We start from the raw sequence: 144179 nt of genomic DNA, 5'->3' as shown, positions 1-144179 counted from the left end.
GTCCATCAAAGGGAAGGGTCAAAACTTCAAAGAACATCTGCGGCTTATCGAAATGTCGGAAGAGGGGTCCATCAAAGGAAAGGTGTGAGGCGGCGAGAAGGTCCTATCAAAGGGAAGGGTCAAAACTTCAAAGAACATCTGCGGCTTAACGAAATGTCGGAAGAGGGTCCATCAAAGGAAAGGTGTGAGGCGGCGAGAAGGTCCATCAAAGGGAAGGGTCAAAACTTCAAAGAACATCTGCGGCTTAACGAAATGTCGGAAGAGGGTTCCATCAAAGGAAAGGTGTGAGGCGGCGAGGAGGTCTATCAAAGGGAAGGGCCAAAACTTCAAAGAACATCTGCGGCTTAACGAAATGTCGGAAGAGGGTCCCATCAAAGGAAAGGTGTGAAGCAGCGAGGAGGTCTATCAAAGGGAAGGGCCAAAACTTCAAAGAACATCTGCGGCTTAACGAAATGTCGGAAGGGGGGTCCATCAAAGGAAAGGTGTGAGGCGGCGAGGAGGTCTATCAAAGGGAAGGGCCAAAACTTCAAAGAACATCTGCGGCTTAACGAAATGTCGGAAGAGGGTCCCATCAAAGGAAAGGTGTGAGGGGGCGAGGAGGTCTATCAAAGGGAAGGGTCAAAACTTCAAAGAACATCTGCGGCTTAACGAAATGTCGGAAGAGGGTCCCATCAAAGGAAAGGTGTGAGGCGGCGAGAAGGTCCATCAAAGGGAAGGGCCAAAACTTCAAAGAACATCTGCGGCTGCTTTGTTACTCATTTGTAAACAATAGTAAACGTAAATAATTAGTTCTTAAATTTATCTCGAAGAAATGTCTAAAATATCATGTTATCCATGTAACAGAGACTTCGCATTAATTCTGGCCAATGAAATTACCAGATTATTAACTTGTAAAATTTTACAGGTCAGCTGTTAGTTTTACAAGTCAGTAGCGTTTAAACATGGCGTTTACCCGTTTGCGTTTACTGTAACAATTAATTTTTTAATGAAATAATTAATACGGCGGCTAGCTCAGTAATGAACTGAGTAACAAATAAAAAATTTTACTGTAACAATTAATTTTTTAATGAAATAATTAATACGGCGGCTAGCTCAGTAATGAATAAACTTTCTTCAAGGACCTTGCGGAAGGTTAGTTCTTAATTTCCATTAGAAAGAAAACCAGCTAAGTAATTAACGATTAATTTACCAAATATTAGTGTGTTGTTGTACTAAACATGTCCAGAACTAATTGGATACCCAATATGGTGGGCGACTCCATTTTAAAAGATTGATATCAATAGGTAGAACGTGGAATGTATGATTTACATTAAAATTATTTACATTTCTTATAACTTTCAGAAAAGAAAATTTACTGTTATAAAGAATATACAGGGTGTTAATTAACTTAATGCCGATAATGCAGGGTATGATTTTAACCCTCCTGGTCCGTTGCTATGAAAAATCACGTACTCACCGGAGTGGAGTAGTAACGCAGTTACCCCAGTTTTAATTTTGTCGCGTTAGCCTTTATAGTAAAATACTGAAAAAGTAATTGTGAAACAGATGATTGTGTATTCTAATGACATCTGTCATTCCTATTTCAAATGTCACGCGCAGCAGGATATAAAATGACGTTTAGAACATATGACAATGCTGTTTCTATGGAAACGGCCGCGATGGCGGAACCTAAGCTTGCTATTTTTGACGTCAAAATTAAATTCAGAATTGGCAGAAGCTTTACTACGATTAATATGGCTTTTGCTATAAAATAAAGCTTTGTATTATACACAACGATAAAGGGAAACTAATCATCTCGTGAAATTTCACTCTTTCATTCATTGGTTAAAATATCCCTTTATCGTCTTATATAATAAATAACTATTAAATCATATGCAAAGGGTTGTGATTTGTGGTCGGGAATGTCGGGATTCTTTAACTCAAGGGCAGTCAACTTTTAGTAAGCACATCAGAACAAATTATTTAGATTCATCTCTCATATTTCCTTCTACTACACTAACACAATGGTATGTATAGCGAATACGTAACATTGCGACATCTTGGTAGTGCTTTTTTTGTTGCGATCAATATTCTCCTAGTTTCTGTGATCATTTTTCAAACAAAACTGGACTGCGTACAACTTTATTTTCTGTAGATGCAGAGTTGTAAATATTTGAAATAAAAATTCTGAAAATGGATAAATTGCCTGCAGCAGTACGGAGTGAAAGCCTCATGGGAATAATTTAAAAACGTACTTTTAACCTACATTGTCGACAATACTATAGGAATGAAAATTCCGTTTAACTAAATATACCAGATTTGGCTGTAACTGCCCTTTCGGCTCACGATACTATCTCGAAGGATGCGTAGATAGTAGAATGCAGGACGAGAAGCAAAAACCGTATCGAATAAAATCTTAGGAAGCGCGCTTTTAATATGTAAATTTTAAATTACAGAAGGGCAAAATTTACTTGTTAATGCTGCAACCAGCAGCAGCGAACACCCAAATATCAAAGATAATTGAAAAATCAGATTCAACAGAACTTCGGGTTAGAGATTACTTTTTTATTTGCATAGGAAATTAATGTGTATTTAGAAAATTAAGAATCATTACAATTAAAGGTGGACTTGGTTTGTGATTTCTTTTGAAAAATGTAATAAGAAAGTTAGATGGAAATGGAAATTTAGTCACAATTCGAAATTAATTAAGTCTAACTTTCCAATCTTCGTGAATCGTAAAGGACAACATAACTGTTCACATATTTTAGGATATGTATGAAAACATATGAGTAGTCATTTTACCATTGAGCAACCAATTATTAACCTTAGATATTAAATTATTTCGTTTTTAAGTAGGTACCCATAATTTTATTGACATTCATCCAGTCTAATATTCCTTAATGTAAACGTCAATTTAGGTATCAATTGATCTGTGTGAATAACGTCTAAAATTGAACTTCTACTTTACAACCAGATTATGGATTATCGGATAAAAGTTTAACCGACGTTTTGTAATAATCTATAGCCTAAGTACTTACTCGATATGACAGAAGGTGTTACAAATAGATTATGTGATCTCCAAGCAAGATTATTTATTATTAAATTTAATATTCTTGGTTCTACGTCCTCATTTATTTTAGATTTTCAAATACGGCTAATAAATACTAATTGACAAATTAAATATCGACGACTTAACTTCTGCGTTTGGTTGTGGTACAACCCAGTAACTACTTATAGATTTCAGCCCGTTAAACACATGAGTAGGTATATGACATTTTAAAGACAGATTTACAGTCAATAATGAATATTAGGATATCAAGTGCAAATATTATAACGAACGAACTTAAAGGACTGAAGGGCTCGAATTCTGTTATTTGGCTTATCGATTGATGCTATCACGTGTGAGTGTCGTAATGTGTTTAATTGCTCTCATTGATTCACTTACTTTTTGAAAGAGTCCTTGCTAGTGATGGAACTCCTCGTAAGGTCGTTTTTATATTCCCGGACTAGGCATGAAATCAAGAGACTAGAGCAACAACACAATTTTATTTTTCAATAATATAGTTCCCCTGCTTTTGAATACCGCTTTATAATAACATCTTTAATCCAGTATAAAAATATAAAAATATAAAAATAGAGCTCTCAGACCGAAGTGCGAAATCTTTGAAGGGCTTCCCTCGTCTCTTGTCTAAACTCCGCGCACACAAGGTCTGACCAATGCTTAATCATCGTTTGTGAAACCGAGTCCAGCATTTATCCAGCAGTTTCATTCCTTCCAAAAAACCAGGTACCAAATTTTTGACAGAACAGCTTCCTATCTCAAACCCGATATTTAAAAAAACGTTTTTTTACCGTCTTTATCCTTCATGCCTAATGTGCACTCCCAAAATTTTCACGAAATCAAAATAACCGTTTGGGTTGGCGAATAAGATATTTTAGTTTTGTAACTAAATTGACAAATTTTTTTGTTCTAGTCCCTTCGAAATACTTATCCATTGGATATATTGCCATGGATACCAGACTCAGCTCAGACTAGATCATTATTTTTTGTATTCGCCGTAATATCACTTCTCCTGAAAGTACCCCTCCTGCTTTTCTCATGTTCTTCTCAATGCCTTTTCGAGTTTTCAAATTTCTTTCACTTTCCACTCAAACTTCCCATTACTTTTAAGGATCATTTAAGTTCGTCTGAAGCTTTCCTTCAGGTATAAAAAAAATAGTAATGCCCATTCCTCTGGGAGCCTTTGCTTAAAAAATGTTTATTCTGTAACCGAATGGCAAGGCATTTTGGTAATTTAAATATAAGATCATTACTTTCAAAGTTTTGTTTAAACTCCGCAGTTTTTTAAGTAGACCAATTATTGTGTTTACCTTATGTAATGCCTGGATCATTACAATAGAATGTGATTTTTTGGTTAACAAGCATGCATTTCAAACTGTGATATCCTCAAATAGGTTGTCACCTTTCGCTATTTTTTTTTTCAAATTAAGAGAGTTTCTCTGAATAGTGCAGTATTCTTTTAGCCTCTACATGAAAAACGTAGAATGAACTCCCTCATTATGAATATGCTCATTATAAAAATATGAAGAAAGCTTTTTCTTACTAATGCAAAAATGAGAAATAAAGTTAGAAAATGAAATTAAAGCCCGAGTGAGTGTTTAATACAATTTAGGTAGAGTAATGAGGACAAAAGACGAAAGACTATGGGGTAGTAAAGTATAGCACATATTAGAACTCTGGTATTACCTACATACCAAAAATTAGCATTGCATTAATAAAACTTTCGCAGATATTACGTGGGAGGTATTAATTACGTTAATTAATTTTAGAGATCCTTTGTCATTCATCACTCACACAAAGGGGCGTGATGAGAATAATTAGAATATTCCACGAAAGCATTTGAAACATTATGAAATAGTTTTCCAAAAATGTTATTGATTTTACACTCTTTATACAATGAACGACAAGGTCGGCCGCCAGCCAGGCTGCCCCGTTCCTTCGATGAAGTTTCGAAAAGGAGCGGATGCGTTCTCTATCTACCTTGATAAAATCATGTGTTTCTAGCTCTCCCTCTATTTTGGAACATAAAGAGTACATATTTAGTAGAGATAAAATTTACGCAACATAAATTTCAAAGTGGTGTTATAAAGCTATTCCACAACTGTCGTCCACAATTCACGATGAGAGCTAATGAGTCATTGTAAGTGGCTTCCATTATGTGTTATCATTTCAGAAACACAATAGTTAAAAAATAATGAAAGCTGCAAAATGAAAGCAAGAAAAGGGGCTTTTTCGCGTTATTGACTCGATAGGATCGTTTCCTTGAGGTTATTACATTTAGTGGGAGCATTTCTAAGCCGCCGGCTAACATCCCTAGAGATATTTTTATATAATTAAATCCATTCCATTTCTATTCTAAACTTCATTTTCTCAAACAAACGCTAACCTGCACTAACTAGGGAGCTTTTCTTTTACGAACGAATTTTGTAATGGAAAGATCTCCAAAGTTACATAACTTGATTATACTTCGTAGTTTTGCCATTGACTTTAAAATGTGTTTTGCTGAAAACAAGCAATGTTATTGCAAGTGAGCACTTTGTTTGCTACCAATTATGTTAATTAACGCTTGAACTTATAATGAAACGCCAAGAGGTAAATATGCCTGACAACAGTTAGATCGCTACATTTACTTAATGTTTAAGTTTCTAACTTACCTGAATTGAACACATATTTGGCATTTGCCTTACAAACAAATTAGCAGACCAGTAATTATAATAGTGCCCTTTTTGCTGTTAGGAAATGCCTCGGGTTTTTTTTAACATTTTTATTTTCTTCTATCACTTACGTTTGTAAGCCAAAATACATCTGAGAGAATTGCTTCAAAATTTAGGTTTTGTAAATTGGTACTGTCCAATTCAATAACAGTTACTGAAAACTTTTGACTTGATTGAAATAAAATATGAAAAACACGGACGTTAAATGGATACTTACAAATGCATTTCTGGGATTATAATAAATTTTTATGAATGAATATCTAGAAAACCCTACCTAATAGGAATATGTTTAATTAATTCTAAAATTCAATGGAATGGCCGCTTTTTGTTTGGCGTAAACAACTCAGCTTTGTAGTCAAGGAGACATTTCCGAAAAAGGGTCTGTAAATCATGTCTAACGGCGTTTTGTGCTACAAACTGGCAACAGGCGGCTCTAGACTAATTCGGTCCCGCTGAAAACGATGTTCTCTGTTGCCAGTCCCGATTTTGGCATTTAAACTCTTTAATCCAAAATGGCGCCCGAAATTGCCGTGTTTCGTGTATTTGGAGCCCCCAAGGCACGCCACTGCTATTAATCTGTATTATGGGAATTTGGGATTTTTTTCTTTTTAAGTATAATTAAGCCCGTTCAGTAAGAGTCTACTTTGCTCGGCTGTTTGGACAGTTACTTGTCACGTGTTTTAGGCACTAGAGGGTAGTTAGCCCATAACTAAAAATTTGGAAAATTATTTAATTAATTTATAGATTCACTCATTGTCACTTCAACTGTTTAACATAATGTCTTGTGGCAGCTTGCGCTTCAGGCGTCGATGAATGTTTCTTCTTCCGATTGGGTAGTTTTTGGTGGCCGGGCAGCTTTGCAGATTGCTAAAGTAGCGTTTAGACATGTTTTTGTAGACTTCGTTGAGCATTGGAACGCTGGTTTCGCGATGGATTTGCTGGTTCCTTATATACCATGGCGCGTTGAGCACCATTCGGAGGACCTTATTTTGAAAGGTTTGGATCTTCTTAAGGTGTGTGGGTCTTGCGTTGCACCATACTGGGCAGCCATATGTTAGTAGAGGTCTGATAACAGAGGTATATATCAGTGTCCCACATGGTATTTTTAACGGTGAATTTTTGTTGATGATTGGGTAGAGTTGGACTAGGCGGGTATGGGCTTCGTTGAGTTTCTTGTTGATGTGGTTCCCCCAACTTAATCGTTTGTCAAGGTGTATGCCTAGGTATTTCACGGCTCGGTCATCTGGGTTCCACGGAATATTCTCATTGTTAACTGTTATGTATGGCGGATTGTTGATCCGTTTTAGTGTGAAAATTTTTGCCTTTGACTTGGACGGGTTTAAGTTAAGGTGCCAAGTGCTGAACCAGTTCGCTACTGCGTTGATACTATTCTGTAATTGCGACACTGCGGCGGCGAGGTCACTATGCTGACTGATTATAGCCGTATCATCTGCGAACATTGCAAGGCTTGAATTTTCAACTTCCGGGATGTCGTGCATATAAATATTGAAGAGAATTGGGGCCAGTATTGAGCCCTGAGGGACGCCTGCTTCAATAAGTTTGGGTTCGGATATGTGGTTGTTGATTACGGTTGAGAAGGAGCGCTTGGTTAGAAATGATTTTATTGTAAGTAGTAAGTACGGAGGTACTTGAATTTGCATTAGTTTATAAATTAATCCATTGTGCCACACCCTGTCAAAAGCTTGCTTAATGTCCAAGAACGCGGCCACCGTGTAAAGTTTGTTCTCGAACCCATGTTCTATAAGTTCAGTAATTCTGGTCAGCTGTTGGACTGTGGAATAGTTATTGCGAAATCCAAATTGGAATTTGGGTATTACATCATTTACAGAGACGTGTTGTACAAGCCTTGAATGTATTGTTTTCTCGAAAACTTTAGACAGTGTTGATAGCAGGCTAATGGGTCTATATCCGGTAGGGTCATTTTGTTTTTTCCCAGGCTTGTGGAAGAGACGGACGTGTGCGTATTTCCATTGGTCTGGGAAATACCCTATTCTCAAGCAACCATTGAACAAGGAAGTCAGATAAACTAATGCTTTCATCGGTAGGCCCTTCAGTAGACAGTTGGGGATAAGGTCGGCCCCAGGAGCTCTCTTGGTTGGTAGTTTGTTGATGATTTGCTTTATCTCGGCCGGTGTAACCGGAATTATCGAAGCGTTTGAGTGCGCCGGTATGTTGTTGTTTACGTAATCATTCACTTGTTGGGTATTTAGATCGGCGGGCTTGCTGCATGATGTGGAGAATGTTTGGGCTAAGGTTATAGCAAATATTTCGCATTTCTCTTCATTTGATGAGTAAGTTTTTTTGTTAACTTTACTAAATAACATGGCATTACACTTAGTGGGATCAAGTTGCAAGGCATGTTTTTGGTAAAAATCACGGGAAACTTTAAAATCGTGGTTAATTTTCTCTAAAGCCTCGTGTAGTTCAGTATGACAAAATCAGTGGTAAATCTGCTCTCGTCCGCCTACATGTAAATGTTACAATGCTTCAGTTGTTTACACAGAGCACTTGTAAAGATTAAGAACAATGTTGGACCCAATATTGAACCTTGCGGTACACCTCGAGAAACATCTCGAAGTTAATATGTTGTTATTGACCTTTACCATCTGAGATCTGTGTTTAAATAACTAGAGAATAAGTTTATCGCACTATCCCCAATGCCTCGAATTTATAATTTTGAGAATAGCTTCTTGATCAACAATATTAAAATTAAGCTTAGACTGCACAAAACAATTAAATTTGTAATTATTCAAAACTTCTTAATCAATAGTAAATCTGGCGTAGTTAAAACAAGGTGATCTTTAACTGCATCAGCATCTAATTGAAGATTACTAAAGTCATTTTTACGGCTATCCTTTATATGCAATCGTTTGAGTTCGGACCACAATTGTTTGGAATTTTTTGTTTGGGCATTGACCTTAAAATAGGCTCGCTTTTCAGATTTAATTGCATTGTTAGTCATATTTCGCAGTTGCTATTAATAATTCGTAATTCCAGCTTCCCTCAGAAGGATTATGTGTGGGTCTATTTTTACCTTAATCCCGTAAATTCATTAAAAGTCTAACATTTTCTGTTAACCAGAGAGAGAAATCTGGTAAACGCTACTGTACACCAGGGAGCATGTTTATCGAATAATGAAAAACTGAATCTTGACATTGATATTGCCAAGTTGGTACAAACGTTGAAGAGATAAGTCATGCAACTCTTCATCAAACAAAATAAAATTGCAGCGTTTATAGTTTGGAAAAGCATTATGATTGCTGATAGAAAAAAATTAAAGAAGAAATCCAAATTGGACCCTCGGTTGATTTGGAAAAAGTGCTTGTCCTGATCCCCTCTATCACCCATTTTTTTTACCTGCAGTCATGTAACGCCATGTATAACCTTTAGAATTTAATTTTAAATCAAAAAACCGCTCCCGTTACAGAAAGCTGTAAGTTTGTTTCCATGGAAGTTAGCTGTTATAGCTTTTACTGTAACATGAAAAATCACCCCTTAAAATGGAAACCATTACACAACACCACTACACATTGTTGTATGTAATAAGATGAAAGTAATAACTTTCAAGTCAAGCTGAAATTTCACAATAAATGCTATAAAATATATAATACAATTATTGAAAAGGTTTGATCTAAAACCTGTGGAATTGGTCTCTATTAATAAACGAATCCTTTCATTAACCAATATTATTTTCCAAAGCAATTTTACGTTTTAGTCTCGGTTTTAGTTTAAAAATAATGAAATTTGCCCGTAAGGAGAAATAAATCGCTTTCTACAGCTGTGGGTTATACAGTAGAAAATCAGGATTAAAGCTAAAGGCAAACAATGCGCACGTGGCTCGATTATAAATTGCGCACTTATTTCGACCTATGGTATAGGTGTAGTGCATGTAATGATGTGACACGTTTATAATGTTGTATACGGAGTGTCAATTTTAAAACTTGCAGTCGGCCATATTTTCCAAACTAAAGAAGATATTGAAAATCGCGCAAAACCGTTTCGGGGGTATCGAGGGGGAACCAGAATGACGGTATGAGTGACAACCCCCTACCTCCTTAACCCCTCAGCTACCCCTCTTCAAAAATCCTAAATGGCAACCCCATACTTCTGACACATCGTTGGAAAGCTACTGAAAAATGCTTTCCAGTGGTACCAATAAAGTCAATATTCATTACAATTTAACAAAAAAAACTAAATGTTGACATTGAGAGATATATGGCAAATTGGCCAAACACTTCAACCTGAACTGACGCATGAGCAGACGCAGAATTTTTCAAGCTATAAGAAACCTATTTAGAACTTTGCTCTAAATTATTAGTTAGGGGAGAAAATATTGCGATATTAAGAAATTAGCATTGAAATCCCTATGGTGCGTAAATGGTTTCTACACCCCGTATAGTGTGTCATGGAACATTGACAACTACTAACTTTCCTATTTATATACAAGATCCTTTATATTATCAAAACATTATTTACGTATAATATCCTATACATATTCGTCTAAAGCATATTTATATAATAAACCAGTTTTTAAAAAATAGCATTAAGTATTAATTGTATTTTTTGTTGTTGCAGGTGAGTTTCCGTTCCATACTTTCCGTTCGAGTTGCTGTAAGTATTCAATTTGTAATATTTCATTAGGAATGCATAATTATGAGGAATTCGTGCGATTGAAATAGCATCAGGAACCAAAATTTCGATAAATTGTTACATTTACTTTGAGCACAAGCAACAAAATTAGAGGGATTGAGAGATCCTTGTTCTATTCTTGATCAAAGGCTAACGAACTTAAACAATAACGATAGTCAATGAATAGCTGAAATCGATGGCAATTTATTTGAAAAACTATAAACTATAACAAAAGGTTTCCAAACGTTACAAATATGAGTCATATTCAAATTCAAAAGTACTTTACAGACAGAGATTAGCTCATAGTTAGAAAATCCTTATCGAAATATACTTCCGTAGGAATAACGGAATTAAAATTGTTTAAATGGCGATTCGATTCGGCTGTATCGAAAGCCAATGTTAATCTCACAGAGTACGACGAAATAAAATATTACCCTTGTACTCTGGCCACGGCCATCTAACTTCACGAGGGTGCTTTTTGTCGATCACCTGCGAAGAACTGTTTCATACTTTATTAAAGATTACCTATAGGCTTATGTCCAAAATTTTTTATATAATAGGTTAGAAAGAAAGAAGGTACTGCTAACAACGGGTCACAATTGAACAAGTCAATTAACAATTAATGTAAAAAAGAAAATATTACTTTAAATAGATTGAAAAAGCTGGCACCAAGTAAACTCACGGGAAGACAACATTGTTACCGCGCATACTATCAACTGCATAGTTGACTTGGTTACGAACTACGGATTGGTGCTGGAAGCTCAAATTAGCAAATAAGGCAAATTGATACCTGCAAAACGGGCGTAATAGTGTCAAATGCGGCTATCGAAAACATGGCTTAAAAATGTGCAAAATTTTATGTTTAAACTGTTAAGGTTTTGAAATACGCTAAAATAATCTACAAAAAACTAAGTTTCTGAAGAAATAGATGAATCGACTAAGTTGAACATCTAAACCTCCATTAATAAAAATTACTGTGTGTTTAGAACACAAAAAGGTAAGTTTCCACTAAATTCCGTTGAAAACTAATAATTTTTGTGGGGAACAAATCTAAAAAAACATGTTTTCCGAGTTTCCCCCGAAAAATTCGCGGTGATGTGAAAAATGGGCAATCGTAAACCATGTAATCTTTATTTAACCTCGTATTTAACTTTTACTGATCGTCGAAATTCTTCAAAAATTAATCATTTTCCAGCCCTAAAAGCTTACTCCATTCTATCTTTCCTCACTCGGATCTTTATTTATTTTTCCTGTTATAAGCACGATTTTATTCCTCCTTTCCAACAATTCTCACGTTGTTACTAATTTTTACGGTTTTTGTCTTTTTAAAACGTATTTGGGTATATACCATTTATTATTTATCCCGGCACCACTTGCCACGAGTGACTTCCCACTTATTTACAATATGCATCCCCTATCAAGCCACGCGCCAGGTTAGCTGAAAGAAATATAAGATACGCAAAACAACGGGCGAATATCTAAGAAATATGGAAGAAATGAAATTGAATTTCTTCAGAATTTGTTATAAGCAAATGTAGGAAAAACCAAAAAGAACTTTTAATTACTATTGCCTTATTATGTACCATTGAAAGAGAACAGATTGCACGATCAATAACCACCTTAGGGTCAAACACTGGTATACAACAAAGGAAAAGTGTAAGCTTGTTTAAAGCACAAATTCAGGAATTACCGATCTCAAGTTTTAACGTTGGTTATATTCCCAAGACGCACGGGATTCGGTTTTTACAGAGGATTAAACTAATTCCCTTTGAAAGTAGCCTCTTTTTGTCGTATTAAGGGCATGAATATTTTTAGGCCGACTTATCGAACAAATACGTAATACAAGAAATTGTTTGTAAAACGCCAAAGCTTTAAATCTGACGCATAATTCTTTTTGTTATTTGTAATGTACATGTGGTCTTTCACCACCGCTAAATGGAAATATAATTCAAGTCACGCAGCGGTGTTTGCTGGAACTTACAAAGTACACTGTCATTTCGGCGATGATAGAAAGTTACTTTATTTCAGCACGTTTTTCATTCAGCAATTTGTCTAATGGAATACTTTGTAGCATAACTAAGCATAATTACGGTGGTTGGTATGCATACTGAATGCGAAATTTGCGTGCGAAATTTCTTCGCATTCTGGAATTTGTGATAATGATTAAGGTTGATGAAAATGAGGAGCCGCGTGCGTATTACATATACAAAATAATGTTACCAAATTTAGGAATTTTAAGAAAATTTAAATCGTCACAGTTGTCGAGTGTCGGTTACGAAGCTTGCATTTAATGGTTGCTAGTGTTTATCGAAGTATTAACAATTGAAGATACACTTCTGCATTCTCTCGAAACATTGTACGAATCATCGTGTAACGTTTAAAGCCCTTCATCTGTATATTTCATCTGTAAGTTCGTGTAAGTCAGATCATTGCTATCGGTTTCATTTTGTATTTTCTGTTCCTGTCGCTAAATGTGTGCAAAGTACTTTTCTCTACTTTAAAATCCCCCACTCTTGGCTGATATTTTGTAATTAAATAAAATAGACTACGATGCCAGTAACATTTTATAACACGGCGAAAAACGGAAAGCGGTTCCCCTACAGAAAACAGCAAAACTACTACGCGATAAAACGGTAATAGTTCAGAAATACATTTAAAGTTTGGGAACTAGCGGTTATCTATAAGCTTGAACAGTTTCTTCGATGCAGAAAAATTCTGGTTCCACCTCCTGCACTCTGGTAAGGTTTATCTGCACGGACCGGCAATAGAATCGATAGTATTGTGGAAAATTGCAAATATTTTGTTACAATTTCGTGAGCATTTCTTTGCACCATTTGACCTTAATTATGAGCTTCTCCAGCATCAACATTAGTACCAATAAACAATCTCGAAATTCGTTTTTAAAGGTTGGGTGTCCACACTGAAACCGACCATAAACACTGATTTTAATTGGAGCTTTAAGTATTTCGCAAAGTCAAAATGCAGTGGATCACAGTATAATATTTACATTAGAGTGAAGGAACGGTGACTCGGACACTGCCTTTTGTGCTTAACCAATATTTTCAGTACTTGCAGGTCTTGTCAAATTAAATAATTCCTATTATCTGGCAAAATTTGGGAATAACAAGAAACAATGACACTTCCTAAATACAACTGACACTTAACTGGCGTTAGAATATGAGACGAATGGAATTTGATGATAAATTTAAGCTTGTGAGGAATATATTATCTAAATCCGCTTCGAACATTTCGAAACTGAACCGTGCATGTACATAAATTGTTAAAGAAGGTGATTGGTTTCGTCGTACAATTGTCATCAATTATAAAGTGACCCGCATTTTCAATTTGACAAATTTGACTTTAATGCTGCAACCAGTGCAGATTCAAAGAACCGAAAAACCAACCCTTTACAATTTTACGTCCAGCGGCGTTTAAGTATTGATAGTTTACCTCCTCCATTGCCCCGTAGTAATTTCACTATAAATTGCACACTGTTCCAATTCGATAAATTTACGTTAAAATCGAACTTGAGAGCAGAGCGAAACAATAATTACGTCAATTAATCCAAACCCTAATTATCCTAAGTAAACTTTGTTACATAGTAGACGACTAGATCAACCATTTCGATTACATTTAACTTTGTTCTATCCATTCGAGGTACTCCTAGAAATAATTGCGTTTAATTTAATTACAACGGAAATGCGAAGTAAAGAGTTTTAGTGTTAAAATATCGCTTTTTGCGTTTCACAACATGTATGATTTTATTGCATTTTGAATTATTTCCGCCACAGTTTGCCAAATAATTGAAAAAATGAAAAATGAACTGAATGGAAAATTGGTCACACTTTTTCTTTATAAAGAGTGTCCCAAAGGTATGGAATAATGTGTCTGCAGGATTAACCAGCCGTTATAGCACATGTTACAAATAAGAGTTTCTATCATTTTTTTTACCCATTTAAGATGACGTCATTTGGAGTTATGAAGTCTTTGACTGACAATTAAACTTTGGTGTTCTAAAATGTCTGTTAGGCAATTTGCTTCACATATTCTTAAATATTTTAAGTCATGTCCTAAAAACAATGCTAGGAATCTGGCCACGTACATCCGGCAGTAATTTTACTTGCTAACCTTATCAAGATTTTCCCTATATGAGCCTCGCTAACGCTGTCTATTACATACTGGGTGTTGAAATAGTTTACGCACCATAGAGAATTTCTTTATATCGAAATATTTTCTCCTCTAATTAATTTAGAGCTAACGCCCCTCCCTGTTGTAGGGGGGCGGCGGGCATTTGTTCTCCAGCATCACCACTTTTTTTGGGGTTAAAATTTTGACGTTTTTTCTTCCGCCGTTCTAGTGTTAATATACAATCTTCAAAAAACACATATATAAAACAATAAAACAAACGTTGATGCTTCAAAATAAATACTAATGGCTCAAAACAACTACGAGTAACGAAAAACATAATGAATACATATACAGAACAGAAATCAAAATTTTACCCGAAAAGACAAATTGTGGTGCTAGGAAAAATTGACCCCCGCACTATTGGGGGGTGGCGCTAACTCTAAAATTCAAGTGTACGTATCTATGGACAGTTAAAAATCAATAACAAGACAGTTAATAGTTATTTATTATATAAGACGATAAAGGGATATTATAACCATTGAGTGAAAGATTAGCACGAGATGGTTTATCGTCGTTTAAATACAAAAAAACATTTTATATCAGAAGCCATATAAATCGTTGTAAAATTTCTCGCAATTCGAATTTAATTTAGACGTCAAAAATAGCAAACTTAGGTTCTGTCGTCGCGGTCGTTTCTATAGGAACACATGTTCCAAACATCATTTTATATCGTACTCCACGTGACATTTGAAGTAGGAATGGCATATGTCATTTGAATGCACAATCATCTGTTTTACTTTATCTATATTAGAGGTTAAAGTTATCACTTTATCTACCCTCACGCTTAAAGGGCGTCTTAGGCCTACGCATTCAAACCTGTTAAAATGTCATTTTAACATATGCTATAAAATAAGAGGTTTTTAAATTAAATGGCATACTCATCGATATGATCACCTCTTTTTTAATAATTATTTCTTCGTATAGTCGGTGCATTTTTTCCATGAATTAATTTGATTTGGTTGACTTGATTTCAACCTCTTCTGCTTGCAATTTTTCTTGTGGATTATTTCAGCAGAGTGCTTTTCGGGTCGTTGTCTTATTGAAAGTGCGGATGAAATAACGCGATTCCTTAAAATAGATTCTTTAACAAGTACTTCTTCAATTCTTTCTAGATCTCCCAGTGAATTATGTCCATAACAGCCCCATACCATCATTGAACTACCACCTTGTTAATAAATTGAAGACACCACGTATTGTAGTAGAAACCAATTTCGAAAGAAAATTCAAAGGGCTGTAACTTTTGAACTAGTAGCCCAATCTTCGAACTGTTTGAAATTATGGATTCTATAGGGCACATTCTATAAGAAAATTTTTTTTCTCGGTCGATCTGAGACAATTTTTTTTTACTACACCAAAATTTCTCGGGAAAACACTGTTTCTTATTAATCTTGGGGCGTAGAATCCAAAACAATCCGAACTTTTTCGATTAGACTTCTCAATCAAAAGTTATAGACTAGAAACCAATTTCGAAAGAAAATTCAAAGGGCTGAAACTTTTGAACTAGTAGCCCAATATTCGAACTGTTTGAAATTATGGATTCTACAGGGCACATTCTATAAGACCATTTTTTTCCTCGGTCGATCTGAGACAATTTCTTTATTGGGGCTCAAAAAATGGCAGTGTATAACCTTTCTTTTTTACCAAAAATCGACTACACCAAAATTTTTCGGGAAAACACTTTTTCTTATTAATTTTGGGGCGTAGAATCCAAAACAATCCGTACTTTTTCGATTAGACCTCTCAATCAAAAGTTACAGACGAGAAACCAATTTCGAAAGAAAATTCAAAGGGCTGTAACTTTTGAACTAGTAGCCCAATATTCGAACTGTTTGAAATTATGGATTCTACAGGGCACATTCTGTAAGAAAATTTTTTTTACCGGTCAATCTGAGACAATTTCTATGTCGGGGCTCAAAAAAAGGCAGTGTATAACCTTCCTTTTTTACCAAAAATCGACTACACCAAAATTTTTCGGGAAAACACTTTTTCTTATTACTTTTGGGGCGTAGAATCCAAAACAATTCGAACTTTTTCGATTAGACCTCTCAATCAAAAGTTATAGACTAGAAACCAATTTCGAAAGAAAATTCAAAGGGCTGTAACTTTTGAACTAGTAGCCCAATATTTGAACTGTTTGAAATTATGGTTTCTACAGGGCACATTCTATAAGAAAATTTTTTTTCTCGGTCGAGCTGAGACAATTTCTTTTTCGGGGCTCAAAAAAAGGCAGTGTATAACCTTCGTTTTTTACCAAAAATCGACTACACCAAAATTTCTCGGGAAAACACGTTTTCTTATTAATTTTGGGGCGTAGAATTCAAAACAATTCGAACTTTTTCACTTCTCAATCAAAAGTTATAGACTAGAAACCAAGTTCGAAAGAAAATTCAAAGGGCTGTAACTTTTGAACTAGTAGCCCAATATTCGAACTGTTTGAAATTATGGATTCTACAGGGCACATTCTATAAGATAATTTTTTTTCCCGGTCGATCTGAGATAATATTTTTTTCGGTGCCCAAAACAAGGCAGTATACCTAACCTTCCTTTTTTACCAAAAATCGACTACACCAGAATTTTTCGGAAAAACACTTTTTCTTATTAATTTTGGGGCGTAGAATCCAAAACAAATCGAACTTTTTCGATTAGACTTCTCAATCAAAAGTTATAGACTAGAAACTAGGGAATGCAATACCGGGATCGCGGGATCCCGAAATACCGGGATCCCGCAGCATTTTTGCGGGATTAATCCCGCACGTAAATGGAGCGGGATCCCGCGGGATTTGCGGGACTGAGGAATTTGTCGACCAAGGAGACGACTCTGTTTGCTTGGTTAATGAAACGTAAAACGAAGAAATTATTTTTAAAATAAAAGTTAAACTTTTTTCGTTAAAAATGTACTATGATTTTTGAGGCACTTTAGAAGTTCACCTTTTTGCGCTTTACAGGTGATTTTTTTGAGTTCTAAGTTAGGCTGGAGGTACTTTTTTTATTGAATATTGTGATAATTAATTGTTTTTTTTTTCAATTTATTTTTTATTATTTATTGGAAGAGGTCGCTGACTAAAGATCGAACACAGAACGTAGGTAGTAGGTCAGAAATTCTAACACTAATTGAGATCAGAGAAACTTATTGTTGATGTTAATTAGTATAGGTTTCCTATGGCTTATCATGATCTTTTTGTTGGAAAATTCATTGTAAACGTCCACCCTTCCGGTGTTGTAACAGTTACATAATTTTCATACCAAGACTTGTAACTAGTTACAGATACAGATCTAGATACTGTAACGTAAATTTAATTACGTCGTTTATTTATAACAATTAATTAACAACAAATTTATTACAGATCGATTAGTTTATAACAGTATTTATCACTTACAATTTATAACGATCGCATATAAGTTAGAAGTTTGATTGAATTTTTCGAAGACTCTTTTTAATTTCCAAACATTGTTTTTTTTTGCTTTGATATTATTGTGACGATCCTGTGACGCATTATATTTGTCTTTATAGGGAATAAAGTTATTATTATTATTATTAACTGCCTGAAATATGCTACAATTTGCTTATGTTGAAAGTTCTTTGATGTTCTTGACTTCTCCAGGCCGCTTCAGAATATTCTAGCGCAAAGAAGTAACGTCTCTTACGTCACATCCGTCTTCGTTCCTTATCGCCGATGACTCATTCTTTATGGCGCCTCGATGTCTATCGAGATTCCTGAAATGCTCACTACAATACCTACTTTCAGTTAAAAATAATTAGTTTTCGCCTCGGTTTTCGCTTATCTTCCATCCAAAATTTTAAAATAGAAATAGAAGAGTGTTTTAATGAGACAAAAAAGTGTATGTTTTATATTTAATTTTTAGACATAATTTTTTATAATATACCTTTAATTCGAGGTTAGAGCCTGATAACTTGTTCCTCTGACTTCATGGTAGGTAAAATGTATCTTAGCCTTAGTCCCTTAGTTACATAGTTACTTGAAGTTTGTAACTAGTTACAGATACAGTAATTCGCTTGGGAATAACTAGTTACGTGCCCAGTTACATAAAACTATTTAAATTCTGCATCTAGTTACATGTAACTAGAGACATTACAACACTGCACCCTTCCATGTAACTTTGAAATTGGCTATGGAAAGTATATGGCCAAAAGCTACGTAAGCGAAAGGAAAAAGAACTACAATAAACGTTTTGGGAAATGCAAATACCATAAACCTTGCCAGAAACATATTAATTATTTATCCCAAATAAAATGGATTTAAGACTACATTATTTTGCAACTCTTCAAGGTGAGCCCCCGCTGTAACCGAAGTAATAACGTTGGAAACCCTATAATCGCACTCGTGTATTACAAACTCACGAACACATAAAACTTGACAAAATAAGTAGAATAATTCATTTTCAGAAAATTTTACAGTTCCTAGGTCACGGCTAAAGAATTCATTTGTTAGTCTCCCATTTTGCTCTTAACGAGCAAACGTAAATTATAGAGATGCTCTAATTACTTTTGGCAACTCCATTGCGAACAACCTACGAAGCTATTAGCAGTTCGATACCGTCATTAAAGTACAGATATGTTAACTTTTTCAAAATGTTACATTCCACTGACGCGCGTGTACGTAAATGAAATTACACCAGATGAAAATTTTAAAGTTATTCCAGAACATTAAGCTGATTAGCGGAGAGGGAATTACTAAATATGCATTAATAGCCTTCATTATTAGGTTATAAGCACCAGATGTCCATTCGTTTTAGTTACTATCTGTAGATTTACATGGTGATAAAAGCCCCGTACCGGCCCGTTTCTGTGGATTTCGAAATTATATAACGCACACGTTGGGTACAAAGCGTAATTGCAGAATAAACAAATGCAGGTTTCCTTCTGTTTCTATAGCAAAAGTCGTTTTGACAATTAAGTCATAGTGAATCAATTTTGGGGGACAACTTCACGCAGGCCACTTGTGTCAAAAGTGAACTATTAACGTTCTTTATAAGTCGTTAAAGCAGTTCCGCGAAAAATCAATGCAAAGGACCCACTTATCAGAAACTATAGAACTATTGGTAATCTTTTCAGGACTCTAAAAGAAGTTCACTTTGATTCAATGGGCAGATGCGTCAAATAGACCCCTACGTTTTCAATTTTATTTACAAAGTGACATTTCCACGGTAATCACGGAATCACAAATAATCAGTCCACTTAATTAGAAATGTATTCCAGTATATCGTCAATATGATTTCATTTTATTTCCCTTATTTTTAATTTATATGGCAGGTACATGGTGGTCTATACCACCGTGGGCAGGTATAATAAAAAAATACTATAAGGAACGCGTGTTTAATTGATTTTTAAAGTACTTCCATCGTTATCTTTTTCTAAGAGATTGTTAGAAAAAACCTAATTTTCATTTTTTCAGTTCTGCGCAATTAAAACGTACATGGAAGCTTAAACCATTGTTTATACTCGTAAATGAATAAACAACGCCTAAACGTACATGATAACTTAAAAACTGTTCTTGGATATACGAGCATAGTTGTTACTACATTTCTAGAAACTAAAAAATTCGGTTTGTTGTCCGTCTGAAAAATTGTATCCTTAAAAATGTTCGGGTTCGCATATCCATTATCCCGTCACATTTTAAATGACAATATTGTGCGTCAATGGGCCTCGTAATATATAATTCCGATTCCAATCCTACCTGCTGTTGGCGTGTAAGAACTTTTCACTGAAATGCGAAAATCCGCAAGAGGTGAATCAGTTTGAACTCATAAATATTTCAGTGCAGAATAATTTTACTAGTAATAGGAGCATTTCTAATTTAAATTAACCAATTAATTCGCTAAGAAACAACATAAAGCCTTTTACGATAACTGAATTTAAAGTGTACATCTACATTTTTAAGTGGAAATTCCGCTCGTTTTATTATAGGTGGATAATCAATCTTCTGTTTGACTTCGGCGTAAATGAGAAGATAGAAGATTGAAACGTGTTCGCATGAAATTGAACTTTGTAAGGGAAATGAGAAAGTTGGAAGTATTGACGAAGAGTACTACCTACTTGACAGGTTACCTAATTGTAAAGGTTTAAGAAGAGTATTATTAGAATACATTTTAATATCTTTACTAGAGAGAACCTTGGCGCAAGATTCTGATGACACTATGATTTTAACTAGGGTTTTGCACTTTTAATTAAATAGATGTTAAAATGCACCACTAAAAAACAAAGGCAAATACTAGTTCTAGTTATTATTAATACTCAATATTTAGAAATGCTTTGAAATTTAATTTAACACTTATGGTAAAATTACTAGATTAGAGGAACGTACCAGGTGAAGTTCTAATTTTATCTATGTAATAAACGTTAGATCCCCTAACCGAGCCCCTACATGAATTTTATTTACATTGAAAAAGATTTACTTTTACAATATTTAAAAAAATGACCATCAAATCATTACGGAATATGTATCGTTATTTTTGACTATTCAACTAATGTAAATCCTTGAAAGCCACGATCTACATTGAATGTAAAATAAACATAATCAGTAAATTGTAAGGCGTCTATACTACCTTCTAGTTGTCCAACTTTGTAAATCCGGGTTTGAGTTCTAATTTTTTTGTTTTTTAACTTTTTTTCAATTATTACGTTTATAGAGGAAGAATAAAGACTATTATTATTTAAGTGAAATTCTTCTTGGCGTGGATTTCGGACTGGTACGGGTCGCAAAAATATTCCCACTGACTGTGGAAGATCTTCTGTTCACTGTATTTTTTTCCGGGTGCCTGAAATAGCGATTCGCGTTTTCCCTCCGCAAAGAATCTCTCAATTTTTCCCTCAATGGCGCATCCTACCTAATTTTCTAATTAATCTGGTGCTTTATTAATTAAATCGGCCACGTCAGTGCTAGGGAATTTATCAACATCCCACGCTCTTTTACCTTTGCAATCCTGCATATTACAGGAACGTTTCGTTTTTAGATAAACCCATTTCCTGCGAGGTCCCTGATTTGGTTGATGCACCCAACAAAATGAGTGCGTGAGTCGAAAAGTGATTTGAAAATGATATGCAATGGTGTTCAATGGCCTACGAAACCTATTAATTATACTTCTAAGGCAATAAGAAGAAGAATTATATAAATGCTATTATTAACTTTCCCCTAATGTCCTATATTGGTGCATTACAGTTAATATTACATTAGTGTAATGCATTAGCTTCCGTATTAATAAAGCTTTAGGTCGAAACGCGTACACAATGAGATAAATTTATTGGAATTGAACTTGGCAAGCAAAGTTTCAGTTTGTTTTGTTAATTCGGTTAGCTATTTGTATTCTCTTCTGAACGCGATTGCCACGAAACTTGTGGCAATGAAATGAAATGTTAATCCCATCATGCACCAATATGCACTTTGCTCAGTACGCTGAAAGAATTTTAATTATTCAATCTTCTTAAGTGAATAAATTCAATAGACGATCAATATTATAAAACGTGCACATCTCAAAAAACATACTCGCCTTTGATCTGAGGTTACGGAAGATCGAATTCAATTTCATCAGAATTATACTGTTTTGCGCATTTTTCTCACGTTACGTTTTCTAACACATAGATATTGTTTTTCCAAGGTGTATGGGTAACATTTTTCTCTTCCGTTTGCTGAGGAATCATAAGTAATTTTCCTAAACTCCTTGCCTAGAAATGAGCGCCACCCAGCTGCATTAAAAGTTTAACTAGCCTTGTATGGAAGTGGGAAGATACCAGGGAAGTAATAATGACTTTCAATACGAAAATACTGACAATTTCTTCAACAACAATCAAAATAAATTTAATAAATGTTAATTAAGTTTGCCCTTATACTTAAACTTCAAATAAAATTCACAATTAATACCGAAAATGAATAAATCCCCTAATTCAATAAAGATCTAATAAATTGAGTTACTGAATCTCACAACGATTCTCAAGTAAAATAATATTCCGAGCACAAATTCGCACCGATCATGCCAAGTGCAAGTCTTACCTTTAATATAGTAGGCTGTCACACTTCGAACGAAACCAGGCTGTAACAAAATAATGACAAATCCGGGTCTTGATCCACTTGTAATCCGTTTCATTGTGCACTACTTCTGAAGGAACGTAGTGTACTCCAACAATATAACGCACTCGATCATATATCGGCAGAGATTACGAATCTCAAACAAAAGCTAAAGTTTACGTAATGGTAAAAATAAACTCTTACACCAAAGTTTTCCGACGATCGAAAACACTCAAAGCGAAAAATTTAAAATCTTGAAGTCCCACCCCCGTTTAAAAATCATCCCGCACACAAAAGAAAAACGCCCTTTTCAAAATCCAAGCAAATCGATTTGTCCACCTATGCTCAACACCCTAAGAAACCTGGCACGCTTTTCACCAAAACATACCCACTCACATAGGTCCCAAAGACAGATGAAAACTTAACATAAAAAAGATTAAAATAAGAATCTTTTCACCAAAAAAGGAACCATTCTAAAATAATGTTGCCGAAAGCAATAATTTCCTTACTATCCAGAACTAAAGCTAAAACTAAACCTGAGCAATGGTAAAGAAACCACTAAACCTTAGCAGGGACATTAGTCAACCCAAAGGGCATGTGGAGAAATTGAAAAAAACATGACCAGACATCACGACGACTTTGAGTATGTCTTTATGCCCATAATCCCTCAAGAAAATGAAGATAGCATTTCAGGTGGACATAGAAAGTTGCACAGGGTACTTAATAATCCGAAAAAAAGGGGAATACATTTTTCTTCGGTCAAATTTTCACTTTTGTAATCGTATACTGCACACTAAATACATTGAGGATGTCTGCAATACGCGTAATTCTAAATGCGAGGAAATTGTTTAAGCTTAGAACATGTTCAGCTTCATGTTTAACTGTGATCCCGCTCTTTTAAGGTAGCATTGTCTCATTTTGTGTTAATAATGGAAAGCGGGAAAGCGTTCCATTTATGTATAGGTTGATTTAATGACTTTGAATAGTTTAGATGAGCCTGTCTGCCATTAATTAATTCCCTTGGTAAACCTTGAAGTATTTCGTTGCATGCTCAAGACACTATTCACAATAATAGGCTTTCAGTTATTAATTGTATCTTAGTTTCCGCCCAATTATGTAATTTAATTTTGTTGCTTGCAGCGCTGATGTTAACGTATCTGATTTTATCTGTCCATCTTTCATGAAGTGGGTACGGCAACGGCTGACTGTGTTAGAAAATAATTGGTCAATTTTTGTTGAATTTGTAACAATCCATAATCACGTACTTCACTTTTGTGATTTTGACCTCAACGCCTCAAATTCAATCGATCTCTTACTCGGTATTTAACGTGCATAAAGGCGGGCAAACGGACGGACGGGTGTTGGTTTTGAATGTAGCATGATTGCAGGTTACTCTAAAAGGTTTCACAACTTGACATTCAGTCGTCGTGTTCAACTGTTCATCCACTATTTTTGCAGTCAGATCCGAATGGCTTTAGAGGCTCTAAAAGCTCCTACAGGTTTAAAAGTCAAAGTTGATACTCATAAAACATGTTAAAGGATGAACTAGTAAAAAACTTAAAGGCTCTAAAATACTCTAAAAAACCTAGGAAACGTTCAAAGCTCTTCGAAAATTAGGCGACCCTTAAGAGCTCTTACAAACCCTTAGAAAGCTTTTAGAGACCCTTAGGGACTTATTTATGGCGTTTCAAAGTTCGGTATGTAAACACTCGTTTTTAAAACTATGGGTTCTTTTGGAGCCTTTTGGAGATTTTTAAACGCTTTTAAAGGCCTTTTTAATGGTGCCAAAGATTGGTAAATACTTGTAAGGGTTCTTAACTGCTTTTAAGGCTTTTTGAAGACTCACAAAAGCGGAAAAAGGGTCCACATTAATGTAAAGAAATTGGAAAACTTGTTGGAGTCCTAAATAACTACTCAGGCTCATACATTCTTAAAAGACTCTTAAAGTTTCATAAAGCTCTTACAGGATAAGGCAAGTACCTGGGCTCTAAAAGGCTTTGTACTCTAGAACTCTAAGAAAATGTTGGCGACTTTTCAAAATTTTGAAAGTCACTAAGCCCCAATTGCACCAACAAAATTAAGCCTTGCTTAAAGTTAAGTCGAACTTAAAATCTATGGCAACGATTATTAAGACAATCGTTGCTAAGGTATTTAAGTTCTACTTAACTTTAAGAAATGCTTAATTTTGACGGTGCAATTGGCCCTAACTTACGGATCCTTATAGTATCACAAAAGAGGAAGTGTCCTTTAATACAGTCCTTTACTGCCCTGAAAAAATGTTATAGACCCTAAAGTTTCAAGAAGATTACGGTCGCAAACTTTTGAAGTGTAATGAAAACAGTAATAGCAGTTTACTACGGACAAAAGAACAGAGAAGGTCGTGGCAATAGGGCATCTAATAATAAAATGTTTTTTATTTTATGTAGAGTCGTGAAAATTTCAAAATCTTAATTCCCGTATCCGAGTCCCACATATGTCCAGATCATTTGCAGGTTTGCTAGATTTTGAAATTCTAAATTACACAATTTTCTGTTTGTCTGTCTGTTCATACCGTAACTACTTACTTTCTCAGATACAGAGTGCCCGCTATGTAAGGAATATAGTATGTATGTCGGTAAGTAACGACTCTATACAAAATTTTCCTATATAAAAGTTGTTTAATATTTTATTTAGCACAATAAGGCAGCGTTGGGTTGTTTTTATTTCAGAAAACAAATGAGTAACGAAAAAACAATTACATTTTTTAAATAAAAATGTACCTTTTTATTAGGCTCGTTTGATAGAGATTTTTTTCTGTTTTCAATTACGTAACACGCACCCTAAACAATTAAAAAATTTTTCGAACTCACACCTGTGAGGTTAGAGTACGAGTCTTAAACCGCTACGCCAAACTGACTATATAAAAAAAGTAGTGTAATAGAAATAATATACATTATAGGTTTGGTTAGACTACTACATAAAATAAAAGACACTTCCATGTCACGTGTGGATACACTTTAATAAAACCACTTTTGAAAGAGCATACAGTCTAAGCTTTGAACGTCTTAGGAAAGAACAACATCGCAAAGAGAGTTACATTTTGCATCATGCAAGGATCGCCTTTTCCGTATCGACCACCGGAAGGGTAAACCGGGACAACTCTCGTACCTTCCATAGACCGATTCCTCTTTGTTATTGACCGCCAATCAACTTTGAACGACTTTTTCGTATCAGCCGCTGACTAGCATCGACCGCCTTATCATTCGAAAGGGGAAGTGACATCTTTCGCATCTTCCATAGACCGCCTCTTTGTTATCGACCACCAATTAAATTCGAACGCTTTTTTCGATCAATCTCAGTCTGAAACGGAACGATAACGTGCTCAAATAATTGAATTCGTCAAACTGGAGCAAACATCGAATCGTTCATCGCAAAGACTATGTATTAAGATTATGGAAACCTTCTCCCTCAATTTATTCTTCTTGTTGAAAATGCTTAATTCAGGTGTACTCTAGCCATTTTTATTAATTTCATGTTTTTAGCTTGAGGGCTTAACGTCACGTAACCACATCCCGTTTTTCAAATTCTTAACAACGAAACGGTTTGCACTCGAGTATTATCGTATTTAAAGGAATAGCTGTCATGCTCCTGCTTTGAAAAATTATCTTCTCGGCTCCGAAAGACTTATCATTAATCGACTTACAATCGACTGCTACGATTCTTATAAAATTTGGGATAAATGTGTCTGCTTTGCTAAGGTGAACTTGGCAGCCGTTCCTTAAAGCATATATTTTCGTAAATGAGAACTTGCTGCATTTCTCGATTTCTTGGCAGAAGAGGGTCATATTAAACAAGTTAAAAAGTAATCGTAAACGATTTACATAAAGCGCATTTCCACTTGCATTCATTTCCCATTTGTAAGATGCAACTTCTGTTAAAATCGTAAAAATCCGGCCACAAATATGAAAGATAGCGTTGCACATGGGCAATCCATTGTTGACGTGCTACTTCAATTTCAGTTTATGAGAAGAATTTCATTTCAATGCTTTTCTAAATAAGAAAGTTGGAACTGCGCATGCGCAAACCTAAATTTTAAAACTAATGTTAGATTTTCCTTTGTTCCAAGCGCCTAAGTATCAAATTTCACTTAAATAGTTCCATAGATAAAAAAGTTGGCACTGCGCATGCGCAAAATAAAATTTTGAAACTGGCGCTAGATTTTCCTTTATTCCAAGTGCCTATGTATCACATTTCATTTAAATTCTTCCATAATAAAAAAGTTGGCACTGCGCATGCGCAAAACCAAATTTTGAAATTGGCGTTTGATTTTCCTTTATCCCAAGTGCCTATGTATCAAATTTCGTTTAAATTCTTCCATAAATAAAAAAGTTGGCACTGCGCATGCGCAAAACCAAATTTTGAAATTGGCGTTTGATTTTCCTTTATCCCAAGTGCCTATGTATCAAATTTCGTTTAAATTCTTCCATAAATAAAAAAGTTGGCACTGCGCATGCGCAAAACCAAATTTTGAAATTGGCGTTTGATTTTCCTTTATTCCAAGTGCCTATGTATCAAATTTCGTTTAAATTCTTCCATAAATAAAAAAGTTGGCACTGCGCATGCGCAAAACCAAATTTTGAAATTGGCGTTTGATTTTCCTTTATCTCCAAGTGCCTATTATCAAATTTCGTTTAAATTCTTCCATAAATAAAAAAGTTGGCACTGCGCATGCGCAAAACCAAATTTTGAAATTGGCGTTTGATTTTCCTTTATCCCAAGTGCCTATGTATCAAATTTCGTTTAAATTCTTCCATAAATAAAAAAGTTGGCACTGCGCATGCGCAAAACCAAATTTTGAAATTGGCGTTTGATTTTCCTTTATTCCAAGTGCCTATGTATCAAATTTCGTTTAAATTCTTCCATAAATAAAAAAGTTGGCACTGCGCATGCGCAAAACCAAATTTTGAAATTGGCGTTTGATTTTCCTTTATTCCAAGTGCCTATGTATCAAATTTCATTCAAATACTTTTATAAGTAAAAAAGTTTGCAATTCGGTTTATAAATGGTCGAGATGCGAAAAGGGCACTGTGAATTTTGAATCGATTCGATTCAACTTTTGGCATTGCGTATTATATGGCTAAAGCTATGCCCATATTGAATTTCATGCAATTCAGTTCATAACTAACGGAGATGTAAAAGCGATCGAACATTTCTAAACAAAGTTATCGTTCACACGGACAGATAGATGGACAGACAGACAAAGGAACAGACGGACAGACCAGCATGCAGACGACAGATAGCAATGCAAAATTATAAACGTTCTCTAGGATTGTTAATAAACGGAAAAAGTGTAAAATTATAGAACATGTAAAAAAACGGTTTTTTGTTTTTTTTACAATAACTTTTTTTGTAAGAGGTACAGAAAAAATTCCTTCCTTGGTACAAGACTCGACACCATAACGAACCAAATAGCGAAAAAAGTAGAACAATAGCTCTTAAGATAAAGAACTAGTAGCGTCGCAAAACGAGCGGACGGACGGAACGGACGGACGGACAGCCGGACGGACGGACGGACGGACGGACGGACAAAGTGGCCACAATAGCGCATTTTTTTTTTATTTTTGTGGAAATGCGCTAAAAACACTTTCTCGTGGCCACTTTTTGAGCTCTACAAGACACCGTTCCTGCAAAATGAAAAATGTGTCCGATAGGTATTTTCGCACAATTAGGACGTTGTGCGCGGGTGCGGAAGTACCTAATGAGAATCTGGTTATCTTTAAAGCATTAATATATATAATATATAATAGCTCATTAATTCCGAAATTTTTCCCTCATTTGACCATCGTTATATCTTTTATGGTTTCGGAGATTCCCGTGTTCGTTTTCTTGGACACAGTGTGTATGGTTATGTTGTGAAGTTCTAATTATCCGCTTAGGGCCGGTATTTCCATCTCGGGATAAAGTCAAGTATAAGATATCTTCCAGGTAAACCGACAGTTAGCGTCGCTTCGGGTATTTCGAACCTCGTTTAAATATTATCGGCAGGATAAGCTCTAGATAAAGTTATTGGGTAGATTTTCTGCAGTTATCAACATAACCCCAAGATATTGCGTAAAATTTCTAGTAGACTGGTGACGTTTTAAAAATTTGCGAATTTACCAACCGTACCTATACTAATAGCAAGAAAGAAATTGAAGTATGTTAGTAGATGTACGCAAATACATAGGTACTATGCAAACCGGGAGTAGGTATTGGAATTATTGACTCATATTGAATGTCGACTGCAACATAGAACAAATAGGTTTCTAATAAATATACCTTCAGCTGTACGATTATTAATTCCAGACTTTGCATTAATAAATTGTTGGGCAATATTCTCCCAGCAATTATTTTTTTCTGCCCAAGTAACACCATCACTACGTTTATTTTCCAGGACGTCCTTGTACTGGATCACCAAATCCACAAGCACACGATTTTGGTTCATGTTCAGAGTACTCATAAGTAAAGCTTATTCTGTAATTTATGTTTGACAAGTATATTACAAGTCACTGAACTTCTTTCAAAAACAAAAGCATTCGTTCAAATTGTCAGGTAGTAAACTATCTTTCTCTAATATATGGCCCTGCCGTTCGCTATCTTTTTCTATTACAAACTTCTAAAATCGGCAACATTGGCTATGGTTAGGTAGCTATCTACGAGATATATTTATACCGCACGCCGATGGAAATACCCGCAGATAGATAAACGGAAGATATCGGGCGGTATAAGTTATTCTGCAGGTACGAATCTAGTACTTTATCCGAAGATGGAAATACCGGCCCTAGTTGTGCAACTTTAACTTGGTTTTGCACTGATATTATTTTTTGACGACCTTTTGAAACGTATCTTATTTGGTTTCGAGTTAATGCAATACACCGCATTGTACTCCATGCATAATAATTTTCCTGGTCATTATCTAAATGAGAATGGTTAATAACTCATAATGGCGATTGACAAATCATCAGTGTAATTCGTAACGTAAGAACGAGCGTAAGAATGGTTTTGGGGTTGAGGTGGGGGTTAATGTATTTTATAGCGTTTTCGATTGGCAAAACTCGTACTGCACGAGTGTTGCACGAGAAACTGAAGACATCCATGTGAAAATTGCTCTCAATGGAACATAAATATTCGTAAATATTTGTTGTCATTTGTCCATAACCTCATTTTAGATTTAGGTAATCGACAAATCTCTATTCTAAAAAATGACAAACGATTTCAGTATTATTTATGATAAACGATGAGGAATATAAATTTGAAATTCCTGTAAAGGACCAATTTTTGGCGTTCAGTTTAATGAGTTAAGTGTAACTTTTTGTAAAATAGAAGTTATGGCTAGTTCATCATTTTCGCTATCGCTAGATAACGACAGAAAATCTCTCCTAACGCAAGAAACAAATTCAAATTGTCGCACGTTTGGTTTGAAAATTTGTTAACTAGCAGCTCCACGAGCTCTCGGACCTCGTGCGTCGAAATTTGCACCGAGTGCGTAATTGTTGCATCACATTTGCCAATGGAACACAGAAAATTGTCCTAAAATTACCAATAGAACGTAAAAATTGCACTCGTGCAGCACGAGTTTTGCCAACCGAAAACGCTATCAGTTTATTTATACTAACTGTACTCGTATTATACGAAATATATTTTCAAGAAAACAACACTGGCATAAATATTCTTATAAATAAGAAACTTAGGATTGCGCCGTCTACACATGCACACACCTGATGTTTAAAGTATGCCTGTTCGCCTTTAATAGAAGAAACTTTGGTTAAAATTCAAAAAAATATTTCTACAAATATAAGTTGACATCACAGAATAAGGTTGACATTGCGTAGTTCGCGCATGCGCCCATCTGAGTTTTACAATATACACTATGATTGGCGTTACTAGAAGTATCTGTGCTTAAAATTTCAAAGAAATATCTCTATAAATAAGAAAATTGAAATTGCACCGTTTGCGCATGCGCATATCTGATTTTCATAAATGTGCAATATGCTCGCCTTTACTAGAAACATCTGTGGTTAAAATTTCAAACAAAAAACTCCATAAATAAGGAAGTTGACATCGCGTAGTTTGCGCATGCGCACATGTTATTTTTCCAATAAGCCATTTATGCTTGTCTTTACTACAAGTATCTGTGGTGAAAATTTTAAACACATATTTCCATTGCGCATGCGCAGATTAATCGTCAACATTTTTCTTGGTTGAGGTACCAAAGCTATTAGCTACCGAATGCAAAAGGAGCGAACTAAATATCTTGAAAACTGTAGTACCTAGTTAAGGCCTCAGACATACGGACGGACGGAGAAACTGGCCATATCTAGCTTTTTGTGACATGTCATCGGAAATAATCGGAATTTTCTTGTTTTCTTTAAAACACAATAATTTAATTGGGTATTTTTCTCTAATTTGATTATCGTCATATCCTGTATGCAGGGACGAACTAGGTAGAAGATTGAGGGGGGGGGGGGCTCTGCGTTGCACAACAAAAACAACAACTTCATTTTAAAGTATTCCTTTCTCGAAAATCAATTATAGAACATAGTTTTTTTTAAATTGCAGCTGATAATTAAAAGTGACAAAATATACATACTCCAAACGAGGCCCGTCGCCTATGACTGTATTCCAGCACTTTCAAAATACCACACAAGTAATAAATTCATTGTAAAACACTTACATAAAAACAGAATTTTATAAATGATCAACCTAACTTCAGCCCCAATGGTTAATAATTTATTATTAGTGCAAGAAACTCTTAATGCTTAATACAGTACATATTTATAAATTTCCAACGGGGCATTATGGCCTACAGGCCAGGTGGTAATCGCCCCCCCCCCCCGGGACAGTCCCCCCTGCTTGTATGGTTATGATTATTGCAAACCCAATTGCACTTCGCCGCATACCCATATATAGTTCTATTGGTACTAAAAAGGGTTCCCAATATCTATTTATGTTTACGGCCCATTTTAGCGCATGATGAAAAATACGATGTAGTAGAAAAAACATTTTTAAAAAACGTACCTTTTGAAAACGCTAAGTTAGCCCCTCTACTTTTTAAAAATTTTTTATGGCTTAACCGTAATGGCGCATAACCAAATGTATCACGTGACCTAGTTACAAGCGACAAAATACGTACTGGGGGGGGGGCTACGTTCACTTGCCCCCCCCCCCAAATGTTTTTTCGGATTTCTAAAAAAACGATAATGGCGCAACAGTAATTATCGGTGGCGCATGTGAGCGCATAACGAGCGCATTCATTTTAAAATAATACGACTATCAAATCTCTCAGTGGGGGGGCCAAGTTAACGGACCCCGAATTGTGTGGGTTCTGGCTTACGAAAAATTATTCTTACTCGCGTGCCTTACTCACTGAGTTGAATACAAATTTTATATTCAAAGCTCACTGCAAGTAGGTTTTTAGACAACCTATCCTATTTTTGGTTTTTGGCCATCCTATATCGGCTATGTCTGTAATTTCTGCCACTCATGTCGATCAGGTAGATTTTTGTGTTACTAACACCGGAGCTATAGCTATTTGTTCTTCGTCTAAAATGTTTTTGTCTATTATTCGACCATTATTGAAGCTTACTATACTAGAATACTGGAGCTTACCTTGCACTTGGCTCCAGCATCATACATGTGCTGGGGACTGTGTATCAGCTTTTCACGAGGAGAATCTAATAGCACTGCGATATTAGATATAAGCAAGTTACACGTGCAGAATATTGTTAGTATCACTAGGTACAATCCAGAAACATCGACACGATGACTTTGTACGTGTTTACGAAATTCAAATTAAGGGAAATATTTTATTTGTATATTTTTGTTGCAAGTAATATAAATAGAGGTGGAGCGATGGCATCCTATATATACGCTGGTGAGTTTAATTTATTTATTCTCCTCTGTACGTCGGGGTATAGCGATTGAAATTTGGGGTATTATAAATATCCCGTCTAAGAATGTATGAATGTCGAAATGTATAAATAACCTTTATGAGGCTCGTCGTTCTCCTTGTTTAGCTCATAACGAATTTTTATTGTGCAGGTGGAATATACGAAAGCTCAAATCAGCAAGCGAAATTGGCATTTGAAGTTGTCGTCGATTGGATAAGTAAATATAATCCTTTAACTTATGATACCTTAAAAATATTGCCAAGTGTCATACCACAAGAACAAGTTATTAACAGAACGTATGGTTTTGTTTCGGGCGTTAATGCGAATAAGCCAATTTCTGTAGTTTCAAATGGATGTTCTCTATTAGCCAACGGAATTGCCATCGTGTTCAGCTTTTTGACTGAAGATAATGCAAATACCATACAATCTCTGTGCGATCATAAAGAAATTCCCATGATACAAATCGTCGACAGTTCGGAGCATATTAACGACTGCTGTTCAATTAGCATGCATCCCTCCAGATCGGCACTCTCGAAAGCGTTTGCAGATCTGGTCAAACTATGGAACTGGAAAAGTTTCACTATACTTTACGACAACGCAGATAATTTATCAAAATATGGAGAGTTATTAAAAATCAACTGTAAACCATACAGAAATATTGTCTTAAGACAACTATACCGCAATTATAATGGAGATTTCATGTAAGAACATTTTCAAATTTATATCACTAATATTCATTTTAAGAAGGGTAGAGGGCATATGGATTCTTTGACCTTCCCTGTGATTGGTTAAAACACGAGCCGTATTACTCTGAAAAGTCATTGAACTATATACAGGGTGTTTTTTTGGGAGCTTTATTTAAACGTTTCTGGGAAAGAAAAATAGGTAGGTTTTTAAAAATTTGTATTTAGGAGTTACTCTGAAGGCCTAATCAATGTAAAATATTTTCAAAATGGCCGCACTTCAATAATACAGAAATACAGAAAGTGGCTAGTAACTTCGTTATTTTTTATTGCATTTTTGGATTCTACGTGAAATTTCAGTACTTTTAATACCCACATGTTGATATCTGACATTTATGGTTTTTAAGTTATTTTGACTTTAAGAAAAAAATGGCGGATGCAGATGGTACTTTGATAATTGATTACTTGAAAACGATTGTTATTGTGAAATACGGCAAAAAGAATGACTTTTTCACTGTTTTTGGACTTTCCAGGCGCCATCTTGATATTTAGACCCCAGGCATATGGAGCTGCTGGAGGTCCCCACATACCTACTTAAATATTAACTTGACCGTATGAATACATATTGGACGCCGACAACCGGCCACAAAAAAAAATGACGAATTTTTGCATTTTTGACGTTTTTAAGCGGAGTTTTGGCATTTAGGCCCCTTATATGAATACGAAAGTGTACCTAAACGGTGTCGTCGTGTGTCTACCCTTAAACTACCCAAAACGTTCAGTGGCGTGCCTTGTGGGCTCGAAATAACCGAAAAACGGCAATTTCGCCCGCCATCTTGGATTTAAGGGGTTAAATGCCAAAATCGGGTCTGGCAACAGGGCGCATCGTTTTCAGCGGGGGCAAATTACTCTAGAACCGCCTGTTGCCAGTTTGTAGCACAAAACGCCGTTAGACATCATTTATAGACCCTTTTTCAGAAATGTCTCTCTGACTATTCCGTTTTTAAAGTGCCGAAAGATGCGGAAATACGTGAAAAGTGGATGCTTGCGATTCCAAAAAGTTGTTTTAACGTTGAGTGCGGTGACACAGAATAAAGCGGGCTGTAGGTACCCTTTATTTTGTCGCAATGAGCGGGCAACAGCGACAAATCATAAGTAAGCATAAGAAATTCCCGTTGAGTAAATTGCGTACAGCTGGTGGCCAAAAAACATATCTGATTGGCTACGTAAAAAATTAAGCCGCTGATCGCGCCCCATGTTTTAATGGCGCGTTGGGAATCGGATAGAGAATAATTCGAGGCAAACTTTCTCAATTGAATGTACCTATCCTATCTACCGTATTAAATTAAGTCACCTGTAGTATCTTTTCCATTGTGACATTATAACTATTATCCTTTCTGTTAATTCAAATAAATGTAATGAACGTATACGAAAGAAAAATATACGCGCTCGGATTTGAACCTGGGTTGTCGCAATGTAAGCCAACGGTTATACCATCTGCGCCAACGCGACGTATGTTTAACGTATACTTAATACCATGTGATTAAAAATGAGTTGCTGTCGAGTCACCTTTGGAATTTTTGTTTACATGGGAAATCGTACTTAACTTGAACTTCCAAAGGCGACTTGACAGCAACTCATTTTTGATCGCCCGTTACTTATACTGGTATAAGCAGTTCCACATAATCTTGACAATATCTCTAGATCCATACGCCACCTAGCAACTAACCGAAGGACTACGAGATTGACGACACGTAAGAGCCTCATCTGCTCAGACAACAGAGTTGACAGGCTACAAGAGAGAACCTTTTTACCATACTAATAACATAAACTAATGTATAATTAGTTTCTGCTACTTGCGAGAACTTGTTTTGAGTTATCACTACTGAAAATGATAAAGACAGTGTTCAAATTTACAAACGTAATTAGAATATTATAAGCATTCTTTTGTCACAGTACCCATGCAGCGGGTCAATGTCTATGGTAACTGCCTGCTTTAGTAAAAATTCATATTATTTAAGAAATAAAAAAACAAACTAGTGCACAAAATATATTAACAGGTAACGACAAATTTGTTATAGGGACGCCTTAAAAGAGATTCGAAAATCTGGACAAACAAATTTTATTTTGGATTTTTCCATAGAAACCCTAGCAGAGATTTTAGATCAGTTGCAACGAATTGGACTCATGACCAGCGATTATAGTTACATCGTACTACACCTTGATTTGCATGTCCTAAACTTGAACAAGTATCAACATTCAGCGGCTAACATTACAGGTGTAAGTAAAGTTGCATTCCTACATTAAAGCTTCATTAGCAATTAGTTTTATCAAGCAGGCGTAAGATTCACAATTGTGAAATTGTTAGAATTTACCATACACAGTATTTTGGCTTGTTAAAATATTGCGGGAATTTCTGATTATCGAGAGCGCAAGTCCATAAATTGGGAGATGAGATGAGATAGCGGGAGATATGAAATATAGTTTTGTTTATACGTACATACGTCAAATGTGACATTTCGCTGATCATATTGAAACAGCGAAGTATCGTTTGATTTCTATACCTGTGTTGATTATCCGTTTATAACAAGAAATTCCAGCATACTAATAAAAAATATTTAGCGTTTACCACGGACGAGTGAGATCCGCTGACACGTCTTGTCTGACTTGTCTGCGAAAACTCACTCCTTAGTCCTTAGTAAACAACTATTATTGGTGGAGACGGTTCAAGTCACGGCATGTGTGTGAATCAAAAAGGAAAATGTGAAGAATTTGATAGAACCACTGAACTATATTATACTGGAATGCGCGCTCGGTCCGCCAGCAAAGGCGCCGACTTAGGGGTGGCCGAGCACTTTCAGCCCCTCCAATATTTATACTGGAGGGGCTCAGCTCCCCTAATTCTGAATAAGTGACAATTATATACCGTATTCGTATTCGTGGTTACTTACACCAAATCTTGAAACTGCATAATCAGCTTTAGACTCAACAATAAACCTTTATACCTCTACCTCAATGCAAAATGCAATAACAAACCGTACCAAGGCAGGAAACCGTTGACAGTTCTAAGAAGCAATAATCTGACTCCTGATGTGACGTTATATAGTTTTTCTTTCTGAGATAAAGGATAAAGATAGGTAGGTACCTGCACCTTACACCTACTACGATAAGTGCATTATTTAAAAATGCAAAAATTCGTACTTGCTGGTTTTAGTTAAAAGTCGACGGTTGTAGGTTAGGGTTGTTATAAAAATTTTTTTTTTACTTATATGTACCCGTAACCCGATACCCTATGCAGCGTAAAAATGTTTGGGCCCCCCCAAAAATTTTGTCAAGTCGGCGCCTATGTCCGCCAGCGCGAACCCCGAGAGAGCGCCACAAAGGGGTTCTCTGCCCTACTCTCGCGAATGCATAGAGCAGCCTATTTGATGTTTTGAATATATTATTGATCAGTTTCCCAATGATAATTTTTAATAACATGAATATCCAAATAATAATGTATAAAATATGCAGTTGCTAATGTCAGTAAGATACCTACCGTTACAAAGAATCCGATAAAACAGAATGCCGAACGATCTTCGAGTTCATTTTTGAGCTGTAACTTTTTGGCCAATGGTACACGTAGTTGAAAAACAATAGCGACCTTTCCATGTGTAGGTACCATTCTCCTTATTGTCGATTTCTATCTGTGAACGAATAGCCATTCCATCTGCGATGAGAGCAACGTCTCTCACATAATCCGACTTCATTCCCTCAACCTTTAAGTACCTACTCGAAAACCCCTAATACAATTCTTGGTTTATAACCAGAGGTATATTTCATTACTCACTTTCATAGAGTGAAACTCGTGTGGAAAAGCAATTAGTTGTTTGCGAACTTATCCGTGCGCTTTAGGTAAGTAAAAATCGATGCAAACTCTCTCATCTTGTCCGAATAACTTCACTTAGTTTTTCCCAGTTCTTTGCTTGGTGCAGGAACAATTCCAAGCTAAACCCGGAAAATGTTGAACTCAAAATCTCCTTCAGCGCTTCAAAACTCGTACCTAATTCATTCAGTTCTTTTATCAGTAGAGATATCGTCAAAAGCTTCTTTTTCCTTTCGCATCATGGCCTTGAAGAACCCTCACTTTTTTTACAAGTCTTATGCGACTCCAGTGGACGGTTTTAAATCACGAAACCATACTTTCGTACCAACGGAATGGTTACCCACGGCCCACCACCTCATTTGCCTCGTTTTCAGCTGTCGTTGGAGGTGTATGATGGGATGGGGAAGGACAACTAAAATACTGCACAGTCCTATCTTGGTCCTGGTCGCATTTTTTTCAGGATTTTTTAGCCAAACTCTTACTCAACTGATTCTTTGTTAAAGTGTAAACTATACATATACCACAGACAATTATGTTGTCTGTGCATATACGTAAATTAGCAGTGAGTTTGCGTACTACTTTTATCCATTCTTGCCTAACAGCATCGTTTTTCCAGGGAATGCTGAAAAAATATTGTTTTCTAAAAGTTAACGATTATAAGAAATCAACAAATCGTTTAGTTAAGGTCTAAGTATGTCTTTAATCCGTTGCGTTAATCTAAACGAGGTATTGACCATAACAAATAAATATGCAGTGCGATTATCTTAAACTGAAAAATACGATTTTGCTTTAAAAAAATTAAAAAAACGCGTCAACCCATAGCAGTAGTTCAAATGGGTAGTAGGTGCAATGTACAGCTGTCACCTTCAAATCTACCGCCCTGCAGATAACTTTCAAAAATGCTGTCAGGCTGTCTAAAGAGATGAAAATTGAAATTATAAATTTATACAAAGGTCACAACAGTGCAAGACAAGTACGCGATTTACTTGCAGACCATCAGTATCCTGATGAACCACCAAGGGCGTCGCCAGAGGGGGGCAGGGGAGGGCAACTGCCCCGTGTAGAGATTAAAAAAGTAGCAAAATGCAAAGCAACCAGTCCAAAAACCAAAGTGTCCTAGTTTTCTTGACCGATAATTCCTTATTACAATTATTGTGGTTGTAGAGGTAAGACAGTACAAAAGTAAAAGCTTATGTGCTCTGCACTATATCTACAATTAATAATTTTTTTATCCTTCGTATGTCAACTCGCCTCTCTCTGGGCCATCAGCTGGCGACACTCTTGTGAACCATCGACATAATAAATGGACTGCGCGTGTCAATGATAAGCGCGGATACTGCAGAGAGAAGGGAAAGCTAAGAGGGCAAGCTGTCTCTTACGGATACGCATCTGATTAGATCTTTCAATTTAATTTGATTGCGATTGCTTCTGTCAGTTGTGAAGATAAACGCACTGTATAGTAATTCATGCATTTTGACGTGCGCCGACTCGATCTACTCTGACACGTAGCGCATGCGTAAAGCGTTTGGAGAATTGCGCACTCTCTCGGCACCCTGTGTTTCTATGACAGAGATCCTCAGTGCGCGTTCCGCTATAATTATAGTTCAGTGGATTGAATCATTCGCTATTAGAAACCGTCGAGTCGTTTACATTGAGCGGTCAGAGAATGACCGTAGTGTGAATTTTATATTGTGTTAAAAATGTGAAGCAGTCAGTGGAGTTATATCGACTCCCTGTAATTTATCACAGGGTGTTTGAATACACTGCGTCCACGATAAGGATGTCTATCACGGAGATCTCCGAAGCCATAGAGGATACGAGGATGTTTAAATTAGAGGAAGGATTACTTCCGAAAATATGTCAGGAAAACCGAAATTTGCCGATTTCGGCTGTTTTTAAGCATGCTAAGTACTACATATACATTTGCAGAACATTTTTAAAGGGATGTTTTTGATTTAATCACTTTCGTAGCTCCATTAATCAATAGGGGTTCCACTTTTTATGCTTTTTGTGAAATTGATGTGAAGTTGTCCTTGCACTTGTACTGGGTAGTAATAATTATGGTATCGAAAAATAGTTCAGGGGTAAAAAATGGAACATGACGTCTGAAAACACAACACCCTGTAGATTCTACATTTGACATGACCAATTGTGTAAGGCCTTCAGTGTAACTTATATTTCCAATTTGAACGAAATATTTCAAAAACTTAAGGAGATATTAAAAAAACACTTAAAACATTTTGAAATTTTAACACCCTGCTTATATGAACTTTTAGTCATAAAATAAGCCAAGAAATAACCTCTTCTGTATTTCCATCATATTTAGGAACATCCTGTATAAAATGTATCTAATAAATCGACCGACCCTAAGCCTAAGCTCATATTTCTGTAATTTTGGGGATTTATCGCTGCGATTATTTTAGAACGAATTATTTTTTTAGATTTTTGCTAAGTATTTTTCAGTTTGATTAATGAGGGCGAAGACACTTTCAACACGTGTTGTACACGAAATTTTTTGTATAGTGATACTTAATAACTCATAACTGAATAATATTATTGACATTCGCGATTTACTGTCACTCAAAAATCATTATACAAAAAAGAAATTACATTAAAATTACATCCTATAACAGTATAAATTGTGCGTATGAGCCGGATACATTTGCCAGCAATTTCCGAATTTTTATGGTAATTTGCATTGAGTGTTCATACCTTTCGTTCTCTCTTTCGTTAGTGTTTCTAAAATTGTCGCGTTTATATATTATCAGTAAACATACGAGAAATCACATACTATTTTCAAGAAACCCGACTTTTAATCCGGCTCATTTGTTAGATGAGGAACATACTGACGCACGGACAAAACCCTCACATAAGGAGGATTTTTGTTCCGAAAAATTCCCCTAAAAATAAATGAAATAACACATATTAAAAATACGAAACTTTTGAAACCGTAAAATATCATTGTGCTCTAGTATATTTGTTTTGAATACAATATATTGCTTTAGTTCAATATTTGGAGAAAAATATCCACTCATGAAAAACAGATTCCTTTGAATAAACATTCAAATGACAAATACGTAAACTAATGGAATTTTAATTCCCAGTACTCATATGCAATAAATAAACAAGATGTGCATTTATTAATATCAATAGAAAAACCTCATTAGGCAAGTGTTAAGTGTTATTAGAATCCTCTCATTTATAATTAAATTCCATTCAAAAGGTAAATAAGGCGACAACAAAGACAACTATAGGAGAATGAGACAAATTCACTCTTTTCTTATTCTACTTCAACTTGCTATATTTCGGAAGAGGTTAGACAACTTTACATACTCCGTTTAGAGAAATTAATTCACTTCAGAGGGGCCTTAACTCATCAAGTATGTACACAACAAATTTCGTGCAATTCTCTCCATTTTCGTTGTCCGGCCAAGAACTGCAGTGGAACTTTTTTTTCGAATTTTAAAAAACTAATTCGAGATACGTGATGTTCAAAAACCCCCAGATACCAAATTTCGTCGAAATCAAAATTTTTTTTCGCATCCACAAGTAGGGGTGCGCCCTTTCATAGTAGGAATTTTGATAAAATTTTTTATTCAAATCGAATAAGGCATACCCGAAAACCTATTCAAAGACGCGTCACCCATCTTTGTAACTCTTATGGTTGCTGAGAAAAAAATTAAAGAAGAAATCCAAATTTCATCACTTCTTCGGGGGTAGCTTCCAAACGAAACACGTTGGGCCATGGTTTATTTGGAAAAAGTGCCCTCTATCACGCAATTTTTTTTTACATGCGGTCATGTAAAACCCTGTATATGCTACCGGCAATCTGTATAATTCAGGCATTCGAAAATTTGTATACAGCCCCCCCGGATTCCCGTAGGCTATGTCGCGAAACCACTTACTCTGATCGCGCACACTGGTACTTTAATTCGCGATATCGCCGAAAATATGGCGAAACTCACAAACAAATGTACTCTAAGACCCGCTGCACTCTTCAGCGTTCTCAGGCGTTCGCTGCCGTAGGAGGCCATCGACGAACTCCCCTAGTTCATTCATGGTCCATTGATAGAAATCACCGCACTTCTGATCTTTCCACCACATACGCCAGCTATCCCCGTAATATATCAGGATGTCACTAAAACTCAATTTGGTCACACATGTGGCAGGAAGGCCATGGGCCCTTTCGAGATGAGCCGTAACATTTTACAAATTATTAGTATTTAAATGTCTATACAGCCATACAGGATGTTCACAACCTTAACCTACCTATCGTACCTATACTTAACTTAAAAAACTATTTAACATTGCGCCACACGTGCCCTAATTAGTGATGTGGATTGTAAAATAACGATTTGAAAGTTACATAAAAAACGGTTATATTACGCGTAACGTAACTTACAAGAGGTCGGTTTTTTTATGTAATTTATGTCTTTTATGAAATTTACGTATCTTACGTTTCTTATTTAATAAACCGTAATTTTTGTAAGTTACATAAATGTAATACCTATTTGATACATTTGATCGGTACTACCACAGACCATCAACGGTACCTACTACCAACGTAAATGATTCACCGTTGAATCTAGTTTGGTTTAATAAAGATGATACAGCATCTAATTCGCGATCTGGATCTTCTTCCTCCAAACGACGCGTGATGGCGAAATACCTACTGCTTGGGTATTTTATTTAATACACCAAAATATATAATTTAACAAGTGTTTTTGTTTTCAAACACTCACAAAATTCAAAAACGTTTATTGAATATTAAAAAAAACATAAAAAACGTAAATGACAGGTAATTTTACAAAAATATTTGTAAATTACGTAAAAAACATAAATTACTGGTAATTTTACCGTAAAATTACGCACTTCAAAAAACGTGTAATTTAACATCACTAGCCCTAATAATAACCTGTGCGTTAAACTGTTCAAATGACATCAGAAAAAAATGAAAACGACTTCGGCAAATTTTGGTTTTTCTGCATATCTTTGGAAATAATCGAAATTATCTGACTTCCTTTACAGTATGGTAATTACTCTTTAATTGCGCAACTGTGTTTAATTTAACCATCTTCGTATTTTCTATGGGTTCCGCGATTCCCATGATAGAGAGATCTTTACCCTTCAACTTCGACCCAATGTATATTAGTGTGGCACTCTAATAATGCACAGATCATGCCTAAGAGCCAGCCACTTCCAGCCTGAAACTGGATTTTGTGTGGGTATCGGGGGCGAGGGGGAGTCCTCCCCTCTATTTTATCCCTAATTATCATAGCTTGCCCGCTTTTCGCATGGCGAGCACTAGGTACCTCTGACTTAATTACCAACCTTTATGACTATTTATGCAAGTTTGTAGCTAAAACATGAAAAAATCAAACAAATATAGAAACCCGTTAGTTAGTGCCTGAATGGGTAGGCAATCCTTACTCTTATTGGCTTACCTGTGCCCCAGTAGTCCACCCCAACTATTCTAAACGTGTTTTTACACCCATGGAACTTAGTAGAGTTGGAAAAAATGGTCCAGTCATTAGCTAATCAACATTTTTACCGAACAGTTCCTAGGAGTAGACCCCCCTCCCCCATGCACCCCCTAACGAGGATTCCAAGAGCAGATGGAGAAAGGGCCAAGGAGCATATGTGCCAATTCTCATAGCTTTACTCAAAAGTGCGCATTTTCCATATTATCTCACTTTTGGACCTAAGCACCCTGACTATAATTATTACTACACATGCTTTACAAAAGGTTGAATCTTTAATGCGTATTAAATAATTATTTAGAAGTAGGTACTATTTGCCCTTAATGATCTGATAACTTTTTCAAAATGTGTTTAGTTCCGACTTCTGAATTTGACACATCCCCTTCATCAAAAGATTATAGACGTTAATAAGTCAAAGCAATATGAAGCCTTTAATATGGAACACCAAATACCAAATGAAGTAGCTTTGTTATTCGATGCCGTAAATTTAACATCCACTGTTATTAACGAATATGGTTTATTGAAAACGAAGGCCTTAAATTGTAAATCTAGCACCAGCTGGGAATACGGCAGTACCTTATTCAATTATCTTAAATTGGTAAGCATTTTGGTTTGTTGGTTTAATAATGTGTTTCATATTCAGAAATCCTTTAACGGCTTAAGCGGTCGCGTGGAATTTAACCAATATGGACAACGCACCCAATTCGACTTGGATATCCTTTCATTAACCGAAGAAGGTTTACAGAAGATTGGAATGTGGGACACTGCCAACGGTTTGGAAATGCTACGTTTAAAACCTGATTTAGAACCTACCGAAAGAAGTTTGAGGCATGCGCATTTCAATGTCATGGTTTGTTGGGTATTTACGGCTCATCATTACAAAATACACAATCCTTAATGTGGTTTATTTAGATTCAACCATATGCCATGTTAAAAACCACTTCGGCACCGTTGACCGGCAATGATCAATTTGAAGGATTTGCCATAGACTTAATACGCGAGTTGTCCAATCTGGAGGGATTCAAATACACATTTATTCGCAATGAAGATGATTTAAATGGTAGTTACAATTCTACAAGCGGAAAGTGGAATGGAATGATTGAAGATATCCTATCTGGGGTAAAATGAAACACTAACATGATTTTAGCGCATTTTCCAAAAGAAAAATGAACGCTATTGTCCGCATTTTGTCCGTCTGTCCAACTGTACCACTACTAGTCGTCCAGTTTAAGCTGCTTTTTTTTCGGGTGTAGTACATCCTAGAGACTAGAACGACTGAAGTTTATTTGGATTGGTCACTTCCTTCCCGAGTTATTACTGATTCCGTGTGGGGAAAATGCGCGAATGACCACGTTTTTAACTTGTTAAATATTCTTACAGAGAGGCGATTTGGCCATAGGTGATTTGACAATCACTCAAGATAGACAGAGGGCAGTCGACTTTACGGAACCATTTATGTCTTTAGGGGTGCAAATATTATATAGAAAACCTACAACTTCGGCTCCCGATTTTTTTTCGTTTGCCGCTCCTTTCAAACCTGAGGTTTGGGTTATGTTCGTTGTAACTTTCTTTGTAATGTCATTTATGCTTTACATTACTGCGAGGATGACCCCATCGGAGTGGGTTAATCCATACCCTTGCAATGAAAATCCACAATATTTGGAAAACACCTACAATTTTCAAAATTGTATATGGTTGATAATTGCAAACTTAATGCAAGAAGGTGCAGATTACGGTCCAAGGTGATGGTCACTAAGAAAATAACTAAAATATCAATTATTGTATTTTAGGGGGCTGTCGACGAGGATATTAACAAGCTTTTGGTCTTTTTTTATCCTTATAATGATCTCAACGTACACTGCTAACATGGCTGCATTTCTAACGACGGAAAAAGAAGAATGGGCCTTTACAAACGTGGCACAGTTAGTAAATAATTCGGAGAAACTGGGAATAAAATATGGAGCGGCTGCAACTGGTGCTACATTCAAATTTTTTAAGGTTGGTTTATTGTCACTGTACCTATCGGACTTATTTGTATGAGGTTTGCAGGAGTCGGAGGACGAGATATACAAAAAGGCTTATGAACATATGAAGAATCACCCCGAAAATTTGGTGAATTACTTTGAGGACGGTGTTGATAAGGTTGTGAATGGGGTTGAAAATTATGCGTTCTTTATGGAGTCCTCTAGCATTAAGTATGTTACCCAACGCCGTTGTAATTTAACCGCGGTTGGAAAACGTTTGGACGAGAAGTATTATGCAATCGCTTTGCAGAAAGGTAGGTAATACGAGACGTGGATTAAAGTGTTTCCCTATACATTTAAGAAGCTTGCCGTCTTGAACACTTTAATGTGTGCTAGTGCTGATATGATGCAGTTCCCACGTTTTGTCTGTCAATATTAACGGATCTCGATCACTGGGAAACGGAATGTGATATCATCATGCGGTTTTTACTAAACGTGTATATTAAGGGAATGAGATAGGACAGGGCAGGACGGACAGTAACACAATCTTAATGTCTTTTACATGACCAAAACAATTGAATCTGAATTACCTACACTTGACAATCTCATTGAGCAGTGTGTGGTTGCAATTTTTAAACGGTCGCGGGTTATTGACTAATGGTCCTTAGGCGCGCGCCTGCGTATAGTTGGTTAGAGTAGATAAAGCGTATTGGCTAACGGTTAAAGATGGCCGCGCTAATCTATTACCGCTATTTTGTAGGCAGTTTTTTGTAAAATGGAGAAGATAGGCATGAAGTAGAGAGACGCTGTTCTTGGGGCATTCTGCGGTAATAAGCTGTTCGCAGGTAGTCACGTTCAGCTCTCGCGATTTTATTAAACGGGCGAAATAGTATACTTCTTAAAAGACAAAGTGACGGGGGGATTCCAGTTGTACAATAATGCCTAAAAATAGACCACTAATTGAAATGTCGTTTTACGCGCTTAAAATCTGAGTTGACGAAAGGGTCTCTATCTTCACGTCTACAGTAACTCTTCAAGAACCCGGCTATAAGCCCTGTTAACAAAGCTTGATGAAAACTACCCGTTTTCTTTTGGGTTTTTTATTTCTTGTCACGATACAATTAAATTGACATAACTACTGAAAAAATTCGTATTTCCACTCTTTTGTTTTTTTTACAACCCTGATATATCCAATTTACAACATTCTCCCACCTGTGACGTCATGACATCAATGAGCGTCGCACACAAACTGAGTTCAATCTGACAAATATACGTAGTACTATAGTTACAATTACGCATGCTAACTAAAACTGAACAAAACTACAATCCAATGAATAAAGAATACCCTAAAGAAAATTGTATATTCATTGTCTGTACTTCGCCGGCTTCCGCACTTGGTACGTAACTCGGGTACTCTGCTTTGAGCACTTTTAGTGCTCGTCACTCCCGCACTGTCACATTCGTCGCTCACTTCTTCGTTGTCTTTTTGATGAGAAGTATCTCCGTCAGGCTGATCCACGTTGTCCTCCCCTTGCGGTTTGATGCTTACACTATCCACTTCTAGTGGGTACAACCGCTGGACGGGCCTCAACAACTGCCCGTTCGCAGTATCGATTCTCACTACCCGCACAATTCCGTCTTTGCCGGGAATTAGTTCCACTACTCGGCCTAAAGGCCAGTTTATACGTTTTGTTTTATCGCTACCGACCAACACTACTTCGCCAATTTTAATAGCCCGGGTCAGTCGTTTTTTCAAGGCGATTTTTAATTGTCCTAGATACTCTGATCTAAATCGTTGCCGTAAGTCATCCCGCACCTTTTGCGCATGACGGATTTTCCGATCCAACGACTTTCGATCAACACTGTCACAATCAGTTACTCCACTTGCGCGATTGTCTCCTAAAAACATCGCCGGAGTCAAGGGAGTAGGGTCTGAGGGATTATTATACGAATAGGTTATAGGCCGCGCGTTAATTACAGCCTCGCAATCACATAACACTGTGTTCATGTTCTCATAATCGAGACATGCACTACCCAAAACCTTTCTCAACAAACGCTTTAATAACCCAACCATTCTCTCCCAAAAACCACCCCACCATGGTGCACTCGGGGGGTTAAACTTCCAAGTAATTCGTTGTGCATTCGCGTACCGATCAATCTTTTCCCATTCTACCGACGTTAGGCTGCTTTCGGCGCCTACGAAGTTGGTGCCGTTGTCACTATAAACAGTCTTTGGCCTTCCACGTCGCGCGATGAACCGTCTGAACGCTTGTATAAAACTCGCGGTCGATAACGACGAAACCAGTTCTAAATGGACAGCCCTGTACACCGCGCAGGTAAACAAACACACCCATGCTTTTTCACCGCCCCTCAAGAATAACGGCCCAGCCAAATCAACTCCAGTAATCTCAAAAGTTTCTGCGTCACGAACTCGGTCGATCGGCAACGCCGGAGATTCCACCACAAAGGGTTTCGCGTCCTGCCGTTTGCACACAACGCAAGACGATATTACCGCGCGCACTCTTCTCCTGCCTCCTAAAATCCAGTATTTCTCCCTAAGGATACTCAGCAGGTTTTGTGCTCCCGCATGACAAGATTTTACATGTTGGAGCGTTATCAGACGTTGAACAAAAACATGCTTTCCTGACAGAAAAATGGGAAATCTAAAGTTTTCAGCGTCTGGTCTATTCGAAACTTGAGTTCTAACACGTAGCAAACCGAATTCGTCACATATTACGGTTAAACCATTTAAAGCGTCATTTCGATCTCCAAACGATTCCTTCTGGCTTATTTTCAAAATGAGGTTTTCGATCGTCTGTAGTTCCTCCACCGAAAGAGCTTCCGTCCTTACCGTCAATGGTAATGGTTCTTTGATTTTAGCGACTTGTCGATCTGCCGCCTTTTCCTTCAATTTTTTCCTAACATTATTTTTGAAACGCAGCATCCACCCAACTTGACGTACTATTCTCTCGAAATCCTCAAATAACGTAAAATCTGAACTAACTAAGTTCTCAGTAACCATCAAGCTCGATACTGTTGATTTCGTCCTCTCTGCAGTGATTTCATTCTCGTCATATGCGACTGGTTCCGAAGGCCATTCCGCCGGCTCATCCCTCAGCCATGATGGCCCCTCCCACCAACGTTTTTCGCACAATTGTTGCGGTGTGCATCCTCGGGAAGGCAGATCAGCCGGATTTAAGTGCCCTGGCACATGTCTCCATGAATCGATCGCCGAATTCTGACGAATTTCATTGACCCTATTTCTCACAAAAACCGTCCATTCTTCTTTTCGTCGTATCCACGAAAGAACGGTAGTGGAGTCGGTCCAATAAAAACACTTTCCGTCGCCTTTTAGGTCTTTTTTAACTGTGTCACACAAACGAACACCGATCGTAGCTCCCAAGAGTTCCAGTCTAGGAATGGTAGTTGGTTTGATAGGCGTGACTCTCGATGTTGTCGCTAGGAGATGTATTTTTACCTCTCCTTCTTGCTCTATGCGCAGAAATATCACTGCGGCATAGGCCTTTTTACTCGCGTCTGTAAATACATGTAGACTCCATGGTTGCGATGTATTCGACTCAAACCCAATCCACCGTGGTATCTCAATTCTTTCCAAGTATTGTAATTCTTCCGCCCATTCCATAAACGCTTTTCTCGTCACCTCGTCGACTTCCTCATCCCATTGCAGTTGTTTTTTCCATAATTGTTGTAACAGGATTTTTGGTCTTAGGGTCACGGGACTGGTAAACCCTATAGGATCGTAGAGTTTCTGAGCGATAGATAACATGAGTCGTTTCGTCACGCGGAACTTTTCCGATTGGATCAATTCTTTGATCGAAAAGCCGTTAACTGTCAATACGTCTTTTTCTCGATGCCATTTCAAACCCAACACGGAAACGCTGGGAGTAGGAGGTTCGTCCAAACTCGTGTGCTCCCACCCTCGAAGATCAAACTTCGCTTCCGCCATTACTTCGGTGGCCTCTTTTATGAACCTATCGAGAGTCGCCATGTCCTTTACGCTGGTCACGCAATTATCCACATAGAAACTCTGATTTAAACGCGTGATCGTGTCTTTTGAATAAGAGGGATTCGGTGTGTCGCATTTTTCGAGACATTTTTCTAGGTGATGTTCGATTGTAGCTGCTAACAAAAACGGACTGCTACTTACACCGAAAACTACTCTTCTATGTCGATAAACCTTTTCATTGCCCTGTTTATCAACCCATAAAAATTTTAGAAATTCTCTGTCCGATTCGTGAACTCCGATTTTAAGTTCACGAAATCGCAGGATTATCGATGGGATCAATTCTATCAAATTGACACCCTTGCTTAAGCAATTATTTAACGACGGTGAAATTTTCGAACACGCTGATGCGTCGAACACCGGACGAATTTTTGTTGTCGAATTTTCCTTCACGACAGGCCTGTGTGGCAGATAGTGCCCTCGTTGATGATCCACTTCCCCAACAACTGTCTCGATTACTCCTTCCGATTGCCATTCACAAAAAACCTGGTCGTAGGCTTGGTGTAGTTGGGTGTTTTCCAAGTTTCTTAATGTCAAACTCAATCGCCTTTTTGCAATCTCGTAATTGCTGGATAAAGGAGAGTGATCCGCTGCCCACGGAAGTCGCACTTCATAACGCCCTTCTCCGTCAACTTGTAAAGTTTTCTCGAAGCACTTCTTTACTTCTCGAAACTCCTCCTCGCTTCGTTTTTTCTCGACAGGATCTCGTATCCCAAGTACGTCGAGTTCCCACAGCGAAGTCACTGTTTTGTCAGACACTAGACAAGATATTTCCATGTTTGATTTAAATCGCTGGCTGTCTATTTTTCCCATGAGCGTCCATCCGTATACAGTTTCAACCGCTACCATTCCACATTCTAAAACTTCCCTCTTTCCTGTGTAAATATGACCTGCCACGTCTGCGCCTAGAAGTATTTCTATCGGCGAGGAATCTTTTACATCAGACAAGGAAATCCCAATACGTTTCAACTCCTTAATCCACGGTCCATAAAATACCGGCGGAATAGGATGACAAATAGTCGGTTGATCCAATACCTCTACTGTACGGGAGTAATCTCCCTTTACCAACGTAACGTCGTAACAAGAATGATTACGTTCTACTGTTGTTCCACCAAACAACCCATGCGCTATCGTCGCGCGTCTTCTTACTTCAAGACCTAACGCGTCGCTGGTGCTTTTTAGTATATAGGATATTTGAGATCCGTTGTCGATTAGTACTCGCACGTCACGTTCGCCACAGTTATGTCGAATATTGACTCTAAAAGTTTGCAGAAAAACATGGCTTGACGTGAAATTCGCGAGATCCTCAGATTTGGCTTTCTCAGGTAGATTAGCCGCTTTCGATTTATCATGCGCATTATTTGCTTCTGGTTTCGATCCTACTTGCGGATCCGTTAATGTAGAACACATTAAGGGCACGTGCTCCTTTTTACAAATAATGCATTTTACGGTGGCGCGGCATCTCTTGACGCTATGACCACCTCGCAGGCATCGAAAACATGCCCCTTTCTTTTTTACTATATCTTTGCGCTGTTCTAGCGAAAAATTTTGAGCTTTAACACACATTGTACTTTCGTGATTTTTATCGCAAAAAAACACAGCTCAAACCATCTTGGACTACTAACCCCGCGGCTGTCGCTATCGTTTCAGCATTTTGCGATATTACCTTTTTCTTAAACGTAGGACTTAATCTACAGTACGAGTCATTCCCGGATTGTTTACGTACGCTAGCTTTCCCTCCCGAAGAGATACCAAAACCCTCAGCAGCGAGTGCAATGCGCTCCTCGCCCTCTACTTCCCTTTTTAGGAATGCCATTAAATTGGCTAAACGCCTAGCAGGTTTTATCTCTTCACGCTGAATTGCATCTGATAAATTTGCTATAGACGCGTTCGCGGTCCTTTGCCACACTCTAAGAAGTTCCTCTGGCAAGCACGACTCAATAAGTGGGAGTAACATTGCTGCGCACTTCTCGGTGGTTACGCCTAGGGTCTCCAGCGCTCTCAACTGGGTTTCCAATTTATCGTAGAGAGATACTAAGTCAATTTCTCGCGTCGAAGTCGCATTCTGAATAATCAACTTCAACAATTCGCGTACATAAACTTCGATTAACAAGTTCTCTCGACCGTACCGCGATTTTAACGAGTCTATAATTTTTGAATAGTTACCGGCAATCACAGGGTAGCTTTCTACGACCTGCCGTGCACGGCTGCCAGCAACTGTCGCTTGTATTAAGTAACTAATTTTATCGATTTCATCGAGTTCTGTATGATGATGAATTTTCACAAATTGTGCCCAAAACGCGAGCCATTCACACACGTTCCCATCAAATTTTTTAAAATCTTTCGGTAATAAATAAAATCTCCTACCTTGTATGTTGTAAAGATTTACCCCATTGTTACCGATGCCACTGGAAGGAACGGCTGCTGTCGATGGCTTGGAGGTTAGGTCGCTCACCTGCTGCTGTAACTCAAGGAACTGTTCCATGAATTCTTCGCAAGTACCTTGTTCGGCTCCCAGGACGTCTCTGTCGGCCGCCTCACCCATCAACAGCGTTGTTATTTCATCGTCGGCTTTTTGTAAAGTTGAATGCTTAAGCCGCAGCATTTCAACCGCCACCTTCAACGCAACACTATCTATAGGAGTTTTAGTTAATAACCTCCGTAGCTTGTCGGTGGCCCGCATAAAGCTATCACGACATACGTCGCGGTATCGCCTTTGTTGCTCCATTTTTCGCGGAAATCGAACGTACCACTAAAATGTCAATTTAACACAAATATCGTAACCAAAACACTCAAACCCGGTGTCCTGTCACGGTCGCCATAAAATGTTAACAAAGCTTGATGAAAACTACCCGTTTTCTTTTGGGTTTTTTATTTCTTGTCACGATCCAATTAAATTGACATAGATAGAGATACTTTTAGATAACTACTGAAAAAATTCGTATTTCCACTCTTTTGTTTTTTTTACAACCCTGATATATGTCCAATTTACAACAAGCCCATAATTTCGTATTTTTGAAAAAAAAACATTTTTTACAGGGCTCAACTCGGACATAAAAAAAAATATATATTAATGTGACTGATTACATGCGTCTTACGCAATATTTAACAAAAAACGTCTTATAGCCGGGATGAGTAGGAAGATGTTAAGTCTTTAACTAGGTTTACAAATTCGTTCTACACCGTTTAAAACGAAATTTTGGAAAACGCTCGATATCGAAAGTATAGAAAAACTGCATGCAAACGTTAGGCAACACATCATGCCACATACGCCCGGCACTTCTATTGGTTGCATTAGGTATTAGCTAATTGTGTGCACTTTGTGAAATCATCACTCTCCATTGTTTGTACTACTACGGCTATGAAATAGCGTTTTTCAGTCTTTGGTCAACTTTTGTCTTTTTGCAGCATTCTTTTAATTTGGTAAAATATGACTTTTGCATCCAATTTCTTGAATAACTGTAGATTGTACTGTACTGTACATTCAATCAGTTTTCGGTGTACCTACATTACTATCACCATCTTCAACTAATCGGGTGTACAGGGTGAGTCAACGATTGCGCGAAGTAACGTAATGCCTTGAAGATAAGATTTCTCGATAGAGTGCTTTTGTATTATAATATGGTTGAATATTCTGCACATTTGAAAATATTTGGAATTATACAGGGTGCGCCCACAAAGTAGGGCGCCCAAATGGTTACGTTTTTTTAAATAGAACCTCCTGTATTTGAATGCATTTTTGAATTCTACGTGTAATTGTACGTCTTTTTTATTATATGGTTAATATCCGAAAAGTTAGTAGTTTTAAAGATAATTCGATTTTTAAGAAAAATTGGGCATTTTCAAACGTCAGTATACAGCAGGCGTGGGCAACCTTTTTTTCCAAGGGGCCAAAATAAAATTTTTCATATGCGCCACGGGCCACACTTGAAAATCTAAATAAAAAGTATGTTTAAAGAAATCAATACTTATCTATTTCTTTTCAGTCTATATCTATTTTTTGCTTTCGTAAAAATCATTAAAAAAAACAATAAGTAATTACCAGACGTGGATAATAAATCCTCATATTAGAGCAAAAATGTATTAAGGTTTTTTGTAGGAAAAATTTTTTTACGTCAATCAACCACATTAGTTTTCAATTTTTTTCATAATCAAGACGGAAAATTGGAAAAATAAAATCCGCACCTTTTTCAATAGTTGGTGATGCCATGGAATTTTATAATACAAAAACTACACCAATATCCGTCATGCCATGGAATGTCTGCTATAAAACAAATCAAATTCTCAAAAAGTATTATATTTAAAACAGCGAATTCAACATAAAGAAAGACCAAATTACTAAAAACGGTTTCCTAATATAACAATTTACAATAAATGCTCGAATAAGTCACCATTAACTGCAAGACAGTAACCAAGTCGATCATAAAATCCATTTCGAACTGCTACTAATTGATAACTGGATATCTTTTTGTTTTAGAAAATTCCATGGCATTGCAGATTATTGAAAAAGATGCGGGTTTTATTTTTCCAATTTTCCGTCTTGATTATGCAAAAAATTGAAAACTAATACGGTTGATTGACGTAAAAAAATTTTTTCTACAAAAAACCTTAATTCATTTTTGCTCTAAAATAATTTGGGGAGCCAATAATCGCATGTTATGAATTTTACATTGAAATCCCTATGATGCGTTACGTTTCAGGTTTTATACCTTATCCTGGGTTAAGTAAAAGTCAAATAAATACATTTACTATGAAATATTAAAAATATAGCTTACAGGGTGTTTTTTTGGTAGGTCCAAAGTTGGAAAACTTCCTATTAAAAAATCTCACTTTTTTAAATGGAACACCCTGTATATTTTTCTGTCATCAGTTAGCTCTTCCAAAAACCTTCAACTTTTGATAATAATGTCCTATACCTGTCTCTGATAGTTTTCGAAATATCTTGGCTTTCCTGGGTTTTATGTTCTAATCTTAAATAAGTTATACAGGGTGTTTCGAAATTCGCGCACACGGACTATGGGATGGTGTTATACGACAAAAACTGAACAAAAAGTTCCTCTACCAGTTTTCCATCAGACCGCTATTTTTCGAGCTACCGCGGTTTTAAAAATCTCCGCCTCCCCCCTACGCTGCGCCACTGGTTAAACTTAATAATAACACATTTTTAAAAACAAAAGAAGGTTCAAAATAAACTATAATTATGACGAGTACGTAATTACAACAGTTGTTCAAAATGTCCGCCGTCTGCTAGTAAACAAGCTTCAGCACGTCGAAAAAAAAGTGCCGGTCTGATCAAAAACTGGTAGAGGAACTTTTTATTCAGTTTTCGTTGTATAACACCATTCCACCGTCCGTGTGCGCGAATTTCGAAACACCCTGTATGTAATTTACATAATAGTGAGGTGGAAATGCAAAAACTACAATTTTTATCTATCTCGTCCAAAAACGAAAATCATATCGATTAATTTATTTTTTGCGCGATCGGTCATTTCTGACTATTTACCATGTGTGTTTCCATGACAGTAAGTTGAATTTACCAGTTGCTATGATTACGACGACGTCAAAATTACTTACCGATCTAAAAACAGAACAGCAAAAATACTTACCGACGCCTTTTTAAAAACAATCAGTTCAATATTACATTTAATCTTTAATTATTGTTACATTAAATGTACAATTTGTGCTGATGTTTCGTATACAAAGAACACGTCATTTAAACCTGAAGCAATAGAGATCAATGTGTTTAAAGTTGTGCTTTCGTTTTTCTTAATCCATTCCAATTACAATTTTGTTCTGTAAAATCTTCGACATACCATTCGGCCACCGGCGAATACCTCGCTCATAAAGTTATAACGGAAGTGCAAAGCTAGCAAACTACATCAGACACATGCACAAGAAATTATTAATTTCAGTTTTGACAAATAAACTGGTTACCTAGTGATGTACACCATACCACTTCGATCATTGCAATTTATTCTGCTCGTTAATTTCTTAGTGCATATTTATATTGGTTGTATAATTTTAATTTCGATCGCGCAAAAAATGTTATAAGCACGTCGAACGTTAAGGGTTACCGTTCTCAGACAATAATTGGAGTCGTCGCTCCGCTCCTCCTCCAAACAATTGTCTTCGAACGGTAAAAATTCCTTACCGTTCTCCATACTTAATATACTATTTCAAACAATTTATTTTAAGTCCAAAAACTGGAGAATAAGTAAAATCATTTGTCTACAAAGCAAATTTAATTTAACTCCTAATGTCATCCAGTCAGTGATATTAGTTTAATTTTTTTTTCATTATCACCTCGTTATTTAGTAAATTAGAACTTATTTCCGATTAAAATATAAAAAGTACAAAAACCAAGATATTTGTTTATGTTTTTACTATAAAATTTACCAGTTTTTATAGACTTAAATGAATTATTAGAAAAATGAATTAATAAATTTGATTTTAGCTTTGAACGAGACAGATAAAAATTACATGGCCCCACCTCACTATTATGTAAATTACATATAACTTATTTAAGATTAGAATATAAAAACCACGAAAACCAAGATGTTTCGAAAACTATCAGAGATAGGTATAGGACATTATTATCAAAAGTTGAAGGTTTTTGGAGGAGCTAAAAGATGACAAAAAAATATACAGGGTGTTCCATTAAAAAAAGTGAGAATTTTAATATGGACTTGCTCTTATAGAAATCTGTTCGAATAATAATTTGATCACATCTACACGGACAGTAGCTATTAATTCCATTCCAATTATCAAATGTATACATACATCATATGTTATTTGTATAATTAGGTTATTAATGACAAACTTAATTAAATCACAAACCAGTGCGTTTTATATCAATTTGTGGGTTTCAATAATTTTACTATACTCGTACTGTATAGGTATTAGCTTTGAATATAAAATTAGTATTCAACGGTATTAGGTAATTCAGTTTTGTATCGATCTGTCCGAATTCCGAATGCACCGTTCTCTTTTTCATTGTCCATTGAAGGCGCACAAATCAGCACAAAACGAGCACAAAGACTTTTCGGTTTTTAAATTTGGGGGAAAATTTTAATGCACATTAAAATTAGTAGTTAGTACTATAAAGTAACCAACAAACAATGTGGTGTTTAGGATCGCCCTTTAGATATCCATTGAGTGCGGCAGTTGTAAAACTGAAACAATCGGGGGTGGTGGATGAATTGGAACGCAAATGGTGGGAACGCGAACGATTACCTGAACCTTGCCTCGTGAGTACAACTACATTGATACACCACATGGTATACCTATGACCGAGGAGTAGGTATTTAAATGCTACTATTGCAAAAATTGTATTTTAAGTATGGTAATATTTTACCAAGATTTTTTTTCAGAAAAAATCCGATTCTGGTGCAGCTCCTCCCTTAAACTATAAACACGTTTCTGGAATAATTTGGCTCACATTTGGAGGAGTATTGGCGTCTTGTGTGTTAGTGGTTTTGGAACTATTATTTAAGATAGCTAAATCACATCCAAAAGAAGAAAGGTGCAATGCTTTAAAGGAAGAAGTTAGATTTTACTTAAATTTTGATAAAAAGAGAAGACCTACTAAATAGCTTCAGTACAAACTTGACATGGATATATAAATTGAGCGATGTCAATAATATGTAGTAGATAAATTACAGTATTCCGATATATAAACATAAAAAATAGTTTTTGTCCATTTCTAACGTAGTACATCTTACCAACCTCTATCTCGATCGAATGTTGATCTTCGTCACATTGGGAGCAACAAGGTAAGAAAACAGTGTTTGTCTTCGTTTCTAATTTCAGAATTAATGTATTTTTTTGGCGAAGGATCTACGAGGCCTTGATATACAGTACATTTTTTTTAATGCGAACATAGGAGTTTGCATGCAATGTAATTTCCCTATGTTCGATTTTTAAAAAAACACATCAATCTATTGAGTAGTTCAAATGAGTAGTAGATACAATTGACAGCTGTCACATTTTTAAAAATACCGCCGTCCAATTTAATTACGAAATCGGTTAGGTTATTGCTTAGAATGTCAAGGAGGACACTTCGAACATTTATTGTAATTGTTTTCGTTACTTATTTTCTTATTTTCTTCATTTATGTATTGAATAAATCAAATTAGTAGAATACCAGGTGCACATGACCTACAAATAATTGAAGGTTGGTTCACAATGAATTGTGATGTCAGCGCATGCCATGTGAAGTCAAGTTATCGTAAGTTTAAGAAAAATGTATCCTAAAGCTGTCATGGCCGAGTGCTTTTCATCATAAAGACTATGAGTTGCGGTTCATAGTCACACAAGTTGCGCGTTTTGGGAATGTGAACCGCGCACACCTCATAGATTGATGTGTTTTTTTTAATCGAACATAGGGAAATTACATTGCATACAAACTCCTATGTTCGCATTTTAAAAAAACTCACTGTATGTATTTGAAGTCAGCGTTCAACGTACGTTATTCCCCTTGCCTGATCCTAGAAAGAAATTGGAGTAAGTAGTACGTTGAACACTAAATTTAAGGATTTCGTGAATTCTTCGCGAAAAAATACATTGCCGTTTCCCTATATGGTGCATTCTATCTGGAACACGAACATAGATACCGTATAGAAAAGTTATAGATAAGTTCTGCGTTAAAATTTGCCCATGTCACAATTATTGTGTATGTTACCATTGTATTTATAAATACATGATGTTACACTTAATACAATATCACCAAAGTGCAACAAGTATGACGTTTGAAGGTCACCCAGGAAACCTGCGCAACAAGAGCATAAAATCGGATAAGTGCGCCCATCGAAGCAAAAGACACACTACTCCTTAGGTCATCTTGATCGAGTTAGTGGTGGTTACTATAACCTATTATACTATGCTATAACTCAGGAGTAATTCCTTTTCAATGACAAAAATAAAGGACGTCTTGTTATTTTGCTTACTGAGACGTTTGTGGGTGAAAGTTTCTCACAGTAAAGCAAGACAAGTTAAAAAGTCATTATGCAAACATAAATGACGAGAGCGTATTTTCCTCCTAATAATGCTAGGACCAGGAAAAAATACCGGTAGGCACGAGATCGTCACACCCATTCTCTTTCAAATGAGCCGCCTATCGTCGAAGTCTACCTACAGTTTAATGATAGTGGACCGTATATAACTACAAACAAATTTTGAAATGGGCATTAGTTTTACTTTTATTCGAAGTGTCTACATATGGAACTTTTTATAAATGCTTTCGTAAATAGCATTGCGCATTGTCTACATTAGAAATTTCATTGAATACCTTCATAAATAAAACATACAACATACGCTAATAGTAATTTTGAAACCGGTAATAGTTTTAGTTTCATTCAAGGTACCATTGCGTATGCGCAAAACCAAATTTTAAAACTGGTGTTACATTTGTCATTATTCCAAATGCCTGTGTATAAAATTTCATTTAAATGCTCTCATAAATAAGAAAGTTGGCATTGCGGATGCGCAAAGCAACATTTTAAAAACGTCGTTAATTTTACTTATATTCGTAGTGTTTACATACAAAGTTTCATTTAAATATCTTCATAAATAAAAAAATTAGCATTGCACATGCGCAAATTTTTCACACTGGGCATGCGCAAAACCAAAAAATATCGGGATGCACGGAATCCTTGGACCAAGCCCTTTCAAATGAGCCCTAGATCGCCCTGGTTCAGTGGTGTAGGAGTACGTGTGACGGACGGACGGGTGGGCAGACGGAGGACGTCAAGTGCAGCCAATAGCGATTTTGAGGAAAATACGCTAAAAAACGCAGACCACCCGATTATTGCCACGGCCATGACCGCACGCTAGCTCACTTTATATTGATGTATTTCACTCGGTATTTCATAAAGCTTAATCTTTCGACCTTTCGCGCTTTTGGTTATATATGTTACGGTAAAAGTACATAATTGGTGATTGTATACAATCACCGGTAATTGTATACAATCACCAAAGTCACTGGTAAATGTACGAAATTATTCTTAATTATCTACTTTTACCCGTAATTGTATACAATAACCAAGGACCAGCGGTAAAAGTAAGAAAATGATATCAAAAGAAGAAATAAAAATAATAAATTCAAATAGTTTTTTTAAGAAGTGTAATTTTTGTTATTATTGTTTTTTTTAACCTAAAAACAAGAGGGTTTTTGCCTGAATCAATAAAGAGGCAAATTTTTACTTTTACCAGACTCCGGTAAATGTATACAATTACCGGTAATTGTATACAATTACCACATTATGTACCCTTACCGTAACATATACATATAAAACGGGTTAAATGCAAGAGCAGAAGTAGGAGTTTCGGCGCACTGCTATTTGAACTTCGCCCATTTAGTTGCTTTTGCTTCCGCTGTGTATTGAGTGTCCGTATCCTACTAGGCCGGTTCTGAACTAGTTCAAAGACCTTGATGGGCTCATCTTCAGGCTATATAAAAATGATACTTGGCCCTCGGTATACTTTTCGTTTATATCGCCACGAAGACGACCCACTTCGTAAAGTACAATTTGGCTGCGCGAAACACACTAGCACAGGCTCCACGTCTGAGATGCCCATGGAATCACTTCTCGCCGAGCACGAATTTACTCATATTTATATATGTCCCCACTTTATCTACTGTAATTAAGTTCCGCCTATCTTACTACGATAAAGTGTTTATAAGTTCTGCATGCCTCTCTTACGGTCTTTTGTCAATTCAACTTCAGTACGAAATAAACGCAGTTAAACAGACTCTTCTTACGGTTATCATTAATATAATGACTCATGTATAATCACATCCTGAATATACAGACGTAAAGCAGCTTTTATGATCCTATTTATTTACATGTGAAACGAATTAGCATTTCTAGCGCGATTGTTGCGTCCCCAAACTAGAATAAAATATCCTTTCGTTTTTCCTTTAATGAAAATACCCTGTGCGTCGTTCGCATCGATTGATCGATCCAACAACAATCAAGATGTCGCCGTGCAGTTCGCAGCAACCCTGAACGTCTTTGTTAAGAAGCAAAGCGTCAACACATCACATCATGAAGATTTCGTTATAACAAATAATTGTCCTCGGCCAAATCGCAGAAAAGAGCAATCTTCGCTATTGCAACAGGTAGACAGCCGAATAGAGAGTCCGGTAGAGAACCGGGTAGAGAGCTCAGTAGAAAGCCCGGTAGAGAGTCTGGTAGAGAACCTGGCAGAGAGCGAGGTAGAGAGCACGGTAGAGGTCCGGTAGAGCGTCGAGTCGCATGCTCAGGAATTTCGATTGTCGATAATACGTTAAATGGTGAACATGAACATTGAACACCTTATAAAATGGCTGCACTTCTCCCTATTGTAGCAGCTACCAGGCAGATCGTTCGTTTAGAACCTACCATCAGGTGTAGCAGTAGCTAAATGAGCAGAAGAATCCGCTCGAGTGGGGATGGAAGGATGGCCAACATCTGAGAACACTAACAACCCAGGAATTACTCATAGAAAAACCTCTTCAGGACTGGACACCGAAAGGATTAATAGATTGAGAGCTCTTTCTTGATTCAGTGGGTGATGGTGGCGCATGGCCTTTTTAGTTTGTGGAGCGGCGATTTGTCTGGTTAATTCCGATAACGAACGAGACTCTAGAACGCACGGAGGCGCACGCTCGGCGGCACGCTTTGCGCGTAGTCGTCGGAGCCGTGTCATCGTCGTTCGTACACAGACATCTCAAAGGCCGCGTGCCTGCCGCGCAATCAAACGTCTCCCTGCGCGTCGTATCTCGGTGCGGCGCGCATGACCCCGTCCGGTCGCCCAGCGGCCGCGTCAAAGCGACAGCGGACGCGCGCGTGCGACGGTTGCATGAGCGCACGGTTCTTGCACTGTCTGCTCGAAGTCGCGCTATAGAGAGCAATAATAGGTCTGTGATGCCCTTAAATGTCCTGGACCGCACGAGCGCTACACTGTGCGTGTGTGCGAAGATCAGTGAATAAAGAATACCAGGAAGGAGCATTAATCAAGTTGTATACGAGAGAGAGAGTGCGACGGAAGTCGGCCATTTGCAAAAGCCACTTATGAGCCATTTTTGTTGTGGCTGTTGCAGTGACATAAAAAGAATGGTTAGTTGTTGTGCTTGTGGTTGCTCCAAAACAGAAAAAAATAACACTTTTGGAATTACATTTCATGTGTAAGTATTGATACCAATATTATTTTTATATAGTACATGTCAATTTACAAATTTTTTATCGGAATGTAGTTTGAGGTTAGTTAAACAAAAGTCATAGGCGGAGTAGACACATGGGGTTTAGATTGTTTTCGTGTAAAATTCTTTATAATTGTATCCTTCTACAACTGTAAGGTAGGTACGCCACTGGAACAGGAAACTACTGTCCGCCATTTGCAAAAGCCATCGCGGTCGCACGTATATTGTTGATATTCTCCTTCCTGGTATTCTTTATTCATTGGCGAAGATAGTCCTCGGCCGAGAGAGCCGATTAATTCGCTGACACTCCTGCGTGCTAAAGATTGGGGCTTGAAATTCTACCCCATGAACGAGGAATTCTCAGTAAGCGCGAGTTATTACCTCCTGTTGATTACGTCTCTGCAATTTCTACACACCGCCCGTCGCTACTACCGATCGATCCTAGTGGAAGCGTTTCTTGAGAAGGTAGGTGGTAAGGTTGTCGTTCCTTCAAGGGCTTACCACTAACATACCGCCGGCCAGTAAAGCGCAATTTGTTTTTCCAAAAAAATAGTTTTCTTAGTGTTAATTGTCATATTTTTCCAAAAAAAAACTGAAAACAAAAAATATATACTTTTACACCCTCCTAAACTCTGGAACGGTTTACTGCCAGCCAACCAGCCAGTCGGCCAGCCGCCCAAGGTGAGATTAAAAGCTACCTTTTTACAAATGAATTTGAAAAAAATGAGCTAAAAACTTAACTGTGAGTTGGTAGATTATATTATCTTGAACACAATGTAAGTATCCGATACCACCCTCCATGTTTCAAGATAAAGAAAGTGAAGTTTGTTCATGATTTTGAAAAATAGTTCCCGATACTTGCCGACCTATATAAAATTATGATTTATGACAATATTACTTATGATGCTAATTTATGTGCGCAATGCATCAGGAGCAGTTCAGTAGGATTACAATTTTAACACCGCAACTTATTTACGGAAATACCATTGTATACTTATATAGAATTACGGTACCTACGCCGAATTATAATTCGGGAACTTTTTTCGCGAAACAATTTAAACAAAACAATGTTAAAATGCGTGCACATTTTGTAGCTTAAAATAACTTGGAGCATCGTTAGTAGGAAGTCATGCTCAATGTTTGTTTAGGTGTGTAAAATACTTGAACTTTTCGCGTTTGCGAAATTATATAAGAATTAACAATTATGAATGAATTGCTTAGAAAATTGTTTGTGTGTTTAGTGATACATGAAAGTTTTGCTCTCCAAAGGGAAGTTTTCGTAGGTAAGTTAACTTTAACATTTTGAGGTAGCCGCAGTTTAATTTGAGAACAATGTTCTGATTGTTGCTGGCTTAATTTTTTCACAGTATTGTAGCGATTTATATACTTAGTAAGTATGGCCCACATGCTCAATATTATTCCCAACAAAAAAGGGTATAAGGGGGCATTTAAAAGTATGTCAAAAAGTATCTTAGTCTTATCTAATTATACTTTACCTACTATCCCAATTAAGTACACAGCCAACATTTCAAACTGCGACACCTAAAATTATAAAAAATATATTTCGAGCAGATCAGAATGCTACCCTGTCTGATATAAAGCATGTAAACAATGTTCTTTAGTAAAGTTAACTAATCGATAAACGATAAATCAATTGGTGAAAGTTTCCCATTTGTCATTATTTGTGAATGCTTAAAATACCGAACATATTACACTTTGTACTGTTGATCGAAAGGTACATACTAGGTGTACTTCAGAATATAATGTTCTCTATTCTTTGTCTAATCCATTTAATTTTCTTTATCTAAAATATTCTACCAAATAGTAATTTCAAAATTTTCTATTTATTAAATGCTGAAATAAACATACACCATGAGATCACTAGTTGAATCGATTGGCCACATGTAATATGCCGTTACGGTCGTAATCTAGTCTAGATATGTTTCCGTGCAAGAAGAAGGCACTTTGGATACATGCCAAGTTTGTAGTTGATTCATCGGAAAGATATTATGACCTTATTCTTCGCAAGTGCAGTCTGTTCTACTTTGTCTTGCCTAATACTAAAGATGCTATCTGTCTTTAGTGCCTTAGTCTAATGATGCGAATTGATTCAGTTCCGTTCGCCTTTTTTGCGATCGATTCGACTCGAACCCAATCCACCGTGGTATCTCAATTCTCTCGAAGTATTGTAATTCTTCCGCCCACTCCATAAACGCTTTTCTCGTCACCTCGTCGACTTCCTCATCCCATTGCAGTTGTTTTTCCCATAATGGTTGTAATAGGATTTTTGGTCTTAGGGTCACGGGACTGTGGTAAACCCTATAGGATCGTAGAGCTCCTGAGCGATGAGTCGGTTTGTCACGCGGACTGGATTAATTCTTTGATCGAATCGCCGTTAACTGTCAATACGTCTTTCTGTCGATGCCATTTCAAACCCAACACGAAAACGCTAGGAGTGGGAGGTTTGTCCAAACTTGTGTGCCCCCACCCTCGAAGATTCAACTTCGCTTCCGCCATTACTTCGGTGGCCTCTTTTTTGAACTTATCGAGAGTCGCCATGCCCTTTACGCTGGTCACGCAATTTTCCATATAGAAGCTCTGATTTAACCGCGTGATCGTGTCTTTTGAATAAGATGGATTCGGTGTGTCGTATTTTTCAAGACTTTTTTCTCGGTGATGTTCGATCGTAGCTGCTAACAAAAACGGGCTGCTACTCACACCCACTCTTCTATGTCAATAAACCTTTTCATTGCCTTTGTTTATCAACCCATAATTTATAAGAACGCCTTTCGGATATCAGAAAAGAAATCACCCCGATTTTGAGTTCACGAAATCGCAAAATTATCGATGGGATCAATTCTATCAAACTGACACTCTTGCTTAAGCAATTATTTAACGACGGTGAAATTTTCGAACACGCTGACGCGTCGAACACCGGAAAAATTTTTGTTGTCGAATTATCCATCACAACGCGACGGGCCTGTGTGGCAGATAGTGCTCTCGTTGATGAGCCACCTCTCCATCAACTGTCTCGATTACTCCTTCCGATTGCCATTCACAAAAAACCTGGTCGTAGGCTTGGTATAGTTGGGTGTTTTTCAAGTTTTTTAATGTCAAACCCAATCGCCTTTTTGCAATCTCGTAATGACTGGATAAAGGAGAGTGATCCGCTGCCCACGGAAGTCGCACTTCTAAACTCCCTTCTCCGTCAACTTGTAGCGTTTTCTCGAAGCACTGTTTTACTTCTCGAAACTCCTCCTCGCTTCGTTTTTTCTCGACACGGGATCTCGTATCCCAAGTACGTCGAGTTCCCATAGCGAAGTCAATGTTTTGTCAGAAACTAGACAAGATATTTCCATGTTCGATTTAAATCGCTGGCTGTCTATTTTTCCGATGAGCGTCCATCCGAATACAGTTTCAACCGCTACCACTCCACATTCTAAAACCTCCCTCTTAGTCCTGTAAATTTAAACATGAAAAGGGGGTGGTGCTTGCAAAAGGTCCGGTCGTTCCGAATTTTTTATATGTTGTTAGGACCTAAACCACAGCTTACTTACTATCCAGCTGCACAACTCTCTTGGCGGGAGCGGTTTGCGCCGATCTACGCGCGCAGTGCTTATTGCCCCGCCTCTTGGGGTAAAAGACTGCATTGCCTGTTTTGGCGTGCAATCAAGCCCAGTGTTGCCACGTAGTAAATCAGATTTACTCACACTCACAATTGCTAAAAGTAGACATAACAGGCGCTTTTTTCAGTTTCAATTAGGCAATAAAATTTATTAAACACTTTCATTGCAATATTACGTAATATTGTACAGCAAATTCTAAACGTTCACATTACAATACAGCACAAAAATCACCTACTACGGTACTGTGAATCAGCTGTGAAGCGACCGTGCGATGAAAATTCATTTAATCCGGCCCCGACTTTTACCCCGAGCGCGAGAAAGTGCGCACCATTCTATCTCGCTTGGTTGTGGACCGCCAGATCAAAGGCGCCGCTCGAGAGTTGCGGAGCTGGATAGTAAGTAAGCTGTGCCTAAACCAACAATAAAAAACCAGATTTGCAATTTCCAAAGTGCTGTGCGATCGGCGGTATATTCAAAAAACCTGTGCAAATATGACCTGCCACGTCTGCGCCTAGTAAGTATTTCTATCGGCGAGGAATCTTTTACATCAGAAAGGAAATCCCATTACGGTCCATAAAATAACGGCGGAATAGGATGGCAAATAGTCGGTTGATCTAATACCTCTACCGTACGTGAGCAGTTTCCCTTTCCCAACGTAACGTTGTAACAAGAATGATTACGTTCAGGGGCGGACTGGCCCGGGGGGGGGGGGCGGGTGGCGATTACCACCTGACCTGTAGGTCATAATGGCCCGTTGGAAATTTATAAGTACGTCCTGTACATTAAGCATTAATGTAACTTTCTTACACTATTAATAAAGAGTTTGCTTTACTTTAGATTTAAAGGTCTTCAACGGTAAATGCTTTATATCTGCGGGTATCCGGTTATACTATGACTGCGACTGGAATGTTATGCCATTCTGTGATTTGGCTAACCTACAAAACGACAATCGAAAATTATCTTTTAACCGGGTATTATAAGAAAGCACTTCTGATTGCGGTTTCGCCAAAGCAATATGTTTTTTAATGTAACACAATGCCTCCAGAATGTAGAGGCATGGAAACGTCAGGATTTTAAGTTCAGTAAATGATTTACGGCAATCATCCCTGAACTGTAAATTGGCTATGATTCCAACGGCCTTGATCCGTTGGAGTCGAAATATATCTTTCCATGCAGTATGTCCCCAAGTCAATATTGCATATGATAAATTGCTTTGAATTAGTGCATAGTAAGCCGAACACATTACTTTAACTGAAGTATTATTCCTTAATCGCTTAAGGGAATATATAGATTTATTGATTTTCTTTGAAACCTCGTCACAGTGAAGATGGAAATTTAATTTTGTATCAAGAAAACATCCAAGAAAGGATGCACCTGAGAGTCCACAAATGGCGGTATTTGCTTTAAGTGTTAACCGGCAGAATACAGTGCGATCAATATTGAGTTGCTGCGCCGCTTCAATAAATTATGACGTTAGTAATCATTTGCCGCAACAGGCCTGGTGCACCAATACTAAAACATAACCTTAAAGTAAACTTTAGACGTTTAACCATATTTAACCTAAATCAACGATTTAACCACCTTGTAAGTTTCCAAATTATATGGAACTACACGAATAGCAAATTACTACAAAAATTGAAACGATTTTATTTCTTTTACAACTCGTTAATATCGAAGTAATTGGATAAATTACGTGCACACTATAACAACTGTTCGAAGTGCTTGCCACCATTATTAAGACAGGGATCCACTCTTTTCTTCATGTTTTCGAAGACGGCATGTAAGTGCTGTTGCGTAATGTTTCAAACGGTAGCTTCTATACCTGCTAGTAATTCGGCAATGGTGTGTAAACGGTTTCGAATACGTTGCCATCTCGTAAATTTGCATGCAATAATTTACGGTTACTTTAAAGGATAGAAGTGCAATTTTCTCCAGGCAATAGCGTCACACGTTCCGTATGAGATGCCCGTTAGTGGGATACATTGTCGCAGCTGCTTTTTCCGACTTTGCTCAAGACGAGCAAGAGCATCTTTTACAACCTCCTTATTAGCAATCACTAAGCGGCCAGGTGACTTCCCAGAAGCAAGACTTCCTGTATGTTAAACCGCTCAAGTAGACGATGAGGATTTCGGCGTAGGTATATTGTTGTAATCCTCGTCATGGTTGACAATCGTTTATCGAAACTCCTGTATAGACAAACGTATCGAGTACTCCCAAACTCCACTTTCGTCTTTAGTCCCATTACGGAAACAGGACAGCAAACGCACCTTATTCTCTTCTAAAGTAAAAGGCTTGTCGGAGTAAACCTATTGCCTATTACACGCTACAACTAAAAAAACGTTTGTTTGTAATTTACAAGTAATTTACCCACCTTGTAATATTCGAAAAAAAACTGGTAGTCTTGAAAAAAGCCGTTTTGAAAGGGACGAAAGTATTCTAATAAGAATCAAACAAATCATAGTTTTGGTTTGTGAAATTATAGCACAGCTTACAAGTAAGCTGTGATTATAGGTTATGTTTTGTATTGGTACACATATACCTGGTTGCGGCAAATGATTACTAATGTGATATTTTATAAGAGCGGCGCAGCATATGATTATTGATCTCCCTGTATTAGTTTTGCTTTCGTTCAATTTTAATCTATTAGAGAGACACCATTTAGTCACATGTTTAATATTGTTCTGTACTTCACGAATAGCAATATTTATATCTCGATCAACTGCAACCAGTGTAGCATCATCGGCGTAAAGAATGCAGTTGATTTTAGAAGATAATGCCAATGGAAGGTCATTAATATAGATTTAGAACAAGACAGGGCCTAGGATAGATCCTTGAGGGACGCCATGTTGCATGGGTAGCTTGTCAGATAAAGTACTGTTAAATATTACGTGCTGATGTCTTCCCTTCAAAAATGACGAGATTAGCCCTACACTTCGATCTTCAAAATTATAAGCTTTTTTTAACTTACGTGATAAAATTTGGTGCGATACACAATCAAATGCCTTTGAAAGATCAACAAAACCCGCAACTAAATGACGACGTCGCTCGAAACATTCCAAAGCGCCGTTCACAAAACTAATAATTGCATCTGCAGTACATCTGCATTTACGGAAACCATACTGCTGGTCGAAGAAAAGATTATTTGTTTCAAAGAAATCAACAATTTGTTTGAGCAGAATTTTCTCAATAACCTTGCTAAACACAGGCAGCTTAGAAATAGGTCGGTAGCTTCCAAAGTCATTTGCAGCATTCCCTTTTTTGAATAAAGGTATCACCAAAGCTAACTTAAGACAATCAGGAAATACGACGCGACGCGCCTCGTTTGGATTATGTATATTTTGCTACTTTTAATTATCAGCTGCAATTAAAAAAAAACTATATTCCATAGGTAATTGATTTTCGAGAAAGGAATACTTTGTTGTTGTGTTGTATTTGGGGTGCACCACGTCACGTTCACCGCCGTTATGTCTTTGAATATAACTAATTTTATATTCAAAGGTTATGTTGAATATTCACTCTAAACGTTTCTACGAAAACGTGGCTTGACATGAAATTCGCGAGATCCTCAGATTTGGCTTTCGCAGGTGGATTAGCTGCGTTCTATTTCTCAGGCGCATTATTTGCTTGTGATTTCGATGCTACTTGCGGATCCGTTAATGTAGCGTAGAACACTTACAAATAATGCATTTTACGATGGCGCGGCATCTTTTGGCGCTATGCCCACCCCGCAGGCATCGAAAGCAAGCCCCTTTCTTTTTTGCTGTATCTTTGCGCTGTTCTAGCGAAAAATTTTGAGCTTTAACACATTGTACCTACTTTCATAATTTTTATCGCAAAAAACACAGCTCAAACCATCCTGAACCCCACGGCTGTCGCTATCGGTTGAGCGTTTTGTGACACTGCCTTCTTCTTAAACGTAGGACTTAATCTACAGTACGAGTAATTCCCGGATTGTTTACGTACGCTAGCTTTCCCTCCCGAAGAGATACCAAAACCCTCAGCAGCGAGTGCAATGCGCACCTAGCCCTCTACTTCCCTTTTTAGGAAGGTCATTCAATTGGCTAAACGCCGCGCCGCGCACTTCTCGGTGGTTACGCCTAGCGTTTCCAGCACTCTCATCTCAACTGGGTTTCCAATTTATGGTAGAGAGATACTAAGTCAATTTCTCGCGTCGAAGTCGCGTTCTGAATAATTAACATCAACAATTCGCGTACATATCTATAATTCACATTTTATCAATTTCTTGACGAAATTACAAAAAACCTTGTATGCAACACGGTGCAAATTTTGTCTTTGGCGCACACGACGTGCTGGTCCAATTTGCTGCGCTCATTGGACAAATACACGTTTAGTGCGCCAAAGACAGTCAATTTGCAACTTGTTACATAAATAGCTATGTACAACTTGCTTATATGTAAACGCTAGCGCTATTCCGTATAAATTACCCTTAATACTCCAATGTGTTTTGGAGAGTTAATGTAATTCATATTTAGGCCTTCCATTGGCCAAACTCCTCTTACCTTCCGTTGTAGAATAGCAGTCATTCCAAAAAGTTAATAGAAATTTAGATACATTTATTATTATTAAATCTTGAAATAATGAAAACACAACAAATTCTGTCAACTACTCTAAAAGAGCGACACCCTAAATAAACCTACTAGTCAAAGATATTTTAACCTAATAAACAATATGAATGACCTATTCCTAAAGTTAAAGAAACAAATATAAATCTAATAACCGTTCGAAATGACGCACACAAATTAAATACTCGTAAGTTAATTTTAATTCAGTCTCTTTCGTAATCAAATTGAAGTAATGAAACAATGTACCTTTTTTAAAATGTTGTAATTGTAGCAGTCGCTGACCTTAACCGGATGGATCTTTTAACGACTCGTTTCCAATTTCCACTGGTCTGCTCTTTGGAAGATTTTGCGTTGTGGTTTTTGCATTGCAATAAAAGATTAAGGAAGGAGCTTATGTATTATTAGCTAGGATCCTATTAGGCTTCTCAATATGGCGGACGTTCATACGCGCAGTGGTGTACACACATTTAATATTTTTAATTTTTTGGCGGATAGTACTGAAATTACATACATTTTACTTCAGACAGATTCCTCACTTCTTATAAACGAAATCATGTATCTCGCCATTCACTGTCTAAAGGATCTCTTGTAAAGTAGATGTATTTTAAAATGTTGTTTAGACAGTTTTACACATTATTGCTACGGCAATGCATCTGTATCACAACCTGCAAAATAAATGAAATTAAGTATCGTGAAGTAAGACCATTTTAAGAAATATAACTTGGTTACCACCTATGTAATTTTCGTTTCTTCTGTAGCTTTTGATTTCGTTACATTACACGATTTGCAGCTAACCTGGCTAACCATTACGTTTCACTGGGTATTATCAAAAGTTTTAAATCAAGATAATTTTTGTTTTATTACACTAATAAACTATCTTAGTTCATTTGTGTTTAATGTTATTAATTATTATTAACAAATCGCTAGCTTAGTTGAGGGCGTTTCAGATGTTGTATTTATTTATTTATTTATTAGGCCAATTCTCACCTTACATAAGCGACGCGTAGCCACGCGACTTCGCACGTCGTGACGCATCGCAGGGCAATTTCTAGGTTCAATTCCCACAAAAACAGCGCAGCGCGGTTCAACAAATTGTCCCTTTGGGGAGGATCGGAGGCAACAAACGTCTCGGTTCAGTTCAGTGTTAGTGCTTCATCGAGTAGTTCGTCTAGTGATGAGGAACTGCTTGTGGCGGTGGATGTTGAACAAGAAACTAAAAAAGAAAAGACGAGGACATACTGGGTGCACATAATATGAGGCGAATTCCATTTACTGTACGAGTGTTTACCTGAAAGACTCTAAAAATGTTTGGATAGTTCTTTTATTTTACACAGGCCTTTTTCTACAATTGTCACCACGTCAGCAGCAAATGCTGCCTTTCAATAAAATTCTCATATAGCCCTCAGCAGCGTGACGCTTCATAGAACGCTCTTGTGACTATTCGAGCCTTTTCACATGGACCACTTTGTGGCACTTCTTGGAAGCGCTACCGAGTAGTGCGTTTTGCAGAATCATGGTTTCATATGGAGCTACCTGTCATATAGGATCGGACTACGCATGCCCGATGTCAACGAGCGGTACGATGGCAGTACGTACTTGACGATTAATGAATAAAGAGCTATCGTAACCAACGTCCACGGATTACTATTTATTATTAACGCCTCTACCCTCGGCTAACATAACGGAACCGAAATACATTACATGGTGGCATACGGTAAAACCGACGACGCGTGTCTATAAAGTAATAACGTGGTACGCACGAAGATAAGCGAATTCGGCATTCGCGAATCGCGGTTTACGTGCGATAAGAAAAACGGTAGCAAACAAGTGTGCGCGAGGCTTTACTCGACGCGCCGTACGTACTTACTGGAAAGTAGGGTTTACTTCTTTCAAAATATTATAAAATAATTTCGTTACTAAATGGCGGATTCGGCAATAACACCGGGAATAATGCACTTTAAAGGCAATCTTGCCGCAAATTGGCGATTATGGAGGCAGAAATTTGATTTATACATGCTTGCCAGCGATAAATCAAAAAAGAACGATGAAGTTAGAGTTGCAATTTTACTTAATTTTCTGGGCGACGAAGGACTTCAAATTTTTAATACCTTCGAATTCGATGGAGAAAGTGATCGGAAAACATTATCAGTAGTGCTACAAAAATACAGTGAATACTGTGAACCGTTAAAAAATCTAGTTTATGAACATTTTAAATTTTTTAAGCGCGAACAACTAACGGGGGAGACGGTTGATCAGTTCGTCACAGCCCTTAAACAACTTTCGTTATCGTGTGAGTTCAAAGAACGAGATGTAATGATTTTGGATAGAATTATTGTGCTTGGAATTCGTGATACGCGTACCTACACAAGCAAAATTGTTACAAACAGATGGGTTAACGCTGGACAAAGCGTTATCTATATGTCGCGCTATCGAAAGCAGCTCGATACAACAAAAAGAAATCGCGGGCGTTTCAAAAAACGAACTATTAGTGGATAGTGTCAATAGTTACGGTCATAAACCAAAAAACAGCGAAGTTTTTAATAAAAATAAAGACAGATACCACTATAAAAATAAAAGTGTAAATTTTTATAATGGAAACTATCCGAGAACGAGCCATTCGGAGGGTAGTTATGACAACTATCGAAATTATCGGCAAAACGCAGGTAGCAAGTGCCAAAATTGTGGCATGATTCATCCACAAGGTAAGTGGCCTGCTTTATTTCGTATCTGTAGTCGCTGTAACAGGAAAGGTAACTACCGCAAATTGTGTAGAAGTAAACACATTCATGAAATAAACGAATATGGATGTGATTTGTCCCAGTCGGATAGCGATTGTGACCCATTTTCTGACTACAATTCCGAATGTGATGAAAATTCGGAGATTGTTTGGACAATTTCATCAATTGAACCGACAAGCGTTAATAAAACGAGCCATTTAGTGGAATGGTATGAGACAGTTTTCGTTAAATCTTGTGATGTGAAATTTAAAATTGACACTGGAAGTCATGTAAATATTCTAAATTACACGGACTTTAAAAGACTAGGTGTTTCTCGCAATATGAAATAAAACAGGCTCCAAACTTTCTTCGTATTCGGGTCATAATATAGAGACAATCGGGTTAATAATAGTATATTATTATACGAGCATATAAAGTGTGCGATTATGACACGAGTTCCATTCCTTCGATTGAAGAGTTCAAATTGCCGGGATGACCGAAGCCGGGATTGCCCATCGCCGGGTTTAGAGTCGGCGAGTGTTGTAATTTTTCCGAGTGTCATAATCGCCTTTATATGCAAGTAAAATACGCTATTTTATCTACGACTATTTAATTAAATAGAAAATGCGGCATATGAATCAGTTTGAAACGTAGCAACTTCATAGCGGTAGCGCAATGTACGCCTATGGTTTGGTTTGCGTTCGTTCATTCGTTGACGGTATTTAACCTCATATCTAATTCAATGTATCGCAATGTACCTAAGTGGCGAACTAAATATGCAATTTATCTTAAGTTCCCAGAAGTCATTAATTCAACACGTAAGATTATTGCTAATATAAATGGTTGTCATTCATTTTTCATTGTTTTAGATTGTGACATAACCTATGGAAGTAAGGTGGATATTTATTGTGACGTAACTATGTACAACTATTCTCTAAATCCGATCCCGATGTCTCAATTATGCCTGCAGAAATTGTTACACAGCTGCCAAATGGAATACAATATTTTGTTTCGCATACATAATCTAATTTTTCAAAGACTTCGTTACGCTTCTCCGACCTGCATCCAAGAAGTTTCTTCCTCTTTTAGAAACGAAGTTTAAGCAATGAAAGCATAGTTTTATTGCAAATTTAAGGGCAAGAGGTGTTTTTTATTAGTTAACGTACATATTGTAGCCATCTATTTAAGTAATTTGGTCAATGCCTAGTATGTAAGACCTGTTACGAATTATCAATTCTTAAAATAAATCATGCAAAACGGTGGTTAAGTGCTACGACAATTTGTATCCTTTATTGTCAACGAGTTTACAATATGTTATTGTTTTGTATCGTGGCACAATTTCGACAATACCACATATGTTGTACGAAACATATTTCTCTTCGTAAAAGGCTGAAACTTATAGGTTATACCTAGCATAATCTTCAAATGGAGCTTCCGATAATCCATTATGCTACAAATAATGCCTTGTGAATATGAAGGTATAGATACTTTAAATACAAACGAAAACCTTATTCATGCTCGTGCAGAATATTTGTATCAGCGAAGGGATCTGTCGTTAAGTAACGTTGCCTGAACTTGCCAATGACTTCAGGTATTTTACAAGTTTATTTCATCCCATTTTATAAATATCGCACATATCTCGTCATAGGGGTGGATCAAGTTCCTGTATTAATTGTTTTTCAAATAAATCTACAAAGTAAAGCCTGTCTCACAATTGACGCCAACGTGAACGCTAACGCGAACGTGAACGTGAGCATTTAATTAAAACATGAATATTTACTATTTCCATTCACCTATAACGCAACGGGAACGTGAAAACGTGAAACAAACGCGACAGTTGGTCAACTTTTATCTTTCCCGTTCCCGTTGGCGTTTTAAACATGCGCGCGCTTGCGATCCAGCCACATAACCTTTAAAGACCAAACTTAACTATTTTTGTACGAAGTATTGCATGATTATCCGTTTGTTGAATTGAATAGAATAGTCTGTGACTACCACAGAACACATTTTAATAAACAAAATATTCCGTGACAAAACTTAACACTCCAGGAGCGTAACGTTAATTGTGAGACTGCGAATTTGTTCACGTTCACGTTACCGTTTGCGTTTCCGTTGGCGTTTACGTTTGCGTCAATTGTGAAACAAGCTTTAAGCGTACGTAACCCGAAATCTCTCATTTCTAACCTAAGAAATGCTTAATTCAAAACAAAACTGACAGGTAGTACATACCAGATGGGCGGTTCTATTTTTAGTAGGTACATATGCAATTATGAGAAATATATAGTGACATAAAGTAGTTGTATATAAGGATTTTAGAGGAACCGATAATAATGCATATCATAATTCCCTAAAATATAGTGACGTTATTTGAGCGTTATTTAATAGTCGTAGATAAACGTAGATTATTGTACGTATAAAAATGTTATGCATAATCTATCGTTTTATGTTTTAAGTGCGCGGGAAAACCCTTCGATTTTGGGACTTAAATCGTGTATTGACTTGAACATTTTAAGCAAAAGTTCTACTTCATCCCCACAATGAACTGTATGTTCCACTCAACTGAGTGACAAAAATAATGTGATTTCCAAATAGGTATAAACAAGTGTTTTTCTATTTCGATGTGGAAACAATACCGAAACCGTACTTGATTGGCCCAGTTTGCGTGCGTTTCGAGACAGAAATGATGCTGAAAGAAATAGAAAAAAAAATTTTTTTATTTTGTTGGATTGGTACCCCTCGCTTTTTTGCCGTCAACGGTATCCGTCATATCAAAACTAAACATAACCTGTAAAGTGTAAATAACGTACGAAGAACTTGACCGATTGTATTAATTCCTAATAATTTTTAATATAACTCCAAAGGGTAGAACTTTTTTTATTTTTACTTAGCGTAGTGCCAGCAATACATTCTTGCTTACTTTTTGAACTCCCTTCTCGGCCAGCAAGTTTTCAAAAATTTTGTACTCCTCGTACTTTACTTTTGATTTTACCAAATAATTAAAAGTTTGAAGTTTGAAAATACAGTAATCAGGTTAGCCAACGTGAAAATAAATGAACTGTGTATATTACCAACATACACTGAATGATAGTTTAAAATTACCTAACAACGCCTAAAGGCAATATTTATAATTTGTATATTTTATTATTTAAAATAAAGTCGAAATAGAAAAAATAGTATAAAGCACACGTGTCATTTGTCTACTTGTCGCACTCGGCTTTTGCCGCATTCGCGTAGCGGCTTATGCGGCAAACTACCTCGTGCGACAATCTTCGTCAAATGACACTTGTACTTTAATATACTATTACGGGAATCGGTAAGGTGTCAAAAACATATAATATTACGCTTAGTGAGGACGCTATTCCACACATATCCGCTACGCGAAAAATACCATCAGCCCTGAAAAATAAAGTCAAACAAAAACTCGACGAAATGGTGGCTGAGAATATTATCGTTCCAGTCACCGAACCTACTGATTGGGTGCACCCCATGTTATTGCTCCCAAATCAAACGGCGATATTAGGGTATGCATGGATCCCAGATCTCTCAACACATACATCAAACGAGAAATTTTCCAAATTCCAACCCAAGATACGCTATTTTCGGAACTGTCGGGGGCGCAATATTTCTCATTACTAGATGCTTCAAACGCATTCCTTCAAATTCCGCTAGATCATAAAAGCTCACTTCTATGCACGATATCTACTCCCTTTGGTCGCTGCAGATACTTACGGCTTCCATACGGTTTAAGCTCTGCCCCGGAAAGAGAATTACAAAATCGGGATTAACGTTAAATTTAGAAAAATCCAAAGTAGGAGTCACCAAAGTTAAATTGCTAGGACATAATATAAGCGCGAGAGGTATCGAAATCGACGACAGCAAAATAAAAGCCATCAGTGAAATGAAACCACCCACTAACCAAAAAGACCTGCAACGCTTTCTTGGCATGATTGTGTACTTATCAAAATATATACCTAACCTATCTACAGAAACTGCACTTTTACGTAAACTGCTATCAAACAAAGTAGAATGGCAATGGTCCTCCAACGAACAACTATCTTTCGATAGACTCAAGCAGTTAGTGACGTCATCGCCAATATTAAGATACTTTGATCCTAATATTGACATCGTTCTCTCTGTGGACGCTAGTCCTTTCGGCATTGGCGCAGTCATCATGCAAAAAGGACATCCAATAGAATATGCCTCAGTATCGTTGACTCCCACCCAACAAAGATACAATCACATCGATAAGGAACTTCTAGCCCTCGTATTTGGTTGCGAGCACTTCCATTATTACCTTTTTGGCCGAAAATTTCAACTAGAGACTGACCACCGACCTTTAATAGGTTTACTCAAAAAACCTCTTGACGAAATGTCACCGAGAATACAACGATTGGCCCATAGACTTCTGAGGTATACAATACGTTCCTGGAAAAAACCAACAAGTTGCCGATACCTTAAGCAGAGATCCCTTAAGAGAACACATCGACACAGACTACCTTGAGAAAAACCTAAGGGTGTACTCAGTTATCACCACAACACCCGAAAACGAAAGACGACTACAGACAGAAATTGACCAAGATCCTGACCTCCACAAACTCAAACATTATGCACTAAACGGTTGGCCTACTCATAAGTGCAACCTACCTTCATCTCTCAAAACATATTGGCCTTTAAAAGGAGACATATATCTTCATGCAAACATTCTTTTTTATAAAAACAAAATAATAGTTCCAAAAAACCTTAGGAACGAATTTTTAAAATTGCTGCACAAATTTCATCAAGGAGTGGTCTCCACAAAACTACTCGCTCAAGATTCAGTATACTGGCCAGGCCTCACCGTTGACATCGAAAATATCGTATTAGCTTGCCTAATTTGTCAAAAACATTCGAGATCCAACACCCGAGAACAAAGTCAGCCGAATAGAAAACCACCGCCAAGCGATCGATTAGAAGAGCAGCCATCGACCAGTGACTGTCAACCATCGACCAGTGACTGTCAACCATCGACCAGCAACTATCGACCCTCGACCAGCGACTGTCAACCATCGACCATCAGCGACTATCGACCCTCGACCGGTAACTGCCAATCATTGACCAGACATCAATTAGAAGAAGACCACCTATTAGACTTGACTTGTAATTTGTAATTATTGTAAGTGTTGACTTGTGCAATGTAATTAGTTTGCATGTTTTGTTTTGTTTCAATTTTAAAAGGTAGGGCATGTCATATATGATCGGACTACGCATGCCCGATGTCAACGAGCGGTACGATGGCAGTACGTACTTGACGATTAATGAATAAAGAGCTATCGTAACCAACGTCCACGGATTACTATTTATTATTAACGCCTCTACCCTCGGCTAACATAACGCAACCGAAATACATTACACTACCTATTCAAACCACCGCGACCACCAATTTAAAAGCCCCACGCCACGGTGGCGGGTAGTGGTCCACTCCCGCTGAAAGGCGCGACTTCGACTACATACTCATTGTGAACTGAAGACATCTGACCTGTTGGTTGGTGACTTGCATGCGGCGCGTAAGCCTCAAACAAAATATAGAGCGTGTTTCCGAGTGGCGCTGCTTATTAAGTTCGAATCGAAATTTAATTCCACCGAATGGTGGTGCCGCTGTAGCTACTTGCATCTCTTTGCAACAGGCGGATTATTCCGTCCATTAGTTTGAATCTCATATAATTCGGCATATCTTCTTGTGACTATAAAACTGTAAAATGTGAAAATAAGAAGTAAATATGAAACTTATCTACATAAATAGATTTTCATAACAGAAAAACAGTAATTTTGATTTAGTCGCATCCCGCCTGGCAGCTTCAAACCATTTTCTTTTCTTTTCCCAGTCACTGGAAACTGTTAAGAATATTTTTTTGGGAGTAGGTAGTAACGCTGGGGCTTTTGTCCGTGCACGGTCATTAAAAGCACTAACGACGGTATATGATCGCATCGTTAGTGCTTCGTTAGTGCCTCTTAGTGCTTCATAACTTGCATCAGCACGACCGGCCTTTTCCGAGAAATCGACCCCTCTCCTTGTGTAGTGCTGACTTTCTACCCTCGTTGAAAGCACTAACGACCGAGCAAGTACTAATCGTTAGTGCTTCGTTAGTGCCTCTTAGTGCTTCATAACTTGCATCAGCACGACCGGTCGTTTTCGAGAAATCGACCACCCCCCCTTGTGTAGTGCTAACTTCCTACCCTCGTTGAAAGCACTATAACGACCAATCCAGTGCTAATCGTTAGTGTTTCGTTAGTCCCTCTTAGTACTTTATAATATAACTTGCACCAACACGACCGGCCCCTTCATCACAGCCACGACCTCCCCACCACAAAAAATACTGGGAGTGGTGTCCATACTACCACATCTGAATGTGAACTTCACTATAGATTTTAGGGAAAAAGTGGTAAAGAAAAAGTTTAGGTACTCACTTCACTGATAATTTTTGTGTGCCATATTTGTTACGATTGATTATCGCGCGAAGCTCAGCATACCTAGATCTTTTCGTTAGCCGGCAAATATTTTGGTCAAAAATTGTAAAAATCGTTGTTTTATTATTGGTTTCGTTGGAGAATTATCAAAATGTATTACAATAATTAAGTTCATACATTTTTAGCCACCATCGCCCATGTATGTTTGACCATAAGATGTCAAAATTAGTAGTCTACTCATTCATTACACTAATACAGGGTTGGCATGAATGAATTATACCTACACTAAGTTCCTACAATGGAATTATTTGTGTATAAAAGTTTTCGTAAAAAATGCGGGGAGGGGTACAAACTACCTATCGTAAAGGAATATTTAAAAAAGTCATCTTATTTAGCACACAGCTTGTCCTTTAATTTTCTTAACGGTCTTCTGCGCCCCTGTTAACATCTAAGATACTAAAATTCTGTATCTTTTTCGTAAAACTATTTGCTGTAAGGTACACCACAATCCGCGATTGAGGAGCACATTAGATTTTCGTACATCTTTAACTGTTTCTAATGCGGACTTTATTTTTAGGAGGAATATTCGAAGGTACAAACGAAAATGAGGAAATTGCATTCAGAGTTGCAATTGATATTGTCAACAAACATCGGCAATTACCGTACGCACTGGTACCTGTCATAGGAAGAATAGAAGCAGACGAAGTCGTCGATGCAAAACATGGATTCACACTCGACATGACTTGGGATAGACCATTTACTGCCCTAGAAATTGGATGCTCCATTTTAAGCAAAGGCGTAGTCGGACTTTTTAATTCCCTTTCAGAAGACAATTCAAATACCATACAGTCTTTATGCGATGATAAAGAAATTCCGGTGATACAAACTATTTTTGATACTGAACACGAAAGGGATTGTTGTTCCATCAACTTATTCCCGCACGCGCCAGTCTTAGCTCGAGCATTTGCCGATGTTGTAAAAAAGTGGAATTGGGATAGTTTCACAATAATATACGAGAACCAGGCTAGCTTGGCCAAAGTGACCGAAATGCTAAAAATTTATAACACAACCGGACACACTGTTGTTTTGAGGCAACTTTACACCAGTGGCAATGGCGACTACAGGTAAGTGATCTAATAACATCACCTGTTATCTTACAAGCAATAGTTTGTTAGGAAGGCACTAAAGGATATTTGGAAATCTGGTCAAAAAAACATTGTTCTGGATTGCTCCACGGAAAATTTGAATGAAGTCCTCAAGCAAGCCCAACAAGTTGGATTAATGGCAAATGATTACAACTACATAATCATTAATCTCGACATGCACACTATAGACCTGGGCCCTTATCAGTATGGCGGAACTAACATAACGGGAGTAAGTCTTTAGCCGAGCAACTTTTTCTTTCAGTAGATACCTAACATGTTGTTTCAGCTTAGGTTAATCGATCCTTTAAATACGTTTGTAATTGAAGTGGCCGAAGCTATTTTGCACAAGCGCAATGAAATGAATTTACCAGTGGACTCATTTGATCCGTTCGTAAACGCTTGGCAGTTGCAGGTGAAAACTGCTTTATTAGTCGACGCTGTTATGTTGTTTTCCCAAGCACTTGACAATATTGGTCATTTCACCGCAATGCCATTGTATTGTAATACAACAGATAATTGGATTCACGGAGAGACGGCTTTCAACTATATGAAAACGGTAAGGCTATCTGGTAATATCACACAAGAGTTTATTACAACAAGCAAATTTTAATAACGATACAATTAAATGAAAAATTTCAAGCAACATTAGCATTAAGATGCGAGCGATTTCCGGGATAGGACTGTGTCAATTTTGAACGAAAAGTCAACGTTTTGTCCACTCATTTCCACTCCCACACTAATTTTTCTCAAAACTACGTCCATTGAACCCGGCTCTGTTCTACCAATCATGTCATTCCTTTCAACCAATCAAATCCCTAGAAACTAATTTTACATACAGGGTGATTCCTATAGTACCTGCCACCGTTTGGGAGCGTATAGGGGGTGCCTAGAGGAAGTCTTTTCATATAGGACACTTGGGGTCGGAAATCCAAAATAAGGGCGCCAGAACCAAATTTATCTTCTGGAATTTCACGCCTGTATGTAGGCAACCCAACCGACCGACGTTTAGCGCGGAGCGATGCAGAGCGAGTTAGCGCGAGGAAGCGACATGGGAGGGAAGGAGGGAAAACGACAGTCAAAAGCAATAACGTTTACAAGTGTTCAACGCGGCCACCGTTGTTCTCAATGCACTTCCTACATCTAGCCAACCACTCCCCTCGAACTCGCGTGAAGACTCCTATGTCCTGGCGAACAGCCTCTCCGACCATGACGACGCGCGCAATTAAGTCCTCTTCGGATTCGACGGGAGTCTCGTAGACGTGCGCTTCCATCACACCCCACAAGTAAAAATCTAATGGGGTGACGTCGGGCGAGCGGGCAGGCCACTCCACCGCACCTCCACGGCCGATCCATCTGTCCGGATAGGTTTGGTCCAAGTGTTCCCTCACCTGCCGCCCGTAGTGAGCAGGGCACCCATCGTGTTGGAACCAGTGGTCCCAGTACAAGTTAACTGGAACATCCATTAAAAGTTCTGGTAGCACCTCGCGCAGGAAAATCAGGTAATTATGGGCATTTAGACGCGGAGGGAGGATGTAAGGCCCCAGTAGGTTGTCCCCCAGGATGCCAGCCCAAACGTTTAAAGAAAACTTGTCCTGGTATCCTCGCGTAAACGTTTCATGAGGATTGTGCTCCGGCCAGTAGTGGCTGTTACGAGGATTGAAGGTCCCCTCTCTTGAGAATCCTTTCTCGTCAGTAACTAGCACGCTCCTCAGAAAGTTCGGATTAGCTTCTTCCTCCTGGACGACTAAGTTGCAGAATTCCAGCCTCCTTTCATGGTCACCCGGCCGTAACTCTTGCACTTTCTTAAACTTATAGGGTGTAAGTTGTTGTTGTTGGCGATGTTCCACACTGTGTGTTGACTACAACCCACCTGATCTGCTACAAGTCGAGTGCTAGTACGCGGGTTTGCCTCGAAACTTTCCAACACATCCTCCTCTAAGGCATTTACCAACGGGCGATCGCGATCACGGGCGCTAGTGGGCTGCGAAATAGGAGGAGGTCGGTGTAAACAAACAAACTTTTCGAACTGGGTGCTTAAATGACCCAAGTATCGATGTGCATCACGAATCTGTGTGTAAAGTTAAGCCTCCGTCAGCTTACCTGCAATTGCCCTGTCTCGCACAGTCGGAAGTGAACTTCTTGAAAGACCTGTCTGCAGGGTAACTGACGGTTTGGATACCGCTCAGCGTACGCTCGTCGTGCAGCTCGTGCGTTACCATTTGCCAATCCGTACATGACGTGCATGTCCGCGTATTCCGTGTTAGTAAAACGTGCCATAGTGTTTATTCACTTGATACGCGTCGTTGCAGACGGGATTTCGTGGGTTTAAACAAAATTCTGATCAAGTGTCAGCCACACATCGTCGCCTGAGATCGCTCCGTGTGCACCGCCGGCCGGTTGGGTTGCCTACCTACAGGCGCGAAATTCCAGAAGGTAAATTTGGCTCTGGCACCCTTATTTTTGATTTCCGACCCCAAGTGTCCTATATCAAAATACTCCCCTACGCACCACCTACACGCTCCCAAACGGTGGCAGGTACTATAGGAATCACCCTGTATATAAATCAAGTCTGCGTTGACTTTGGCAGATCTCAAGCTGCGCACTACCTTATTTCTCAATAATTTCGCTTATCCTGTCGCCACCAAACTTTCATACGCAAATAACTCCACAGAGCTGTGTACAGGAACTATTCTTCCAAGAATTTCAATCACAAAATTTTGAAAAAACTATTTATTTATTTATTAAATTTAGCGTGTACTGCAACAAAATGCTTTACCTAACGACGTCATTTTCTTAAATACTCAGGCAAGAAGTGTTGGACTTGAAATGGGGGCAAAAACCACCACATGTTACATTGATTGCCGTGAAGCGGTACGTTCTGAACGACCTACAGAGGGAACGTAATAGTATATTTCATTAGGAGTCCGGAAAGCAGGCTTTTTCCGTGCGCGCGTGGCAAATTCCCGTGTGAGGCGTAGCCGAACACGGGAAGCCATGCAAGCACGGAAAAAGCATTTCTGGACGTGTAATGAACGATATTTTTTATTATACTTCTTTTTAATCGATAACATAAAAAACAACAAACTCGCTAACATTTTTATTTTGTGACAGTTATAGAATATGCGTTTTCATGGTTACTCTCAAATCATTGCAAAGGCGATTTGTTTAATTAGTTTAGTTCAGATAAGGTTGACGAAACGTCAAAAAATGTCACAAATTCTCAAAGAAGTTTATCTAAATATTCAAACATCTACGAACTAAAACGCAAAATACTTACATATGAAACATTACAACTCATATAGATTTTCTGAAAATTACTTTACTTCCCTGTAAATTTGTATTTCAAAGCAATATTTTGGGTATTTATATTCAGCGCACGGAAAGAATCAAAGGAAAGGAAAAGTTTTTCCGTGCGCTAGCCTGGAAAAGGCCAGATACCATTATTTCTAATACAGGTGTAAATAAGCTGATTTCAATGAAGTATAATAAAAAATTCATAACTCCTATCGCATAAAAAATTCAATCGTCTATCTAGTTAAACATAGGGAAATTTCCACATATACCGCTTCATAACGAACGTAAACAAAAATATGTTTGGAAATAAAGGGCGGTAACAATGAGTGGGTACGTCGTGCAGAAACATTTAAGCAAATTTTAATGTGGGGCAAATTGCAGGTTATCTGAATGCGAATAGACGAATTACTGTAAATTAAGGTACGAGAAAAAAACTTTTTATCAGCCTGATTCGTAGTAAGGTCGTTTAGTTACGAGTGATAAAATTTATGCGAAGCAACATTTTCAAATCGGAGAACCGCTTTCAAATTCAAGATTAAATAAACTGATATTAAACTCATTGTGATAAACAAGACATTTTTTTCGAATCGCTAACAGTAACGGCTGGTTAAAAGCAAGTTCTTCAAGGTTCGGTGACGTGATTCGATATCGATAAATAAATAACAATTATATACAACGGTATAGGGCCTGAAATTTAAAGGAAATTAATCGGTGCATTTACCTGCAATAAAACCTACTTAATAAAATGGGCAAAATTAATATCAACACAGCGGAGCATTGGCTTATTATTTCGGTGCATAACTTCACGTTATTACCATCTTCGGGATCGGTTTGCTTGGATTCGCGATTCGTACGCACATTTCTTCCGCCAAACTTTGCATTCATCAAGAAGATACCGTTTCCAGAGTGGTCAAAAAGTCAACTGTACCATCGAAGAGATTTGTTTGTAGCAACATTGTCCAAGAAGACATGATATCATTTTTTTTATTTTTTAGTTGTTAAATAATTTGGTACTGTTAGTGTTTGTTTACAATGAACGTATACGTAAAAATTTCATAAACCGTAACTCGTACATATTCGCATCGTTTCCGTAAATTTACTTCGCTATTTACAATAAACCAAAGATCATACTACATGTTTGTATGTAGTTTGTAGTTCGACCGTACGTCACTTTGAAACATTTTCAACTTTTGCGACTATGCGCAAGACTTGTGCGTGTTTACAATGAACGTATACTATACGTAAGAAATACATAAAACGTAAAAATTTCGCAAAGTTGAACTGTATAGAAACATACGAAGGTGTTTACAATGAATGTAATTTTTACGTACGTATACGTAAGCGATATGTAAAGCTGAATTTATAGTTCCGTACCCGCAACACCGTACCGTAACGTTTGGAATTAAACCCTGCTTGTTGCGCGTGAACATTTATAATTCGCGTTAACGTTGCGTTAGAACGGTTACGGTACGTAGGAAATGCCCAAATCTTATTTCTTACGGTCAATCGTGCTAACGCGCTTGTCTTCGGTAGTACTCGGATAATTCAAACAGTTGAGTTTATTCTGACGTTCGTTTCGTTTATTTACAATAATTATTGACACTTTGTTGGTTATTATTATTTTGAAATGCACGTTACTCTTACTGACAGATGACATACAGATAGAATTCGTTTCGCACTAATGCGCATGCTCATCTCTTACCACTACGGTAACTATAAATCGTATAATTTTCGTTAACGTAAGATTTTACGGTTCCGTTCTTACGTTCTTACGGATACGGAACTATAAATCCGGCTTAAAGCTGAATTTATAGTTCCGTACCCGCAACGCCGTACCGTAACGTTTGGAATTAGACCCTACTTGTTGCGCGTGAACATTTATAGTTCGCGTTAACGTTGCGTTAGAACGGTTACGGTACGTAGGAAATGCCCAAATCTTATTTCTTACGGTAAATCGTGCTAACGCGTTTGTCTTCGGTAGTACTCGGATAATTCAAACAGTTGAGTTTATCCTGACGTTCGTTTCGTTTATTTACAATAATTATTGACACTTTGTTGGTTATTATTATTTTGAAATGCACGTAACTCTTACTGACAGATGACATACAATGACAGAGCGCTAACGCGCAAGCTGGCACTTGCCACTACGGAACTATAAATCGTATTATTTTCGTTAACGTAAGATTTTACGGTTCCGTTCTTACGTTAATACGGCTACGGAACTATAAATCCGGCTTTAGTCTTGCGCATAGTCGTAAAAGTTGAAAATGTTTCAAAGTTACGTACGGTCAAAGATCATACCTACTACTTGTGGTTTATTGTAAACAGCGAAGTAAATTTACGGAAATGATACGGATATGTACGAGTTGCGGTTTATGAAACATTTACGTATACGTTCATTGTAAACAAACACCATATCGCTTACGTAGGTATACGTACGTAACAATTACGTTTATTGTAAATATTTGCGAAATTTTTAAGTTTTATGTATTACTTACGTATACGCTCATTGTAAACAAGCACTTAAAGTACAGTTGCGTTTTTCAGGAAACCAAATCCGGTTTAACTGGACCTATACAGTTTGATAATGTAGGTGTAAGAAGTGAATTTGACTTGGAATTGATTGAACTGAAAGAAGGCGGAATAACGACGATAGGTACATGGAATTCCAGGGATGGGTTAAATATTTCTAGGATTATTCCTGAAGTTGATGATACGGATAGAGATAATTTAAGAAATAGGTCATTTATAGTAATAATTGCGTTGGTAAGTTATGTAAACTACTCTATTTGACTAATTACTCATATACAAGGTGTTTTAGATGAATATCAGGGTTTTAGGTTTTAGGAATACTTTTATTCTTTTACTAAAAGTTACAAAATCAAACGAAAGAACAACTCGAACCGTTGAAATGGTTGTGTATGTGATTTGTACCACTGGGGGTTGGTAAAGGATCATTTAAACACACGCTAGGTTTCAGAAAGTTAATTAAACAGTTACTTCATATACTCGTGACGGGATGAGATAAAATCGCCTGTCGGCTTGGTGCGAAGAATGGAGGTATTCATACTGAATTCTTGTAGGTATAAGCGAAAATGATTTGAGTTGTTCTTTCATTTGATGCAGAATTCCACCCCCACATTCATTTAGAAACACCCGTACACCCATACTTCATATACCTACAACACTCTAACAATTTACAGACACCGCCCTACGCAATGCTAAAAGAGAGCAAAGTTAAATTAGATGGTAACGATAGGTTTGAAGGGTTTGGCATTGACTTAATAGCAGAACTGGCCAACTTGGAGGGCTTCAATTTTACTTTCATTGTAAGAGTGGACAAACAAAATGGGGACATAAATAACGCAACAGGAAGATGGACCGGATTGATAGGAGATGTTATTGACGGGGTAAAAATCGGATAAGGTACCTACTTCATCTCCTTAATCTCTCATTACAGGTTGCAGATTTGGCTATTACCGATCTAACAGTTAACAGAAAACGGCAATCAGCAGTAGATTTTACAAGTCCATTTATGGATCTAGGTTTGAAAAACATCAAATATCCACGACAATTGTAGGTACCCTTACATTTTAGGAATACAAATTTTGTATGCACAACCTACATCCGCACCTCCAAGTTTTTTCACCTTCGCCTCGCCGTTTGCCGTAGAAGTATGGCTTCTTTTAGGTGGAGCGTATTTTGGAGTTTCTCTCGCGTTATTCATAATGGCACGGCTCTGTCAGTCCGAATGGAGTAATCCTTACCCCTGCATTGAGGAGCCGGAATACCTGATAAATCAATTTAGTTTGAGAAATTCATTATGGTTCACGCTTGGGGGTCTTATGCAGCAAGGAGCTGATATAGCACCAACGTAACTATATCTTTAATCACGTGACACAATCGGAAAAATTTGAGTTTTAGAGGTTTATCAACTAGACTGTTAACGGGGTTTTGGTGGTTCTTTACTTTAATTATGGTATCATCCTACACTGCAAACCTTGCCGCTTTTCTTACAAATGAAGTTAAAGAATTGCCTTTTTCTAACGTGGAAGAGCTAGTCAAGCGAGCTGAAAAATTGGGCATTCAGTACGGTGCGAAAAAAGGTGGTGCAACATATGCATTTTTCAAGGTATTAGATCTTCAAAATTCGCATGTGAAATCAGCACGTTTTTTAGGGTTCTGATAACGATTTGTATAAAGAAATTGGTAGTTATATGGAAAGTCATCCTGATGTGTTGGTAAAAGAGAATGAGGACGGGGAAGCTAGAGTAGAAAAGGGTAATTACGCATTTTTTATGGAATCCACTTCGATCAGTTACGCTATATCCGGCAGTTGCAATTTGGCTTCTGTCGGAAGTAAGCTCGATGAAAAGAATTACGCTATTGCTATGCGTCAAGGTTGTATAAGTGCTCTCATCTTTAAAACAATATTACAAACGTTGTTCTTATCAGATTCGACCTACAGAGGCCGACTAAGTGCTGCGGTTTTGAAGCTGAAAGAATCAGGGAAAATTGATGAATTGCAGAGAAAGTGGTGGCTCGAAAAAAGGAAGAAGCCGGAATGCGAGGTAAGGAAAAGTAAGAAATGTATCAATTTAAAAGAATCGTAATAGGAAGCGGACGAAATACCCGGTGCTCCTCCTTTGAATTTGAAACACGTCGGTGGTATTTTTTGGGTATCGACAGGTGGAACGATTCTGTCATTTTTCTTGGTCTTCACGGAACTTGTATTACATACTCTTAAAAAGTACGGGCGAGATCGACATTCTTGTACAGAAGAATTGAAAGATGAAGTTCGATTCTACTTTTCCTTCAAAGGAATGGTTAAGCCAATAAAGAATAGAAAATCAGATTCTCAATCCACAGACAGTAAAGAGAAGCTTGAAGTTAATGAGCCGATCACATACGATTACACACCTGATGTATTTACAACCAGCAATTAGTTAGATGGTTTATTATGTTGATTGACCTCTTAACACTTTATTATTATCATCACATATTGTAGATAAGTAATAAATTCTGTTTAATGCAGCGTGTCGATTTCTTTAAGTGCATACAAATTTTATTATAGGTACCTATTGTGTTGCGAAAATTCGATAAGTATCGGATACCTTCCTATTTGCGTGTAACAGATACGATCTGAATTTGAACGAATAGATGCCTTAGATATTGCAACATCTCAATTATAAATTTTACTCACAATCGGTTAGTACAAGGACTGTTCCATAAGAAAGTTTTTAAATCCGTGTGGAAGGCGGGAAAACTTTGGTAGTCGCGGGGAATTTGCATCTGGGTGTAGTGGTAGGACTGTAAAATTCCTATACGTGTGCGTCGATCGTGTTAGCTGAGACTACACTTGCTCCCCCTGCGAGTCCCTAGGAAACGCGGAATTGTAAAATTCAACTGTTGCGAAATAATAACATAAGTTGGATTTATGACCTTAGCGCTCGCATAATCAGTGAGAATACTTTCACTACACGGAAATGCGTTACTTCCAATATTGAACTGTTTTTCCTTAGCTCATAAATGTATGCCTACCCTCCTCAAGTTGAAAAACGCACGCGTCGCAGTTCCCCTCTCCGTTTCCATATAAGGTCAATGCAATACGGCGAAAAAAAATGCAAAACCTTATTCCATGTAATTTCCTTGTAACGTTTGAGCCTAACTTGAAAATACTCCAACACGAAAAATGGGAAAAATCTCCTAAACCGGTTCCCGTTACAGTACCCCTTTAGAAGTTTAAAATTTATGGAATTAAAATTTTTAAAATACCAACAAAAACTTAAAAATAAATTAAAAATTCTATAATAAACTGACTTGAAGCTGGCATCTTTTCACCTAACGGCTGGAATTTAATATCTCTTCCTGAAGAATGAAGTGGATTTTTAATTTTCTTTCGGGTTATTCATTTGAGGCAACCTGCAAAATAGTGGGGTAGCCGCTTCAGTTTTTCATAAAACTATGCCGTCGACCAGCTCCATAAAACGAAAAATGTATTGACAAATTTTCTAGGAGATTGGACCACTTGATTGCAAATGACAATAAAAGTCTAAATTTCGACATTTTTAATTATATTTAAAATAATCAGTGTCTGACTTCAACTACAATCTTTCATAATAGTTTCAGAGAAATTTTGCAGTACCTATACAGGGTTACCCGACATTCGTCGCAGCATACGAAAACGCCGTTAGCTGCGTGCAAATATGAATTACAATACGGCGTACACTTATATAATAATGCAGGTTTCGACGCAGCATTGGTCAACGAGTTGGCGGTGGTACTAGGATTCGTCACTACTTGTCATTACTCATCGGATAATTTCTGTCACAATTTTGACGCTCCCCATATGTATGAACCCTCTCGATTTCTTCTACTGGGGTCACCTGGATTCCATTTATGAACTTGGACCGTTTCCGAACACTGCTGCTTTGGAAGATGCCATCCGTGAATGTTCTGCGGGTATCACTCATACCCAACTCATGTCTGTGGCTGCAGAATTTGAAAACCGATTGCATTACACGATTGCTACTGGCGGGGACTTATTTGAACACTTACTATAACCGCAGGCTGTTTCTTTTTTAATGTAACCAAAGGCTGTATTTTTTTCTTTCGAATAAAGTACAATTTTCTTTCGTTATGTTTCCTTGTGCTCATCCTGCATGATCACTTTCCTTTTCCATGGAATTTCTAACGTGTCGGCCGATGCTGCGTCGAAACCTGCATTACTATATAAGTGTACGCCGCATTGTAATTCATATTTGCACGCAGCTAACGGCATTTTCGTATGCTGCGGCGAATGTCGGGTAACCCTGTATAGCTGATTCATTAGCAAAAAACGCAATAACATTTTACCATATTCTCGTTGTATTAACTACCGACTTATGTCCTCCGAAACTCATATTGGTGATTATAGTAGGGGAGCTAGCACGAAATCCACTGAACGAGAATGATCAAAATTTTAACAGATGGAGTTCCATTTTGCCCTATCAGAGTATGCTAAAATCGATCGTCTGCCGCCTCAGGTCATATGACTTAAGGCGCTGCGGGTACTTCTTGCGGCAGCAATTCTGAAAGGTTGTTTTTCGAGAAAATAAGTTATGCACCAAATGAAAACGTTGACAATAGCTCTTAAAAAAATATTTAAAAAAATCGCGCACATTTGATAACTCGGTAAAAAAACAATTCTAAGTCGGTTTTTCACGAACTTTCTACGGATATAACTAGGTTACGGTTAGACGAATGAAGCTGATTTTTTCTATAGACTGATGATAGGTACTACTACTAATGACAGTGTTTCGTTTTTAAATTTTTCATCTAATTATAAGATTATCTTATTATCTTAACAGTATAAGATATCTTATAATTAGAGAAAAAATTTAAAAAAGAAACACTCTCATAGTTATTGGCTGTGCCTATCATTAGTCTGTAAAAAAAATCAGCTTCATTCGTCCAACCGTAACCTAGTTATATCCGTGGAAAGTTCGTGAAAAACCGACTAAGAATTGGTTTTTTACGGAGTTATCAAATGTGCGCGATTTTTTAAAATATTTTTTTAAGAGCTATTGTCAACGTTTTCATTTGATGTATAACTTATTTTCTCGAAAAACAACCTTTCAGAATTGCTACCGCAAGAAGTACCCGCAGCGCCTTGTCATATGACCTGAGGCGGCAGACGATCGATTTTAGCATACTCTGATAGGGCAAAATGGAACTCCATCGGTTAAAATTTTGATCATTCTCGTTCAGTGGATTTCGTGCTAGCTCCCCTACTATTATTAGCCACAGATTGTCTCCTGGACTACGTAATTCTTATTAAATCGATACTTAGCAACCCACATACATGTTTACATTTTTTTTTGACAACTGCAATTATGTTTGAAGTTAGTTTATCAAGAAGCAAAACAGAGTAAATAACTGGATATTTTTGTACGAACTCATACAGTGCAAGTTTTTTTAGATGGGTGAAGTTTGGAAAAATAAAGAAAATCTGTTTCGTCGGAAAAGATTACATATGTATTGGAAGCGGGTGTTACATGGAGTTTCTAAATGTTTTAACGGGGGAGAAATTTTTTTATCATGCATCCGAGAAGGAAGTAGGTGAAGGGATATCCGTATTTACCGGCCACAGAACCTTGCCAATTTTTGCTTTCGCTGAAAAATGTCGAAATCCCATCTTGCGTGTACAGAAGTGTTCTGAATTCATCGAAATCTGTCAATTGGGTTAGTTAATAAGACTTACAATGAATGAAATTTATATATTATATTACCTACCTAGATAAACAGTCCAGTGAGGATTATCTCCAGTTGTCATTTACGGAAGGTGATTTTTTGGTGAGTTTGAATGGTGATCCGGCGTTTAGTGTAATTGTTTGGAATTGGAGAATGGGTACAAAAGTAATATCGGTAGCAACAGATATATTTGGAAGGTTTCAATTGCTTAGGTATGTAAATTTTCTGAAAGGAACAGTGTAAGGTAAGTGTTCCCCATTTCTAAAATCAACTCCACCAACACCTCGCGAACACCATCGTCTCTTCTTCCTTCAAGCACCTATCTTCAAATTGGGGGGCTAAATTAACGTACTGAAGTTTCGATTATCTAAGGCTATAATTTGTTTAGGCGGGTGCCATTTAAAATTTTCAAAAAAATATGACATTTGGCGGTCAATCACAAATGTTCCTTTTTGGATAAAGTGCCTAAAAATGATGTAAAAGTGAAAATAAAGAACTTAGCCTGTGCTTTAATTCCAAACATATAGGTTTACAATGTCCCTTCAAAGAAAACGAGATTTTCCATGCAATCGCATCCGACATATGCAGAAATAACGATTTGGCTCTTTCGTACAATATAAAAACTGGGACCTAAAAGGTTATAACGAGTAGGAAGTGTTGGCGCTGCGTGTCCCATAAACTAGCTCAGGGTTAAACACAAAGAATATTCCACAGCGGTAGTTCATTTTGAGTAAAATGACCTTCGTAACTTCAGTTCACCTACCAATGGTTGAGGGCCACTCAATTTCTAACTTAACTCTGCCCGTATGTAATTGAGGAGATACGAGGTAGTAATAACAGTAAAAATCAGTTTAGGTACGAAAAGAAATACTGGATTATTTACACCAAATATCAAATGAAGGATAAACTCCACAATAGGATAGTATAACATAACACACAAAATTCAAAATTATAAGTTACGTTTCACAAAAATCTTACTAACTTGAGTGTGCAATTTACAGTATAGTTGAATTCCGTAGTTCTATCTTAATAAGCGTGTACCTGAAACCATAAAACATTTTTTTGGACAGTAAAAGTTTATTTAAAAATAGAGGCTGATTAGCAAACAAATAATGAACATGTGCGGTTTTGAGGGTTTATTCAAAACGATATGATTGTGGCGGGCTCTGTGACGTAATAAGCCCGACCAATCAGCTCCTAGAACCATTCAGATGACATAACGAATTGGCAATATTGCAGGAGAATGTCATTTGTAACTTGCGTCACCTGTCACAGGCACTTGTCAGTTGTCACTTGTCGTTCACTTTCGCGCACAGCCGTCTATAATTACAAGCCGTGCTGAGAATTATGGCAACACTGCATGGTAGGTCGATTTCCTAATTCAACTTGGCAGATTTGAAGTATATTTTATATGTGTTTTGGGTGTAATATTCCTATTTGCCTGTTTTAACAGGGTGAGATTGCCACAATTTGTGTTACTCCATACGGAATGAACAGAAATTATTATTCAGGTAAGTTGCTAAACGAAATATATCGATTTGTTGTCATAACCTCTAAAGCAGGCTACTCCTTACTGGACCCTTTACAAGAGCTTGTATTTGTTCAAAGTATCTCTATCTGTATAAGCTCAAATATGACCTACACACTACGTGGTACGTAAGTACGGTAAGTGTTTATCGTGAAAGAATACAATTATTATTTTATTAGATGGAATTTCAGATATTCTAGCACGGAAATGTCAAGTCGATTTTCTGAGAACCTTCCGACATTCCCAGGAGTTCACGGTATGGGAATTTGAAGTCTACGGGGCTCCCCTCTTTAAAATCTTCGTATCTAGACCCACTGGAGTAGCGACTGGCTTAAAGTCTGCCATTCCGAATCACACCTGGTCGTTGACAAAACCTCGCTGATGCAGAGCGATTTACTGTCCTTTTGTCGAAATTAAGTGCTCAAGCGTGTGCTTCACCTCGACCTTTTTTGACAGAAGTTCACCAATTTCTGAGATCTCGATGGAAAACGCATTATGATGCAGTTACCAATTTACAGCGTTCCGAATTTTAAAGTCAAATAAAAATGTTATTATCCATGTTTGTAAATAAATAAAATATATGTACAATTGTAAGCTGTCTAAGTATCTTTCTTCTGTATTAAAACCACCAAGGCGAAACAGAGGAGTTTTTCAGGAGCAACAAGACGCCATTAAAACTTACATCGGCCCACCGATTGACTTTCTGACAACGTTGCCAAACTTCTCAGCATGGCTTGTAATTATAGACGGCTGTGCTTTCGCGTTAGATGCAGTTAAACATGTCTCTTAAAACGTCAAATCCGACAAACGTCAGACCCTCGCACAAGGTTGCCGGCTCACTTCTACGTGATTGGTTGTAGGTTTGTGACGTATTTAGACTGAAGCGTTTCAAATTTGGACAAAAAACACAGCTTTTCAATAATTTATTTTGGGTTTATTTTACTGGCAAATAAAAATTGGGAACACACGGGTCTTTTTATTTTTAATGTACTTTGTAGATCAGAAATAAAAAATGAAGCCGGGATGCCCCTATTTAACAAAATCCTTAATCAAGAATAATCGATTAAATTGATTACTGAATCTTTCCACAAATAAATTGAAAATTCGACCAAAAATTCGCACGTATATGGCCAAGTACAGTAAAACATATAAGGCACCTTGCATAAAATTAAACGTTGACTCTAAGAAGTGAGCTCAGTTCTCGCATCGAAAAACCTGCAAACAAAAAACCTCCCACTCCGCAGAGCCCGGTACACAATTAATTGACCAATGGCTGAAGAGCCTCGCTTTACTCATAGGAGGCTTCTATCACAGGTACGGTACTTAATCGACCAAACCCTTCAGAGGGACTCCAATAGCATTCCCGTGACTAACACGATCATAAATTGATAATTTAACTGAGATCGCAAAGATAATAAATGGTACCTACTGAAGTTAACAAATTACTTGAATGTGATAGCATATAAACCAGAAGGGGCAAAAATAGTTCATATAAATACCCTGAACGTTACGAAAGTTCTCTTTGTTGTGGATTGATTCTCGCTATCATATCTTGTTCATGACCACCCAATTCCAGAAAATGTTCGCTAGTTCGCTAGATCCTTAAACTGGTAACATAAATTAAAACTAGAATTAAAAACCTTAAAAGAAATCAAAAGTCATCCGTCTCTTTGATAACTTCTTAAATAAGAGGGCTAATTATAGATGAATACAACAATCGTCGCCAAACCTAAAGAATTCAATTCAAATGGAAAATTTCGCTTTAACTACTTACGTATTAAAAACTACAATATGGCCTAACTTCCTAACTTGTATTAACACCCTGCACCAATCCTCAACATTCCCCTAATAAATGATAAAATTAAACGTCAAAACAAAATAAAAATTATACTAAAAGAATTTTTTTAACTCGCAATATTCCTGTAAACGTAATTGAAGCGACATTTGCAATGAAACTTAGACGTACATGAGAAAGCATTACGTAAGTGAAATCTCTAACAAATAAACAAAGGTACCTACACCTAAATACGGCCCTTACCTCAACTGTTAACTTATCGTTTTAAACCATGCGCATTTTTTATAAGGCCTTGCAAATTCAAATTTATAAAGCAAACACCCTACCAAATCGACAAGCTAGTAATACAAACATCCTATACTAATTACAGTAATTAAGGCGAGGCTTTACCATTCAAATTGTTGGGAATGCGATTCCGCGCGCCAGAAGAAATAAGTTGTGTGAATTAGTGGGAGAAATCGCGAGTTCATCTGATGCAGTAGTCCCGCCTCGATTCACGACGGGATCGCAGCCGCCCGATTACGAATCGGTTGGATGCTAGTTTCCTTGAAACATTGACAATTGTTTTGGAAGTTTACACAATTAGCACGAACCGTCTGCTTTACGATAACCTACTATCTAATTCGCGTTGTTTGAGTTTTGCGATTTGCGTTATCTGGTAATTACCAAATACAGGGTGTTTTTTTGGGAGCTTTAGTTAAAAGTTTCTGGGAAAGTAAAATAGGTAGGTTTTTGAAAATTTGTACTTAGGAGTTACTCTGAAGGCCGAATCGATGTAAAATATTTTCAAAATGGCCGCACTTCCGGAAACACCGGAAGTAGATAGTAACTTCGTTATTTTAAATGGCAACCCCTATTTTTTATTGCATTTTTGGATTCTATGTGAAATTTCAGTTCTTTTGATACCCATATGTCGATATCTGCCATTTATGGTTTTTAAGTTATTTTGACTTTAAGAAAAAAAATGGCGGATGCAGATGGTACCTTGATAATTGATTACTTGAAAACGGTTGTAGTCATGGCAACCTATTTTTATCAGTGAATAGAGAATGAATAGGGCTTTCTTTTAGTGCACTTAAAACAAAGTTAAGTTGCATACAACCGCCCCTATGGAGATCCAAATTTAAGAAACTTCAAAGTCTATAAACTCCGTTTTTTTAAATGGAATGACCATGTTCTTAATAGATGAGATAGAGAATCGAAATTGGCATATTTTGACTATACATGTTCCTATAGCTATCTTTAACAGTTTCTGACTTATTCCCATTTTATTGAATTGACACTATTTTTTTCGGATTTTCTTTTTAGTAGTCGGCCATGATTCTATAACAATTGAATTTTAAACAAATCTAGTGACACTAATCCATCACCCACTGTTATAGGTTAACATAAGTTTTTCAAAAATCGAAAAATGACTCGCAGTGGTTTCACCTATTTTGGAATTTAATTGTTATTTATGGTGAAATGGGCAGAATCGCGGCGCGTGCTTTCCGTACATTCACTCAAAAACTGGAACGAAATTGTATGAATTTTGGAAATTTTGTACCCCTAATGCACTACAAACCGTTGAAGCACAAGTGATACAAAGCTCTACAAGAGAATATTTAAGAAAATGAATTGAATTGCAAATGCAAGATTAACATATTAAATTCAATGCAAAATATAAAAAACTTCGTTGAAACATTTTTGGTATGGAATTGTTGCTAGAACAGATATCACATTACCTCTCTTAATTTCCAGACTTGTTTAAGAAATTCAGTTGAACGACTCTGTTTAGATTTTTCAAAAATTTTCCGTCCTATATCCTTAATAAATGAGTTATTTATTAATGAATTATTTAGACTAGAACTAGAATCAATGGTATTAAAGAATCCATTCCTTGATTTGTTTAAAATTCGATTGTTATAAAATCATGGCCAACTACTAAAAAGAAAATGCGAAAAAAATGGCATCAATTCCGAGATCAATTCAATGAAATGGGAATAAATCAGAAACTGTTAAAGATAGCTATAGGAACATGTAATATCAAAATATGCCAATTTCGATTCTCTATCTCATGCAATATTAAGAACATGGTCATTCCATTTAAAAAAACTGAGTTTATAGACTTTGAAGTTTCTTAAATTTGGATCTCCATAGGTGCGGTTGTACGCAACTTAACTTTGTTTTAAGTGCACTAAAAGAAAGCCCTATTCATTCTCTATGCACTGATAAAAATAGGTTGCCATGACTACAACCGTTTTCAAGTAATCAATTATCAAGGTACCATCTGCATCCGCCATTTTTTTTCTTAAAGTCAAAATAACTTAAAAACCATAAATGGCAGATATCGACATATGGGTATCAAAAGAATGAAATTTCACGTAGAATCCAAAAATGCAATAAAAAATAGGGGTTGCCATTTAAAATAACGAAGTTACTATCTACTTCCGGTGTTTCCGGAAGTGCGGCCATTTTGAAAATATTTTACATCGATTCGGCCTTCAGAGTAACTCCTAAGTACAAATTTTCAAAAACCTACCTATTTTACTTTCCCAGAAACTTTTAACTAAAGCTCCCAAAAAAACACCCTGTATAGTGCACAGAGATAAACAATGCATTTATGCATAAGAATAAACGCTATAATAAACATGGAAAATGACTATATATAATCATATAATATAATCAGCTAATAAAAAAAATCTAAGGGATACTTAGCTTTGAGTAGATGGCGATAAGTAAAAACAAACGTATTCCGTTGACAGCATGAGTCATCTCTAATTTAAATAATAAATAAGTATATATTTTAGGGATGCTAGGGATTGTCAATCTGTAGTCGAATCGGTTGATGATGACAATAATTACGCTAAACCAGATTTGATTCAGTCAATGGCTTTTGAACATAATTTTGATGTAAACTGTAATTCTGTAGCTCAACCTTCGTCTCACAGTCCCGCATCACCACCAATTTGGAATTCAAATCAAGGAAGGTAAAAAGGTATAGTAACACAAGCATGGATTTAACTGTTGATTATTAACGATCCTCAGAGCCTTTATAGTTTTATATTGTCGTCCGTCCGTCCGTGTGCGCTATAACTCTTTTTAAAAATAGCCAGGAATTTGTTGCATTTTTGGCAACCACATGGATTTTGCTCAAAACATATCATAAGTTGTTATTCTTGCACCGAGATCGTTCGCTACATTCTTTTTCTCGCTAAAGCTGAAAAACATGACGCAGATTCACTTCGTCCTCGAGTTCGTTCTTGTGCAATTTGGATTTCTGCATTTCCCGCGAAAATATTTTCAGTGGCGTAGCATGCGTTTCTCTTTTAAAAAAATGTATAAAACGATAAAATTTAAAACTGCCAGGTACCTATGTTACATCACAACCGAAATAACTGTTCATTGAGTTATAGGGCATACTATATTTGTCCTATCTCTACCTTCTTGGTAGATGATTAATGAGGAAGAGACTCTTTTACACAACACGCATCATTTAAAGGCAAAAATGTTCCCCATCTACCAATATAAGGGATTTTCAAAAATTCAACCGGTTTTAAGATGGTAAATTTTACTACCTGGTAACAAAATATTGTTTCCATGATAATTTTACCAACCCGGTTAGTCCTGTTGAATATTCAGAAACGCCTCAAGTAGATTAAATATACTGTTGGATTGCAATTTGAAACACAAACGTTGCAGATGTAATTTGGGCTCCCCAATACTATTCTCGCAACTCCAAACTGGACGTAAAAAAGTCAACCTTTGGGAGATGTACTGCTGTGGCAAAATGTATGCCTTGCAACCGCATAGATTAAACTGTCCTGATGACTGTGGTGTATTTTCCGATTTTTTGTGGACTTATGAAGGAGCATTATTAGTTCTAGATGTCAACGGTCACGTATACAATGTAATATAGTAAGTAACAATGCATGTCTTAATTATGCATGAGTCTCTCACAATAGGCAGAAAACGATTATTCTTTAAAAAGAATAATTGAATGGTCGGACCCCGGAAGCACAGTTACATCATTTGCTTGGTACAAAGCCGGAATAATGATTGCTGGGCCAAACGGAACATTGAAAGTAGGTATACTTGTCTAGTAACGCTTAGGTTTTTTGTAATGTCCTGGTTTTAGCACTTTAAGAAATGCGGATCATGGGAATGTGCTTGCAGTCTTACACCGCCCACGCCATTAAAGAAAATCGTATCCAATTACAAGGATTTACTCGTTGGAATATCGGAAACTGGAGAATTGATGTACTATAATAACTCAGAAGATCGCTTCAAGTTCATTTTACCGTACGAAAGTAGATTCAACGATGTGTGTCTTATTTATCCAAATGGAGATCACATTGTAACCTTACAACACAATCGTGAAATTACCTCGTGGGAAGTGTTGACGGGAGAAATGGTGAATAAACTCCAAGTGGCTAACACACTGATCATTACTTGATGTGTTTTCAGAAAGACATGATGGTTCTTACGCAAAAAGCGTTAGCTATTAAAGAAAATCCAGAGTATCCCTACATTGGAGTAGGTTACTCCAATGGTGTACTAGAATTGTTCTCGCTGTACGATCCAAGCAACATAACATCTATGACTAAATTTAACTTATCCAAAAATCCGCTGAACAGCATCTACTTCACGGAACTGAGCAAGTTGATAGTGGCGGCCGATACAATCTCAGGAGAGTTCTTCATTCTGGAGGTAGGTATATTGTTGATTTTCGTCATTTGCAACTATAGTCAAATGATAGGAAATTCCGGGAACCAAGATGCGTATAATATACACTTTGGAGACAAATCGACAGATATGCGATTATATATTAATTGCATCGAGAACTTGTCTACGATTATTTACTATTTACGTTACGTCTGACTTGTATATTGCCGGAGATAAAATTGCTCGTTATTGCATAATACGAGACAAGCCGGATGTTGATTTAAAGGTATACGACTTGGAATCGAATTCTCAAATGTACTCGAAACTTTATGCAACAAGAAAACCGAATAGAGATCGAGTGTTTTATGCAATACCCATTACTACGAAGAAGATTCACGAAATATCAACAAAACGAGCTGTAAGTATATTAGGTACCTATCCATTGATGAAACCAGTAGGTATGGGCAACCGTCAAAATGTTGCAAGATGTTATTGAGCTGTTTACAATCCGCCGCCACTAGCAACACGTTGCCATATAAACCAACTTTGCTAACCGTCAAGAGTATCCATTCTTATCGCCAACTTCATCGTCACTTGTTCACAAAAGTTCAAGTCAAGACTACCCTTAATTAAAATTAATGTATATTTCTGTCTACCTCTATCACATGGAGAGGGCATGCGCACTCTTTTATCAACATACAATAAAATCTCAAACCCTATCTCGTGATCACGTTTCCAATCTAATTATTTATTTACTTTTTTACTATTTGTAATTAATCCGGCACCTGGTACATTTCCCCATTCAAATAATAAATTTACACGCCTCTGGATGCTCAATGAAATTTTGACCCATACAATAGGGGAATCAATGAACTTGAATTTCCACTTTACCATTAATGAGGACAAAAATCACCAAAATCTTTGGTTCGGGTTCGCTTATCATTTAGAAAAAATATACAAATCTGCTCAAGGAATAAGCTCCCGTAGGTCGACTTCTTTAGGAATGTTAAATTGACTTTGAGCACAAACATTTTTTAATACAACATGCCCAAAACAGTCGGCTACTATTTTTATACAATGCAAAAAATTCAATTAACTTACATTTTTTCTCCAATTGACAATTGATTTCCTCTTTTTGAAATTCGCAATTTAAAAAAGTAACGATTACAACGATTATAACGATTTACAAAAAATGCATTTTTACTTGCATTCATTTCCCATTTGTGAGATGCAACTTCTGTTAAAATTTCGTAAAAATCCGGCCACAAATAATAAAAGTTTCCGTTGCACATGTGCAATGAATTTCTGTTTATAAGAAGATTTTAGAGGAATTTTTTCGTAAGCGACACAGAAAAAATTCGTTCCATGGTGCAAGTCTCGACAGCATTTCGAACCAAACTGCGAAAAAAGTAGAATAATAGTTCTTAAGATAAAGAACTAGTAGCGACCGAACGGCTGTAGGGACGGACAGACGGACGGACAAAGTGGACACAATAGCGCATTTTTTTTTAAATTTTGGTGGAAATGCAAGTATACCTATTGTATCTCCTGGTAAGTTTCACTATTGGTATAAAGTGAATTTTGAGAGACGGTTGGCGAATTTGAATGAGGAATAAACCGGGATTCGGGTTTCCCGTGGTGTAGTAGTTGAAATTTAGTTACCCACTGGAATTATTTACCATTGTTCCGCAATACGGACATAATGCCCTTAGGTATAACTTAGAATTTTAAAAGCTAGTAAAAGCGCGAATTAATTTCTTTTACACTTTTACCGATTGACGTTTAGATTAGAATCTATAATCACCCACCAGAGAGGTACACAAATTTGATGAATACGTCATTTATTATTGGTTTTTCTCAATGGCAACTCACAATGAATTAAAATGCACCACGACAATAATTTTGTTGAAATGGCGGCACAGTTTTCCTTTGGAATTCGGTAATTAACTTTGTTAACGCCGTATTATTATATTTTATATTACTAAGATATAAACTAGATGGAGTAAGTGTGGCTTTATTAATGTTAATGCAATTTGAATGCGATGAGTGGGGCAAAAGAGAAAAATTTCCCACATTCGAAAAGCTGCATCGAATCGTGTTTGTTTTGAAGCAATATACTTTTCCAAGTTTGAAAATCAATCCATTTTTTTCTTGTTTTTTTTTGTAAACTCGGTAGTGCTGGACGAATTCAACCCTTCCTTATTGTCACCCCTTGATCTCCTTATTCCCCCCCGTGCATTGTAGTGGTCGCCCAGCACCGACTGAATTGTAAGTATATTTATATTTTTTCCATATATTTTGTGTTTTGAATTTATCAAAAAAAATATACAAACTTCAAGTTTTGCAATAACATACCACGGTCGATTACGCGGCTGGCAGGTTTTTTGTATACTTCGATTATACGGCTTCGTCTCGAACCTTTAATTTAAAATAAAATGTTCTGCGATCAAAAAATGCTACTGTCGATTTACATAGATTCATCTTAAGCGTTCAACCAAGAATACTTCTCTCTATTTTCTCTAATGTACTCGCAGAAACCCAACGAAAACCAAGCTTCGGCTATGTTTTTCTTATACTTGTAAAGGTGTAGCGGAAAGTGCTCCATCGTGCTCCGCAAGGACGGTTTTTAGAACCGGCAACACTGTGATGATTTGACTCTTTTATCTGATTGTACACTCGCTTCTTATCTTAACGCACATCATTCTCTCGCATATTTGTTCCGTTCTGTGTTCTCTTTCATTATGATGCGTTACACGCATAAAATTTTCTTACCTGCGAGAAATTTTGTAAAATTTGAAACCAAAATGTTCTAACCGACAACCTGTTATAACATAAAACCACACCTTTTCTTAAAAACGGTCAATATTTGCCAGCAGACACAAATGTCAGCCTAAACACGTCTTCACTTGGACATGAAATACTCGCAGACACTAATTTTCTGGACTTTTGCTACAAATAACTATTTTCACAATAGGTTGGAAACAATGTTCAATGCCCAGCTGAAAATAAAAAACCATAATTTATTTATCGAAAAAATACCCCGCATTCACCCGCATAATTATTTCGCGAGGCACAAACGTGGCTGCTCACTGATCACTTCTTGTTTCATTCCCCCGAAAAAACTCTTCTAATTCCTATTTTCTTAAATTTTTAGAATACGCCTACAAAGTGGTGCTAATTGGTTACAACGGCCATCTTTACGCGTTTAGCCAATAATCTTGGTGTTCTCCAACCATTCATACGTTCACAAAAGCCGTAGCCAGAAGCATTGGTACTACAAAGTCAATGGTACTACTTACAATATGTAACGAGTACCTGTGACACAGAAAATATTACATATTAGACTCGCCAGCAGAGAATGTCCGTCACAGAACACTTGACGCCGGTATACAATTATATGCTTTAATATGAAAAACATACGATTGTAGACCGGTATCAGGTATTCTGTCACCGTCTTTCTCTCCTGGCGAGCATTGTACAGGGTAGGTCAAATGCTTTTGGATTAATCAGAAAATCGTTAATTTATTGTAAAAAATGTATTGGTATAATAGCATTTCATAATAATCATGAACGGAGAATTAAATCTGGCATGTGATGTGATGTCCGTTTTCGTTGCTTTTTCCAATAGGTCTCTGTTCATTTGTTGACGGATATTACTGAAACCACAAATGTTGGTGATCCAAACGCCTTTTGAATTTATTTATTTCGAAACACTCGCAATACATCAACAGGAAAATTATGGTATAAAGTGGGAACACAAGCCCGTTTCATTATCCCACACACAAGTGGTCAACACAAATAACCAAAGAAAGTCTAAAATTACTTACAGTTTTCTCTTAAAACTCTCAATTTCAAATGTAACGCGCAATAAGGAGCGTCCCCTCTTCCATAGGAAAATTACGCGCAAAAGAAATTGTGCATCTGTATGCTTTTTTATCAGCGCTAAATATACGTGCATCTCGAAAATTAATTAGCTTTCGCGATAACAACGCACCGAGCAGATAGCACTTAAATGCACGCGACCAGATGTTCCTTAATTTTAAATAACGCAATTTTTACATCTTATAATTTAAACAAGCAAATTTACACAAATGATAACATTTAACAAAGAAATTAAGCAATTAAAAACAATTCTAAAATAGAAAAATAACCGCTAAAATAACAAATTCCGGTAAAATAAACTACCTCTACGCTTATTTGTAAAGAAATCCTTCAGATTTAAATTGAATTAATACATTCACACATACAGGATGTTCCGTTATCCTCTTTGATTATTTCAGCCTAAATAACATCCACATGACGATATTTACACAATATCTCCTTATGTGTTACAAGAGCTAAAATGAATACAATGAGGTCTAGTGGTAGATCGCAATAATGTACTACACCTTGCGCCTTTATTTTTTTTTCTATACACCTATGAATATTTTGTGATTCGCTTTAATGAATTTTAGGACAACCTGGCAAGACTAACAGATTCGATCGAAACGCTACATCAAATGAAAAAGATCGCACTACACATTGACCAACACCACGTGGTTTCTTGTGCGTACGATGGATTGGTAATAATTAGAACGGTCGACTTTAAAGAGGTAAAGGCCATTATAATGCCGCATTACCGGAATTATGGAGGAGTCGCAAAGGCTTATGTAGATCCCCTAGGCAAATGCGTTATTTCATTGGGAAGGGATAACACGCTTACTTGCATATCATTGACTGACATTGAAGTAAATCAAACCAAACAGGAGGTACTTCACGAACTGCACACTCGACTCGAAGCAATGTTTGCTAGACCAACCTATGGATTGGCACCTACAGGTTTGTAAATTGGTAATCAAATTAACTTCGTTACGGTTTTGTTGTAGGCGAATTGGAAGGAAAGACTTGGTTCGAAGTTGAAAAAATAAACAAGGAGATACGAGAGCGTATAGCATGCGCCCAGGAACGACACGACATACTTTTAGAGTTCACGAAAATTCAGTACGAAATTAAAGAGCTGTTAACGAAAAATCTAGAAGGTCCAGAGAATGAGAGGCTGGACATACAAGAATTCAACCTCGACATTGCTCTTAAACAAGAAAAAACGCTGCAGTCTCAGGAAGAATGTAAACGTACCAAACAGTACCTGGAGGCGTTAATTGTAGCACAAGATAACGTGTCCAAATGGATAAAGCAATTTTGTTGGAATCCTATGAAAGTTCAAGGTCAAGATTTGGGAGCAATATTTGAAGAATTTATTGTGGAAAACTACGTGCTACTTGATCACGATGTAGGGTTTACTACGAATACGTTGGAGGTAGTAACGGAACTTCGTAATTTGGAGCAGAACATGTCGAAGGGTGATTCACTGGAACCGTGGGTTCCAAAAACTGTAAGGTTAGTATTCAAGAGATACCTACTCCAAAGCCAAACTGTATACGACACGAAAAGATATCTCTTTCTGACTACCTACCTATTTACGATTACCACTGGTACTACTTATTTTTATCATCTATCCACCACTACTTTTTTATTTATTCCCATTCCTTCATTGAGTTAAATGCTCAGTTCTTTATTAGAACTATTGACCGATCTACACAAACCAGAGACTTGCTATAACTAGACTGCGCTTAACGTATCTAAGGTGTTGTCGACACAGTATGCAACACACAATGCACCGCGGGGCAAAAATCGCAGAGATGATATGCAATATAATGAAATAACCTGTTATTTTAGATGTTCCGTTCATTAATCATTCTCGTGATTAGCTCGAATTAGTAAACAGATAAATTTCTTTTGCGAATAAACCAATGAACTTAGGTTAACTCGTGCGTATCAACATGTACTCTGTCGATAAAATTTTAAATAATATGCAGATTTTCAACGGATAAAAGTTTAAAGGGCCAATGGATTAGATTCGAAGAGAAAAATTTACTCCCACCATAGTGCCTTTGCGGGGAATGAAGCCGATTTTAGAAAGGTACCGACGAAGGTGTTAAACAATAATGCAATACCGAGCGTTTTCGACTTTCCCATTCACTTAAAATAACGTAGAACTATTATTCGACATCCTTTACCAGCAAGACAACGGCAGTACCTATTTGCCTATTACGTATAGACGTAACTAAGTACTTACTGGTACTAAGTATATTTCAGGTTTTGTTACAACAAAAAAAAAGCTAAGTCTGTTAAATGTTCCATATGTGCATCTGCGATATTCGCATCAGAGAGTCATTTAAAGCTTTTAACTAGAAAAAATCGTGGAGGATTGTTGCACGTATCAAGCGATGCATGAAAAATTTGCCAAATTGCTGAAAATGTGTTCAGGTTTTTCATTCAATTCACACCACACCGCGTTGTAAACAAAATGGTTATCAGCAGTCTAAAAAAAATAAATAACAGTTACAGCCCATTTGGGTTTTTGGCTAGGCATATATTGAATCAAAATCCGCTAAATAATCATATCTTACTACTTACATCTTTAGTTTTAAGAGTATATTTTCTCATACGTGTTCACCACCAAAATACACATATAAATCAAATTAGGACTAGAGTAAGGCAGTTATATACTAATTTAGTTCAAATAAAATACCAATAAATTCGATTAAAACAGTTAACATTTATATGTTATCTTTTTTTGCTACTAAAATTTAGAATAAACATATGCTAAAGCAAGATGCAAAACGTACGTCCGCCCCGCGATGAACAGTTGGTTGCCTATCCTATCTTGACAACAGGCGTTTATAGTAAAATCTACGTTACGCGCGGTCTAGTTATAGCAAGTCTCTGACACAAACAATGTTGTGGTGACGTTTTTCTCCAAACTTTCTCATGTTACATAGGTATGTGTTCCCTTTTAGCCAACTCAACTTACAATTGGAACAAGCGCCAAAGCTATCTAAAGCTGAAAGAGGTGTCAACTTACTGGAAGTGTTAGAAGAAGAAGAAAACATAAACGAGGACCTCATTGATGAAGATACCGAAACGGCGTTTAAAGGTTCCGTGTGCCACAGTTACATTAAATTACACGAAGGCCATTACTCTCAGATGCAAGTTCAAAGTTTTTTACAGACATACATCTCACGCATGCATAGCTTGGTAAATGTCGTTCAAAGAAATTATACTTTTCAGTTTGCCAGTCAACGTATTTATTTCAGGTGGAAATAAAAAAGGTGAAGGAGTATTTCAATAAAGTTTTTAACGATATGATGAACACAAAAACTAGGGAAATGGGTTTAATTACGGAACGAAATGCAAGACTCCGGCACATTATATCAGAAATCAACTACTTTTCTGTTGATCAAATTGACATTGTCGTAGTAGACCCGCCTTGGCGTCCAAACGAATTTCCGGAACGGATATTGACTGTTGATGACAGTGAAGTAAGTTCATATACCTACAAAAAATTTACTGTCTATCCACACATATGTACCTACAGTGTGTAGATAAATATACAAACAACGATAGAAATTGGTACATACAGTGTGAGTTTTTTTTCATTTTAAGCATTGGGATCTCGGAATCCATAAGACATAAGGATTCGGTTAAATGAGGAAAGAGTTGTCGTTTTAAGAACTTATTTAAGATATGCCTTTGTTTTTTGAAAAAAATCCACAGTTCCCTAGATATGAGCGAAAAACAGATTTAATGATTTTTCATTTAACTGTTGTAGAATCGTTATTATTAGAAATACAACAAAATGACACGAATAAAAGCTTTAGCCATTTTAATGCTTAACATGATGAACATACTAATTTATTTTTAGATCTTACAATTTTTGAGTTATAATACAAACTTTAATTTTTTAAATGGTAGCCATAGTTGGTTTTGACATTTTTAAAACAGGACAACATTTTCTCTTTCTAACGATATAAGGCTTGCTAAATTTACTTTAATAAACGCCCTGCAGTAATTTTCGTATTATTGAGAGGTAAGTATAAACAGGGGTCCGTGAAGTTAGCAGAACATTGACGGCACAAATGTCGAGACTAGGTGGATTGGTTAGTGCTACGTTTGTGCCGGTTTGTGCCGTAAAAAGTTTGCCAGCAAAACATACGGTTTGAAAATTATTTCGATTTTTAGAGGTTCTGCTAATAGGCCAGTCATTGAGGATTTTTTACCTGGAAATAACTTGGGAAGTACAGAAATTCTGTATGCTTGAGTGCGTAGAACTAAAATTCATAAAATCCCACAATTCGAAACTTGCCGCCGGGGCCGCCATCTTACTAAGATGGCCGTCAAAAGCGATTTTCCGCCGATATCTCCAAAACTGTGCATTTTACGAGAAAATATGCGGTGAGCAAAATTAAAGAGACGAAAATTTCCTACAAAAAATGTAGTTAGCATATTTTCACTAAAGTTAGCCCTTACGCAGAAAAGCAAAAATTTTTAATATCCAATGGCGTATATTTTATCAAAATAATTCATTAATCATTTAATTAATTAATCACATTGATTAATCATTAGTATATGATCAATTAATTTAAGGATTTTATTTTAGTCGTCGCAATATGTATAAGTATAGCTACACATACTCGTAATCGTAGCATGATTCAAGCTGCCTCTAACTAGAAGAAGAGCTATAAAGAAACATCTAATAATTTTCCATTTTGTCGAAACTGAATTACAATCAGATTCATGCATTCAAAAGACACTAGACACTAGACACTCCTAGACAATAGTAATTCCAATCATTCATCAAAAGGTGTTCTCGTTCTTCACAGATTTTTACAACTCCTTACATATCACCAAGTACTCAAGCTATACTCGATGCGAAAGCCGCCGAAGCTGAACGAATTCGTCTGCTGCTTTTGGCCGACGACTTTAGAGAACGAGCTTTAATGGCAATGATGAACGGAGTTCTTGAAGTTAGATGGGAGGATGAATTACGAAAAGACGTTCCGTTGCCGAAATGCATGGTATGTTAACAGTTCATCACAATTACTAATCCACCTACTTTCTGTAACAATAGATAGATAAGGCGCCTGAAACTTTCAATGAAGACGATTTGCGCGCGGTGCGAGATTACGAAGAAGCGGTCAAGTTTTTAAACAGCGAACGAGAAAGATATAAAAAACTTTTAAACGCCGAGTACGCAAAGATTGGCGGCATCGTAAGGGACAGCGTTAAAAAATTTAACAAAAAACTGGCAGACTGTTACTTAACCAAGTTGCTAGTGGATTCTGGAATCAAACAAGAAAATTTACGGATATCGCGACAACAACTAAAAAATCACGAAAGAGTAATGTTGAATAAGAGTGAGTTACATATTGTGTAAGTAACATTTCGTAAATCTACTCCTACTCCAGTTTTCTTAACCTTTAGGCAAAATTTGAAGAACAATCACGAAGAGTCGGTGCGTCTACATGATAAAATTTCCAGTTTCCAGGAAGTACTAAAAGAACTGAAATTGCAGTTGGAAAACCTGCAAGTTAAAGATAAGCTTTTGGAAAAAGGGTTTAAGAAAGATTTCGCAGATGCGAGTTCTGTGGTTCAAGAACAATGCGCCAAATTGTACAAGTAAGTTTCTTTTTCCTCAGCTCAGTGATACGATCCTTTAATTTTAATTTAACGCCCGCGTTCACTAACCAAAAATCAACTCTCAAATGAAGACATTACACGATTGCATCACCTTTGTCATTAACATACATGCCCCGATATTCAGAATTTTATAATCATATTATAGTTAACAGTTATAAAATTACACTCATTGTAGCTACGGCCTGATGATGGATTTATGTCCGAAATCGATCGCTCAATATAGAAGATAATAAAAAATTCAGTCTGTTGTTATAGAGCACAAATATAACTCCATACTTACCTTAAACAAGTATAAATTGTGCACAACTTTTGTGCAGATAAAGCTATGGTTGGTAGAAATTAATTCCTTTCGTTGAGACCTTTCATTAGAGTACCATTAAGATCCCCCACCCCCTCCCCCTCCGCCCCGTACTTTAATAAGAGAACAGGAAGAAGGGCAGTAGCTGGTAGAAAGCGGTTCCTTTCGTTGAGACCTTTAATGAGAATACAATGAGAGATAAAATTAATTTTTAACCCCCCCCCCCCCTTCCCCTCGAAAAAAAGTCGCACGGGAAAGTTATAGTTTGTACAAACCAATTTATTTCGATGAAACCTTTCATTAGAATACCACGAAGGGTAGAACATGTGTTTACCCCATTTTCTAAAGTTTAACTTGGCACCTCTAAAGGCATGCGTATGCAAAATCTGTTACCAATTGGTCGTCGTATGTAAAAGTTATGCAAGTGTTACTTTCAAAAACAGCATCTCAGGAAATAATTCGTGGGGAGGGCCCCCTTTTAGACAGCGAAATTTGATGGCCGTCTTGCACACCTGCAAGGTATAGGCTACCTATTGCAAAAATTTCCAGGGGTCTAGGGCCATTCCCCTAGAAGTAGTTCGAAACGTCAGATGTGGGTCCGGACGGACGGACGGACAAAATGCAAACAATAGCACATTTTTTTTAATTCTTAAAAAATGCACTAAAAATGAATAGCAAATGGTTAAGGCGGTCTACCGCCCTTCAAACAATACTATGTAACGTGTAAATACATATTTTAAAATATAATACATTAATTTCATTATAATCAATTAATTTTAAAAATACAGTAATAATACTCTTAGAAAAAGGAAAACAAACAAAAAAAATAAGAGGTACTAACAAAAACATAAAAAACAACCATATCCTTGAATCTTATAAATACCGTTACAAAGACAATTGAATTACCATTTTAAATTTGATTGCTAAATATATCATCTTAACTACTAAGCTTTTAAAAGCAGTAAACGAGTGGTTCAAATAAGGAAATAGTTGAATGAGAAAAAATATCGCATTATAAGCAAAACTTTCTTTAAATTTGTTTGTGTGATACTGTGGAATGGTAAAATTATTTAATCTTAAGGCTGGACAGTACACCCGTTCCGTTGCCCGAAAACGCGTGATTTCGTTCCACGATATCTTAATTCTGAGTGAAGTTGAAGAAGGGGTCGAATATTCCTGTGAAAGGTGAATGCTTTAGCTAGACAATAACGCCGGGGTTTACTAAAATGTTTTAAAATAATCTTTTTTTTAAGGGCAACGTCGAGGGCTGTTAGGGTGTCATATTTTGGAAAAGAAAAAAGGAAATAAATTTTCCTGGCGTTATTGCCTAGATATTAAGTTTAAGAACGTATCTTAATTTTGGAAATTGTTCCAACTTCATTTATAGATAAGTTATCTTGAAAAAACAACTTAAAAGTTTTCCTCAAAAGCGCGAAAAGATAGCTTCCGCCGCGTGGCTGGTTTTATACAGATAGAAAATGTGCATTATAATTGGACTAAGTTTATGTTTTTACCATCGAACACAAATTAATATTATAAATAACCAAATTTTGGGATTGACAATAGGCAACTTTACATACTCCGTTCTGTATGTACTGTCCAGCTTTAAGTTTAAACTATATGCATCTGACCTCTTTCTTAGGAAATTATACAGATATTTAGGTTGTTTTTCCTTATTTAGTTTGTATAAAAAAAGACAAAATGTGTATTTAATTCGTTGAGCAACATTAAAATGAAATTAACGTTCTAAATATGGTGTGATAAGGTTTTACTCAGTTAGAAGACTTCTGTACTTAATATTAAATAATATAATAAATAATATAAATAATTAATATTAAATTCTTCGTTGTGAGTGCAATAGAAAATTCCTTTTAAACGTTTCAAACAGATTAAGAAAATGAATAGATTGAATAATGCTTCTATTTACTGTTTAAGTTAAAATTCTCACCCGTAAAAATCCTTAGCTAAAACACTCTGTGTGGAAAACAAATGAAAGATTACACTTTATTTTAATTATACAGTGTCTACAGCTACCTCTCGAGTTGACCAACTTAGGAATACTGGATTACCTTCTATATAGGTCTCGTGGAATGGAACTGAAGATTGCAGATGCTGACTCCTGTCTCGAAGCGAGAAATCCTAATGGACCTCGAAAGCTCAAATACTACTCGATTTACGTAACCCCCAAATATCGGAGTTAATTTTACTAAGACGTACAAATGCTAATTCCATTATTATGGCCGAAGTTTTTCTTTCTGAATAGAAAAATTCCTTTTTGAATGGGGCTACACACGCAATTTTTGCCAATAGATCGGATGGTCGATTTAACTTACTGGCTCAAGCCAAGTTGACGCATTGCGCATTAAAACTACCCTATCGTTTCGACACAAAATTTGCGCAATCCCAACGCGTATACTCATATTTTCGGCACGCACGTGATTGATTTTCCCTTATCGCCTTTTGACTTAGTATAGAAACCTTCTTTATCGTACTATTTCACCCGCATAGAATTCTAAGTTCGCGCTTACGAACTCTACCGCCTTGCTGTCTGCTAATCCCCACTTTCGTACATTTTTCAGAATACGCCTACAAAACGATGCTAATAGATTACCGTCTTTAATTCATTGAGCTCTTTAAATGCCATTCATCAGAAACCACTAGAGCTTACAATTGCTGATTTAGTTGTTACCACGCTACGTTGTGGCATGATTATGAGCTATTCTGAAGCAGTCTTTTACTCAAGCTCGTTATCGCATGCCAGACGACCGCCAATAGCTTTCCCAAGCAAGCTGTCAGTAACCTTTGACTTACACAACAATATAAAGCACCAAATTCATTATTTCAAAAGTTTTTGGGGTGGCCAAACTTGATCGCCACTCGCCAAATGTAAAACGTGTGCGCTAGAGACAGTCCAAGTAGCCCAAATGGATACAAAAATGGTTCACGTCGGCAACATTAATCACAAATCGTAGCGATAAATCGCTGTTATTGTGTACACGTTCCAATTTATCGCTACGATTCGCAGAAATTGAAGCCGGCCACCATCAACCATCCAATCCAATTCCAATTCCGATAAATCGCTACAATCCTCTGTTCACACGCAACGATAAATCGTAACGATTCGATCGTTACGATAAATTGTTACAATTTATCGTAGCGTCTAAACCGCGCTTAATGCGCCTACATCCATGTGTTCTAGTTACTCTAGTAAAAAATAAAAATTTTAAGAAAAAAATCAGTTTAAATAAAAACCGCTAGAGAGCTCCCGTTACAGAATTACAAGAATGTATGAACGGCTTTAAACATTATTTTGTCGCAATTTTCATCTAGTTAGTATGTGACCGATCTATACTATATCTATTTGTTTCGTATGCATATTCAATAACCTAAAAGGTCATTTGATTTTATTCCTCGATATCTGATTTTAATACACAGCACAACGGCGAGAACTTCTGGGGGTGAATATTTAGGCGAATATTCCGGGGAGACGAATTTACCGGGAATAATTTTTCTACATTCGAATCTTTTATCTCTTTTTGTAGCGTGTTTTCCTCAAAGTAAAAAATCGCTATTGGCTGCACTTTGTCGTCCGTCCGTTTGTCCGTCCATCCATCACACGTACTCCTTCACCTTACACTACTGAACCGATTTGGGCGATGTCGGGCTCATTTGAAAGAGCTTGGTCCAAGGATTCCGTGCATACCGATATTTTTTGGTTTTGCGCATGCGCAGTGTCAAAAATTTGGTTTTACGCATGTGCAATGCTAACTTTTTATTTATAAAGATATATAAACGAAACTTTATATGTAAACACTACAAATATAAGTAAAATTAACGACGTTTTCAAAATGTTGTTTTGGGCATGCGCAATGCCAACTTTCTTATTTATGAAAGAATTTAAATGAAATTTTATACATAGGCATTTGGAATAAAGACAAATCTAACACCAATTGCAAAATTTGGTTTTGTGCATGCGCAATGCATCTTTGAATGAAACTAAAACTAATACCGATTTCAAAATTACTGTTAACACATGCTGTATGTTTTATTTATGAAGTTATTCAATCAAATTTCTAATGCAGACAATGCGCAATGCTATTTACGAAAGCATTTAAAAAGAGTTTCATATGATGCAGACATTTAATTAATGCCCATTTCAAAATTTGCTTGTATTTATATACGCTCCACTATTTTTCATTAAACTGTATAGACTTCGAGTACTTCGACGATAAGCGAGAGGCGGCTTATTTGAAAGAGAATGGGGTAAGGATCCCCTAGTTCTCAGTTCTAGCATTAATATATTATTAGGAGGAAAATACGCTCTTGTCATTTATGTTTGCATAATGACTTTTTCACTTGTCTCTGTTAGGCGTCGTCCGAAAGTGAGTATTCGAATAATTCCCACTGTTGCTTTAACCTTGGAGGCTGCTAGGACATTGATGTCGCAAGAGAAAACGATCCTTTTAACCAGCGAGTGTCTAGAATTTTTAAAGTCTGCAGATTTATTGGACCAATACGTCAATGTTCCCCCAGCTGTGGACGAACACTACTATGCAATTGTATGCAGACATCGAAGAATGAAAATTGAAATGGAACTGAAGGTATATATATATCGATCTACTTATATAACTATTTGGGGTTTATACCTACTCATTGTGGACGTATTTTTAGGCCCGAGCTCTTCAGCTTGACATTCAGGATGCTGAATATACAATCTCCCAGTCACAAAAGCGCTTACATCAACTGAAGGAGGACTCCCAACAACTCGTGCTACATTTGGAGGAAGTGCGAAACAAAAGGATGGAATTATTTCATAACATTGAAATACAACTGGTCTTGAAACAAGGATTGGTAGAAATTCCGTTAAGTGGTAGCATAACCGATTTTGATAACGCTGTATTGGTGAATCGTAAAGACATTGAGACAATCAACAGAATAATTTTGGTAAATATTTAGAGAAAACAATTAACCACAAACTCCTTGATCTTTTAGAAAGGAGGTAATAAAAAAATTAAGGCAATGAAAGAGACCATGAATTTTCGAAGAAATATTATTGCAATGGAATGGGAACATCGGCGATTACAGATGAAAATTGCAGATTTGAAAACGAACTATCAAGAGGTCGAGGGTATAAAGGTCCGTAATTTGGTGAATGCCACAAACAACGCACTAAATATCTAACTTTTTTAGGTCACCAAAGATATTCAAAATTATTTAAAATTTAAAGCCAGAGGTTACTCGTTGGAGAGGGGGCTGTCATTCGAAGACGAAATTGATATGCAGAAAGCCGCGTTTGAAAAGATAATACAAGAAAAAAAAGATAAAGTGAACGAATTGCAGCAAAGTATAAATAACGTCAAAAAGGAGAACAGAAAGCTTGATGACGAAATCGCCGCAGTGAACGTGGACGTCTGTGAATATCAATTGGAGAAAGACTACGAAATGGAAGAGCGCGAGAAGAACATAATCAAGATACGGTAAGTATTTACATGTGCTTATTTTCCGTTTTTTTATATAATTTTTTTTTAGAATGAAGACTTTGGTTAAAAGATCTTTACTAGTGAAACAAATTCAAAAAAATCATAGCGACATTTTGATGTTACAGACAGAACTAGAGCTTTTGAGGTTGAAAACATATCCAACTCTTTCGTATACAATCTTAACAGACTAGACGTAGAAAAACAATGATGCAAAGCTTATAGAACTACCTACGTGAATGCCAGTGTAAATCGTTCCTTCATGGTGTAAATGTGCGACTTTTCCGAAATGCCCATAAGTAGTGTGTTAGGTTTTATGCCATTTGTCTAAATTTTGTCAATTATTTAAGCGACTTTATGGATCTATTAAAGGCCTCTCGACTTTCTTTTAACGCATTTTTAAATGAACTAAAAAATACACATTTCTATATTGCATTTGACATTGTGTGCTGAACAAGTGTTTTCACGAGCATTGAAAGCAAGACGAGCCGTCAATGGCCTATCTATAGGATGTTTTGTTTTCCAATCAAATTAACGGATAAACAACGATTTTGACGTGAAAATAAGTACATGTCGCTACCAACAATTCATCATTATCTTACATTTTAATATATTGGTTAAGTCGTTAAGTATCCAAATTAACCAGTAGGATCGGTTATACCAATACCACAAGAATTCAGTAGTTGAAGCACTATAGTCCAATAGTAGGCGAGTCCAATAGGGGTTTTTGGGATTTACTCAAGCGCAGCAGACTAACATAAAGAGGGATGCTGCACTTTGCTGAGTACCCCCACGTAAGTACTACATATACGTATATGGCTGCGTGATAATAGAAATTCTGGCCAAAACGGCTTAAAAAACTCTACAAAAAAGTTTATTACAATTTTTTTGTGAGTTCTTTTGTTTTTGAGAAGTTTTGAATTGAAAAGTTAAACTATTTATTTTATTTTTTTAAATTTGCATTTTTCTGAGATCTACAAAAAAGGCTTGTACACTTTTTGAGTCGGGTTCAAAATAAAGGCGCTAGAGCGCATTTTCTAAATGATATACTATGACCAAAAATTATTGCAATGACTCTATTAAAAGTAGTTGGAAAGTCAAGTCAGGAGTTTACCTGACAACTAGTTATTTATGAAGTTATTTAAATGAAACTTTGTATATGAACACTACGAATATAAGTAGGTAAGTAAAATTAACGATGTTTTCAAAAGGTTGTTTTGCGCATGCGCAATGCCAACTTTCTTATTTACGGAAGCATTTAAATGAAATTAATTAATACATAGATACTCGGAATACAAGCAAATCTAACACCAGTTTTTTCTTTTTTATGAAAGCAGTTCATATTTTAAATACAACACCATGTATTTATTGCATTTTCAAAATCTATATGAAAATCTAAGTTGTTTGATATTATCTTTCCCTATAGTCAGCATCAAAGGTTGTCATAAGTTATTCAAGATTTTTCAAAATATGGCATTGGCCTCGTAGATCAAGTTGACCATTCGTTTTAAAACACCCTGTAGAAGGGCGCTCAAGATTTAAATCATTGTCACGCAGCATCAAGTCAATACTGTCAATATTGGAATAATTGTTTAATATCATATTATGTAATATGTAGGCACTTTGAATTAAACTAAAACTAATACCGGTTTCAAAATTACTGTTTACGCATGCTGTATGTTTTATTTATGAAGTTATTCAATGAAATTTCTAATGTAGACAATGCGCAATGCTATTTACGAAAGCATTTGAAAATAGTTGTAGAGACTTTAAATAAAAGTAAAACTAATGGCCATTTCAAAATTTGTTTTTATTTGTATACGCTCCACTATTTTTCATTAAATATAGACTTCGACGATAGGCGGCTCATTTGAAAGGATCAGAATGGGGTAAGGATCTCCTGCCTACCGGTATTTTTTCCTGGTCCTAGCATTAATATTACTAAGAGGAAAATAGGCTCTCGTCAATTATGTTTGCATAATGACTTTTGTAACTTGTTTTTTCTATAAGTTCATTAAATTTATGCGACTGTTTGCATTAACTATTTGATTTGAATTAATAGAAAGGATAATAGTTATAATGTCACAATGGAAAAGATACTACGGGAGACTTATTTTAATACGGTAGATAGGATAGGTACATTTTTTTTTCACTACTAGCGTCTGATGACATGATTATTAACCTTTTTTCCACTTGTAAAGTAGGCTTACTCGGCATTTGTTCAAAGTGGTTAATAATTTTTTATTATTAACTAGTAGTCAATAATGAGAACTGTCACGCTGTCACTTTTAGAAAACACAACCCGAAATTTCGCTCAATGAACGTTTAGACAAGTTCTCTAAAACGAATAATTGCCACCATTCGCAATTTCCAGAGAAATTACATACCTAAAATTATCACATTTTGAAAAAATTCGAACGAAATTACTCTTTGAAAAATCTCAATGACAGAACAAAATACGGCCTGTTTGACTTGTACTTCTACGTACTTGATTGACATGTTAAATTAAGAAACAAACAATTCTGTCCAACCGTTCACTCTCTTATCAATATAATATGTTAATTTAGAGGATTTCAAGTGCTAGTAGTGAAAAAAATAGTATATATACCACGGTAGAAAAGTCTATTATTGCCTTCGCACCTTACACCCCTCGGCGCAAGCGCCTCGAGATGTAATCTTGGTGCTCAGGCAATAATACTGTACTTCTCTACCTTGATATATAATGTACTATTATTATACCATGGGTACATTCAATTGAGAAAATTTGCCTCGAATTCTTCTCTATCCGATTTAAAATCATATATATAAGAGAAGATATATATGTTTAAAATGCGCCGTTAAAACATCGGGCGCGTTCAGTGGCAGTTTTATACGCAGCAAATCTGATGAACAGCTACACTAATAATAATCTGCTTTTTGGCCAGCAGCTGTACGCAGTTTACTCAACGGGAATTCCTGATGCTTACTTATGATTTGTCGCTGTTGTCCGCTAACCGCGGTCATCGTTAAAACAACTTACCAGAATCGCATTCATCCACTTTTCACGCGTTTCAGCATCTTTTGGTTTAATACTTTTACATCCCGTTTTATATTTCGGCACAATGCACGGTTTGCTGATTTTTCTCAAAGCAGCGGTTTTTTTTGCGTAGCTGTAGAGGTTCAAGGCGGCGATAGTCCTTTGTTTTACAAATTATTACAAGCAATGAATACAAGTCAGTCATGGCAATTGTCAAAAATCATCCCTCGCTCGACTCATGCTCCGCCCGTGACGACTTTATGGTACTACGCGATCGATGACGCGTAAGAGTCTCACTTCTCATATAGGAAATAGGCTGGAGTATCCAGACCTGTATATACGACTACGACCGTGGATGTAGCAAATATGCAGTACAAGAGCCACAGACCATCTACTGTCGTTTGGCAATTATCGAACCACAAACGTTAACATCTTACAAAATACAAACAAATTTTGGCGCTTAAAAGAATCTGAGGTTAAAAATTAACGTCTGCACTTAGAAGAAATAGCGATACTCTGAGCGTCTGCAGACTGTTATTTATATTTTTGGGCCCTTGGATTGTTTCTTCCTCGGTTTCTTCATAGCATTTTGGTTATATCAGCTATGGATACTCCAGATACTGGTACAAATATTATCTCATTAGACAGTTTAAACACATTCTTAAGTCAGCGAGATAACTCAGAAAATGCATTTTATATATCAACGATTCCAAAGATGTGTACCGAAGCTCCCTGCATTTTAGGAATTGATGAAGCTGGGAGAGGCCCAGTCTTAGGTAGGTTAATAGATTTTCATCTTTGGATGGATTTTGTCTCGGATTTTGTTTAATACTTATTTGCAGGCCCTATGGTGTACGGAATTGCATTCTGTCCTATAGATAAGAATGAAATGCTAAAATCCTTTGAATGTGCAGATTCTAAAGCATTAACAGAAGCAAAACGTGACGAGATATTTTCAAATATGTGCACTTCAACAGATGTAATTGGCTGGGCCGTTGATATTATTTCTCCGAATCGAATTAGTAACAGTATGCTAAGTCTTAAGAAACATTCCTTAAATGAAGTTTCTAAAGAATCTGCAATAGGATTGATTAAAGCCGTAGCCTTTGCGGGGGTTGTTATCGAACACATTTATGTGGACACGCTTGGAAGTCAACCAGAGAAATACCAAGCATACTTGTTAAATATTTTTCCAAATTATAAAATAACTGTAGCTAAAAAAGCTGACTCTCTATATCCAATTGTTTCTGCAGCAAGCATTTTTGCAAAAGTCACCAGGGACCATTCTTTACAAACTTGGAAATTTTCCGAAGGTTTTGACTTAAATCATAAAGACTTTGGAAGTGGTTACCCAGGTGATCCAGTAACGAAGAAATTTTTGAAAGAGTATTTAGATCCTGTGTTTGGTTTTCCTCAAATTGTTCGATTTAGTTGGAGCACCGCCTCAAAAATTCTAGAATCTGATGCATATCCTGTCGAATGGATGGAAACCGAAGATGAAAATCCAAAATCAACCCAGTCTACACAAATTACTTCATTTTTTAAAATGGATAAAGAAACAAAGAAAAAACATTCTTTTTTTGCTCAAATGTGTCTTACAAACTCCACACCATTCTAGTTTTAAGCCATAATTTAAGCTGCTTTTAGTTATTATAATTGCAACAAATATAATATTTACTTTGCAAGATATTTGTAGTGTAATGTAGGTATAGTGTTTTTCAACAAAATAATTACCATTGATTATCCATTTTAACAATGATAATGCCAAATTAGCCTATGTTCAAATTGAATTAGCAGTAATGAATCTTATGTTAGGAAATTAAATATTTTACTTTTTCTTTTGTATTCCACAAAAAACTAACGTTTATACAGAGCGGATGCGTTCAATCCCAGTTTGTTAAAAAAAAATTAGGACAGAGAAACAATAGCAAAATTTTTTTGTTTGGAACAGAGACATGGAGTGGTAGATGTCTCTGGTTTGGAACTACAACTTTCTTTACTTTTTACTGTTACCACAGACAACATTTATACTACAGACCATTGAATTTCAATGTACAGACGGTCAATGCAATGCTATAGAATAAACGCAACACCTAATAGAGTACGGTTAGTGTGTTGTCTACCTTGCAGCAGTCGAAATAATTTGTTGTAAAATGTGGTAGACGCACAGAAAACTGTTGTGTGTGGTAAAAGTGTGTAATAGATGGAGTCATTTTTGTAAAAATAAAATAAAACCTTATTTCCTCGGCTTCAACGCCGGCCTTTATGTAGATAAGATAAGCGCTCACTTGTATAACATCATAAATTACATGAAATAGGAAACATTTTAATTCTTCATTTTTCTCTTTTCTAAACATTTAAAAAATTGATGGAGCGGGTTTGGTTATACAAGGGCGGAAACTAAATTTGGCCTCCACATATAAAATTATGAGATTGGACAAGGAAAGATTTTATTAGAATAATAAACACAATTTTTGTTTTTCCATAATAAATATATTATTATACCGGGTGGTGACGCACCATAGGAATTGCAATAGAAATTTTTTCATTTCTGATTATTGACTTCTCTAATTATTTTAGAGAGAAAGTCTATTTAGGTTTTTTGTAGGGAAAAAAATTACGAATCCATGCATACTATAGCTTTTAATTTTCTGAACTTTGAATTCAAGAAATTGGATAATTAAAAACTGGCGCTTTTAAGAAAATCAGTGCTGCCATGGCAATTTGAGATCAAACATGGCAAATGCAGGCGCTTTTGTTTGATTTCCTAACTCCATGGAATTACCGACTTTATAAACGCGACAGTTTTTAATTTTTAAATTTTTACTGATTCTGAATTTATACAATACGAAACAAGAGTATGTACGGATTCGTTTATATAATTCGAGGTAAACTTTCACTCACGCCTTTGACGCTCCCGACGAAGGCGACGACGGGCGACTTCAGCGCCCCCCAGACTTGGCGTCCAGGGCCTGGGCCCCCCTCGCCCCTCCCCCTCTGTGGTGACCAATGCTCATGACGAAAGTGGGTGGATAGAAAATTAACCCGCGGTACAACACAGCAAAGTTATATATTTTTATTCACATTAAAAATCTAACATGTCACTGCACGTACAAAAAAAACTAACTGGAAGCGTCAGTTGGTACGCTTGTTTTTTTCTCCAGTGGAGACCTCTTAATATTCACTACAGTCTCCCCTGCTATATAATTCATCTGGTAATCGCTCAGGTAGGGTGGTGGTCTATGGTTTCGATTTGATCTTCGTGGTGGTTCTGGACGATCTGCTTCTGGAATCAGAATCTGCTCCATTTCTTGTCGATCTAAACTACGTGGTAAAATGGCAGGTTGGTATTCTTCTTCATATTCCAATGGTTTTTGGATTTGTGGCTCCTCTGGTAGGTTGAAGGTTACTTGCTTAGGTGCATTTCTTCTGAGCTGGTTTACGTGTCGTTTCACTATTCGGTCGTTTTCTAATCGGACAAGGTAATGTAATTTCCCTAGGCATTTTACTACCGTTCCTGGCTTCCAGGTCCGTTTGTTTTGTATGTAAAATTCGGCTACAATGTCCTCTCCCGCTTGATGTGAACGTGCACGACGTTTTTGCAGGTCTTGATTCGGTGTAGGAATATGAAGAAACATTGAGTCTAAACGGATTCTGAATTTTCTGTTTAAATATTGTTCTGCTGGTGTCTTTCCATTTAGTAACGGTGTCGCTCGATATCGGAATAATATTTTCATAATTTTTGTTTCCAATGGGATCCTTTCCGTTGACATTGATTTTAATTTGTTTTTGAGAGTTTGTACATTTCTCTCGGCCAGTCCGTTCGTGGCAGGATGTCCTGGTGCGATAAATTTTTGGAAAATAGCGTTATTCTTACAATACGTTCTGAACTCGTTACTCGTGAAAATTGTGGCATTGTCTGATACCATTTCTTTTGGATATCCATTTCGAGAGAAAATTCTGTTTAAAAGTTCCATGGTGTTTTCTGAATTAGGATGTTCTCGTAGGACTTCCATTTCGGCCCACCTTGACTTCGCATCTATGCATAAGAGGATGTAGACATGATCGATGGGTCCTGCGTAGTCGATATGTACTCTGTCCCAATTCTCTTGAGGTAGTTCCCAGCGATGAACTTCAGCTTTGGGTGGTGAATGGAGCCTTTTCTTGCATTCTTCACATGCTCGAACGATGTTTTCAATTTCTTTGTCGATGTTTTGCCAATAACAATAGCGTCGTGCCAGCTGTTTCATTTTGGTGCTCCCTAGGTGTGTTGAGTGTAAGTCGTTTAAAATATCAGCTTGCATTGTCTTCGGTATGACAATCCTATGGCTCCTGTATAAGACTCCGTCGTTTAAAAGGAATTCAGATTCGATGCGTTGAGTCTTCATTTGTTCGATAATTTTGCACAGTTCGGAATCCCTTCCAGTCTCGTACTTTATACGCTCATATCCCATTTGGTCTGTCGAGATATTGAATACCTGTTCGTGGTTAACTTGATCGAGTTCTTCGTCAAATGCTGTTTCAATTTTTCCTTTGTCATCATGTAGTGGTGCTCGTGATAAACAATCAGCGTTGGTGTTATCGATGCCTTTCTTAAACTGTACTTTATAATCAAACGTTGATAAAAATGAAGCGTAGCGAATGAGGCGTGACGATGTGGTTTTCGATGCTTTTGATTTCGAGTTAAAAATCCGCACTAAAGGTTGATTGTCGGTGCTCAATGTAAAGCTTTTTCCAATTAAATACTGTTGAAAATGACTAACACCATAAACGATCGCCAATGCTTCTCGATCGAGCTGGGAATAATTCTGCTCGGCCCTGGTTAAGGATCGGGACGCAAATGCAATTGGACGTTCATCGTTGGCTGTAGAATGGGATAACACAGCTGCAATTCCATATGGACTGGCATCGGTGGTTAATAAAACTGGTTGCTCGGGGTCATACGGTACAACAACTCGGTCACTGGCAATTTCCATTTTCAAATTGTTGAATGCTTGGTTGCACTCTTGATTCCATAAGAACTGATTATCGTGTTGTAATAATTTTCGTAAAGGTGCAGTCATGCTCGATAGATTTGGGAGTAATCTTGCGTAATAAGTTATCATGCCGAGAAATCGCCGGACATCTGCAACATTTTTCGGATTAGGTATGTTCAATATGGCTTTTACCTTATCGGGTGACTTTGCAATGGTGTTTTTTCTTATGATGTATCCTAGATACTCGATTTCGTTCTGAAAAAAACTGCACTTTGCCTCGTTCAGGTGAAGATCGTTTTCTTGCAATTTGGTTAAGCATTTAATTAAATTGCTGTAGCATTCTTTGTAAGAGTTACCATGCACAATTATGTCGTCAAAATATGAGGTTGTTTTTGGACAGTCCCGTAGAATCTGATCAATGACTCGGTTAAACTCAGCTGGAGCCGTTTTAATTCCGAAACTCAAACGATTTACATGATATGTCCCCTGGTGGGTAGACATAGTTTGTATTACACTGCTGTCTTTGTCTACACGTAAATGTAAATATGCCTTATAAAGGTCGAGTCTACAGAAGTAAGACGAATCCCGCAAACTGTTAAGGACTTCGTCTACGCGCTTAATGGGGTAGTTCACGTTCACTAAACTGTCATTTACGGCAACTTTATAATCGACACAAAGCCGCACTCCTCCTTGTGGTTTTTGTACCACCACAAGTGGTGAACCCCAGTCACTTACATCACATTTACTTATAATTCCGGCAGATTCTAACATTTCTAATTCGTGACTAACTTTATCGCGTAACGCATATGCAACACTCCGTTCTCGTGTGTACACAGGTTTGACATTATCGCGAAGCGCTAACTTAATCACTACATTCGGAACGCATCCCACTTTTTGTTCGAAGATATTGGGAAATTGTTCACGCACCGACTCAATTGAATTTATGTAATCACTATGGATTTGTGTTAATTTTTTACTGGTCTGTTTATCGATTTCCTGTAATTGAATGTTTAGATGGCGAATCCATTCGCGACCTACTAATGGATCATACCCCTCAGGCACTACGTATAGATCCTCTAATGTGGGATTTTGATTATTGTGGTATTGAACCATTACTTGTACTTTCCCATGTGGTTGAAAGGTTTGACGTGTGTAAGTACGAAATGTTAGGTTAGACGGTTTCAGTTTTTGTTTGCAGTTAAGTTTATCGAAAAGGTCTTTTGGAAGTAACGTGAATCCCGCTCCGGAGTCAAATTGAATTGCTTGTCCTTCGACATTGATGAATGTGTAGTATTTACGGGTATCGTCTCCTTCGGATGAATATACATCTTCAATACGATTCACACTGAAATTATCAATGTTGTAGGTAGTATTATGTGCACTACTATCACGTTTTGATTTGATTAACGTTGAAATGCAAACATTCGCAACATGTCCTTGTTTGCCACAACCGGTACACTTTAAGTTTGTTTGTTGTACACGACAGTCTTTTGACGTATGGTTGTCACGACCACAGAATAAGCACATATTGTCAATTCCTAACTCACGGTAGTTTACCCGGCCTCGTGAAGAATTACGATTTTGGTGTGACTGTTGTCGATAGTTGCGTGATGATGACCTATGACGATTATGATCCGGCTTTCGATTGTGCTTAGAATTTTGGCTCTGACGTTTCGTAAATTGTCCTTCTCTGCTCGGAATCACACTATTTATTGATGTATTTGTTGATGGAGTTGAAGTTTTCGCTAAATTTTGACTATCAGTTCGAGCTGCTTCTAAAGCTATTGCCTTTTTCACGATTTCGTTAAATTCTGTGAGGTTTGACTGGAGTAACTGCTCGGTGATCCAGGTATCTTTCAACCCTCGAATAAACTGCGCTCTTAAAAATTGTTCCGCTGTTGAAACCTCTTGAGTACATTGACACTTTGCCAGGAAGTTGCATGCCCCTAAATTTTTCTTCAGTTCAGTAACGTATTCACTGATGCTCTGTTTTCCAGACTGGTAAGTTGATAAAAAATAGTGTTGGGCCACGAGCATGTTCCGCTCAGGTGACAAATGTTTCTCTAAATGGGTAATCAGCTCATCGTATGATAGTTCGGATGGCTTTTGTGGCGCTACTAAGGCATTTATTGTCTGGTAGTGTGTCGCTCCAATAGACCCTAGAAGTAGGCAAGCGGACTTGGTCTTGTTATCAAACACTTCCTTCATGCGCAAGTAATTTTCGAATCGTTCCCTGTATAACTTGAAGTCTTCCTTCTTGGCGTCATACTGCTCGAATGGGGGGATGTTTGGATTTACTGACGGTGCTGTTAACGGCGTAGCTCTAGTCTGGTCAATTTGTAGAAATGCAGCAGCAACGGCGGCAGTAATTTGCGCTAGTTGTTCTGGTGAAATTGCGGCCATTTTGTTATAATTCTAACGGCAATGTGGACCTATTCAATTCGTCTGCTCTTTTTACTTCTCTCGTCGCCAATTTCACTGTGGTGACCAATGCTCATGACGAAAGTGGGTGGATAGAAAATTAACCCGCGGTACAACACAGCAAAGTTATATATTTTATTTCATACTGTCCGGTAGATGTTCGATTACACTATCATTTTGAGTCCAGTAGGTGAGTTATTACAGCATCAGAGCCGGTAAGTGTCGCTAAGCAACACTTACCGGACTGTTATTTGTATACATCAAATTTGATATCTTCACACAATTAATTAAAAACCCCAATATAAATTTGGCTGTAATTCTTTATTTCAAACATTAACATTGATTGTAATTAAACAATTTGTATTGCCCTCAACACTAACGCCTGGGTTATTACTGGATGTCGAGTTAGTAATGTTTGATTCCTTCTGCTGTAGAACTTCAATGAAATTTTCGCCGCCTTATATCAGTTGTATCATACGGGCAATCTTAACTTTTCCTTCTATACCTTCGACGTATTTTTCTGCCGTCGATGAGCTTTTCCATGCCCCATGACGCTTTAACACCGAAACCCAGGCAAAAAAATCTCAATTCAAAAACTTACTGCATCCAAACAGTATGCCAACATGACGTTTTCCTCTACTTGTTTGGCCCCATGTTCGTTCCTCAATTGGCAAAACACTTAGTACTCTTTTTCATACCTTGCAGCCGACTTCTTAGGAACCAACTTTTCGGTTGTTTCATGAGATTTCGACAGGATTGTATCGGGAACAGTGGAACATCCCACAACGTTTATAGCGTCCATTTTTCAGTGAAAAAATTCAATGTCAACCACATGTCAACAAACTACAAACTATAGCAACGGCCGTTACCACAGAAACAAGGTAATGCGATTTTTACAATATAATGAAATTTTGTAATCTTTGAAATGAAATAATGATACAAAACAGACTTACAGTATGAAATAAAATACGTTACGATATACGTCCGGTAGTACTTGTAACAGTACTCGTTTAAGACATTCTTGACTCGGCTCCTGACGTCGCCTCGTCCATAATGTCTAACTCGTACTGTTACAAGTAACCTACCGGACTTATAACGTAAATAACTATTTATTCACATTAAAAATCTAACATGTCACTGAACGTACAAAAAAAACTAACTGGAAGCGTCAGTTGGTACGCTTGTTTTTTTCTCCAGTGGAGACCTCTTAATATTCACTACACCCTCGCACGGCCTTGCCTACCTATATGTATCTGTGCTAATACCATCACAAATTTTTTTGATTAGGGGAGGGAGCACTTAACGAACTTTATTTTATGTCAATGTGTAGGGTCAACTTAGTCCAGTCAAATTAGCTCCAACAGTATTCTGAACTGGATGTTGGCATTTCACACAACGAAACCAAGTGTATTCTATGTAGTTCACTGCCCGGAAGCTCCCGGAACATATTGCTATACACAAAAAAAAACAAGAAAAAATGGAAAAATGCAGTTTTTTTCGCATTTGACTTCCAATTATCTCGTCAACTATTGCTCGAGCTCATAGAAATGAATTTGTTTAGAATCGAATTTTCAGTTGGTACCAGGGCTCGGAATCGGACCGGAACGAGGTTTCGTTGAGTGAAGTGACAACACACTAAACCGGCAGACAGTAATAGATATAAAACTATAAACCATCTCGAGGATCGCTATTAAAACTTTGCTTTGTGACAATTTTCGTAGGTAATTGCACAAGTGCATCAAAATGCTCTTTTAACAAATTATGAAGTGTAACTTCAGCGCATTTTCCATAAATTGATCAATACTTCCCCAAAGGCCATACCTATGTGCGCTACGTTTTTCATTACTAGACGCATATATGGTTAAAATTTTAAAGAAATATCTTCATAAATAAGGAAGTTGACACTTACTGCGCAGTTGATATTGCGCGTCCTGCGCATGCGCTTATTAATGTGATATTTATAAAATGCAATACGTTTACTTTTACTATAAGTATCTTTGGTTAAAATTTCAAAGAAATATCTCCATAAAGAAAGTTTGCATTGCGCAGTCTGCGCATGCGCACATCTGATTTTTACTATATGCGATATAACGGGCGATCAAAAATGAGTTGCTGTCGAGTTGCCTTTGAAAGTTCAAGTTAAATACGATTTTCCATGTAAACAAAAATTCCAAAGGTAACTCGACAGCAACTCATTTTTGATCGCATTGTATTTGTCTTTACTACAAGTATCTGTGATTAAAATTTCAACAAAATATATTAATAAATAAAAAAGTTAACATTGCGCAGCCTGCGCATGCGCAGTTCAATCGTCAAGATTTTCTTTGACTCAGGTGCCAGAGCGATACGCTACCGAATGCAAAAAGAACGAACTAAATATCTTCAAAAACTGTAGGAGTAGTTAAGGCCTCGGACAGACGGACGAACAGAGAAAGTGGTTGCAATAGCACACCCAACTTCGTTGGAAAATGCGCTAAAAATTATCAGGATTATTTTGATGCACGAGTGTAATTCGGGGGAATATTTCCCGAATAAACATTACAAACTCACCTTACCTACTTATAAAATTGTTAAGTGTATTCCCATGAAATGTGAAATTATCGCAGGGCTCTTTCGTTTTCTACAATGCAATTACCGCTGTAATTGACCGATAATTGCACACCTCAAATGGGATGTATTACATATGAGGCAAATATTCATTCGAAAATTTGCTTACGTTTAGGTTTTCTTTATCCAAGTTAAATGAAGTTAAATTGCTGATTGCAAGATTTATTCCACAAACGGAGAGACAAGTACTTAGGCAAGTAGAGTATGTAGGTATATAAAAAACACGGAGATTACACTTTTTTCGAGAATTCGAAAAGTGGTGCAAGTTATATCGTTTCTTATGCACCCAAAGACAACGAGTAATACGTAATTGCGAATATGAAGTGATATTTGCTTTGTATGTGTACCTGCAAAGATTATCAGCACTTCGCCTCAGATGTAAATTATGGGGATTTCTTGTGGGACAGCTTTCTAACAAAAAAGTATCAATACTTCTTTCCCTAGACAATTTGCAAAACCATTCCAATAAAAGAAATCTGTAGAAGAACCAACACATTGTTGTATGCGCTAATAGATGGAGCAAAATAGAGGGATAGCAGGTTTTTAAATAAGGGGACATTTGACACAAAACTTAGCGTGCTTTTTCCCCTTAAGATTGACCGTCTGTAGTATATGTTGTCTGTGCTGTTACTGACCCTCGGCGGTAAAAACTGGAACCATTTGAAAAAACTACAATTTTTATGGTATGGGTGATATGTATTCCGCCTAATTACATAACTTACGAAAGATAAGTAAACACTTGAATTACGGTTTACGAAGTAACGGGCAATCAAAAATGAGTGGTGGTCAAGTAGCCTTTGGAAGGTACGTTTTCCGTTATTTTTTCATCCAAGCGTTTTCCCATGTAAACAAAAGTTCCAAAGGTGACTCGACAACTCATCATTTTTGATCGCATAGTATGTTTAGAAAGATGTACCTAAACGTGATTTTGTTACTTTTATTGTAGGTATAACAAAGTGTGATCATTACTTTAAATTTATGCAAGGATCAAGGTTGGACTAGTACAAAGGACGTCATATGATGTACACCGCCAATGAAATGGCGTGCGTTCGTTTACCAAATGGGGAAGATATGAAACCTATACCTAAGCATTTGTAGTTTATAGTTAAATTGATGTGAGGTGGGTTATGGTATACAAGGTCGACGAAATTTGGGCGCCATCTCCAAACGCGTTATACTACCTCGGCGATTACAGTTTTTTCCCCATCTTCTACTTGGTCGGATTATTTTCAAATTGGGGTCGTCGGAGAGATCTTGTAAACGCGCACTCTTGCGTGACGAAATTTTGCTTTTTTCCCCTAGGGGCAGGGCCGTCGCGTGGGTGGGGCGACCGAGGCGGTCGCCTTGGGCGCGGCGGTCCGGAGGGCGCCGCCGTGGGTAAAGAAATGCGTTTTTCTATTTCGGTGTCACAATGATGATTTTGTACAACTGTTTTCGGCTGAAATCAGTTGTACAAAGACAGTGATTATAGTGGTTTTTTTTGGTAACTCATCTCTTATTAAGGTGGCAGTTACTAGTTAGTACAAGTAGGTACTTCCATATTTGAACTTCAAAATGTTAGTCGCACTACGCTGCCAACCTAAAACTTAACGGCATAAAAAGTGTTCCCAACATAAAACATGTTAGTTCTAATGTTCCCTATAGTTTCTGATAATGATTTTTTTAATTAAATTAAAGCACCGAAATAGAAAAAATAGTATGGAAAACGCGTGTTACAATGCTTTATTGTAATACTATCTTGCGGACACTCGTGGCTACGCTTCGCGTCGCCACTCGTGCCACAAGATAGTCGTATTACAACAGGTCGCATTACAACACTTGTCTTTCAATATACTATTGTAGTCTGATATTAGTTATTTACCTAACAAGTTCGGTAAGTTAATTTTCCCGCATGAGCACTTTGTTTGCAGCACGACCGTAGGGAGTGCTGCATTTAGTGCGAATGCGGGAAAATTCTTTCCGAAAGAGTTAGGTACAATATTTTTTGTAACGAATTGCGTAAAAAAAGGTCAAAATTAATCGTTTTGTAAATTAGTTTTTTTTTAATCGTGAGTTGGTAACACAATCATGTTTGGTTGGTAACATAATTTTGTAACTACCATTGCACTGGTCACATTTAAAACTTCCACATCTTTGTTTAATACATATTTTGCCTTTGCAATGAGTGCTACTACTGGTCACGGCATTGCATCGTTTGCACTGAATATCCTTGGAAGTCTTCAATGTTAACAAATATGCTTTGAAAAGAGTGCTCTTATTGGTCGCGTAAGTGTACACTGATCGTATTTAATATTCCCAGAAGACATGTGTGAAGAAATGTGTTCTCAAATTTGATTTATCTTGAGTTGCGTAAATACACTCGTTACATTTAAAATCCTTGGAAGCTTTGTGTGTGTTAATATGTGCTTTCTTAAACTGCATATGCGAATAGTTGCGGAATATCACTGGTCACATTTTAAGACGTTTTAACAATAAATTTTACTTTTTCTTGAGTTCCAATTCTGAAAAATAATTTGATTGCGTTATAAGTTCTTGTTTATATATTTACGTAAAACTTAGTGTACGTCTGTTTCCGATTAATCGCACTAAATACCCTCAACCAACGGTTTAATTGATTTTACAGCAGATGACAGTTAACCATGACATGACGTTCGTTGACTTCAATAAGTACTACCAACCGAAGAACGCGCATAACCCCTTCTCTCCAGCGGAAACTAAAAAACACCGCGATGCGGGAAAGTCGTTTTCCCGTGCATCGAGGATGCTTGGAAACATTATCTTTCCATTCAATGAGTACAAAAAAGTATATACATATTTGGTGAGGGTTTTTAGCAAAATCCACCAAAATGCAAATTGAGGGTGTACAGGACGTCGGAAGTGGGTACCGACACAGCGACTGTGGTAGACCTCAACATTAAATAAATTCAATGACCTCAACAAGATCTTAGTGATGGTGGAGTCAAAAACTTCAAACGCGAATTTCGGATTAACGGGAAGTCGGAACTGGGTACTGACCAAGTGAATGTGGTTGCTCCCGACAGGATCTTACGTATCAGAAAAAACGTGTATTCTATATCAGTTTAATGCAGAGGTTGATGTTACCAGAGGCGGATTTAGAGGGGGGCACTAAGGGCACGGGCCCAGGGCGGCAAATTTTGGGGGGCGGCAAATTACCTGGCAATCCTAACGATCGAATCGGAAATAACCAGAAAATTAGATTTCGATGATGTGATACGTTCATTTTCTGAAGAAAGTTCACGGAGAAAATTGTTTTAATTAATCCAATAAATTGTTGAATAATCAAATAAAAATACTTATTACTTATAAGCATTTTGTTCTGTAGTCGAATAGTCCACGAACCAATAAACTCCCTTAGATTGCGATTTTATTTTTTAACCATAGGATTTATGAAGTTGTGGGCTATTTTTGTGGTAAGAATGATCTAGCGGCGGCAAGTTTCCCAAAGCCCCTGGGCGGCAAAAGTATAAATCCGCCACTGTATGTTACATGACTGATGCGTGTTTTTGATAATTATATAACGAGCGATCAAAAATGAGTTGCTGTCGAGTCGCCTTTGGAAGGTCAAGTTAAGTACGATTTCCCATGTAAACAAAAATTCCAAAGGTGACTCGACCAGCAACTCATTTTTGATCGCATAATATTTGGGGTTTATTTTTGCGCACTTGTCGACATAAAATCGCAATGTGATGTGCTTACCTACGGCCAGTTGCACAAAAAAAATAATCCAGGATTATTGTTTAATCTGGTATTAAGACATTTGATTGGCTTTATATTGCAGTAGACAGCCACTCAAATGTCAAAATTCTTGTTTAAACTCAGATTTGGGAAATAATCTAGGAGTTTGATTATAATTCGCTTTCCTGCAACCGGCCGTTAGTTTGGTAAATTATATGCGTGTTAGCTCTCCAGAATCCAGGTTTCATGTTTATATAATAATAATAATTTATTGTCTGTGATCAACGTAATTGACATAAACATGGTCACATGAATAATATTGGTATGAAACCATCGAGTTAGAAAACTAATGGAGGGAATCAAATGCTTGGCCAGACCATTGTTTAATTTAAACAATGGCCAGACGTAGACCACGGGAACCAAAAGTGGCCTCTAGCTGTGATTAAAGTACCACACCACTTCCGTTATCATTAGCGTCTCACTTCAGTGGCGTAGAGATATAATTTTCTTTCCACTAATAGGAATAATAACAAAAAAGTATAGAAGGAGTAAAATACATGCTCGTGGTAAAATAAACAAAATAGACAAGGATGGGAAAGTATGCAGATTTATAATCATTGATTACAAATCTAAATATACATCGATGTGTTCCAGTAGTATAATTTAGGCCAGTTTACTATGGCCACTACAACTTGACAACTCCCATATTAAATTCACTGTGTTGATCAATAGCTACAATTGACTGGTTGGGCTCAGGTTCATTACAACGGCAGAGAGATTCAATAATAATTTATTGTTTATTGGTCTCAAAATGTATCCGCACTCGTAAAAAAACTTACACCTGATATCCATATTATAAACTCACACGTTTAGCTGTAAAAACAAGTTTTGATAGTACCTACTGCATATTTGATGAACATTTTCCGGTGCAACCTTTAGTCGAAATCACAGTCAATGAAGCGTTGTGAGCACAAAAGCAAATTTCGAGAGCTGTTCTTGAGATATATTTGCAAATGTTAGGTAACAATTTTGCTCAAAGTACTGGTTGGTTTGGAAAACTAAGACATAAACTGGGTACCTACAACCTCGCCTACAACATGATAAATGACATGTCTTACCGATGAAAGGAAATGCCCTGTTTCTTCCGTTTATGAGAAATTTTGCATGATACACGCAGCTAATCATTCTCAATTCACAAAATTGCGTGTGATAAAAATACTATGCGGCAGTTAGTTATTTATATCTATAAACCAGAGCACAAACCGATCCGAAATTATTAGGTGCTTTAAAATGGCAAATTTAATAAAATTTGAATTTGGTGGAAAACTGACAGTGACAGGGCCCGCGTTTTCATATGTCAAATAATGTCGGCCAAAATGTACCTTCACGGGAACCTATCCACGCGAGTGGCCTCTATCTGTGGCAACTTCCGTCTACAAAAATTCTTACCCCCTCTACCATTATATTCCCTCGATTAGTTTTCTAACTCAATGTATGAAACACACACATATATATACAGGGTGGTGACTTGCGTAACGCATCATAGGAATTTCAATGTAAAATTCATAACATGCGATTATTGGCTCCCCAAATTATTTTAGAGCAAACATATATTAAGGTTTTTTGTAGAAAAAAATTTTTTACGTTAATCAACCGTATTAGTTTTCAATTTTTTGCATAATATAGACGGAAAATTGGAAAAATAAAACCCCCATCTTTTTCAATAATCTGTGATGCCATGGAATTTTATAATACAAAAACTACGTCAATATCGGTCATGCCATGAAATGTCTGCTATAAAACAAATCAAATTCTATCAAAAAGTATTATATTTAGAACAGCGAATTCAACATAAAGAAAGACCAAATTACAAAAACGGTATCCTAACATATAACAATTTACAATAAATGTTCGAATAAGTCACCATTAACTGCAATACAGTAACCAAGTTGATTATAAGAGCCATTTCGAACTGCTGCTGATTGATAACTGGTTATCTTTTTGTTTTAGAAAATTCCATGGCATCGCAGATTATTAAAAAAGATGCGGGTTTTATTTTTCCAATTTTCCGTCTTTAAATGAAAAAAATTGAAAACTAATACGGTTGATTAACGTAAAAAATTTTTTCCTACAAAAAACCTTAATACATGTTTGCGCTAAAATAATTTGGGGAGCCAATAATCGCATGTTTACGAATTTTACATTGAAATCCCTATGATGCGTTACGCAAGTCACCACCCTGCACATATATATAAAAATTACAAAACAAAAAATATAAATATTATATCACATATACATGTCATCAGTTGCTTTGTAAAGACATTAGGTAGTTTTTAAGTACAGCTTTGAGATTATTTTTAATATTTCTAATGTGTGAATTATTAATTACATTTGTGTCGGTTCTATAATTAATATTTACTTGTTTCATTTGAATTTTCAGGCGCTGTTATCGGTTACTTAACACTCGCGCAGAAGTGCAATGCAGAGTATCTATAGTAAAAGTAAACAGTTTTCATTATTATTTTCAGTAGCAAAACATATTTTACCAGTCTTGTTGTTGTTGGAACCTAAACTTTTTGATGGTGGCAGGCAACCTGGTTTTGATATGGGCGAAGGTGATGGTGGTAGAGACCATTCGTCACTATACTTACATCAGTAGAGATGTACTTTTTATCTTTGTCCTATAATCTCGGCCTACTAGTACCCCATCCTCTTGGATTGAGGTGAATTCAGAGTTTTATACTTTGGTCTTTCACCTTCCATAAGTAGGTATAGGTACCTTAAAATGGAGTCACCAATTTTTTTGTTTTATATTAAAATATAATTCAAGAGAGACTTCCTGAAGTACAATTTCCAGTGTTCATTGTTCAATTGGTTTTTCATTCTTCAACATTTATATGGGCGAGCATTTAAGGTTATTGGGCTACCAACATTGTTGTTATCATTTTTTAGCCAAACCATATAGGCACCTATGAATAACAATTGTTTGTTAAATAAACGATTGCATAATTTTTCTCCAGTTTCTCCTCGTTTTCTGGTGTAAAGATAGATACAATAATATAAAGAAATCGGTCCGGTCAGTTATTGTAGCGTGTATTTCTTATGAACATGTTCTGACCGTCAAATGTGAATATGTTTATTGTTACAATATTTTGCCGCAGCTTGATCGGAGCGTGTGAATTGGCCTTTAAGATGCAAGGTTGAGCATGTTTCTTTACCATTGATTATACAAGTGTGTATAATCAATAGTTTTACCTTGTGTATCTCTGTATATACAGGGTGCCCAATGCCCATTTTGTATGGAATATCGCATATATCTCTGTAAATATATTGAATGTATACAAAATTTTTTTTAGAAGGTGTCGAGGCCACCATCAATCTGCATTGCCATACACACAAATCGACAATGAGTTAGAAATCGGTAATATAAACAGAAGGGAGGCTTCCATACAACCAGTCAGTAAGATGCCAGCGATTTCTGGGATAGGATCGTGTCAACGTTTCGCCCACTTTCGTAAGAGGCTTCATCAGGACAAGAAAAGAAAAAACAAAATCGCTGCTTATTAACTACGCTAGTAGATAGTGGTGTATGTAAACATGTTCGTTTTCATAATGTAGGCGCTGACAGGTGCGGGTCCCTACATATTATTTTGAGGAATGACGACAAAAAGTAGCAAGGTTTATAGCATATATTGGAGGAAGTACAGTAGTACTAAGTGGTGCATATGTAGAGGCTGTCAAATATGTGTTTTAATTAAAAAAGATATACAATAACAACGAATAAGAAACAAATACAGCAAACGCCTTTTAAACAAAAGAAATGAAGATGAAGCAAGTCCATAATAGCGATTATTTCCCGTTTTAGAAAATGCCCCAAAGATACTAGTTTTGTACTATATGCTGCCTCACATTAATTTTATTGATAAATTATTTTAGGGGACTTATGATAAAAATTTGCTCACTCACTAAAAGTTATTTAGATAAGAGAGGGTTCAAAAATCTCTTAACGTGATAGTAAAAGCGATGAACGAAATGAATCATTGACATCAACTAAATAATTTATTCTGTTTTTATTATTGTGTTAAACAATTATCTTCATCGCTGATAATATATCTTTATAAATGAATAAACAAAGATGACATCCACACAGTAACTATGGACTATAAATATCGATGTATGTATGTTTAAATAAACAGTCTATAATTTTTTGCGCGTCTTTTCATATTTATATCTATTGCCAATTTTTTCAATTACGGATTACTTGTTTACTGCGATTGTAAAATTTATTTATTTGTTACTCAGTTGTAAACGGTGATTAACAAGACAAAACGCAAACGGGTAAACGTCATGTTTAAACGCTACTGACTTGTAAAACTGACAGCAGAACTAATTATTTACGTTTACTATTGTTTACAAATGAGTAACAAATAAAATATTGTACATTATATGCCAGGTAATAGTTTTTACTGGCTCTAGGAGATGACAGGCTCGCCTAACGGCTCGCCAGTCAACTTCTCCTATCGCCAATAAAAACTCACTTACCTGGCTAATAATGTAAAATACTATTATTCACTGAAGTTCATTACGAAATGTGAAAGTAAACCAGCAAAACAACAAAAAACGAAAAATATGTTCATATCAAATGGACATAAACCAAAAGGAATGATAAATAATTTTAAAAATAGATAACAAACACCAATAATCATATAGGTGACAAAAATAGGCGTAGGTAAGTATTTCAGGAGAAATAGGTAACCACCTTTATGAGTCCAGAGTTGGACTGGGTCAAGCATAGAGTGACCCAGTGACCCAGTTAGTTTACTGACCCAGTGACCCTGTGACCCAGCTCGACCCGGTGATCCAGCTTGACCCAGTGACCCAGTTTGACCCAGCTAGACCCGGTGACCCAGCTTGACCCGGTGACCCAGCTTGACCCATTTTGACCCAGCTTTACTCAGTGACCCGTCTTGACCCGGTGGTCCAGTAATTAAATTATTGTTAGTGTTTTGCCCTTGAATTGAGTGGACTGTATGATTTTTGTTTATTTCGGCTTAAAACGAATGGCTTCTCGTGACTATATATTAAACAACCTTCTTGCTACCATGTTTTATTGCAATTGCCATGCTCCTACACTCCCTCCATCCTGCGCAAGAACAGTCCGCACAAAACTGGCAATTTACAGTATAACAAAAATGTTACATACAGGGTGAACACAAAAACTATACATAAATTTCCTTAACATATACCGCCCACCTTGAAAACAGTGCGGTTTTCAAACAAACAAGTTAAATATAATTGATCAAATTAACTCTAATAATATGCAAACAAACGAAATATTTGTCCTAATTATAAGCAGCCTGAGGCCTGGAAACATAAAACCCAATTGTTTGTTAACAAAAAAAGAACGATCACTGTGACCTCTGCTAACACTAAAACTTTAAATCACTTCACTATCGGTTGAAGTTGTTGTGTTGGCACATATGGGAAGCGGGCAAATTTTTGCGAATCCTCTCTTGATGTTCCTGTTGATTGTTTTAATAACGGCAACTCGATTTATTCCGTCAGGTCCTGGATATACTTCAACTACTCGGCCGATCCTCCACAATAACGTCGGGAGATTGTCCTCCTTGACCAACACCATTGCACCTTTTTCCAAATTTCTGCCTTGTGCTCTCCATTTTGTGCGTTGCTGAAGTTCAGTTATGTACTCCCTACTCCATCGCTTCCAAAAATGCTGATTTAATTGTTGTATCCGTTGGAAAAGAGATAGTCTACCCTCTGGAATGCCCAAAAAGTCTGGATCCGGAGCAGCCACCATGGATCTTCCTATCATAAAGTGAGCGGGGGTAAGGGGGTTAAGATCATTAGGGTCAGATGACATGGGCGACATGGGTCGGGAATTCATGATTGCCTCAATTTGAACCAATAAACTATACATTTCTTCATACGTCAATGAAGCATTCCCCGCTACACGTTTTAAGTGATGCTTGCAAGAGCGCACACTAGCCTCCCACAACCCGCCAAAATGGGGTGACCGTGGGGGAATGAAATGCCAATTAATTTCCTCATTGCTCATTTTGTCAGATATAATATTTTTACTAGCGCTGAGAAAATTTTGCAATTCCTTTAGTTCTGACTTCGCACCAACAAAGCAAGTTCCATTGTCGGAGTATATATTATTGGGTTTTCCCCTACGTGCAATAAAACGTCTGAGTGCTAGAATAAAGGCTTCAGTACACAAGCTAGTTACTAGTTCGATGTGCACAGCTTTCGTGACGAAACAAATAAAAATACAAATATACGCCTTTGAGGTCTTAAAACCACGGCCTTTACGATCACGTATATGTAGTGGGCCAGCATAATCAACACCAGTGGTTTGAAAAGGAAATGAGGGCTGTACCCTTGCGAGAGGCAAATTGGCCATTATAGGATTTATTTCTTTTGGTGCAGCGCGAAAGCATTTTACACATTGATGCACTATTTTCTTGGCAATATTTCTTCCGGCAGTGACCCAAACACGTTCGCGAATTGCGGCTAACATTTGCTGAGGTCCAGCATGCATTAAACGTATATGTTCACGTGCGAATATTAATTTAGCTAGTCTATGACATTTGTCAAAGCTATATTTTGAATTACTTAGACGGCCTCCAACACGTATTAGACCCTTAGAGTCCAAGAATGGGGTCAAACTTTGAATGTGACTAGTTGATTTTATTGGTTTGCTTTGTTTGAGCTGCTTGATTTCATTAGTGAATGACACATTTTGGGCAATTTTTATTAAACCAAAAGAATGCGCCTTTAATTTCAGCAGCACGCAACGGTCCAGTGAGACCTTCCTCCCTTGGTTTAAGGCTATTATTTTTAAATCTGAGGCAGTATGCCACAATCCGCTCCATCTTACTAAGATCGGAGTACTTGTCAAAATCAAATGACGACGAACAGGTTGAAATATGTGTTTTTGTCACTACTTTAAATTCTGGTAAACTGGGAGTACTCTCATTAGAAATAGGCCAAACAGTTGAATCTTCAGAAAGCCACGATGGACCATGCCACCATAGGTTTGATTCCAGCAATTCATTTGGTGTCACCCCGCGGGATAACAAATCTGCTGGATTTGTTTTTGTTGAAATGTGCTTCCATTTAATATTTGGAGCAATCTCCTGAATTTCGGCGACTCGATTACAAACAAATGTTTTTAACAAACTTGGTGAGGTCTTTAACCAACCCAATACAATCGTTGAGTCAGACCAGTAAGTACAAGAGTCAAACGTTATATCTAAGTTTTCATAAACAACTTTTCCCAAAATTGTCAACATGACAGCTCCACACAGCTCGAGTCTTGGCACGGTCAACGGTTTGATTGGAGCAACCTTACCCTTTGCGCACAATAACCTAGTCGTGATTTCATCGTTATGATCTATAGAACGTATGTAAATACATGCTCCATAAGCATTTGCAGAAACCGTGCATTTCTATTCTTTTTGGATTTTTACAAATGGCATGTCTTGGTACCCTTAAGTTATTTAATATAGGCAATTGTTCCCTAAATCGAGACCACCTTTCAAACAAAGCATTAGAAACGGATTCGTCCCAGTCTAATTTTTCGCGCCAAAGATCTTGAAGTACGATCTTTGCCGAAATAGTACAGGCACCTAAAAGTCCCAAAGGGTCAAAAATTTGAGCTGTTTCAGAGAGAATTATTCTCTTTGTGACCTTACGTTGTTGAGAATGCGATATTTTGAACGTTAAACTATCTGTTTTACCCGACCACATCAGGCCAAGAGTCTTGATGTTTTCATTTGAACCAACATTGAGAACATTCGGGTGTTTATCACTTAGCTTTATGCCACTTAGAACTTCGGGTTCGTTTGAAATCCACTTCCGCAAAGCGAAACAACCAGTGGCTAGAATTTTGGGAAGAGTATTACAAAGATATTTAGCCTTTTCTAAATCATCTGTACTGGTCAACAAGTCGTCGACGTAAAAATCATTTTTTATAATCTTGGCAATGTCTGGGTTTGAAATTTCGTTCTCCATACCTATTTGAATTAAACTTCTAATGGCTAAGAAAGACGCAGACGACGTGCCATACGTCACTGTGTTTAGATTGTATTGTTTTATTGATTCAGTGGGGTCTGGTCTCCATAATATCATTTGCAACTGCCGTTGCTCAGGGTTAATTAGTACTTGGCGGTACATTTTTTCGATGTCCGCAGAAATAGCATACAGTCCCTTTCTAAACCTTAGCAAAATTGATATTAAATCTGGTTGTATTGTAGGTCCCACCATTTGCAAGTCATTTAACGAAAAACCAGATGTACTGCTTGCTGAGCCGTCAAATACGACTCCTCTTTCAAAACTCCGTGATGCGGAAAATAGAAAGAAGCCTCGTTTGGTTTGGGCTGAGCAATTGACATATGACCTAGTTTTTCATATTCAGACATAAAATTATGGTAACGATCCTTTAAAATTTGGTTATTTTGTAGTTTTCGCTCTAATGCAAGAAACCTCTTTTTTGCTTGTTCAAAAGAGTCACCTAATTTATCCGCGGTTTCCTTTAAAGGAATGGATACCACAAAACGGCCATCATATTCTCTTCTCGTGGTTTGTTTATAATGCGCTTCGCAAGCCTTTTCTTCTAATGACAATGTGCGCGTTTCTGACACTTTTTCGATTTCCCAAAACCTACTTAATTGATTTTGCACGTCATTAATTTTACTGAAATTGCAACGCGATTGCTTAGCAAAACTAGTTGAAATGGGCCCTGACACCAACCAACCAAATTTACTCTTTTGAAGCGTGGGCAGATTATGTCCCAAATTTATTTGACCTATACAGAGCAGATTCCAAAAATGACTAGCGCCAATAAGTATTTCAATATTTCCATGATAACTTTAGCTCAGAGCTATTATAGTGCGATTGAATTTGTACATCACATTTCATTTGAACGGGTGATTCTGACTCGCTTATCCCTATTATAGTCATGTCAATTTTGCTTGTTTGAATCTTTAATTTCTTGCACAAATCTGAGGTTATAAAACATGATTGAGAACCAGAGTCCAATAAGACTTTAGCTGTGCGCACTTTACCACAAGAACCAAACACCTTGACGGATGCTGTTGGCAACAACACTTGCGCTGAATTGGCAGAGAACGCCGCGACTAGTTGTGAGTTCTCATCTTTAGGAGCGATTTGGACCTCTTCATGCAAAAGTGTATTATGCCGTTTGTGACATTTATTATTGCACAGATATTTTGATTGGCAGCTACTGATAAAGTGGCCCTTTTTTAAACAGAGGATACATATTCTAAGAGATTTAACCTTTTCCTGCCTATCCTTAACAGAGAGTTTCAGAAAACTGTCACATGACCAAATCGCATGAGAATTTTTGCATACCACGCAGGACTCCTGCTTGGTTACTAGTGATCTGGATTTTACCGTTTCTTGATTTTTGTGTTTTTGCTTGGCCTCTACGGTTTCTAATAAATCTGATTTTTCTTTCAAAAATTCGTAGAGGTGGTTAAAACTAGGCATATCGATTTTTTTTGTATGTTTCTCCCATTCGCGCATGGTTATAGAATCTAATTTTGAGGTGACTAAATATATGATTAAAGTCTCTCCCAAAGTTTCGGAAGAAGTTAAACTCTTTATGTTGGCCAAATGTTTTGGCACTGAATCTAATAAATTTCTTATTTTCATAGAAGATTCCTTTTGGATGGACTCTAAATTAAACAAAGATTTCACATGATTGTGAATCAACACCTTTTCACTGTTATACCGTTCTTGCAGTCTGGTCCACGCGAGAGTATAGTTTGTTGTACTAAATTTAATAGATTCTATTACCCTTGCCGCGTCGCCTTCTAAACTTGCCTTCAGGTAATGAAATTTTTGTGCCTCGTCTAAATTCGCATTTTCCTCTATTAAACTTACATAGAGATCCCGAAATTCAAGCCAATTTTCGCTTTTCCCGTCAAATTTCGGCAGTTTAATTGTCGGTAATTTAATAGAATTTTTAACGGAACGAGCACTAGACGCAATAGAATTCGCGACGGAATTTGCCGGTGAACCGCGAGAGGAGAGCCCTCTGTCAGTATCTATAATTTTACTTAATAAACAATCGGCCTTAGCCGTGGCCTCAAAGAATTTTTGCTGGAAGTCTTCCAATTCCTTCAATTCCGCCTCGGCTTCATTTGTTTCGGAATAAATGTTGCCAAGATTCATTTCAAATTGATCTAGCAGCGGTTCAATCAGCGGTAAACGCCGTTGAATATTAGCTGCGCTAACATCATCAATAATTTCACCTGCTTTTACTTTTGCATCAATTTCGTTTATAAAGTTCGTAAACACGGTCAATTTGCCTTTTATAATAGCGCGTTGTTTTTTACACATCCATTTTTTTTCGTATTTGCAATTTGTTTTGATCAGGTTTTGATTGATTATGAATACCCAGTACAAATATGAAATATTAAAGTATTTATGACAACAATGAATAATGCCCTTCTTTTAACACCTTAATTAGGTAGATAATAACACCTAATTAATTATTATATTTTGCTTTTTTAATTAACTGGGCAATGACCCTCGCTTTGTTGTTTTGTTGTACACGCTACACGCATTAAAATCAATGGTCCCTAATTAAAAAATCCTGTATGCGCTCTTACTAGTTGCTTGTCAATATTATTGGTTGATCAAAAATGATTTAATTAAATTTATTGACAAATTGAGATTTGAGCTAGGAATAAGGAATATTGGGAACTCACCCAGATAGTTTCTTCAATTTTACGATATGTGCGTAGGTATGCGATTTCTCATGAATAAAGCTGATGTCATCTACCTGCATTCCTTAGTTTTTGCGCCAAACAGTGCAGCTCATTATCAACGGATGGGACGTTACCATTCCATATTTTACTTGGAACACTGAGGGGAAGCCGCATGCGAATATCACGTCAACAGCTAAAATTAATAACACATTTGATTTTTCTTCTGTTATATCCGGCTCGAAGGACCAATGTTTTGCCCTTGAATTGAGTGGACTGTATGATTTTTGTTTATTTCGGCTTAAAACGAATGGCTTCTCGTGACTATATATTAAACAACCTTCTTGCTACCATGTTTTATTGCAATTGCCATGCTCCTACACTCCGACTCCCTCCATCCTGCGCAAGAACAGTCCGCACAAAACTGGCAATTTACAGTATAACAAAAATGTTACACACAGGGTGAACACAAAAACTATACATAAATTTCCTTAACAGTTAGGTATCATCCAAAACAATTTCAAGTAACTTTTAATTTAAAAAAAAACTTCCTCAATAATATTCGGCAAAAAGCACGTAGCCCAATTTCATTCAAGAGAACTAATACCTAAAAAAATCAAATGCATTTGCTTATAGTTTGTAGTCAAGTAGTCAATGAAAGTATTTAGAGAAAAGATTTATTTGGATTAAGCTAACTAGTAGAAAAAATTAAATGTGAATGAACACCTGTAAGCAAACTGGTAAGCCCTGAAGCAAAGAAATAACATTATTCTAATACAATTCGGCACATGGAAAGTTTTTTACGGCAATATTAAAGCAAACATCACAGAAATGGCAGTTGTCAAGCAATCGAGTATTATTTTCAACAAACCAGCATTTCATTTATTTCATAATCTGTACACTTGAACCGAGGGCACTGACTTAACTGCGTTATTCGATCAAACTAGGTGACTGGGTCGAATTGGGTCCCCGGGTGAAATTGGGTCGCTGGGTAAAACTGGGTCAAACTGGGTCACTGGGTCTAACTGAAAAGAGTATGACGTGACCCAGCGACCCAGTTTAATTTAGTGACCCAGGTGACCCAGTCCAACTCTGTTTATGACTGTAAAATGTAAAGTAATTAACCACCTTTATGACTGTAAAATGTAAAGTAATTAATAAAAGGCCAAAAAGGTTAATACAAAAAAACGCTAATATATTCTGCAAAAGGATGAGGTTAAAACTTAAACTTAAAATAGATTACCTATCGCATAAAAAAACTTTCCACAGGGTATCTCAACTCAACAAGATACCTACTTGAGTACCAAATGTAAAATACACATAGGTATACAAACAAACATACAATTTTCATTTCCGATATAATTAGTTTCAATTTCAATTCACCCACTTAAAACCTTCTTTTATTAAAAATCACATTTGTAGGGTCTGATCCACAAAAACTGTGAGAATTGATTCCGAATTAATTTTATTAATTGCTCATTGTAACTCTAATAGTGCCCAGTAGTTATGTTCAAATTATGCACATACATTAGGAACCGATTTTATACCCATAATAGTTGAGTCTCAGTTCGGGCGACTGACATAATCAAGAAAGTAGAGTGGACTGTCACGAAGCACCCGTTTTCCGCCCTGAAGTTCAACAACGCATGTAAGTTTCGTAGTATTTTTATGCGTTTTGCAACCGTTCTTGTAAAAATATCTAAATTGTTTTTACAACCGCCGAAAGCTCTCTTGCCACGGAAGAAGACAGAGAATCAATCTTTATTTAGTTTTAAGTCCGTTAATTACCCATTAATCGATTTTAGTTTTCTAATGGTATATGAAAATCCAGGATTGAAACCGGCAAGGTTGTGCAGTTTAAGGAAAACATCAACGTAGGTAATAACCGATTGCGGCGCTTGAACTCACATTCCAAGGGCATTGCTGGACTGCCGAATTTGGAATTTCATTCCGACTATTTGGATAAGTATAATTAACCCTAATTAGGAGAATGGGTTACAGATAACCGCCGATTAAGTCGAAACTACATCCCTTAGGTGTGATCTTAAAAAATTTTAAGTCTGATGGCATCGGTCCCATATTTTTCCGATGCCGGGGAAGAGAGTAAGTAATTAATTAAAAACAGTTTAATTTATTTGAACGTATCGAAGGGATAAGCGTACGAGACGGGAATCCCAATTTATCCCTACTCGAATGGACGCACAATGAAATAGGATCTTTCCGTCAAAGTCCCAAATCCTGACCAGAAGCAGGAATTCTGAAAACCTTCTAGTGGCGCCCGAAGCACTACCGTTCCGCCGCTTCCTGCCGTCAATCGACCGTCTTCCGCCGACTATCGACGCCGCCACCGTCTACATGTTTTGTATTATAAATTACCGCTGGATTTGTTTTTGTTCCTACTGTTACTAAATTTCATTTTGTAATTGTACCGTTTAATTAGTGTTTTTTTTTAGAAGGCCCATCCTTGGTGCGCGAGTTCCCGAAGAATGTTCGTCGCAGGACAATTTTTGAATTTTAAACAATGGCCCGTATGAATAAAAGTAAGCAAATGCTTATACTTGCAAAATTCAAAGTAAATACTCGTAAGTGCTCCTCCGCCCTGGGCGACTTAGCAGCGCTTCTAAGCAGAAGAACAGGACCTCGGACAGGACGCAGTGCAGCGCTGCTAAACCATGCTAAACAGACC

General features: G+C 37.0%; 5 protein-coding genes and 1 long non-coding RNA gene across 10 annotated transcripts; 5 read left to right on the top strand and 1 right to left on the bottom strand.

The window, feature by feature from the left end:
- The first annotated feature begins 32320 nt into the window (after window positions 1–32320).
- Window positions 32321–56147, top strand: LOC116164754 (glutamate receptor ionotropic, kainate 2-like). 3 transcript variants are annotated; one of them, XM_031478974.1, is made up of 11 exons: window positions 32321–32505; window positions 32673–33222; window positions 35286–35484; window positions 42905–43147; window positions 43193–43408; window positions 43462–43668; window positions 43930–44291; window positions 44340–44547; window positions 44599–44827; window positions 55669–55784; window positions 55908–56147. In XM_031478974.1, the coding sequence occupies exons 1-11, from the start codon at window positions 32394–32396 to the stop codon at window positions 56127–56129; spliced, it is 2664 nt and encodes an 887-aa protein (XP_031334834.1). In that variant the 5' UTR covers window positions 32321–32393; the 3' UTR covers window positions 56130–56147. The 3 variants fall into 3 exon arrangements, with proteins under 3 accessions (XP_031334834.1, XP_031334835.1, XP_031334836.1); XM_031478975.1 differs by having other exon boundaries at window positions 55669–55833; window positions 55908–56032; XM_031478976.1 differs by having other exon boundaries at window positions 55669–55833; window positions 55896–56011.
- Window positions 56148–61830: 5683 nt separating this feature from the next.
- On the top strand, window positions 61831–87561 carry LOC116163740 (glutamate receptor ionotropic, kainate 2-like). 2 transcript variants are annotated; one of them, XM_031477835.1, is made up of 12 exons: window positions 61831–62001; window positions 78666–79212; window positions 79264–79462; window positions 79520–79789; window positions 85075–85293; window positions 85731–85937; window positions 85988–86072; window positions 86125–86401; window positions 86452–86659; window positions 86706–86928; window positions 86983–87098; window positions 87144–87561. In XM_031477835.1, exons 1-12 carry the CDS (start codon window positions 61923–61925, stop codon window positions 87471–87473), a joined length of 2760 nt encoding a protein of 919 aa, XP_031333695.1. In that variant the 5' UTR covers window positions 61831–61922; the 3' UTR covers window positions 87474–87561. The 2 variants fall into 2 exon arrangements, with proteins under 2 accessions (XP_031333695.1, XP_031333696.1); XM_031477836.1 differs by lacking the exon at window positions 61831–62001 and adding an exon at window positions 70515–71629.
- On the top strand, window positions 72361–72917 carry LOC116163741. The gene is made up of 2 exons (XR_004143796.1): window positions 72361–72462; window positions 72514–72917. It is a non-coding gene; the product is annotated as an uncharacterized LOC116163741 (long non-coding RNA).
- Window positions 87562–90384: 2823 nt separating the features above from the next.
- Window positions 90385–114406, top strand: LOC116164721 (cilia- and flagella-associated protein 43). Of its 2 annotated transcripts, XM_031478930.1 has the most exons (20): window positions 90385–90436; window positions 90488–90750; window positions 90806–90971; window positions 97764–97971; window positions 98027–98146; window positions 98200–98475; window positions 98529–98771; window positions 98821–99144; window positions 103181–103544; window positions 103592–104102; window positions 105566–105803; window positions 105863–106087; window positions 107429–107623; window positions 107677–107978; window positions 108030–108224; window positions 112913–113144; window positions 113215–113487; window positions 113536–113679; window positions 113734–114020; window positions 114073–114406. In XM_031478930.1, exons 1-20 carry the CDS (start codon window positions 90402–90404, stop codon window positions 114212–114214), a joined length of 4743 nt encoding a protein of 1580 aa, XP_031334790.1. In that variant the 5' UTR covers window positions 90385–90401; the 3' UTR covers window positions 114215–114406. The 2 variants fall into 2 exon arrangements, with proteins under 2 accessions (XP_031334790.1, XP_031334791.1); XM_031478931.1 differs by lacking the exons at window positions 90385–90436; window positions 90488–90750; window positions 90806–90971 and having other exon boundaries at window positions 97906–97979.
- Window positions 114407–117423: 3017 nt separating this feature from the next.
- On the top strand, window positions 117424–119136 carry LOC116163763 (ribonuclease H2 subunit A). The gene is made up of 2 exons (XM_031477866.1): window positions 117424–117812; window positions 117879–119136. The coding sequence occupies exons 1-2, from the start codon at window positions 117641–117643 to the stop codon at window positions 118652–118654; spliced, it is 948 nt and encodes a 315-aa protein (XP_031333726.1). The 5' UTR covers window positions 117424–117640; the 3' UTR covers window positions 118655–119136.
- Window positions 119137–120098: 962 nt separating this feature from the next.
- Window positions 120099–123195, bottom strand: LOC116164511 (uncharacterized protein K02A2.6-like). Its single transcript, XM_031478705.1, has 2 exons — window positions 123064–123195; window positions 120099–123008 (listed from the first exon to the last, which is right to left on the bottom strand). The coding sequence occupies exon 2, from the start codon at window positions 122781–122783 to the stop codon at window positions 120159–120161; it is 2625 nt and encodes an 874-aa protein (XP_031334565.1). The 5' UTR covers window positions 122784–123008; window positions 123064–123195; the 3' UTR covers window positions 120099–120158.
- Window positions 123196–144179: the final 20984 nt, after the last annotated feature.

This window comes from Photinus pyralis, unplaced genomic scaffold (genome assembly GCF_008802855.1).
Source record: "Photinus pyralis isolate 1611_PpyrPB1 unplaced genomic scaffold, Ppyr1.3 Ppyr1.4_LG2, whole genome shotgun sequence".
Lineage (NCBI taxonomy): Eukaryota > Metazoa > Arthropoda > Insecta > Coleoptera > Lampyridae > Photinus > Photinus pyralis.
Note: the sequence above shows the minus strand (reverse complement) of the source record. Positions and strands in the feature narration are given on the sequence as shown.

Coding starts and splice junctions, on each gene's coding strand:
- LOC116164754 (XM_031478974.1), top strand. CDS start 32,394: ATGACTTTGTACGTGTTTACGAAATTCAAATTAAGGGAAATATTTTAT. Junction 44,292..44,339: donor GGTGCAGATTACGGTCCAAG/GTGATGGTCACT, acceptor ATTGTATTTTAG/GGGGCTGTCGACGAGGATAT. Junction 44,828..55,668: donor TGCAATCGCTTTGCAGAAAG/GTAGGTAATACG, acceptor TGTGGTGTTTAG/GATCGCCCTTTAGATATCCA.
- LOC116163740 (XM_031477835.1), top strand. CDS start 61,923: ATGAATGAATTGCTTAGAAAATTGTTTGTGTGTTTAGTGATACATGAA. Junction 86,660..86,705: donor CAACATATGCATTTTTCAAG/GTATTAGATCTT, acceptor CACGTTTTTTAG/GGTTCTGATAACGATTTGTA. Junction 87,099..87,143: donor GGAAGAAGCCGGAATGCGAG/GTAAGGAAAAGT, acceptor GAATCGTAATAG/GAAGCGGACGAAATACCCGG.
- LOC116164721 (XM_031478930.1), top strand. CDS start 90,402: ATGTTTGAAGTTAGTTTATCAAGAAGCAAAACAGA. Junction 97,972..98,026: donor TCAACGGTCACGTATACAAT/GTAATATAGTAA, acceptor CTCTCACAATAG/GCAGAAAACGATTATTCTTT. Junction 114,021..114,072: donor AAGAACATAATCAAGATACG/GTAAGTATTTAC, acceptor ATTTTTTTTTAG/AATGAAGACTTTGGTTAAAA.
- LOC116163763 (XM_031477866.1), top strand. CDS start 117,641: ATGGATACTCCAGATACTGGTACAAATATTATCTCATTAGACAGTTTA. Junction 117,813..117,878: donor TGGGAGAGGCCCAGTCTTAG/GTAGGTTAATAG, acceptor ACTTATTTGCAG/GCCCTATGGTGTACGGAATT.
- LOC116164511 (XM_031478705.1), bottom strand. CDS start 122,783: ATGTTAGAATCTGCCGGAATTATAAGTAAATGTGATGTAAGTGACTGG.